The sequence below is a fragment of the Gorilla gorilla genome, chromosome 4, assembly GCF_029281585.2.
Source record: "Gorilla gorilla gorilla isolate KB3781 chromosome 4, NHGRI_mGorGor1-v2.1_pri, whole genome shotgun sequence".
Classification (NCBI taxonomy): domain Eukaryota; kingdom Metazoa; phylum Chordata; class Mammalia; order Primates; family Hominidae; genus Gorilla; species Gorilla gorilla.
Genome location: NC_073228.2, coordinates 51,617,124 through 51,731,777, shown reverse-complemented (window position 1 = coordinate 51,731,777; position 114,654 = coordinate 51,617,124). Strand labels below are relative to the sequence as shown.

Here is a 114,654-nt window from a genome sequence, read left to right as displayed (position 1 = left end):
CAGACAGAAGTGTGGGTAACCTGCGGGCCTGATACTTGTGGCTGGTATCTGATGTGAGGACAGTCTTCTGGGACTGAGCCTTTAGACACGTGGAGTCTGACACTAACTCCAGGGTGTTAGTGTTAGAATTGAATTGAATTGTAGGACACTGAGTTGGTGTCAGAAGGGAAGAAAACCTTTCACCTGCCTTTAAAAAAAGTTTTGCTATCTACATATGCACCTCTAAACAATGTCTTGTTTAGTTTTTCTATTTGGAACTTTATACAAGTGGAATCCGCCTTATGCACTCTGCTGGGACTTGCTTCCTTCATTTGGCTTTATGATTCTGTAACTCATCATTGTTGATGTGTGCGGCAGTTGTAGGTTGATTCTCTGGGAAGCAGAGTCAGAGCTGAGTTCAGTGTGCAGGGTGCTTATTAAAGATTGCCCTGGGATCAATACCTGTGGAAGGGGAGAAGGAAGCAGGATTGGGCACAGGTAGAAAGTGAGCTTCCATGAGGAGCTCTGGAGCTCAGTATTGTCCTGAGTGGGGCCAAGATGGCCAAGCCTTTATACTTCTGTATCAATTATTCATTGGATGTAGGGTGTGAACTCAGGTGAGGTGACACTGCAGCTGAAGCAACCCCTGAGGGGCTGATGGCTGAGGACTGCCTGCTGCCAATACCTATGCAGCTGGGATGAAAAGCTTTCCATTGGAAGCCTGCTGGATCTGGGTAGCCAGTGGGATCACAGCATCACCACAGGGGTTTATAGTCCATTATTTTCCACTGTTGGATAGCATTTTTTGTTATAGACTTCACTTTATTTATCCATCCTACCATTGATGGCTAGTATTTGGGTTGTTCCTAGTTTTTTACTACTATGAACAATGTTGCATGAACATTCTTGGACATGTCTCCTGGTGCACCTGTGTAAGGGTCTTTCCAAGTTTTAGACCTCCTTAATCTGTTTGGTCTGCTGTAACAAAATGCCATACACTAGGTGGCTTATAAACAACAAAGATTTATTTCCCACAGTTCTGGGGGTTGGGAAGTTCAAGATCAAAGTGCTGGCCACTTTGATGTCTGATCAGAGTCCACTTCCTCGTTCATAGATGTCACCTTCTGTGCCATGTAACACTGTGTCCTCACAAGGTGGAAGGGCAAGGGAGTTCTCTGGGTCTCTTTATTAAGGGTACCATTCTCAATCATGAGGCCTCCACCCTTATGACCTAATCACTTCCCAAAGACCCCACCTCCTCATACCATCACCTAGGCTTCCACATAGAAATTTTGGAAGATTGTAAATATTCAACCCACTGCGTAGAATATGCATATATCCAAGTTGATTAGGTGAAACCGAATTTTCGAAGTTCAGAGTTACAACCTCACAAAAGTATGAGTTTCTGTTGCTCCACATACTCATATATATTTGATACAGGAAGACTTTTTGATACTTGACAAGTTGGGAAGTGTGAAATGGAAGCTAACTGTGATTTTTAATGTGCATTTCTCTGGTTACTAATAAGATTGAGTATATTTCATGTTTATTGAATGTATGGATTTCCTCTTCAGTGAGGAGCTTGTTCAAATTTTTGTGCCATTTTTAATAGGGCTGTCTCTTTTTATCCTTTATCCTCTTTTATGCTTCTCTTAAGCTTATCTATGTGTCTATCCATCTATCTACTTACCTACTTACCTACCTACCTAATTTTTTCTCTCTGTGCTGAAGTCTGGATAATTCCCTCATTCTACTTTTCAGTTTACTAATTCTTTCTCCCACTGTGTCTAATCTACTATTGGATCTAAACATTGATATTTTAAATGTTATTTCTTACCTATGTTATATCTAGAAGTTTATATTTGGTTCTTTTCAAATATCCTTAGTCATGCTTCATAGTGTTTTGGATTCTGCTTATATTTTCAAAGTTTTAGTTTTAAAAGTATATTGATCATTTTTTATGCTCTATATTTTAAAATTGTTTCTATTGGCTCTTGCTCATAGTAACTTGTTTAGCAATTTCTGATTACCAACAGCTAATTTTCCTTAAAATTTTATTTATGAGAATCATTTGAGGACTGGGATGATAGTGGGTCTATCTAAAGAGAATTTGCATTTGATTCTGTTAGGCCCCCAGGGAGGTACCAGTGGTTGGGAACCCTCTTAAAGTAAATTCCCAGCTTAAAGTTATTTTCATGCAGCAAGATAGTGTGGATTTTGGCCATAACACTATCCAAAGTTTAGCTTGTAACCATATATTCTCAGAGTTAATTTTCCCTCTTCCCTTTATGCCAGTGGTTGAGACAGGGAACTTTTTTTGCAGTTCTCTGGCAGGGAGGTGAGTTTATTTCTAGGTCATGCTTGTACTGCATGTATGGCTTTTTGGGGCTAACACTTATAAGGAAGGGTCTCTGTTTATACTCCCCATCTTAGGCAGGTGCTACGTTTTATCTCATGTCCTTCATACTCTGTGGGGTCATAAACACTGAAGTCCAAGTTCACAGCTTCAGCAAATGCCTCAAAGTGCAAGCCATCTTCAGATTTCTCCTTTTCTCTCTGGGTTCCTTCCTTCACATAGTGTTTGGTCAGGGTTTTCCTTGTTATTACAGCTCATTAATTTGAAGTCCTAATTAGGGAAAGGGAGTCAGGCTGGTGGAGGCAGGAAAAAGCAAAAAGATAAAGCAAATAAGCTACAAGTCTGCCTTTCTTCATGGTCCAGGACACACAGCCCTCCTGCACAAATAATTCACAATCTTCCTGCACCCAACTATCACCAGACACCTGCAAGTTAGCTCACTACAAGCTTTGCATTATCAATACTAAACAAAGCCCTCTTCAGCAGACAGCATAAACACCATCCTATAAAATCTCCAGCAAGCCTTTCTTTGCAGTCAGCTTCTCTTCTTCTGATCCTGCTTGTTGCCTCCTCACAATGTATTTCCTACTTTCTCTAATAAATCTACCTTTTTTGTTTTTGAGATTTTTTTGAGACAAAGTCTTGCTCTGTCGTCCATAGTGGAGTGTAATGGTATGATCTTGGCTCACTGAAACCTCCACCTCTCAGTTCAAGTGATTCTTCTGCCTCAGCCTCCTGAGTAGCAGGGACTACAGGCACATGTCACCATGCCCAGCTAATTTTTATATTTTTAGTAGAGACGGGGTTCTGCCATGTAGGCCAGGGTGGTCTCGAACTCCTGACCTCAAGTAATCCATCTGCCTCGGCTCCCAGGGGAGAGATTAAGGGCTTGAGTCATCTTGCCCAGCCAAGTCTGCCTTTCTTTATCTACTACTCTCTTGGTAAATTCTTTTACCCCTGTGCCACCGGCCCCATTGTTGCTCCCTTGCATCAATTAATGCTTTTTTAAAAATTTGAGACAGAGTCTCTTAGGTTCAAGCGATTCCCCTGCCTCAGCCTCCTGAGTATCTGGGATTACAGGCATGCACCACCATGCCCAGCTAATTTTTGTATTTTTAGTAGAGACGGGGTTTTGCCATGTTGGCCAGGCTGGTCTCGAACTCCTGACCTCAGGTGATCCACCCATCTTAGCCTCCCAAAGCGTTGGGATTACAGGTGTGAGCCACTGTACCTGGCCAATTAATGCTTTTAAAAAGATTTTAAAAGGATTTTATCCAGCATTTTTAGTTGCTTCCAGTAGGAGAACCAGTTGAAACCAAGTCTCCTGTATCATCTCTTGATTCTCCTTTTTACCCCTGTGACTGTTCCTGTTGATTGTTCTTCATAGATTTTCATTCTTCTACCTATTGCTTAAATGTTGATATTCCCATTTTAGAACATGACCCCACTTCTTTTTTATTTTACATATGTACATTTATCACATTCATTCTCTTTAATATAATTTTTCCTTCAGTAAAGCTTACCGACTCTCTACTCTCTAATGGAGATAGCTGGTAGTTCATCCCATATGAAGACTGGCTTCTGGCGAGATATCCCAGGCCCCTCACCTTGGAGGACACAGGAACACAGGGCTTTAGACTTCCCAGCGAGCCTATTATGTTCCCTTTCTCTTCAGGGACCTGTCCGTGTCTCTCTACTTTTCTCCTCCGCCATTGGAGAAATACAAAAGGTCACTCAGGGATCTAGAGTCTCTTCATTCAGGCCAAGACTTTCACTCTTCAAAAACTCATAATTGGAACAATCACTGGGGACCAAGCTGGTGCAAGGCACAGGCTTTGCTGTATGATGAGAAGCTGGTCAAGGATGTGTAGCGTAAGCTCTTCTTCTTTTAAAAGCTTACAGACTAGTTAGGGAGAGGGAGACACCTGACTCATCACAGCCGTGACCTTTTATAGTTTTAATTACCAAATTTAGTCTTACATGTTTCCAATATAAAATACTTCCTCTGGTTTTAGATGTGTATATTTATTCATTTATTGAACAAATATTTAATGTGTACCTACCATATGCCAGACACTGTCTGGTTACTGGGGATATGATGTTGAACAAAATGGGCCATATCCCTGCCTTAGAAAGCTTACATTCTGGTGCAGGGGAAGGAACAACAAATAAGAAATAAAATAAATAAACAAGATAAATCCAGGTGCTTATGGAGGTTCTGAAGAAAGTAAGGCAGTGTGATGTACTAGTGACTTCTGCTAGAGTGGTCAGGGACAGCTCTTCTCATGAGAAGGATCAAAAGGAATTAGCTATGGGAAGATCTGGGGAAGAGCATTTCAGGCAGGGGGCACAGCTAGCGCAGAGGCTCTGAGGCAGGAATGAGCTTGCTGCATCCAAGGAATAAGAGGAGGGCAATATTGTTAGGGCTTTGGGGGAGGTGAGGGCATAAGATATGAATAGAGAGATAAGCAGAACCAGGTCACATTGGGCTCTGGAGACCATAGAAAAATATTTAAATTTAGTCCTAGGTACATCAGGAATCCACTGGAGGATTTTTTTTTTTTTAAACACGGTCTCACTCTGTCACCCAGGCTAAGGTGCAATCACTGCTCTCTGCAGCTTCAACCTCCTGGGCTCAAGCAATCCCACTGTAGGATTTTAAGAAAGGTAGTGATGTATTCATCTTTCTCTCTGTCTGTGTATATAAAGAGATTAACCATTGTGTGTGTGTGTGTGTGTGTGTGTGTGTGTGTGTTTAAAGTCATCTTTGTTGGAGTACAATCATGATGTGCTGGTAAATGTGTAATAACCAGGTTTCAGAGGAGGAAGAATTTCTGATTTGTGGGGTTTGCTAATTTCTGCAAAAGTGTAAATACCTTCTCCATGCTGACATCAAGCTACCAAGTGATATCACTAAGTGAAGGGTCAGGAAGAGACGTGCAGAAGAGGCTGTCATGAGATGGTAACAGTTCTAGCACATGACTGGGTGTATTACAAACTTATATTAAAACTCACTTTTTAAGTTGTTCATGTCTGTGAATCGTGACATATATAGCTGTGTAAGGATTTACATATGGAATCATCACTCTAGTCAATAAGTATATTAGTCCATTTTCACGCTGCCGATGAAGACTGGGAAGTAAAAGAGGTTTAACTGGACTTACAGTTCCACATAACTGGGAGGCTTCAAATCATGGCAGGAGGCGAAAGGCACTTGTTACATGGCAAGAGAAAATGAGAAATATGCAAAAACGGAAATCCCTGATAAAACCATCAAATCTTGTGAGACTTATTCACTACCATGAGAATAGTATGGGGGAAACTGCCCCCATGATTCCAATTGCCTCCCACTGGGTCCCTCCCACAACATGTAGGAATTATGGGAGTACAATTCAAAATGAGATTTGGGTGGCGACACAGAGCCAAACTATATCAATGAGGGAGGATTTGATGATAGGCGGGGAAGAGTGGTGTAAATTGCTTCAGCACTTAGACAATTACAAGTTTTTTTTCTAAGTGGAATTTTTCTCTGAGATTGTAATATTTTTGTTTCACACAATCTAATGGGGAACAAAATTAGGCCTGTGGCTAAGATTGTATCAGAAGCAGGCAATAAAAACAATTCAGGGATGATTACAACACACTTAAAAGACTCTTTTTCTGCTTTATATTTTCACTTAGAGGCAGAAACCATTTTTTTTGGAATAGATCATAATATGGATAATCTATCCATACAGGATAGAGGGTCAACTAAATATCTAGAGGTAATATCTGATCTGAGGAAATTATGTTTTTAATTAATCTAATTTATTTCCCTTTAGTAGAGATAAATCTGTTGGTCAAGAGAGTTATAAACATCAGCTACAACTTTGTAGTAGAAGTGGATGGCTCTATTCCTGTAACTTGGATTCTAAACTAAAACTTTTGCTATAACCTCTATTACATTTGGAATATTGTTTAAAATATATATCCAAAAGGAAAATGAGGTTGAGAATTAATCATTATAAATATTGAGTATTAAAAATAAGTATTAGCATCTGTTGAATGCTTATCCCATAAGTGCACTTTGCATTAAGTTATTTCTTTAATCTTTACAATAACCATTTGAAAGAACTACTTTTATTATCCCCATTTACAGATGAAGAACCTGAAATGTGTATACTTTAGTTATTACTAAAGGGAATAGGCTTCTTAGTATGTCAAAATATGGCAGATTGGGGATTTAGATAAAAGTACTTTTATTCTTTCTGAATTTCTTGAATTATAGGGTAAGCCTTATGAAAACCTATGAGGAAATCTATTATTTTGAAAGAGTTTTTATATAAATAAAAGCTGTTAGATGTTCACGTATTTATATTGCACACATAAACATTCTAAAGACAGTATCACCAATGATAACTTGCTAAAGAAGAGGTTTATTGAATACAAAGAATTGACAACAGATTTCTGTAGGATAATCAAATGAGTCATATTTGTGTGTGGCATTCTTCTAGATGAATGGGGAGATGCTGTCATTGATTGCCCAGAAAGAAAGTAACAGAAAGACAACAGGATAGACATTTTTCTTAGACATGCACATTTTTCTGGACAGATACATAATGCCTTTTCTTCGCAGGGGGTATGTGGCATACGTTTTCTGTTGCATCTCAAATTAATTGCTTTGAGATTTCTCTTCCAGGGAGTGGAGCCTGGTGGTAAGTATTTTGCTGCGTTGGTCTACCTCCTCAAGAACTTTCTTAACCACTATGGCTTTGGCTGAGTCTGAGAATTAAAAATTAAAAGGAGATTTTATGTAGTTAAAAAAAGAATAAAAATTATATCATTTAAAGGAATAATAGGATTTGCATATAGAACGAACTTTGCACTAAGCACAAATACTTAGACTCATTTTTGGTGAATAATTTTGATTATTTGGTTAGAAAAAACATGATGACATGTTACTTTGTTTAAAATTAGCACACATCACTAACATTAGACATCTAGCACATATGGATATCTACTACAGATCTTTATTGTATGTATTCTTACCAAGCCATGGTAATATAAGAACAATCAAGCTATGCATTAAAAATGAAGTAGTTGGGTATATATACCCAGAGGAATAGAAAACATTCTACCATAAAGACACATGCATGTGAATGTTCATTGCAGCATTATTCACAATAACAAGAACAAGAAATCAACCTAAATGCCCATCAGTGACAGACTGGATAAAGCCATAAACACCATGGAATATTATGCAGCCACGAAAAAGAACAAGATCATGTCTTTTACAGGAACATGGATGGAGCTGGAGGCTATCATCCTTAGCAAGTTAACATAGGAACAGAAAACCAAACACCACATGTTCTCACTTATAAGTGGGAGCTAAATGATAAGGACTTATGAACACAAAGAAGGAAACAACAGATACTGGGTTCTACTTGAGGGGGAAGGGTGGGAGGAGGAAGAAGAGCAGAGAAGATAACTATTGGGTACTGGGCCTAATTCCTGGATGATCAAATAATATGCACAACAAACCTCCGTGACATGTGTTTACCTATGTAACAAACCTTCCAATGTACCCCCAAACCTAAATTAAAAGTTAAAAAATAAAAAAGTAGCATTGCACAACAGATTTCATTTTAATTACCTTTGACTTGACTTCCCACATTTCCAGATCCATAATCTTTAGACTTGTAACCCCCAGACTTACAGGCTCTGTGAAAACATCGCAAAAGAGGGTGAATTAGAGAGAACCCCATCAATTCTAGCATCACCATATGGTTTTCTTTAGCTCTTTGGTAGTTTCAACTGTGTAACCCAGTATTTGATTTATAGCATTTGCTGATTTCTGTGGAGGTATGAATACCTTCTCCATTGCTGATATCAAGTCACCAAGTGACATCACTAAGTGAGGGGTTAGGAAGAGATAGGCAGAAGAGGCTGTCATGAGATGGTAACAGCAGTTCTAGCGTGCCACTGGGTGTATTTATACAACTTAGGTTGAAATTCACCCTTTTAAGTTTTGCAGGTTTATGAATTGTGACAAATTTATATAGCTGTGTAAGGATTTACATTTGGAAGCATCACTCTAGTCAATGAGGGAGGGTTTGATGATAGGTGGGGAAGAGTGGTGTAGATCGCTTCAGCAGTTGGGCAATTACAAGTTATTTTTTCTAAGTGGGGTTTTCTCTGAGACTGTAATGTTTTTGTTCTGCTTCAGCATTAAGAAGTGATTTTTTTTCTGTATGATTCCTTTTATATTAACATCAAGAATGGATAAAATAGTAACTGCCAAGGGAAGCGGGGCACAGAAGAACTTTCTGGGGTGATGAAAATGATCTTCATTGTGAATTCAGGAAGCTTCCTGCTCCTAACAACCCTGAGCTCTAGACTTCCAGACTTGTGCCCATGGGACTTTATCAGTGCTATGAAGACAGGATTCTGTGAGTGCTGAGCTCCAGAAACCATTTCCAGAGTCAGAATCCTGGTCCACATATTGAAACTCCATTTAGCCTCCCGTTTGTTCTTTTCACTCTAGAAGTGATATTTTCAATGTTCATATCTTGAACTCGGTGCCTGCTGCATATTGGTTTAAGATATTAATTTGTATTTTGGCAGTTGAGTGTGTATTATATTTAATATTTAGTATTCATGATAATAAATGCATGCAGCCAAATTATGTCCGCTTTCCAGTGGAAAGTGGGATCTAAGTTGCAAGCAGATTTCAGTATATTTACGCCATCTATGCAGATTATTTTACCTACCCATCATCTCCTCCTATAAGGAGACAGTAGGTCTCAATTTCTTTTTCCAGGTGGAGCTTGATGTCCAGGAGCTGCTCATACTCCAGCTTCTGGCCCTCGGTCTCGGTTCTGACCTGGTGCAGCTGCTCCTCCAGGGCCCCGATCTGAGCCTGGATCTGCGCCAGCTGCGCACAGTAGTTGCTCTCGGTCTCTGTCAAGGAGCACTCCAGGGAGTGTTTCTGTCAGGAAGCAATAAAGAGAACCTGAGATGGATATGCAGATATGCAGGGATTTCTTTGATATATGATTTTCTCCTGCTGTTAACTTTACATATAATTGTTTCGGATTTCACATGGACACATAGTTAAGACTCTGTGATACTGCTTGAAAATGAGCAAATCCTTCTTTTTAGTAGAATAAACCTAAAGACATTCGTGTAGTTTTAGCTGTCAGCTATACAATCCTATTCTTTCCTTATGTTTTGAGACAATTATAAAAAAAATATTTCAATATTGTTAAGGTTTTTAAAACCAGCTGGCAAGTATCTAACATGATGACCTGGGAGATGGTAAAAAAAAATTGTTCTTTTCATACCGTGGCTAAGAGAGACTGAAGTTCAATTTCCAGGGTTTGAAGAGTGCGCTTCATTTCAGTCAGCTCATTCCGGGCTGAGGTTGTGGCTCCGACATCCTCAGAGATCTGCTGCTGCAGGGAGGCGCTCTGAAATGACATAAGTGAAGGAGCAAATCTTAGTTTTGTGAATACCAGTAACATGCAAAGGGACCGTTTTCTGGAGGAGAGTCACCTTCTCGTTGAACCAGGCCTCCGCGTCCCTGCGGTTCTGCTCTGCAAGGGCTTCGTACTCAGCTCGCATGTTGTTCAGCAGAACTGTGAGGTCCACCCCGGGGGCTGCGTTCATCTCCACGTTCACGTTGCCTCCAGCTGCGCACTGCAGAACTTGCATTTCCTAGAGGCAGAAAAGTGTTCTGCTCAGCTCTGCAGGAATCTCATGGAAAGTCTAGAAGCTTAGCTTTGGAAGGGCACTTAGAGTTCGTCTGGTTTTCCCCTCCCAGGCTGTGCATTGACCCCCTCCCACCACATTTGATACTTCCTGTCCCGTTGACCTAATTCTCAAAGACGGTGAACTCACTACCTTATGAAGTAGCCTGTTGCATTCTGGAAGAGTTTTAATTGTTCCAGAGTTCTTTATTATAGTGAGCCAAACTCCTGCTCTTATAACTTAAACTCATCAGTTTCAGTTCTACTACTCAGAATGAGTCTTAATTCCTTTTCCATATGAAAGTTTTAAACATTTAAAATGAATGGTCCTCCATCGCTTATTCTATTCTAGGCCTTTGTGGACTGGTCTTCCTTGCACTAGAGGCCAGCTTTGGTGCAGTCTTAACTCAGCTACACCCTGAGCACAGCCATGAACATGGTTAAAGGGTTGAGTAGGAATAATTCTGAACAATTGAAATGATGATAAATAAATAAATGTATGTGTGTGTGTGTGTGTGTGTGTGTGTGTGTGTGTGTGTATGTGTGTACCCCTCAGGGAAGAACACCATCCTCTAAAGAATCCCAGCTGTCTATTAAGTCTATACAGGGACATTACAGTATCATGTTGGACTTTGGAGTCACAGAGATCTCTCTGAATTTTGGTTCTGCCCTATAGTGGCTAGTGAGTTTGGGAAAGTTGCTTAACCTTTTTACGTTTCTATTTGCTTATCTGAAAATTGAGGATAATTAAAAACCCTTCTCTGAGTTGTTAAAAGAAGTCAAAGAACTAATAATAATAATAAGACTCCGTGATACTGCCTTGCACATAAATGCTAAATGAATGCTGGTTATTATGATTATTATCATCATGGAAGCTGGAATTTATTTTGCAGTCAAAGTCTACATGTTACCCTGTCTGAACTGCAAGCTGTTAGAATGTGTGAGTCAGTTCTAAGACTGTGAATGGTAGGCATCGCTGCGAAGACTGTGTATATTGGAATACCACCCATCAGCTTATGTCTGCTGCAGAAACTCTCCTCCCCATTCATGAATTGGTCTTAATGATGGTAACTAAGGCTTTCATTCCTCCCTGCAGCGAGCCCCTCAGCTATTCCAGCCTTCTTTCCTCCTGGTTGACCCTATGTCTTCCTGATCTACAGATGTGGCTTTTACTTCTGAGGATTTAGTGAAAACTTCCTGGTTCAAGCATAAAAAGAAAAAGATAAAAAAAGATTATATCTATATCTATATCTATATCTGTATCTAGGGTTGCCTGTAAATGAGGCATTACAAAAATCAATTGCTTTTAATTCATCAAAAATTGATTAAATACCATGGGCTGTAACTATATTTGAATCCGCGTAGTCAAATTAATGTTATTCAAGTAGTTATATTTATAAGACAGCCTCATGACTAATCAATTAGCTTGATCTTCTGTTTTAAGCATTTGGCTTGACCATAGAAGTCTTTTGGCTATTTAAAATATCAAATTTATTTTCAAAGGATAAAGATTTTTCCCTTTTGGAAAACAGTGCCTCTGAAAGCAATCCTAAAGATGTAATTGCTGCAATATAAAATTTGGAACTTAGCTTCCAACAGTGATCACTTTGGAAGTTTATGATTAAGTGTAAATTCTGGTATAATAGTTTAACTTCATTGTCATTATTTTTACAGCCAGACCTATTAAGAATATGTACTAGCGTTAAGTATGTATACTTAATGTGTGTATGAAGTAAATGTTTTAGTGTTTTAAATCTGCCACTGTCATTTAGAAATTGAGATCTAGTTTTCTAGTTTAAGGATGGCCTTAAAGTGTATTTATTTTATATTTATTTTATCTAATTAGACGTAATGTCCTAAGTGGATCATTTTAACTTAGTTATAATTACACAGCCAAACACTGCTCTTATAACCCTGAGTGGTCTGGAAAACATGATTCCTTTCTTTTTTTTCCCATAGGAAACTTGATGAGAGAGCAAGGGTGAATCTGTACAAAGAATCTGACATTTAAAAAGACAGCTCAGGCTGGGCGCGGTGGCTCACGCCTGTAATCCCAGCACTTTGGGAGGCTGAGGCAGGTGGATCACAAGGTCAGGAGATCGAGACCATCCTGGCTTACACAGTGAAACCCCGTCTCTACTAAAAATACAGAAAATTAGCCGGGCGCCTGTAGTCCCAGCTACTCAGGAGGCTGAGGCAGGAGAATGCCGTGAACCCAGGAGGCGGAGCTTGCAGTGAGCCGAGATCGCACCATTGCACTCCAGCCTGGAGGGCAGAGCGAGACTCCGTCTCAAAAAAAAAAAAAAAAAAAAAAAAAGACAGCTCAGCCCTCATGTCTGTCTGACAATGTGTCTTCAGCACCAACTTTTTATATGAGAGGTTATGTACATTATCTCCTGTCAGGTGCACAGTGTCTGCGGAGGGATAGCAAAATGTAGACGACCAGCTCTTACCTCTTTATGGTTCTTTTTGAGGTAAGTCATCTCCTCACTCAGGGTTTCGTACTGAATCTCCAGATCTGTTCTGCACAGGGTTATTTCATCCAAAACTCTTCGTAACCCATTGACATCAGCCTCTACACTCTGGTGAAGAGCCAGCTCATTTTCATACCTTAAAGAGTGTTAATGATTTCCTAATTTGTCACATGGTTGGAGACATAGTCACTAGTCACTGATCAATGACAAATGCTAGCATTCTGGAATTTTGAAGATTTGGCCACAAGAGGCATTTTCAAAGCTTGTTGTATAATAATTATTGTTTCTACTTTGCAGTATTTGACAGAAAAAGAACTAGGGTATTGGGCACTAGTTTTAATAGCAGTTCATGCTTTGTATTTAATAGTCAAAGCATAAAAAAGTAATAACATCCTGTTTATGTGAAATTCAAGTGTTTTATAATTTTGGAATAAGAGTTGCTAAATTTGAGGTAATGCTTTGCATGAATTGCCATGAATTCATTTCACTCTGGCAGTCTACTTACTTGAGTCTGAAATCATCAGCTGTAAGCCTGGCATTATCGATCTGCAGAACAGCATTAGCATTGCTGGTGGTGGATGCGATGATCTAGAAATGGGAATTTGACTTTTATCATGAAGTAAACCAACTGAATGTACTTAATGCTTATTTCTAATGCTAAATTGGAATTCTCTTTAAGAAATCACAAGTAGGAGGGCATGGTGGCAGGCACCTGTAATCCCAGCTACTTGGGAGGCTGAGGCAGGAGAATCTCTTGAACCCAGGAGGTGGAGGTTGCAGTGAGCCAAGATCCCACCGTTGCACTCCAGCCTGGGCAACAAGAGCAAAACTCCTTCTCAAAAAAAAAAAAAAAAATCACAAGTAGGAATGATAAATGTTTTTAGAATTTAATAAAGAAAGGAAAACAAAATTTAGAAATAAAGGTACATGAAAATGATTGTGAAGTATGATTTCTTACCTGATTTTTAAGGTCATCAATTATTGGGAAATATCTGCTATAGTCATGATCAAGACCACGGCAAGAGCCAGGCCCAAATTTCTCATACCAGCCCTTGATCTTCTGCTCCAGGTCAGCGTTGGCCTCCTCCAGAGCATGCACGCTGTCCAGGTAGGATGCCAGGCGGTCGTTGAGGTTCTGCATGGTCACCTTCTCATTGCCAGAAAGGAGCCCCCGCTCATTCACAGTGAAGCCAGCACAGGGATTACCTCCCCCTGTGTTTCCTCCCGATGAGCTGCCTCCGAAGGCACAAGAGAAGCCACTTCCAATCCCTGAAATGCCACAAGAATTTCCAGTCCCAAAGCTGGTTCCCCCACCAGAGAGTCTGAGTGATCCGGTGGTGGGACGAGGACAGGACCTCCTGGATGCACTGGAAAGTCGAAGAGACATGGTATCAGGGCAAACGCGTTGCAGAGCTGTATTTGTGAAAGCCAGAATGGAGTGCCTTCTTGTCTAAAAGGTTTGGTTTGCCTTTTTATAGGCAAGTCCCAAGTGTGTTCTGAATGAAATTCTGCCTACATAGAGTAAAACATGGCTTGCCAGTCTCAGCAAGTTGGCATAATTGGGTGATTTTTTCTAATTAGTAACTCACTTTGCTGGGCTCATTCCTGTAGGAGGGCAGTTGCCCTCAGGTTGGTGGTTATCTGAGAAATGGGTCTGGGTGGAGCAATGTCAGGTTCATTATTACGTTTTTAAATGTTGAGTGAGTCATTCTTCACTTCCATCCTTGGAAGTAAACCTCATCAGCTCATTACAGGATAGAAATTTAGCATCATGGTTTTGGGCTATTATGCCAAGGCAGATTGTGATGTTTCTGAGGCTTTTTCTGCTTTTATTTTCACAAGTTTTCCCACATAAGTAGAGAATAGAACTGTAATCATTTCCCCAACCTGGTTCTTCAACCAATAGGTTTTTGTTTTTATTTTTAAATTCCTCTTGCCACTGTTTCCCGTGGGAAGTTAACTTCCATTCTGGCTGACATGAGCATCGTATTTTGTTGACACTTATGACTGAGGAGAGTTGTCTTACCTTATCCATTTTGGTAATTAGGAGCACACCCCTAATTGGTGTTATGTTTTGTGGGAGTTTGGAAAGACATTAACTTATTTCCTGACCCTGCAAAATCTGAAGCAAACCTGGTAGGAACTATTTCTTCTGTCTTAATTTATTGTGGTTTAGCTCAGATGAAAGTCATCAGTAAGGTATTTAGTCGGTGGGAATTCACATATATTTACTGAAAACTCTACCCATTATGGAAATATAAAAAATTGACAAATAAGGCCAGGCACAGTGGCTTACGCCTGTAATCCTAGCACTTTGGGAGGCTGCAGCAGATGGATCACTTCAGGTCAGGCATCTGAGACCAGCCTCACCAACATGGTGAAACCCCGTCTCTACTAAAAATACAAAAATTAGCCAGGCATCATGGTGAGGTGCCTGTAATCCCAGCTACTCGGGAGGCTGAGGCAAGATAATCAATTGAACCTGGGAGGCAGAGGTTACAGTGAGCTAAGATTGTGTCACTGCACTCCAGCCGGAGTGACAGAATGAGACTCAGTCTCAAAAAAAAAAAATTGAGAAATAAAAATTGTATATATTTATGGTGCACGACATGATTTTTTGATACATGAATATATTGTGTAATGACCAAATCAAGCTAATTAACGTATCTATTACCTCACATACCTATTTTGTGGTAAGAACATTTAAAATCTACTTTCTTATTGTTATTAACTATAGTCTCCATATTGTACAATAGTTATCCTGAACTTATTCCTCCCACCTAAATGAAATTTTGTATTCTTTGACCAAAATTTCCCTAGTGCACTTCCCAGATGATTAGTGATGTTGAGCACCTTTTCATAAACCTGTTGGCTATTTGTATGTCTTTTGAGAAATGTCTTTTTTTTTGTTTGTCTGAGACGGAGCCTCACTCTGTCGCCAAGGCTGGAGTGCAGTGGTGCGATCTGGGCTCACTGCAAGCCCCGCCTCCTGGGTTCAAGCCATTCTCCTGCCTCAGCCTCCCGAGTAGCTGGGACTACAGGCATCCGCCACCACACCCGGCTAATTTCTTTTTGTATTTTTAGCAGAGATGGGGTTTCACTGTGTTAGCCAGGATGGTCTCGATCTCCTGACCTCGTGATCCTCCCACCTTGGCCTCCCAAAGTGCTGGGATTACAGGCATGAGCCACTGTCCCTGGCTGACAAATGTCTTTTTAATCACATTCTTTTCTTGTTATTGGGTTGTTTGAATTACTTATATATTTTGGATATTAAGCCTTGATCAGATGTATGGTTCACAGCATTTCATCCAACAGGTTCATCCATGTTGTCACAAATGACAGAATTTCCCTTTTTAAAGGCTGAATAGTATTCCATTGGGTATATATACTATATTTTCTTTATTACTTCATTTGTTGATGGATGCTTAGGTTGAATCCCTATCTTGGCTATTGTGAATCATGCTACAATGCGCATGGAATGCAGATATCTCCTTGACATACTGATTTCGTTTCCTTTCAATACTCAGTAGTGGGATTGTTGGGTCACATGGTAGTTCTACTTTTAATTTTTTGAGGAATCACTATACTGCTTTCCATAATGGCTGTATTAATTTAAATTTACACAAACAGTGTACAAGGATTTTCTTTCTCCACTTTCTTACTAACACTTGTTATTTCTTGTCATTTTCATAATAGCCATTCTAGCAGGTGTGAGGCGATATCTCATTGTGTTTTTCATTTGCATTTCATTCATGATTAGTAGTGTTGAGCATTTTTTCCCATATACCTGTTGGCCATTGGTATGTCTTCTTTTAAGAAATATCTTTTAAAATGGGTTATTTGTTTTTGTTATTGTTGTTGAGTTGCTTGAGTTTCTTATATATTTTGGGTATTAGTCCTGTGTCACATGTGTGCTTCGCAATATTTTTTCCCAATCTGTGAGTTATCTCTTCATTCTGTTAATTATTTCATTTGCTATGTAGAAGCTTTTTAGTTTAGTGTAATTCCATTTATGTATTTTTTCTTTTGTTGCCTGTGTATATGGGGTCATATAAAAAAATCTTTGCCCAGACTAATGTCAAGAAGTTTTTCCCCTATGTTTTCTTCTAGTAGTTTTACAGTTTCACGTATTATGCTTACCTGTTTAATACATTTTGAGTGGATTCTTGTATATAGGGTGAGATAAAGGTCCAATTTCATTTTTCTGAAATATAGTTTCCCCAACACCATTTACTAAAAAGACTGTTCTTTCCCCATTTTGTGTTCTTGGCACCTTTGCTTGAAAATCATTTGGCTGTAAATGCATAGATTTATTTTTGGGCTCTTTATTCTGTGTCATTGGTCTATATGTCACTTTTTGTGCCAGTGTTGTGATGTTTTGATTACTATAGATTTGTAGTAGATTTTGAGATCAGATAGTGTGATGCTTCAACTGTTCTTTTTGCTCAAGATTGCTTTGTCTATTCAGGATCTTTTGTGGTTCTATATGAATTTTAGAATTCATGTTTTTTTCTCTTTTTGTGAAAATGTCATTGGAATTTTGATAGGAATCACACTGAATCTGTATATCACTTTGGGTAATATAAACATTTTAACAATATTAATTCTTCCAATCCGTGAACATGGCATATCTTTCCATTTATTTTTGTCTTCATCAACTTATTTCATCAATGCTTTATAGTTTCACTTATTTCTCTTCTGATCCTTGGTATTTTCTCCTTCTACCAACTTTGGGCTTAGGTTGTTCTTCTTTTTTTCTAGTTCCTTCATGTGTAATGGTAGGTTATTTCTTTTTTTAAATGTAGGCATTTATTGTTATAAACTTCTCTCTTAAAACTGCTTCTGCTACATCCCATAAATTTTGTCATATGTTTCCATCTTCATTTGTCTCTAGATATTTTTTGATTTCCCTTTTGATTTCTTCTTTGCCCCATTGGTTGTTCAGGAACATATTGTTTAAATTTGTGAACTTTCCAAATTTCCTCCTGTTATTGATTTCTAATTTCATACTATTGTGGAGAAAAAATACTTGATATAATTTTAATCTGAAGTTTGTTAAGACTTGTTTGTGACCTAACATATAATCTGTCATGGAGACTGTTCTGTGTATGCTTGAGAAGAATGTGTATTCTGCTCTTGTTTGATATAATGTTCTATATACGTCTGTTAGGTCCACTTGGTCTAAAGTGTAGTTTAAGTCTAATCTTTCCTTACTAATTTTCTGTCTGGATGATTGATCCATTGTTGAAACTGTAGTACTGAAGTCCCCTACTATTGTTGCATTGTTGTCTATTGCTCCCTTCATACCTGTTAATATTTGCTTTATATATTTAGGTGCTCTGATGTTGGGTGCATATATATTTACAATTGTTATATCCTCTTGATGAATTGTCTTCTTTATCATTACATAATGACTTTCTTTCTTTTTATAGTTTTTGACTTAAAGTCTACTTTTCTCTGATATAAATATAGCTACCTTTGCTCTTTTTTGTTTCTATTTGCATGGAATATCTTTTTCCATCCCTTCACTTTTAGTCTATGTGTGTCCTTAAAGCTGAAGTGAGTCTCTTGTAGACAGCATACAGATTGTGTGTGTGTGTGTGTGTGTGTGTGTGTGTGTGTGTATGTTTGCCTTTTTAGTACCCTTAGCTATTCTGTGTCACTTGATTGGAGAATGTAATCCATTTATATTCAAGGTAATTATTGATAGGTAAGGACTTACTACTGCCATTTTGTTGTTTTCCAGTTGTTTCGTAGATCCTTTGTTTCTTTTTTCCTTTCTTGCTGTCTGCCTTTGTGATTTGACAACTTTCTGTAGTGGCATGCTTTGATTCCTTTCTCTTTCTCTTTTGTGTATCTACTATAGAATTTTGCTTTGTGGTTATCATGAGACTTACACTGAACATGTTAGAACAGGTTATTTTAGGCTGATAATTTCAACTGCATTCAAAAACTTTACAGTTTTACTACCCCTCCATCTATTTTTTTGATGTCACAATTTATATCTCTTTATATTGTGTATTCCTTAACAAATTATTGTACCTATAATTAGTTTTAATAGTTTGGTCTTTTAACCTTTATACCAGATATAAGTGATTTGTACACCACCATTACAGTAGTATATTCTGAATTTGTATATTTACCTTTAACAGTGAGTTTTTTTTAACTTTCATATGTTTTCATGTTGTTAATTAGAGTTCCTTTGTTTCAACTAATTGACCTATCTTTATCATTTCTTGTAAGGGAGGGAATGAACTCCCTCAGTTTTTGTTTGGGAATATCTCCTTAATTTATGAAGCACAGACTTTTCTGGGTATGATACTCTTGGTTGGCAGGTTTTTTTCTTTCAGCACTTTGAATATATTATCCTACTGTCCTGACTTGCAAGGTTTCTGTTGAGAAGTCTGTTGATAGCCTCATGGGGGTTCCCTTGTATGTAGTGAGTCTCTTGTCTTTTGCTGCTTTCAAGATTCTGTCTGTCTTTTGGCAATTTTTAAAAAATTTTACTTTAAGTTCTGGGATACATGTGCAGAACATGCAGGTTTGTTACATAGGTATACGTGTGCCATGGTGGTTTGCTGCACCTATCAACCTGCCATCTAGGTTTTAAGCCCCACATGCATTAATGTGCCTCAGAGTGTTTGTCTTTGGGTTGATCTTGCTTGGGATCCTTTGAATTTCGTGAATCTATATGTCCATATCCCTCTCAAGATTTGGGATGTATTTCTTTACATAAGCTTTCTTTCCTTTTCTCTCTCTCTTTCCTCCTTCTGAAACCCTCATAATGTATATATTTGTATGCTTGGTGGGATAGACTAGATCCTGTATGCCTTCTTTACTCTTTTTTATTATTTAAACATTTTTGTTCCTCTAATTCAGTAATTTAAAATGCCCTTTCTTTGAGTTTGCTAATTCTTTCTTCTGCATGATAGAGTCTGCTGTTGAAGCTTTCTATTGAATTTTTCAGTTTTGTCATTGTATTCTTCAGGTCTAGGATTTCTGGTTTTATTTTTATGGTCTCTATTTTAAAAATTAAGCTTCTCATCTTGTTTATGCATTGTTTTCCTAATTTCATTTAGTTATTTATCTATGTCTTTTTGCATCTTATTGAGCTTCTTTAAGATGATTATTTTGAATTTTCTTTCAGGCAATTTGTAGATCTCCCTTTCTTTGGGGTCAGTTATTGGAGCCTTATTAGTTTCCTTTGGTGGTGTCATGCTTGCCTTATTCTTCATTATTCATGTAGTCTTGCATTGGTATCTGTGCATTTGAAGGCACAAATACCTCCTTCATTTTTTTTTTTTTTGAGACAGGATCTTACTCTGTCACCCAGGCTGGAGTGCAGTGGCGTGATCTCAGCTCACTGCAATCTCTGGCTCCCAGGCTCAAGTGATCCTTCCACCTCAGCCTCCTGAGTAACTGGAATGACAGGCATATGCCACCATACTCAGCTAATTTTTATATGTTTTGTGGAGATGGGGTTTTGCCATATTGCCCAGGCTGGTCTTGAACTCCTGAGCTCAAGCCATCCACCCGCCTCAGCCTCCCAAAGTGCTGGGATTACAGGTGAAAGCCACCACACCTGGCCCTCTTTAAATCTTTATAGACTGCTTTTGGCAGTTTAAGGCCTTCTTCTATTAGGTTCCTGTGGTGATGGGATTGTGGTCAAATGGGGTTGGAGCTGGATCACATGGCTATTGCTGAGTCCACAGTGGGGTCTATAGTTGATAGGTCTGTTACCAGGGGCTGTAGTAGCTGTGGATTCTGTGTAGTCTCTGGGTTGACTGGACTGTCTGTAGAACCTTGGTCCATAGAGCTGGCACTGGGATGAGAGTCCATTTCAAGATCTGTAGATGATGGGCCATTACCAGGTGTGTGAGTGGGTGTGGCTTCTTCTGTGTCTCTGGAAAGTTTCCCAGTGGATCACTAAGTGAGACCCTGGGTATGTAGTGCTGCTCAAGTCCATGGCTGAGACAAGTTAGAACTGAGTTTTGGGGCTGCTTTAGAGCCTGTAACTGAGACTGAGCTCTTCAGACCTGTCTTTGGGGTCACAGATGGGTATGTTTTCTGGTGGGTCCCCGGGCAGGCAGGCTTGCTCTCAGACCACAGTTGATAGAGGCTGGTGCTGAATTACGGGGTCATTTCAAGATCCACAGAAGGACCAAGATCAGTGGGTCAGGCTATAGGAGCACTGATGAGCATGTCTGTCTCCAGGTCTTGTGTGCACAGCACTACTCTCAAGCCTCAGCTGAGAGGTGCTGGGACTGCTTTTCAGGGCCATTTCAGGATCTTCTGTGGGACCCAGGTCAGCTGGGCTGCCTGTGGAGCTCAGATGAGAGTGCCTCCTTCTGGATTCCTGGGCAGTTAGAACTTCTCTCTGACCACAGCTGAGAAGGGCTAGGGCCCAGATTCAGGTTTGTTTTAGGGATGCTGTAAAATTGAGATTGGCAAGCCTGCCCTGGGGACACAGAACGGTGTGTCTCCCAGCAGATCCCTGACGAGGCAGAAGTGCTTAGTCTGCAGCTAAGAGCGGCTGGGGTTGAGATTTAGAGCTATTTAGGGATCTGTTGTGGGACCAAGATTGGCAAGCCTGCCCTGCAGACTCAGATGGACATGTCTCCCTCTGGGTCCCTGTGGAAGCAGGACTAATCTCATGCTGTAGCTGACAGGGGCAGGGGATGAGTTAGAGGATATTTTTAGGATGCATAGCTGAGACAGAGGTTGGTGGGCCTGTCTTCTGATGTACTAGTATGCATAATTCCTCTTTGACAAATGTTTTTGGTAGCAGGACCAAGAGAAAATGGGGTTGTAGCCAAGCTTGCAAGGATATGGGGCAGTTTCTAGGTCTGGGGATGGGACCATGTCAGTAAGTGCCAACTGGGTGTGGGTCTGTCTTGTAAAAATGATACTCCTAGGTCTTGGGCTCTACCAGAGCTTTATAAACTCCTACCTGAATCCCAAGGCTCCTACAAAGGCACTTTTACCTGTTCATGACTATTATGAAATTATTGTTCCTTTGGGGGATATGAGTGGGGGATCTCCTATTCCACCATCTTGCTAATGTCTTTTCTGTTTTATGAATCTTTTAAATATGTAGATCCATGGATCATTTAGAAGTATGTCATTTAATTTCCAAGTGTTGAGAGATTTTTCTTTTGACTTTGTATTATTAATTTCTGGTTTGATACCATTATGATCAGAGAACATATTCAGTATAATTTCAATTCTTATAAATTTTACAAGGTTTATTATATGACCTAAGATATGGTCTATGTTCCACTGGTGCATGAGAAGAATGTGTTTTCTGCTCTTATTGAGTGCAGTGTTCTATAAATGTCAATTAAATTCTGTGGTTTGATGGTGTTCAGTTCTTCTATTCATCATCACTAATTTTCCGTCCAGTAGTTCTATCAATTGCTGAGAATTGGGCATTGAATTTTTCAACTATAATTTTGGATTTGTCTCTTTCTCTTTTCTACTCCGTTAGTTTTTGCCTCATGTATTTGAAAGCTTAGTGGTTTAGTGTATTTAGAGTTGCTGTATCTTCTTAGGGACCTTTTTATTATTACATAATATCACTTTGTCTCTAGTAACATTCTTTGCTTCAAAGTTTACTTTGGTATTAATTCAGCCACTCCTGATTTTTTAAATTAATGTTTGCATGATATAGCTTTTTCTATCCTTTTACTTTCAGCCTACCTGTGTCACTATGTTTGAAGTGAATTTCTTGTAGATAGCATATTGTTGGGTTGTGTCCTAGAGAAACTCATGCAGTCATGTACTAGGTAACATGTAAGGGATATTTATAGTAGTAGTATTCATAATAGTTTCAAACTGGAAACCATTCCAGAATAGAATGCATAACATTGTGGCAAATATTTTAAAAGTGCTGCCAATCTGGTTGGTGTGTGATAGTATTTCATGTGGTTTTAATTTGTTATTTTTCTGGTTACTATGGGGCTGAGCACTTTTTAGAAATTTAATGACAATTTGGAATTTCTGTCAGCATATTGAAGATATTGTTCTATTGTCTCCTGCCTTCCATTGTTGCTGTTGAGAAGTCACTGTGTATCTCACTGTCACTCATTTGAAAGTAATCATTATTTTCCCATATGGCTGATTTTTAAGGTCTTTTGTTTGTTATTTTGTGGTTTTACTATGATTTTTCTACATGTGGATTTCTTTTTATCTTGTCTTTAGTTTCACAATTGGTAGCTCACAATTAAGGATGTCCCATAAAAGTTTTTGGGATTTGTCAAGTGTTGGTGACAGTCTTTCACTTTTTTCATTTTTTTGCTAATACTAACTTTTTGGAAACAAAGCTGAGTACGTAAACTTTCCAGCCTTCATTTCAAGAAGTATGGTTGATTCATCAACAGCATGTATTTTGGAGTCATGGGTTATGCTTGTATTAAGTGCAAATCAGTCTTATCTAGATAGGGAAATCTATTTAAGTAGAAAGAGTGGATATAGAAAAATGGAAGTTGGCCCAATTGTTCTTGGAAAGAATAGGACCTCTGTTGGGAATAAGAAAGAATGAATAGTACTGGTGGCACAAGAGAAAGAGGGTCAACATTGTGTTTGTAAGATGGTGAGTTAAGCAAGTGTCTTTGGAGAGCTGATAATGTGGTTTTACTCTTTTAATTCCTGGGGTATCGAGCCTCTGAGAGACCCTACCTGTCAGAATGAGAGAGTAATGAAGCATAGTGATGGAAACTGTAGCAGAAGCGAGGGGGCATCCGGTAACCAGGACTTAATAAATATGGAGGCAGAGAAGGGAGGTGCTGGGAGAGGAGCTGGAGATGGGTAACTAGCAGATAGCAAAAGACTACGCATACTGCAGGCATGCTGTAGGCTTTCTGTAGGGATGCTGTAGGTATCTGTAGGCATAACGTAGATATACTGTAGGCATAATGTAGACATCTTTCAGCATACTGTAGGCATACTGTAGGCATGCTATACACTGTGGAATGCAGTAGGCATACTGTAGGCCTACATACTTGAAAGATTTGTAGTCACGCTACAAGCATGCTTGTTTTATGTTACAAGCAGGCCACTGCACTGAAAGCCATACTCCTGGCTTTCATTGTATCGTTGATAGTCAAGCACATAAAAGTCTGCCTGATTGTGGTCCCTCTTGGGTGGTAATGGAAACTTAGTGTGAAAACAGTGAATTCCTACGCTTATTTTTGTTCTGTTCAATGGAACTCAAATCACCATGGCAGAGGAGAGCTGGATTTGCATCTAAGCCCCGCTACACATCAGCTGTGTAGCCCTGGAGAAATTCCTTAATCTCTGAGTGTCTGTTTTCCTCATATACAAAATAAAGATGATAAAACACCTACCTCATAAGCATTTATGAAAATTAAATTGGATAATGCATGTAAAGTGAGTTAAAACACACTCGGTAAATGTAAGATATTGTCACTATAGTTCTGCAATTGAAAGTGCTTCTAACCAGACTTAATCTAACTCCATACCATTGAATTATGGCCTTTGTCATCATGGTTGGGACCATTCATCACAAAAAGACCCTGACAAAAGGAATTTTCAGCTGTATCTACATCTCCAGAAAGTGTCATCAGGCTAAGGTCAACTACCTTATATGGAAGCAGGAAATAATGGTGACCAAGCCTATATTTGAGACTTGTAAAATGCAACCTCAGAGGGTTTAGCACCCTGAAATGGTGCAGTTCAGTCTTCATGGGCCATTTTGAATCCCGCATTGTCTATATGCCAGTTGATTAAAACCTTTCAATGTTGTTCTTGCCATGCAAGTTGGAAATCCAGGTGATTATAGAGGTCACTGCCTCATTCCACTCCAAATGAAAAAAAAAACCTCTTTAGCCTAGAACTTTGCTGCTTTCCAATCCCAGCTGCACTTTCCAAAATAATTTAGTAAGGATGTCAGGCAGAATTTCGTGTGCAGGAGAATATGAGCAAGATTTAGAACCACCCCTAGGCTTTAGTTCTAAATTTGCTTAGTCATTACCATGGTAGGGGCAGAGAGATGCATGTGCTGGAAAATGGAAAAATGGCTTTCCAGGTTCAGATTTTACAAGAACATTTGCTGATCACCCTGGCTAGGCATTGTAAGGGTAAACAAGTCCTAGTGATCAGTGGGTATTATCTTCTTCTTTTATGTCCATAGACACTCAAACCCAAGAAGATCAACTTATTTACATAGTCAATCAGGGACAGATTTGGGACCAGACATTAGGGCTAGTGCTCTTTCTACCTTATTCTGTTATTAATTGAGGTAACTGTGACTATGAAATGAAACACATTATTTTATTAGCGGGTCCTTAGTATTGCCACATTGGGATCAACTTTAGAAATTAAAAAGAATCAGATATCAAAAAAATAACTTGCAATAGAAGAATTTTTAATGAAATGTCAAAAAAGACCCCCAAAATAAAAACAAAAATTAGGAACAGAGCAGGATTTTTCTACTCTGGAAAAGGATTACATGCATAGAACATGAGAAAAGGAAGAGAAGGAGAACAAATTCTAGCCCTTTTAAGAACAGAAATGAATAATTTCCTTAGGTTATTTGACCAGTAGGATTTTTGCAAAGGCAGCCTTTCTTTCTTTCTCTGTCTCTCTCTTTCTTTCTTTCCAAATAACTTTTTCCTCATTATGGTGCTTTAGAAGGTACTCGTTGCTCTACTGTAATGTTGCTTATTTTAGAGGACTTTTCTTCAACTGAGTGGACTCTCAGTGAAAGGAGATTGCCAATTTGATCCAGTTCCTCAACCACTGTTTTAAAAATAGTTTCTTCTGTTGAGTCTAAAATAAAATAAATAAAACATTAGTGGTCATTTTTTAACAGGTTGAAAAGTAGCCATAATAGGTATACTTTTTGTTTGTTTGTTTTTTTGAGAAGGAGTCTCGCTCTGTCACCCAGGCTGGAGTGCAGTGGCACGATCTCGGCTCACTGCAGCCTCTGCCTCCCGGGTTCAAGAGATTCTTCTGCCTCAGTGTCCCAGGTAGCTGGGATTACAGATGCCTGCCACCATGCCTGGCTAATTTTTGTATTCTTAGTAGAGATGGAGTTTCACCATGTTGACCAGGCTGGTCTCGAACTCCTGACCTCAAGTGATCCACCTGCCTTGGCCTCCCAAAGTGCTGGGATTACAAGCATGAGCCACTGCACCTTTTAAAAAATGTTTGCTTTTTAAAAGTGTTTTTTGCAAGTTTGCAGTAAATTGATATATAATACTGTGTTTGAAGTCAGTGTTTAGCAAGAGCCTGGACTATCTCTCTTATATTTGCCACTGCTTTTAGAGCAATGGGCGTTTGAAAACATAAATGAAACATGGATTAAAACAATCTAAGTATCAGGCAGTAAAGGCTGGCTGCAAGTAATGTTGTCTTCTTTTAAATACCAACTTGCCCTATTTTTGTTGTTTAAGATAAAGTAGCTCTTTTATCAAAGTATTGAAACTATGAAAGATAATACATTCCAGGTAAGAAATATGTTGTGGGATTAATTCCTCATTTCAGTAATTTCATAATTTGACCACATCTGTTGATCTACAGGAATATAAAATACAAATATTAAGAACTAGCATAATGACCCCTCATCCCTTTATTCACCAGAAGTAAACTTAAAAACAAATTTTATTTAGTTAAAAAATAAGTAACTTAGTTAACACAATTGATGGAGTTTAAGGAGTTACACCACGTAAAAAAAATCTATCTATACCTTTGGCTTGATTTCCAGAATTCACAGGCCTGTATCCTTTTGATTTGTAACATGTGGATTTGCTTTTTCTGTGAAGAGAAGAGTAAATTATTGCATTTTTTTTTCTTTCCTTAGTGAGCTTATAAATACCTCTAAATTGGAAATAAGAGTTTTGGAATTCTAGTTTCAATAAGATTCAAATTCCTTATATATTTAAAGGACATTAATAAGCTTTTCATGACTTCAACATAGTGAAAGAAGAGATTAAATGGATGTTTATGAATAGAAATTTTCTCATGACCAGAAATTACCTCTTTCATCTAGCAATATTTCTCACTCTGACTTTTCAATCAACTGGCCAGTGAATGTGTTTGGAGTGCCTACCATGAAGAAGGTGTTGCTGGGCTAGGTGCTGCAGAAAATATAGAACCAAGACACAGTTTTTACAGTTGGAAATAAAGTATACACATGCAAAAAGTTACCTATAACATGAAAAGTGCTGTAAATTAAGTGAAAAGTGAGTGGTGTAATGAGTGCTTTGTTCTGAGGAGGGAGCAATCACTGTTGGGTTCCTGTGAGAATAGGCTGCAGAGGGGGCTGATGGGCCTTGGAGGGTGCAAGACGTTACCTCCTCACTATGCGGCCATGGGCAAGCATTTAGTAATAGGCAGTGATTACCAAATACCTTTTCTGTGTATGCCACTGTCATGAGCTCTTTACCTACATAGTGAGACATTATAGTTAAGACTTGTTACAAGTATGGTTTTGGCTTTATCACAATTTCACCAACGAGGAAACTGCATTTGAAAAGGTTAAACAATGTGCTCATAATTCACCCAGTATTTGATTCACAGCCAGGGCTGCAATTCCAGGGCTGTTGCTATTGACTAAGAAACTATGGTGCCTCTCCAATTAATTCTTCCTATATGTTCATTGCTCATCTTTAATACAAGGTACATGTGGGGTAACTAGTGAGGTGATAAGAAAAGAGAGTGAGTTATTTATAAGAAATGTGCTTACACGCTAAATCACAGAAAGCAATTTTCCCCTTGAATTGGAGTACTGGAATTGTTAAATATTCTATATTTAAATGTCCTTTATATATTATACATACAAATATTTTGCATACTTAGAAATTTGGTTTTCAAATTTCTGCATGTTTTAATTTCACTTGGCTGCAATAATATACATTCCTGAGGATAAATATGTATGATCTCCAGAGTAGGAAATTCTAGGATGCAATATTGGCATACCTATACTGTGGGAAAACCTAGTTAATGTGAGGTTTTTTTTTTTTTGCAAGTTAATCTTTACCTTTCTTCTCCGTCTAGTAAGTTGCAATAAATTTCAATTTCTTTTTCTAAAAATATTTTTACATCAAGAAGCTGTTCATACTCCAGCTTCTGGCCTTCAGTTTCAGTTCGAATTTGTTGCAGTTGTTCCTCCATCACCCCTATCTGATCCTGAATTTGCTGGAGTTGATTGCAGTAATTTCCTTCAGTCTCAGCCAAGGAGCATTCATAGGAATGTTTCTGAAAGAAAAACAAAGTGAAGCTTGAATGTGTAAAAGAGAAATGGCATGGTCATCTCATATTATTTTATTTATTTTTTTGAGATGGTGTCTTGCTCTGTCACCCAGGCTGAGTGCAGTGGCATGATCTTGGCTCACTGCAGCCTCTCTTCCTAGGTTCAAGTGATTCTCCTGCCTCAGCCTCCTGAGTATGTGGGATTACATGTGCATGCCACCACACCCAGCTAATTTTTATATTTTTAGTAGAGATGGGTTTTCACCATGTTGGCCTGGCTGGTCTTGAATTCCTGACCTCAAGTTATCCACCTGCCTTGGCCTCCCAAAGTGCTGGGATTACAGGTGTGAGCCACTGTGCTTGGCCGGCATGGTCATATTTTAAATATTCTCAAGGTAGAAATCATTATTTGTATAAGGTCTGAATATTTTCAATTGAAAATCAACATTTGCAAGATTTAAAAAAATTCCTCTATTGTAAAAAGGCATTTTTCAAGTTTTGGAATTGGTGAGTTTAGGGACAGAATTCTTGATATTTAATATATTTTATACTTTTAGTCATATGTAAATGGTTATACGTACTTGGTGTTATATGTATTTTTATATCTGTATTGACTGATACATATTCACACATATATTCAATTCAATGGCGATTCCTACGTACCACAGCCATGAGGGACTGAAGTTCTATTTCCAGGGTTTCCAGATTGCGTTTTAATTCGGTCAGCTCATTTCTGGCTCCTGTGGCTGCTCCCTCATGATTGGAAATCTGTTGTTGCAGCGTTGCACTCTGAAGTGTAATTGTCAAAAAGGGTTAGTGACTGGCCTGATTGTCTCCTGAGCAAGCCCTTTGTAATTTGCCATAGACCTACCCTCTCGTTGAACCAAGCTTCAGCATCTTTGCGGTTCTGCTCAGCCATGTCCTCATACTCAGCCCTCATGTTGTTCAACAGGACAGTTAGGTCCACTCCCGGGGTTGCATTCATCTCCACGTTCACGTTCCCCCCAGCTGTACATTGCAAGACTTCCATTTCCTAGAAAAGGGATCGGTATTCATCCTCAGTGGAGGATTTTGATTGATGTTCATGCCTTGCTATGAAATGAACAGTGGACTTGAAGAAGGAAATTAGACACTGTATGAAGCCACTCTGCAGGCTTCCTTACCTCCTCGTGACTTTTTTTGAGGTAGGTCAATTCCTCACTGAGGGTCTCACACTGTATCTCCAGGTCGGTTGTACAAAGGGTCAATTCATCCAACACTCTGCGAAGACCATTGGTGTCAGCCTCAACACTGTGGTGCAGAGCCAGCTCATTTTCATACCTGAAAGATTAGTAAGGCACCTGAGAGTTGTCATCGTAGGCAGGTGCAAAGCACAACTTTTTAAGATATTTCATATGCTGAAAGATATGATGTTCTGTACATACTTCTGAAGCTTCTTGCAATGGCAAACTGCTAAAATGGTTTGAGATACCTAACAATTCATGAATTGTATTTTGGGGATGTTACTTCTTCAGAGCTGATTTTTGTCATCCAATGTGCTTAACAATTAAATAAAATATTGCTAGATTTTAGATTTTAAAAAATATGTGATAGCTCTTTTTTGTTGTTGTTTGTTTTTGAGACAGTCTCACTCTGTCACCCAGGCTGAAGTGCAGTGGCCCCATCTCAGCTCACTGCAACCTCCACCTTCCGGGTTCAAGTGATTCTCATGTCTCAGCCTCCCAAGTAGCTGGGAATACAGGAGTGAGCCACCATGCCTGACTATTTTTTTGTGTGTGTACTTTTAGTAGAGATGGGGTCTTGCCACATTGGCCAGGCTGGTCTCAAACTCCTGACCTCAAGTGATCTGCCTGCGTCAGCCTCCCAAGGTGCTGGGATTACAGGCATGAGCTACTGCATCCAACCATGATAGCTCTTTTTATAACGGCTTATTTGATTCAATTTCTTTATTGATCTAGTCTGGCTTTAGAAAAACATTTTGGTTTTCAAAGCAAAATATATATTCCTTAATCCAATTGTAATATTTTAACTTTTATTAATATAATTAATCAGTTTGTTTTCACCTACTTCAGCCTGAAGTCATCAGCGGTCAGTCTGGCATTGTCATTTTGTAGAACAATGCTGGCATTGCAGATGGTCGCAGAAATAATCTAAATAGGGAAGATTGTGAAAAATGTTAATTACCAAAAGTCAAAGGAGGCTCCAGACTTCAGTGTGATTTTATATCTTCTTAATCTGTCAAACATCTGTTTTAGTATCTTTTTTCTATGTTAAAGAAATCTGGATTTTCTTCAGATAATAAGCATCCAGCGCTTAAGAGCCACATAGATACTTTTATTACTTTTGATCAAATGGTATGAGCTAAATATATGAAAAACGAAGTGACTATATCTGTTTTGAAGTGATTTCTTTTTCATTATTTAATTCTACAAGATTTTATTGCCAGGTACTGTGCTTAGCACTGGAAATACAGAGTGAACAAATCTTACATCACATAAATTTGTTAAGCACATTTTATATTTTCTCTTCTTTAAATTATCCACACACAAGGTCTGTAGTAAAAGTATGCAAATCCCTATTTCTTACCTGCCTTTTAAGATCTTCTATGACTGAGAAGTATCTGCTATAGTCATGATCGTGTCCCCGGGAAGAGCCAGGCTCACTTTTCTCGTACCAGCCCTTGATCTTCTGCTCCAGGTCTGCGTTGGCCTCCTCTAGAGCATGCACATGGTCCAGGTAGGATGCCAGGCGGTCGTTGAGATTCTGCATGGTCACCTTTTCATTCCCAGAGAGGAGGCTGTGCTCATTGCCAAGAAAAACAGCACAGGCACCACTTCCCAACCCTCCACCGCTATTGCAGAAGCTTCCCCCAGAAGAGATGCCCCCAAGAGTACAAGAAAAGCTGCTTCCGGCTCCCGATCCAACACACACATTCCCAGCCACGAAGCCTGTTCCTCCACCGGACAGCCTACCAGACCCAGTTCGCGAGCAGATCCTCCTGGATCCACCAGAAAGTCGAAAAGACATGGTGGCAGCACAGCCGGGCAACCCCTTCCCAGAAAGAGGAGCAAAGCCAGGGTTCACCTTCCACACTTGTTAGCTCCCTTGGCCTTTTATAGTATTCACTGGGTCATTTCAGTCTTGACTATGCCAGTCTGTAATAAAATTTACTTGCATCCTAATTGTTGTTTTTCACAATTGGGTGATTTTTAACAGCGTCCAGTCTGTAGGTGGAAAGGTGCCCCAAGGATATTTTTTATATATAAAAATGGTGCCAGGTGAAGTAAAACTAAATCATAGCCTCAAAGGCCAAAATTAAATATGACTAAATGTGCATCTTTTTGACCACTGGAATATTAATAGAATCTAGATTCTCTCCCTGCCACATACAACAAAGAATTAATAATTCCAATGAGAAATGTCTCCTACTTTTGTCCTGTTAACGCTCATAGAGTATTTCTAGTATTCCTACTTCATTGAGTGCTTCATTTCTTCCTTTCGTTTCTTTTATTTTTCTTTTTTCCTTTTTTTAAAGAGGTGTGGTCTCGCTATGTTTCCCAGGCTGGTCTCGAACTTCTGGCCTCCAGTGATCCTCAGCCTCAGCACCCAGCTCAGCCTCCTGTAGCCAGCATTACAGGTGTGAGCCACTGCCCTGGGTGTCTGGGTGTGTGTTTTCCTTCTTATTGAAACCAGAAAATCTCAGCATCTATTGATCTTTTGGTAGTGGGAGATTTTAAAATAAATCTACCATTTCTTGAATTGAAAACTGAAGTAATAGAAATCTTGCAGTCCTGCTTATTGTTAATTTCAATATAATTCATGAATATGTGATGATGGTGGAGAATTAATTCGATTGAGATTTCTTGGCTCAGCCCAGGAGCAGGACATCAATTCAACTAACAGTCTCCAAATTGTTCACTTCCCTACCCCTAAATAGTGTTTACTGTCTTTTAGTTTAAATGTATGTATTTAAGACATTAGGAATTATTTTGAGAAGTGAGCATCATATTGATTAGCAAGGAGTAAAATATATAAGGAGGGAGGTGTTTTCATCATTACCTAGAAAACCAGTACTTATAGTACCCTAGAGAGAAGATAAGTTGTCACAGGGAAGTACTCTTTATTCTCTTGCCTTGATGCTCTTGGGAAGTTATCCAGGCTTGGATCATTTCCCTACTGGGCAAATGAAAATAATAGCATCAAAGAGTCTAAAATGAATGTTGAGCAGTTCCAATCATGAATGACGATAAGACAGTTTGAAAGGCACAAACATTTTAAAATGTTAATTATTTAAATTATTATAATAAAGTGGACATGTCAGACAGGGTCAGGTCTCTATCACCTATAATGATACAAATTGATTGGTTAACTAATTATGGGTTTAGTTTTGAAACAGTAATTTTTTTCCGAATGATATTTTTCAATGTTGTGGATAGTGAATCCTTTGGAAAACATCCAACATTATTGCCACTAAAACGTATGGAACATTTAGTGGACTGCATGGATTTTCTAAATCAAAAATATTTAAAAATAAATAATAAATACAAAGCTATAACTGGACCATCAGCTTATGTTTAGAACAGTGCATGATAACCTAGATACAGTTCCTGTTTAGAGACTTTTTACTGATTTTGTTGTGACCTGGTCAAATTTTTAATCTTTTGCTCATTTTTCCCAGAAATAAAACAAGAAAAACAGAGAATATTGTCAGTTTAATGGTTTATAAGGCTTGAGTTTCTTAGGTGAGTTATTATGAAATTTCAAAGTATTATTAACATAATCTATTTATCTCTAGATACTTTATAAATACAAATTATCTTTTGTGAAACAAGTTAAACACATATTATTAGGACTATTTTGGAGATGAGTTGTCTCTGAAGCTAAGTGGCCACACAGATTACAAAGCATTTCTATATCAACGCAGGACTGGAATATATGATGCTTAACTCCTTCTTGAAATGTTGTCGCCTATTTACTCATGTGAGTAGGTCTTTTAAATTATTTTAATCATAGATTTTCCTCTAAACTAATACTTATTTTAAAAATTTAGGTATACTCTAGTTCTTTCTGGAAGTGGAGATAGATTTAACAAATTCTCTGGACCACTTCAGTCTATACATTTCTTCCCCGGGATTGATTATTTTATCCATGGCAAGAATGGATGTACATAATAGATCATTTCTTGATAATCTACTAGGTAGTAGAACATTACATGATGTGCATACGTATTTTAGATATTCAAAATGAATCGAATTAAGCTTTATGCACTGTTGCTGTCTCCTTATTTCAGGATAAAGTTTTTCATTACATCATCTTATTCTAATGACCATATGCTAATTTTCCCCTGATACATTAATTGTTTAGTTTCAAGTACGCTGTTGTTTAAAATTCACATTCTATATTTCTGTTAGATAACCATTTTTCTTGAACTTGAATGAGGTTTGTTTTGTCACTAGATTCCTAATTTTTGGTTTTGTTTTTTGTTTTTTTTTTCCTGAGAATCAGATTCTGGTATACTAAGTCCGCCCACAAAATGGCTTCCCTGGTTTGTTTTGGGAAGAAGGAGATACTGATGTCTCTGCTAATCTCAGACCGACTGGAGTGAGCATGCACGTAGTTTCTTTATCCCTTCTCTTGTTATAGGGAAGGTGGAGTCATAAAGTTCTCACTAGCATGGTATTATGTCGTGGTGAAGCATCAGACTCTGAGCTACTCTGTGTGGTTTACGTATTTCAGCACTTCATGTTATTACTGTGTGATCTTGGGCAAATTACTCAACCAGTCTCTGCCTCAGTTTCCTTATCTGTAAAACGAGGACGATAACAGTACCTACCTCATAGGGTTGTTGTGAGGAATAAATGATGCTTAGAACAGAGTCTAGCACCTAGTAAGTGCTGGTTATCAACTATTATTGACTCTTTCCTGGAAGTCATATTTAAAGGTTTTGAATATCGGCCTGGTTTTAGCAGAAAGAATTTATTTCCTGAGTTATGGTGAGTTGGTGGTCAGGCGTTTCAAATACTGTGAAATCTGAGCTAAGTATTCGGTGTCTCACGCCTGTAATCCCAGCACTTTGGGAGGCCGAGGCAGGTGGATCACGAGGTCAGGAAATCGAGACCATCCTGGCTAACACGGTGAAACCCCGTCTCTACTGAAAATACAAAAAAATTAGACGGGCGTGATGGCAGGCGCCTGTAGTCCCAGCTACTCGGGAGGCTGAGGCAGGAGAATGGCTTGAACCCAGGAGGTGGAGCTTGCAGTGAGCCAAGATGGCGCCACTGCACTCCAGCCTGGGCGACAGAGCGAGACTGTCTCAAAAAAAAAAAAAAAAAAAAAAAAAATTAAAGACTTTTTAGTATTACCGTTTACTCTTAGTGTTGTACATTCTACGGGTTTGGAAAATGTATAATGACACGTATCCGTTCTTATGGTATTATCCAGAGTATTTTCACAGCCTTAAAAATCCTCTGTGTTCTGCCTGTGCATCCCTCCCCTCCAGTTTCTGGCAGCCAATTATCTTTTTACTATCTCCATAGTTTCGCGTTGTACAGAATGTCATATAGTTGGGGTCATACAGTATGTAGCCTTTTCAGATTGGCTTCTTTCACTTAGTAATATACATTTAAGGTTCCTCTGTGTCTTTTCATGACTTGATAGCTTATAGCTTTTTAGCACTAAATAATATTTTGTTGTCTAGAGGTACCACAGTTATTTATCCATTCGTCAACCAAGAGGACATCTTGGTTGCTTCCAAGTTTTGGCAATTACGAATAAAGCTGTTATAAACATCTGTGCACAGGTTTTTGCGTGAATGTAACTTTTCAACTCTTACGCGGTAGGATGTTTCCTTTTCCTAATTTTGATATGAGGGTATATGATGTGAGGACAGGTTAATTAAAAAGTTAAGTGAGAGGGTATCTGCCTTACATTCGCTTAGGTATTATTACATGCGTGTGGGAAAAAGAGGAGGAAAGACAGCTTGAAAGTGACTGTGTTTCAACTCTGCTGAGCCAATTCTACAGAGTTCAGTAATAGGACACTGGTTCCAGAGAAAAACAGGCTGTTTCTGTTACGGGATTGGTGAGGGGGAGCCAAATCTCTCACCCACAAATAAACCTCTGGAGGGTTTTCTGCTGAGTTTAACCTCCTCCCACTCCCAGCCTTGAAATAGATTCATTAATGGTAGGTGCTGAAATTATTGCACTAAAAGTTACCTTTGACTTGAGAGCCACATGGCTCTGCAGTCTTGGATGGCAAAAACGAAGGAGAGAACTTGTGAATTCCTACCGTTATGGTGGAGTGATCAAGATTATGAATTAGATGCCTGCTGGAATTCTCCTCTTACCCTTGTCCTCACAGCTCTCTTTTTCCCCTTCTACCTTCAAATATCATTACTTATAGCCTTTCCTTTATGTTTAAGTTTGTTTCTGATTCTTCAGTTTCTTACTTCTACGTCTATGAGCATATTGACTTCAGGGACTGGATCTTATTAACTGTTTTATCCTCGTTATCTGGCACATAGTGTGTTCTCAGTAAGTACTTTTCGTACTGAGACAAAGGAGACAAAATTTTGCAGAGAAGTCAAAAAGACTCCAACTAGTTTTCACATTAAACTTACTTCCAACTTGTGAAGACTGTTGAATTAAACAGAAGAAATTAAAGACAGAATTCAGCTCCCATTTGGGAGGGTACATCTAAAATGCAAAGATTGGCTAGAACCAGGGAAGATGACTTGCAACAGGAAGAACTTTTATTGAAACACCACCATAGAGAAAAAGCCAAAGAAATGGTACTATTCTAAAAATAACTTGTCTTAATTCATTGGAAGAAAAGCAGAAAAATAAGGGGACCCTTATTTAGGAAACTAGCTTCATTTTGGTATTTTAATTTGGGGGCCATTCTGTCTCAGAGGCTGGAGTTCAGGAAGACACCCTCTGTTCATTCTTGTTGTTGACTTTGGTGGATTTCTCTTCCACGGTGTGAACTCTGGATGAGAGAACTTTGCCACGAGGATCTATTTCTTCAACAACTGTTTTGACAATGGTGGTTTTAGATGAATCTAAAATGCCACATATAAACTGTTTAGAATTTATCAAATTCATAAATAGGAAATAAAACATCATTTGAAACACATACAAATAAACACTGAATGCCTAACACAGCTTTTGTTTACCTTTTGTTTGATTTCCTGGGCCTCCATAGCCTTTTGATTTAGAACAGGAGCTGTAAAAGTATAGAGCGCTTATATTAATTATTTCATTCTGTTTTACTGAGGAAACTGAAAAATAATGATTTAAGGTGGGAATTCACTGCATTCTGAAATAACACTAAAAGAGTATTATCTATGCGTGATCTAGATCATAGATATTTTGTACTTGATTTCAAATCATCTTTAGTAACCTTAAAAATGAATTGTTTTCTCAATGGCGGCAATACTGACCCATCTTCTCCATCTATCAGGAGGCAGTAGGTCTCAATTTCTTTTTCCAGGTGGACCTTGATGTCAAGGAGCTGCTCATACTCGAGCTTCTGGCCCTCGGTCTCGGTTCTGACCTGGTGCAGCTGCTCCTCCAGGGCCCCGATCTGAGCCTGGATCTGTGCCAGCTGTGCACAGTAGTTGCTCTCGGTCTCTGTCAAGGAGCACTCCAGGGAGTGTTTCTGTAGTTTGGTAAGACATGGTTTAATAGAAAAGGTCACAGTGTTTTAGAATAAGCCAAAGCATTTAAGAGATAATTAAGAGAATTATCCTTACATCATGCAAATAATTATATTTACCCAAAAGATTCCACTTGTTCAATATTAATTGTTGCCTTTATTAAATGTCCTACTACTTTTCTATTTGAAAATGACACAGCTGGTGCTGAATGTCCCTCAGATGCCCAGGTGTGCTAAAAAAGATGAAATTGTCTCTTCATAGGGCATAGACTGAAAGATCCCTCCCCTGCACCAATATAGCCTGTGCTTGTAGAGTTTGGCACAATTTGCTACTTTACCCACAACTAGAAGTCCGCCTATACTTTGCTACTCATTTCTAGCCATGTGACAGTCTTGTCTCATGAGGATTGTAGCTCTTCTATTAAAAAGTCATCCTGCAGTAAACTGCATAAACGTTCCATGAGTAGAATAAACCACAGAAAATAATTACCTTCTTAGACTTTAAATACAGTAGTTCAATTCATTGGCTTGTGAATCTGAATGGGTTTACAGAGATACTCAGAGGGAACACTCACTGCAATTTTACATGGAATGAAGATAAGAGTGTCTTATCCTTTCACCTGCAAGTATTTTTTATATAAAGTCTTGATTTTATATACATTCATAGCCTCATCTGTGGATAAACTCTGGTGGTTTACTAGCCATAGTGGGAAAAGTATATACTTGGGAGTTAGAAAATTTGGAGAGAACTTCTGGATTCCTTCATACCCAACTGTGGGACTGTGGGAATTGCTTAACTTCTTCGAATCTCAGAGTCCTCTTTTGGAAATAATGACATGAGTTATAACGTCTGCCCTGCCCATGCCCCGGGGTTGTTGTGGACTCACATGTGGGCGGAAGTGCTGGGCAAACCCTTAATGAAAGCAGTTATGATTATCATTACACATGTTTAGTTTTATAGTCAGCCTTCATGCCTCGACTTTTCCTCTGTCTATGCCATTTACAAAGGAACTTGTAAGTGCTCTTAATTGAGTGGCCAAAAGGAATGCTAGATGAAGCTAGGAGTGGTGCAAATGTATTTTTGCTCTCTTTAAGCAGTAGGATTTTTTTTCTTTTTTTTTAAATGGACACATAAGAATTGTATATATTTATGGGGTTCCATAATTATATTTCAAAACACACAATGTGTAGTGATAGAATCAGGGCAATTAGCATATCCATGGTCCCAAACATTTATCTTTTTTGTGTGTGTTGGGAACATTCAAAATCCTCTCCTTGAACTGTTTGAAATTATAGAATAAATTATTCTTAACTGTAGGCATTCTACAGTACTATAGAACACTTGAACTGATTCTTCCTATTTCTCTGTAATTTTGTATCCTTTAACCAACCTCTTCCTATCCCCCCATCCCCTTCCCAGGCTCTAGTAAGCACTTATCCCACTCTCTACTTCTGAGATCAACTTTTTTAGCTTCCACATATGAGTGGTTTTTGATATTTTGACTTACGATAGAAGATTCAAAGTCAAAACGATTTTCTTTTCCAGTATCTTGACTGTATTTGCTAATTTCTAATATTTCATAATTATTGGCATCCAGCTATACTTTGTAGGCAAAGAGGATTGTCATGTGCAAAATGCAAATGTGTCTTATGTCAAGCACTGTAATTAATGGTTAAAAACTAAAATATGTAATTATGTTGGAAGAAAATTCTCTTCGATTTTTTTTTCTCAATTTCTAAAGCAAATCTGTTTTGTAACTTTTCGCTTACCGTTGCTAAGAGGGACTGAAGTTCAATCTCAAGGGTTTGAAGAGTGCGTTTCATCTCGGTAAGCTCATTCCGGGCTGAGGTGGTGGCGCCAGCGTCGTCAGAGATCTGCTGCTGCAGCGAGGCGCTCTGGAACGGCAGGGGCCGCGTTAGGGCGCTGGGGCTGAGTCCGCGCCCGGGCGCACCCAAGCGTGGTTTTACCTTTTCGTTGAACCAGGCCTCCGCGTCCCTGCGGTTCTGCTCTGCGAGGGCTTCGTACTCAGCTCGCATATTGTTCAGCAGAACCGTGAGGTCTACCCCGGGGGCCGCGTTCATCTCCACGTTCACGTTGCCTCCAGCCGCGCACTGAAGAGCTTTCATTTCCTGAAAGATATTTGTTTAACGGAATTAGGATCTGAATATTTTATTTATTGCATTTTTTGAGTTAGGGTCTCGCTCTGATGCCTAGGCTGAAATGCAGTGGTGCAATTATGGCTCACTGCAGCCTCGAACTCCTGGCCTCAAGCGATCCTCCATTCTGGGTCTCCTACAGTGTTGGGATAATAGGCATGAGCCACCACGTCCGGCCTGAATATTTTTAAAGGAGTCAGATGGACAAGACCTATAGGGTTAGAAACTTTTTGGGGGGTTTGTTTCTTTTGAGAAGAATGAATAGAAGCGTCTCAAACAATCTAAGCCTTATGGAGAAACTGACAGGTTCCTTCTTGAATGTTAATTTAAGATATTATATTTATCATCTGAAATTAGTTTTAAAATTTGGTAGGGAGGCGATTGTGAGAGCCAGCCGGGTGGAGCTTCTACCTCGTCATGATTCTTCTTGAGGTAAGCGAGCTCCTCACTGAGAGTTTCCAGCTGGATCTCCAGGTCCGTTCTGCACAAGGTCAGCTCATCCAGGACTCTTCGCAAACCATTGATGTCCGCCTCCACGCTCTGGTGAAGCGCTAGCTCGTTTTCAAACCTTAGAAAAGTATTTGGAATTTTCATCATTAGTCATTAGACATGGCACATCACTTTTTAGATCATCATACAACTCAGACTAAGCTTTGAGGTAAAACTACTAAGATAATACTTCAAACTTCAGGCCGGGCGCGGTGGCTCACGCCTGTAATCCCAGCACTTTGGGAGGCAGAGGCGGGCGGATCACGAGGTCAGGAGATCGAGATCACGGTGAAACCCCGTCTCTACTAAAAAAATACAAAAAAATTAGCCGGGAGCGGTGGTGGGCGCCTGTAGTCCCAGCTACTCGGGAGGCTGAGGCAGGAGAATGGCGTGAACCTGGGAGGCGGAGCTTGCAGTGAGCCGAGATCGCGCCACTGCACTCCAGCCTGGGCGACAGAGCGAGACTCCATCTCCAAAAAAAAAAAAAAAAAAAAAAAAAGACACATTTCAGTTAGGTCATCTATCATGCAATAAATACATTTCACTGAAGCAAGAGAATGGGAATGGCCAAAATTCTTTCTCATATGACTTTGACACTCGTTTTTGTTAGTCCCCAAATTTCCCAAGTAAAATTTGTTGCTCAGCTAGTTACTCATTCTAACAGGCATTTTGTTTAAAACAAATACATGAATAAACAAGAACAAAGGCTTGAGACAACGTCAAATAACTTAGAAGAATAAAGGAGAAAAAATGCTTAGACAACTTTTTTTTCCTGTTTATCTTCAGCTCTACTTACTTTAGTCTGAAGTCATCAGCTGTTAGTCTTGCATTATCATTTTGCAGGACAACATGGGCATTACTGGTAGTTGCAGAAATTATCTGACAAATGAAAAGTTAGTTAAGATTGAGGAAATATTTAAGATGCATTTCAAAGTTCCTTGAAATAAAATTACCCATGAAATTATAGTAATATTTCTGGCATCTGTCTCTAATAATCAGACGATTCTTTTGAAGATGGGCAATTTAAGTATGGTCTCTCTCTCTGTCTTTTATTTTGAGACCGAGTCTCGCTCTGTTGCCCAGGCTGGAGTGCAGTGGCACGATCTTGGCTCACTGCAACCTCCACCTCCCAGATTCAAGTGATTCTCCCGCCTCAGCCTCCCAAGTAGCTGGGATTACAGGCATGTGCCACCACGCTCGGCTAATTTTTGTAGTTTTAGTAGAAACAGGGTTTCACCATGTTGGCCAGGCTGGTCTTGAACACCTAATCTCAAGTGATCCACCTGCCTTGGCCTCCCAAAGTGCTGGGATTACAGGCATGAACTACTGTGCCCGGCCAGATATGGTCTCTTTTATTTCCCACCCCAAGCATTAAAAAAAGCTCTTTCTATGGGAAAGCCTATAAATATATAACTGGAGACACTGGGCAGCTTTTGATATTTTAATATTACCAAAAGCATACACACATACCTAATACTACATGATGGACGTGCCATGTTCAAATATTAGAATTTATTAGAAATTATTTTTAATATTGAAAATGAACTCCTAAAATTTAGAAGCTGAGGGCAAAGCCCTGATATTGTGGTAGCTTATACATTTGTGCATCTGTGAGTGGCTAAACACTCTCAGGAGTGCTAACACTCGCGCCATGGTGTTTCTTACCTGGTTCTTAAGTTCGTCAATAACTGGGAAATATCTGCTGTAATCATGATCAAGGCCACGGCAAGAACCAGGTCCAAATTTCTCATACCACCCCTTGATCTTCTGCTCCAAGTCAGCGTTGGCCTCCTCTAGGGCTCGAACATTCTCCAGGTAGGAGGCCAAGCGGTCGTTGAGGTTCTGCATGGTCACCTTCTCATTGCCAGAGAGGAGGCCGTGCTCATTCCCTGTGAAGGCAGCACAGGAAGCACTTCCCCCGCCCAGACCTCCGCCATAGCCTCCTGCAGATGAGCTGCCCCCAAAAGCACAAGAGAAGCCACTTGCATTGCCTGGCACACCACATGTGTTTCCAGCCCCAAAGCCTGCTCCCCCACTAGAGAGCCTCACAGAGCCAGTGCCCCCGCAAGAGCCAAGTCTCCTGGAGGTAGAAGAAAAGCGCACAGACATGGTGTCCGGAGGCTGGAGCCTTTGTTTCTGCGGTGATGCTCTGATGGTGAACGGCCTACTCAAACAGCTTGGTTTGCCTTTATATACACATTATTAGGGTGTTTCTTGATGAGCTTTGCTCATAGCCAAATGATGTTTGCCAGCTCATTGTGAATTATCCATAATGGGGTGATTTTTTTTTTTTAATGAATGGCTTTACCATACTGTGTCCATTTCTGTAGGTGGATAGTTATCGTGGGGTTATTTGTTATCTCTGGAGTTGGACAGGGTGGAGTATTATCAGGATTATTATAGTGATGCATTTCAAATTTATTATGAGTAACTCTTCCTGTCTTCCAGGCTTCAGGAATGCATAATACCTATAAGAATAAAAAAGTATGATAGACAGATTTCTCTTTCCCTTGCTCAAATCAGCATTGCATTTTCTTCAGCAATGAAGTATCACAGTTATAGTTTTCTATCAGATATGTTGAAAATAATTTCAAGACTGTGTGTCCATGGTACCAGAAGAAGGAGGGGAGGTCCTAAAGGAAAACTGAGGCATTAAAGGGAATCTTCTTTGGAGACAGAAAGTGTTCCTTTGATCCTTATCCTTCCTGAATCACCATTTCATCTGTACTGGTTTTCTGTCTAAGTTCCATTGCTAACCAGGTTAAGTAAAGGAATTGGTCACCTCCTCGGGCCTCAGTTTCCACATCTGTAAAGTGAAGGGTCTAGACTGTGGTCTCTATATTCCCTTTCTGTCTCTAGATTGCTCATATTTCTGCATTCCTTCTATTGGCTGTCCATTTCCATAGCACTTTTCTGCATTGCTTCTTGTACTTTTCACCTCTTAACTTATTTCTGAATTGTGGTCCCGCTATTTTACTGAAATTAACCTCCCAGACATCACTGCACATCTCTAATCATCATTTCTTTTATTTTTTCCCCTATACCCTCTTGGTTACATTCAGTACTGACAACCTCAGTCTGATGAGTCTGATCGAGTTTGAGACAGTTGCTTTCTGAGAAATTTTCTACATCTCATGTTGCTCCCCTTTTCTCTTCCACTTATAGCTCCTGTGCCCTACCTTTGTCATTTCTTATAGTTTTGTGCTTGGTATTTACGACTCTCTCTCTCTTTTTTTTTTTTGACAGGGTCTCGTTTTGTCACCCAGGCCGGAGTGCAGTGACATGATCACAGCTCACTGCAGCCTCAACCTCCCAGGCTCAAGTGATCCACCTCAGCCTACCAAATATCTGGGACTACAGGCACAAGCCACCATGCCTGGCTAATCTGTGTATTTTTTTGTAGAGCTGGGGTTTGCCATGTTGTCCAGGCTGGTCTTGAATGCCTGGGCTCGACAGATCCTCCCACCTTGGCCTCCCAAAGTGCTGGGATTATAGGCAGGAGCCACCTCGCTGTCTTAATGTAAATTTTCCCTCCCTGACTTGTCCGTTCTGTTTTACTAGTTCCCTCTTTCCCATCTCTTTGCCTTTGTTCATGTTATTCTTTCCACGTGGTTTTCTTCTTCAGACTAAAAATTATAACAAATCATTTGAGATCTTGCATTTGCCAAGAATGATTGACATCACTTTCAATTACCTAGATTGAAAATGAAGTTGGCAAAAATATAAATTTTCATGACTTAGTAAATGAGCTTGGGGAAAAAAAGCCAGAAAGATTTGTCAATCAATTTAATACATTATTAAAGTATTATGGTTTATTGTTTTACATAAAATTATGACACCAAAACATTATTTCTTTGCTGTTTGTAGTTTATGCTGTTATATATGTGTCCCCGTTACCTCATTACATGTTATAAATAATAAGACTTTTTAAAAGAAAAAGGATTTATGTTTTAGTATTTCCTTTTTTTTTTTTTTTTGAGATGGAGTCTCGCTCTGTCGCCCAGGCTGGAGTGCAGTGGTGCCATCTTGGCTCACTGCAACCTCTGCCTCCCGAGTTCAAGTGATTCTCCTGCCTCAGCCTCCCAAGTAGGTGGGATTACAGGTGCCTGCCACCATGCCCGGCTAATTTTTGTATTTTTAGTAGAGACGGGGTTCCACCATGTTGGCCAGGCTGGTCTCAAACTCCTGACCTCAGACCGCCCACCTTGGTCTCCCAAAGTGTTGGGATTATAGACTTGAGCCACCGTGCCGGACCTATTTTAATATTTCTAACTGAACTTTTTTTCTGACTTTTCAACAGGAGACCTCACATTTTCACTTTGCACTGGGCCTTGTAAATTATGTAGCCAGCCCGAATTGTTGGGTCTCTCTGAGGAAGCTGAAGAATCTCAGAGAAAATACCTCCAGATAGAATTGTTTGAGTGTTCTCCACAAAAAGGGAGCTCACCATACAACCACTCTGGAAGGAAACACAGACACTTCACACAAAGCTTTCAAATGTTTAAGGTCTTACTCAAAACGAACATAATTTAAAATATCATGATACATTGAAAAACACTCCAACAAGAAAGACAGAGACTCAAACAAACAAAAAATAGCACTCAGAGGAAACAGAGATAATGAAGAACGTTGAAGAAAACTTTAAAAAAGAAACTACCTATAATTATTACTTTCAGAAGTAACAAAAATACTGCATATTTAAAACATGGATAGAACATCATTAAAATTGAACAGGAAGCACATAAAAGACCTCTTAGAATTAAAAACTAAGTCCCAAAAGAAAACTTCAATAGATGAATTGGAAAATAAATTTTAAAAAAAACTCCCCAAAATTAGAACAAAAAGATAAAAAGATAAATATGTGAGCCTTGAAAGAGCCAGTCTCTCTCTCTCTCTGTTTTTTTTTTTTTTGAGACTGAGTCTTGCTCTGTCACCCAGGCTTGAGTGCAGTGGCACGATCTTGGCTCACTGCAACCTCCACCTCCCAGGTTCAGGTAATTCTGCCTCAGCCTCCCAAGTAGCTGGGATTACAAGCACGTGCCACCATGCCTGGCTAATTTTTGTATTTTTAGCAGAGATGGGGTTTCACCATGTTGGCCAGATTGGTCTCGAATGCCTGACCTCAAGAGATCCGCCAGCCTCGGCCTCCCAAAGTGCTGGGATTACAGGTGTGAGCCACCGTGCCTGGCGTAAAGAGCCAGCCTCTTAAGATGAGTCCTGAGCAGCTAACTGGGCCTAAATTCAAATTAAAACCAAGCAACCATTTGCTGACTACAGGTCACATATTTACTCTGAGTTCCCAGAAAATGTGCACATCTGCTTAACTTTGGGACTTTCATAGCTTCCAGTTTATGCCACCTGAAACAAACAATAGGCTGTAACCTACATGGATCAATCAGAAGTCTGCATGCCCTGACTAATAAGAGCTAACTAAGCAAACATCAACCAACCAGAACTAAGTAAATTTCAATCCTGCATTTTGCATAAGCAGACCTAAGTGGGAACCTGGGTGGGAACTTTCTCTAAAAGACAAATTCCCTTCCTTTGTTCTCTGGAACACATTTTCATTTTACACCAAAGGCTGTGTCTCACCAGCTTGCTAGCTGTTTGCTGGAATGAAGTCTCTGTCCTTGAATTTCCTTCTCAGAGAACTTTTGTTTACAGATAAAAGAAAATATTAGAAAATGAGAGACTTGGGCCGGGCGCGGTGGCTGACGCCTGTAATTCCAGCACTTTGGGAGGCCGAGGTGGGCGGATCACGAGGTCAGGAGATCGAGACCATCCTGGTCAACACGGTGAAACCCTGTCTCTACTAAAAATACAAAAATATTAGCCGGGGGTGGTGGCGGGCGCCTGTAGTTCCAGCGGCTGAGGTAGGAGAATGGCGTGAACCCGGGAGGCGGAGCTTGCAGTGAGCCGAGATCGCGCCACTGCACCCCAGCCTGGGCGACAGAGTAACACTCCATCTCAAAAAAAAGAAAAAAAAAAAAAAGAAAAAGAAAATGAGAGACTTGGTCAAAGAAGAACAACATCAAGTAGGTCTTCTGGAAAGAGAGAAGGGAGAAATCATGAAGAAATTATTTTATAAACATTTTCTGAAATATTACTCAGAACTAAACAACTGAGCTTCTAAATTCAAAGAGACCACCAAGAACCATGAATGATAAATGAAAAACAACCACAGTGAGGCACATCCACAGGATCTTTCAGAGAACCATGGCTGGGGGCGGGGGCGACAAACACTTAAAATGTCAGGAGCAAAACCAACACATTCAATTTTAGGAAAGCCATCATTCTAGTGAAGAATGCTTTCAAAATACGAACCCAGGCCAGGCGCAGTGGCTCACGCCTGTAATCCCAGCACTCTGGGAGGCCGAGGGAGGTGGATCACTTGAGATCAGGAGTTCAAGACCAGCCTGGCCAATGTGGTGAAACCCCGTCTCTACTAAAAATACAAAAATTAGCTGGGCCATGGTGGTATGTGCCTGTAATCCCAGCTATTTGGGAGGCTGAGGCAAGAGAATTGCTCGAACCCAGGAGGCGGAGGTTGCAGTGAGCTGTGATCACACCACTGTACTCCAGCCTGGTTGACAGAGCGAGATGCTGTCTCTTAAAAAAAAAAAAATAGTGAACGCAAAATGATATCCAACCTTTTATTTCTAATCCTTTCCTAAGGTTTGTCACCTCATTTCTAAGTTTTTTTCTAATTGTGACTTATGTAGAGAACCAAAATTCTCTACTTTAACAACCACAAGTGAGGGTGGAATAAAAATCTTTTCAGACATGAAAGGTCTCAAAAAAATTATCTCCTTTGCACATTTTGTCAGGAAGCCACTAGAGAGAAAAACATGAAAAAGGAAAACTTAGGTTCCTGGAAACGGAGTTCCAATGTGAGCGCACTGAGTGAGTGTTCCCACATGGCAGCTGGGTAGCAGGCTTAAAAAACAGCCAATGTTGCATAGGAGGACAGGAGATTCTGAAAGTGAGCTCTTCAGAGGGATAGATGAAAATGATTTCTTGGTAGTTTTAATTGCATAAGAAAGTGGCAGGAGAGATAAAGATACGGAGAAAACAGGGTTAAACTACTTAGAAAATCGTTCTAACTTTAACTCTAAACTAAGGGTCCTCCATGAATTCAGAAGGGAACGGAACGGCCTATATCCTGTGAATTCTCAAAACTGACCAGCCATGGTTCCCTCCTGGGAGAGCAGCCCACGACAAGGAGAAACTGCTGGGGGAAGAATCAAAATTATTCAGGAGAGGGTCACAGAGAGGAAGGAAACAGAAGGTCTAGATACAAGTGGAGGAGGGAAAAAAAGACAGGAAATTTCAGAAATCAAGCCAATGGATTTTTGAATCCTAGATAAAAACAAGAGAAAAGGGAGCTCTGTGAAGTTAGTAAAGCTATTTGGAATTATACTTTATTATTATTATTTTTTGAGACGGAGTCTCACTCTATTGCCCAGGCTGGAGTGCAGTGGCATGATCTTGGCTCACTGCAACTTCTGCCTCCCAGGTTCAAGTCATTCTCCTGCCTCAGTCTCCTGAGTAGCTGGGATTACAGGCGTTCACCACCACGCCCAGCTACTTTTGTATTTTTAATGGAGAAGGGATTTCACCATGTTGGCCAGGCTGGTCTCGAACTCCTGACCTCAAATGACCCACCTGCTTCGGCCTTCCAAAGTGTTGGGACTACAGGCGTGAGCCGCCACGCCCGGCCTGGAATGATACTTCAGTCTAGAAGTTAAGGAACATGAATTGGCAATGAAACCAAGCAAAAGAAAAGGATTGAAGTAAAATCCCATGAAATGTTAATACAAGATAATAAGGATGAGGAGCAGAATAGTGTCCCTATAGAAAATGAAAGCATACTGGAAAGACATGCCTACAAAACTGAGTAAGATACAACCCACCATTTCAAAGTGACTTAAAATAGCTAAAATGATAAAAGAAAAAAATTCCCATAAACCAGAATTAGAAAAAAACTTAGAAATGAGGTGACAAACCTTAGGAAATGATTATAAATAAAAGGACAAAAATCTAATTAAACTAAGATACAATCACAGAAAATGAGAAATTTAGGGGAAATCAGTCACCAGAAGAAAGACATATTCTGGAAATAATCTTAAATAAAATATTAGCAAATATAATTCATTAATATATTAAATAGCAGAAAATATCCCAAGGAAGTTATTCACCAGAAATGACAATGACTCAATATGATATGTAGCAGATAAAAGTGTCCTATGACAGAAACCATATGATCACCTTAAAAGTACTAGAAGAAAACGTGGGTCCCAGCAGTTGTAAAACTCAGAACCTATGATGGAAATTTTTATAAATATGGCAATGGATTATACATTCCTATATGATGACAAAAATCGAAAGAAAAATAGAAATGTCAAAACATTTGCTACACCCAGTAACAAGTGGCAATTTATTTCCCTTGCAAAAAGCTCCCATAAATCTTGGGTTTTTGTTAAAAGAAGGAATAGCAGCGTGTAGTTTTTGCTTTAACAACCACTCAAGTACAGTGGTTGCCTTCCTTTTCCTCCAGATGGAGACTGATTTTTGGGAAGTACTTTCAGTGTAGTAACCCAATTCAGCAAAAAGCAGGATGAAGCTTCAAGGATTGGAGAAGAACAGGCAATCATTAGCAGAATGTGTAAAGAACTCAGGAGCCCTAGAATTCCGCCCAGCAAAGGAAAATCAGTGAACCAAAGGCCATAGTCTGTTTTTATAAGCCAAGTAAGGAAGGACAGATTTAAGACCCAAAAGCCTGAGGACAAGATGTTTCCTCCCATCCTGTGGACTCAACAGAACTTAAAGGAAACTTATCCAGAATTTAATTTTAATCCCATTCCTTTGCTGAATAGATACACAGTGAATTCTGGTTTATTTGTTTCAGCAAGAAATGGTGAATTTATAGTTATCTTTTCAAGTCAACTGTCCCCTCACCACAAAGTGTAGTGTGCACTTTCTGTGCTGTAATGGGCCTTGCCTTGGAAAGCAGGCCACCATGAAGACAGTTAAAAAAAAAATCAGTGTGTCATGAGCATACCTGATAAGCAGGTCTGGCATCATAGGCATAAAGCCTGTGTGTGCAGCTGCACAAGGTCTCATGTTCAGAAAGGCACCACATTTGGATTAATGCTCTCCCGTTACTGTCTTGAAAATCTTAGTTTCAAGATGGTAACAGAACTTTATCTTTTAACCTGTCTCTTGTTAGTGAATTCTGATGGGACCATGGGGGCATACAAGTGAGCATAGAAGTATGCCAGATATGTTTGCCTGCAGGTGCTCCTTACTGTCTCAGGGGCATATGCCCATGTGCCCAACATTCTGGTGGATCCACAAGGTGCAGGAGTCTAACAAAACCCAAAGCAAGTACAAGGTAAGTATATTGTGTCTTTGACTGAGTAATCCCAATCTCTATCAAACCCAAGAAGCCAGGCTTTCCATTCAAACCAGAACTTGCTCTCTGAGTATAGAAAGAAGGCATTGGTCTTCTAAAAAATATGAATGACCAAGGAACCCTATCATATACTTTTTTTTTTTTTTGAAACAGAGTCTTGCTCTGTCACCCAGGCTGGAGTGCAGTGGTGCCATCTCGGCTCACTGCAACCGCCACCTCCCGGGTTCAAGTGATTCTCGTGCCTCAGCCTCCTGAGTAGCTGGGATTACAGGGGTGTGCCACCAAGCCCAGCTAATTTTTGTATTTTTAGTAGAGATGGGGTTTCTCCCTGTTGGCCAGGCTGGTCTCGAACTCCTGACCTCAGGTGATCCAACCGCCTTGGACTCCCAAAGTGTTGGGATTACAAGAATGAGCCACTGCGCCCAGCCTATCATGTAGTTTTTTCTGCTGCTTTCCTGCTTGCCTGTGTTGCCAACTGCATAAGCGGAAAATGATGACATAGAAAGATCAAACAATCCATAGTTCCTTTTCCTTTCAGTCTTTTTACTCATTGGTAAACCAAAGGTAGAGAATGCTGGTAGAAGGTGGGTATATACAGAAGTGAAATAAAAACAATTGAGTTTGTTTTGTGCAGTGTTTTCACTGTTTTAGTAGGAAGAAAGTACATATGCATGTATGAGCTACAAATTATGAATTGTGTGATTTTGGGGATTCTGTATACAAGTTAAATGTTCTTTTGCTTGGATTTCAAACTGGCATGGCACAATATAAAAACTCATGGTAACATGTATGCCAATAATTTAGAACTTTAATTTTTCATTATGATATGGTTTGGCTCTGTACCTCCACCCAAATCTCACCTTGAATTGTAATCCCCATGTGTCAAGAGAGGGAAGTGATTGGATTATGGGGGTGGTTTCCCCCTGGTGTTCTCTGAGATAGTGTGAATTCTCACGAGATCTGATGGTTTTATAAATGGTAGTTTTTCCTGCGCCCTCATACACTCTCCCTTTCCCGCCACTATGTGAAGAAGGTCTTTGCTTCCCTTCACCTTCTGCCATGACTACAAGTTTACTGAGGCCTCCCCAGCCATATGGAACTATGAGTCAATTAAACCTCTTCTTTATAAATTACCCAGTCTCAGGTAGTTGTTTTATAGCAGTGTGAGAATGGACTAATACACTTTACTTAGAACAAAACTAAATAGCAAAAAAAAAAAAAAAAAGCAAAAAAAGAAAGGAAACAAAACAGCAACAACAACAACAACAGAAAACCCCAAATCAAAACAACAAAATCCAGGACAAATTGAAAACATAAATGCAGATGCAAGGAAACAGCTTGATATTTTAGTGCCTTTGGGTGATACATTTTTCCTGATTGTTGAACAAGGAATCCCATGTTTTCATTTGGCACTAGGTCCTGAAAATTATGTAGCTGGCCCTGAATATTGTACATTTGGAAATCATTTCTCTGTGGATTTCTAGTATTTGCTTCATCTGATGGCTTTTGGATGAAGATTTTGTAAATATCTCATTCTTTGCCACTTCTCTGAATCCCATGTGACTGGAGGATTGTGAGATAGAATTCTTTCTCTTGCTGGAGATTTTCACTGGAATCAGGCCATATACCAGAGAAATAAAGGAGCTGCTTTCCTTTTAGGCAATTTAATATTTGTTGGGAATTCCTACCATACATTTTGATCCAGAAAGGTATAAATAGTCATAATCACAAGAATCATGATGTTCATCAGCCTCATGGGGCTTCACATTCGAGAACAGGTGTTGGTGGGTTAAATTTGGCCTGCTATGTGTTTTTGTACAGACTGTGAGCTAGGAATGGCTTTACATTTTTAAATGGTCGAAAAAAGTTAAAAGAAGAATAATATTCTATGACAGGTAAAAATATTTACAGTTCAAATTTCAGCATTAATGAATTAAGTTTTATTGGAACACAGTCATGTTCATCCATTCATCTATTGTCTACGGCTGAGGTTTGTAGTTGAAATAGAGACTTTACGGCCTGCCATGCCTAAAATATTTACTATCTGGGTCTTCACAAAAGAAGCTTCTGACCCCTGTTCTAGGAAAAGTGTCACTAACACAAGCCATATTGCTGTGGATTTTTCCGGAGATTATCCTGTTTAGACAAGGAATGGTATCCTGGGTATTGTGGAAAGAAGAGTTTGAGAGAGGCTCTTGGTAAAATACCAGGAATGCGTCATCTAGTGGTGAGACTTTTCAGTCACAGGAGAATTTCTGAAGTTTTTGATTATTTGCCCACATAGACACGATGTGATTTAAAGATTATGCCTAGTGAATGTTTCATATTCAAATGCCATGTGGCGGTATTGACTATTATTTAAAACAACAGTGAAAGGCAATTAAAATATATTCCACAAGTGTTTCTCTATGAATTAGACATAGGAAAAAATCACAAATAATTATTTATTAGTCATCAGTGAATGGAAATGAATGCACATCAACTTTTTTATTTATTGGAAACAAACACTCAATATCCTGTAAAACTAAGAAAACAGGTATTTTTGCTAAGTAATGTATCTTTAAAAGTAAAAAGTGTGTATATTCTCTCTGATATTTAGAATAATGCAATTGTACAGGATCCTTTCCCAAATTATTCTTTTCTCTAAAATGACAGCTAGAAAGGAACCCTTTGTTCTGTCTTGCCGTTGGTCATTTTAGATGTCTTTTCTTCAATGGAGTGAATCCTTGATGAAAGAACTTTACCACGTTGATCTAGCTCTTCAACCACTGTCTTTACCAGTGTGGTTTTGGATAAATCTAGAAATAAAACATAGGCATACATATATTCAACCAAAAAGATTACATGACAATTCCACTGCTAGTTCAATATAATATATTATGCATATTTTTTTATTGAGGGAGTAAGTATATATTTATAATAACAGCTTGGGATAGTTTTAGCCACTTGATACTTCCCATTCAGAACAGTTTAGCTAAAACTACTTAAATATTGACTATAGTTGTAGTGTATGACTGCCATTAATGTAAAAGTATTGCTGTGATAGAAATAGAACTAGAGGGCTCATGCTTGTGATCCTAGCACTTTGGGAGGCCGAGGTGGGCAGATCACCTGAGGTCAGGAGTTTGAGACCAGCCTGGCCAACATGGTGAAACTCCGTCTCTATTAAAAATATAAAAACTAGCTGGGCATGGTGGTGGGTGCCTGTAATCCCAGCTACTCAAGAGGCTGGGGCAGGAGAATCACTTGAACCCAGGAGGTGGAGGTTGCAGTGAGCCGAGATAGCACCATTGCATTCCAGCCTGGGCAACAGAGCGAGACTCTGTCTCAAAAAAAATTAAAAAAAAGAAAAGAAAAGAAAAGAAATAGAACTAGATTTTATTACCTTTAGATGAATTCCCAGGGCTTCCTGATCCAAAGCCCTTTGATTTGGAGCATGAACTGTAAAAGAAATACAGTTTATTCTTTTATATTTCTGCTTACTATCACTTCAGAAATATTCATTGACTCAATGAATGAAATTTGTATGCCAAAAACAGGTCTTAGTTTTCTATAGAGGAAACTCAAGATTTTTATGTGTAGGAGCTGAAAGTAATTAAATGTTATCTAAAGAGAGAATATAAATAAATCTTGTTTCCATTTGATTTTTTTTTTACACCCAAGAATTTAAAACTTAAGGACATACATATATATATATGGATCCAGGTGGTTTGTACAGAGTACATTTATTTCAGGGCAGCAGTGAAATTAGGTATGCACTGAAAGAAGGATAAAGCCTGCTTGTGGGAGGTGGAGAGAATCTTGAAACCCACAGTGATTAACATGGACAACAGATGGGAATGGCTGCAGGAACATTTCCAGTCATCTAATGCAGAGGAGAACACTGTGATGTACAGGATTTGGAAGAGATGACTCTCTTCCAAAAAAACAAGAGATGGACATGCTTTTCTGCAGTGGGAATGAAAAAGAAAAGGCTTGGAAGTATGGAAGGCTAATGGGCAGCCCACATTTGTAGCTTAAAAGAGGTAAAAACTGGATTTTCAAATGGCTTTACTTACTTTCCATCTCCATCTATCAGGCGGCAGTAGGTCTCAATTTCTTTTTCCAAGTGGACCTTGACATCGAGGAGATGCTCATACTCCAGCTTCTGGCCCTCGGTCTCGGTTCTGACCTGGTGCAGCTGCTCCTCCAGGGCCCTGATCTGAGCCTGGATCTGCGCCAGCTGCGTACAGTAGTTGCTCTCGGTCTCCGTCAAGGAGCACTCCAGGGAGTGTTTCTGAGGACATCAAAGAAGCCGTGGCAAGGGATGAAAACACTCTGAGGACTAGTAGAACATTGTTTCTCAGTAATCAGCAGGATTGATCCCTGGGCAATTGTGGAAATTTGTGAGGTTTGTCACAATCAAATGGGAAAGAAAGGAGGCTGGCATTTATGAAGTGAGGGCCAGGCATGATGGACGTGGGATCCTGACCTGGGATAAATGGCCCTTTTCCCACAAGACTTTTGATGTTCCACTGGACATTGATGATATATAGGTCATATTTCTATTAAAACCAACTGATATATTAAAGCACCTTTTAAGGGTAGCAGAATAAAAAATCGATATGGGAAAACTTGTATTTTGAAATTATATATTTATTTCAGGGTTACCTGTTGTTTCCATCTTACTCTGCTACTGTCCCCGCAGATCCACTCCGCTAGTGTTCCATGGCCTTTTGTGCTACTGCTTTTTTTTTTTCTCTAATCCATCCTTGATTTTCTAGCCTCTATCAAAGGTCTTTTATTAAGGTACCTGAGATTGAATGAGTGCCTTAACAGATGTGAGATTTCAAGGCAAGAGCTATATCTCATAACACAATACAGGTCATTATTTCGACACTACTCTTATGAATATCATACTTCCTCTTTGCTACTTCTACAGTCTGTAATTTGTCTTGGCACCTGCTGCCTCCTTTAATTAAGGTAATTTTCCTCTTTCCCTTATTATAGATAAATATGTCTGGGCAATTATTACTTCTCTTGATATTAGTTATTATCCAAGTGTCCACCCCAACTTCCACTCTTTCATTTTCCTTTTCCTGTGTGGAGGAACTTCTGATCTTACATGGTTGAAAATGAAAGATTTATTAAGAGAAGATGCAAGGCTCTGCCTCTTTCATTACATTTTCTAGGGTAGTTAGGCCCAAGTATTTACCTAGTAAATACATTTTATCTTAAAATACTTGCCTTTTTATTGCATTTATGGTATTATACTTTAAAAAATAATTTTGTATATTTCTAAATCTATTACCTAGTGACTTCATTCTAGCATTGCAAAGAAGGAATTACACAATATTTGTCTTAACAGGCAGACATTGGGTCTAATGGGGCTGAGAACCTAACACTGACTTAGAGCTACTGACTTAGGCAAACAGACGTGTTACATGGAGGGTGCTGGGCTCTCCAGGAGCACGTAAGTGGAAGGAGATCAGGATGGTAATGCGGAGAGTAAGGCAACAGGTAGCAAGACGCCAGTGAGGCGTGTGCTCGGCAGCTCAAAACTTTAATTTCCCTGGTAATGCGTCCTCCTAGGGTATTCCTTTTTATGATTGCTAATATACTCATAAGTCAGAGAGGACAGCATCTCTACTTCACAGTCTTCCACTGTGAAGGCTGGCTTGTCAAAGAGGGAGGAGAACAGGATGAACTTGAAAGTTTGTACATCACAGGAAGCAAACATGTGAACATTTGTGTATTTAGACAACTCCCAACTTACAAATGACTTGTGTTCTAACTCTAGGAGATTAAGCTTAGAATTCATCATAAGACAACAGGGCCTCGGGGATGTAAGTTAGGTACTATGCTCCCATTATTCTAGAATTCAGTTATGTCCTGTGTTAAGTGGGCTTTTTATGTGTGGATTATCCTGTGAGCCCAAATTATAGTACCACTGGCTGCACAGACTCTAACTACTTTATAACATCCTTGTTTCTATGTGAAAATGCTCACAGTTCTGGTCTGGGGACTCGAAAATGTATTTCCATCAGCGTAGCTCAGAAATAGAGGGAGGATTCACTCACACAGCTCCTGCAGCAGGAACAGAGTCCTCAGGGATCTAGTTCAGGGAAGAAGGGAAATGGAGAAGAAAGGAAGGTTCCAGGAGCCCACAGTGGCAGGGGTGTCTCGGGTACCTGCTAGCAGCAGTGATGAGGGAGAGGAGAAGAAGGCCATCCTGGTTAAGTTAGGGGCCAGTCAGTGTAAAAACAAGTCTCCCATCTAAATCCGATATAGGGAGAAAGCACACACCTTTAGAGGGCGGCTAAATCAAAAGAATCTCCCGTTGTTTTGAGTCATCTTTTCCTTTTTGGCTCACTGCACTCACTTGGGTAACAGCTGCTCTCTTCTTTGTGTTACAACCTGGTGTCCTCGGGGGGCACGAAACCTCTTATGAGGAAGGGAGTCCTTAGGCCATGTGCATGCCGTAATTCTCAAAGTCGAGCCTTTTGGGCACTGCCAGCTCACACTCTAGAAGGGAAGCCATTTTTAATCCTGGGTTGACGCCATGCTGACCTTTGAAATAAGCCAGGAGCTGGTGGTATGTGCCCAAGTGGCTGAAGGCCTGGCTCCCAGGTGTGCCCTCCGGGATTTGACCTCCGTCCTGGACTCTGTGGCGATGAAGAGCCTGACAGTGCCCATGTGGCATTCAGGTGTGTACCCTCTCTTCCTCTGCCTGGTGAAACCACATGTGGCTTCTAATATGTCTTCATCAGTATCAGGAGATGCTGGTGTGATGCTGGCTCCCTGCCCTGTGTGACGCTAGCCCCACACCCCTGATCGTAGACCTGTGGCTAATTTTCTGGTGCAGCAATATTGCTGCTGTTTGTTTTGCGGACCTAAGCTGAATTACCCTGAGAAAGGATCTATGTGAAATGTCTATTTTCATGAAATGAGCACTAAGCATCAGCCAGGAAGGAAACTCCCAGTGATGTCAAGGAGGAAGAAAAAGCTCTCTTTTGAGTGTCTATGGATCTGTTTTTTCCTGCTCTCCTCCACTCTCTCTGCTAAGTATTTGCAGGCAAAGGTATAATAGGAAAAAAGAAGGAAGGGCAGAGGGAAGTGTTTCTCGGAGGCTTTCTAGAATCACAGGATCCAGGCTGACCTTCGCTGTCACCTACCGTGGCCATCAGGGACTGCAGCTGGATCTCCAGGGTCTGCAGGGTGCGCCTCATCTCGGTGAGCTGGCTCCGGGCGGAAGTGGCTGCGCCTGAGTCGTGGGAGATCTGCTGCTGCAGCGAGGCGCTCTGTAGGGCCGGGAAAAAGGGTCACACGGAGTCCCCACCCCCGGGGAGGTGTGAGCAGGGAGACGGGGCCCACCTCACCTTCTCATTGAACCAGGCCTCCGCGTCCTTGCGGTTCTGCTCTGCAAGGGCTTCGTACTCCGCTCGCATGTTGTTCAACAAAACCGCGAGGTCTACCCCCGGGGCCGCATTCATCTCCACGTTCACGTTGCCCCCAGCCGCGCACTGCAGGGCCTTCATCTCCTGGAGGGAAGCAAGAGTGTGGCTTTAGGGGCATTGCAGGTTCACACTCAGTCTGAGAAGTTCTCAAACGTGTTACTTTATGTCTCAAAGTTTGTGGTCAGGTGTATAATTTATGGCACACAATTTTTTAATTGACATATTCGGTCCATATTCATGCCAATCATCTATTTAATTAGTGAACTGTTGACCGGGCGCGGTGGCTCACTCCTGTAATCCCAGCACTTTGGGAGGCTGAGGCGGGCAGATCACTTGAAGTCAAGAGTTCCAGACCAGCCTGGCCAACATGGCGAAAACCCATCTCTACTAAAAATACGAAAATTAGCCAGGCGTGGTGGTGTGCGCCTGTAGTCCCAGCTACTCCAGAGGCTGAGGCAGGAGAATTGCTTGAACCTGGGAGGTGGAGGTTGCAGTGAGCTGAGATTGCGCCACTGCACTCCAGCCTGGCGACAGAGCGAGACTCTGTCTCAAAACAAAACAAAAGAAAACAAACAAAAAAAAAATTAGGGACCTGTTAATTAAAATTACCACCACCACCAAAAACAGTCATAGCACCCCAAGAGAAGTAATTTATTCTTTTAAATGAGAAAGGGATTTAAAGACCAGAGAGTTACTCAACATATAGTTACTGACTAAATGTCAGGTTGATGGGAATAGAACAGTAGAAAAAATCCTGAAATCCTGGCCCTCATAGGCATTCATCCTAGGGATGACCGCTGTCATTTATTGAGTGATTATTATAGGCCAGGCACTGTTCTGAGCGTGTGATATGTATTAATTCATTGAAGGCTTTTAACATCCCCTCGTAGTAGGTAGTATTATTAGACTAATCTGTCTGTATCCGTTGGCAAATTATAACAATGAACCTGAATTACTATTGTGATGTTAACCCCCAACCCGTGCCCAGTATTTAAAATGTACAGAGTTGTGACTGGACTACAGGTAAAGCTTCTCCTACCTCTTCGTGGTTCTTTTTGAGATATGTCATCTCCTCACTCAGAGACTCATACTGCAGCTCCTGGTCGGTCCTGCAGAGCGTCAGCTCGTCCAGGACTCGCCGTAATCCGTTGATGTCGGCCTCTACGTTTTGGTGAAGGGTGAGCTCATTTTCATACCTTGCGGGGCATTTAAGTGAATTTCAGTGCCAGTAAGACTACCTCAAGAAACAGAAATATTCAATCCCAATTGCTTTAAACTGAAAATTAGAAATTGAATTAGGACTGTAAATAGTATAAAAATATATGAAGAAAGCGCTCCTCCATTACCCCCACTCAATTCTGTACAGGATAATTGGAAGTTATTTCATCACACAAATTCCAATAGCATAACCTAGTTAAATAAAAATACACCATTTTGGAATTTTATTTTAGTTAATGTTTTTCCTTAGTTGACTAATGATTTACTGAGCATCTACTTTGTGCTTGGCAGTATTCTAGGCAGGCAGAGAAATATATTGATATTTTGTCCCAGGAATATAATAACTATGTATAAGTTGATTGTAACATTATAATACAAATCCTTTGCTTCCTTTTATCTTTTAGGTGATAGTTCATTCTACTTGGGATGAAATAGAAATTTTATTTAACAAATTAAATAAATAGAAACTTTTTTCTAGAGCAGGATTTTCTTCTGTCACTTACTTTAGCCTGAAATCATCAGCAGCCAGTCTGGCATTATCAATCTGCAGAATGACATTAGCATTAGTAGTAGTGGAGGAGATAATCTAGAATAAACCAAAACAGAGAACACAACAAGTAAGTATGCTTTTATGTGATTCATTATTTCAGGAAATGAAAAAGGTTACTCAAGTTTTTGCATAAAAATTTCACCTCCTTATGTAATAATCAAAATGTTTCAAGTTTAACTTTTAAAAATTAAAGACATGGTTTTATTTATTCTCATATATTCACCTAACTTTAGAACTACAATACTTTTTTATTCATATGCCTATGAATGTACTTCAACATAAACAATGGAACTAATAACATTTTAACTACATTAAAATTCATGAATCAAAGGGCCCATTTTTGAATAGTAGGAAGAATTGTTTATCTAAATAAATAAATACAAGTTACAGATAACAGTCATCAAGCATTTCTTATTGTATGTCTTTTGTTAGGTATTTCTTAGTTTTAAATACTTGGGTTAGTTCCAAATCTGTGATTTCTCACCTTATTCTTAAGATCCTCAATTGTTAGGTGATATCTGCTATAGTCATGATCAAGTCCACGGCAAGATCCAGGTCCGTATTTTTCATACCAACCCTTGATTTTTCTCTCTAATTCAGCATTTGCCTCCTCCAGAGCTCGCACATTATCCAGGTAGGATGCCAAGCGGTCATTAAGATTTTGCATGGTCACCTTCTCATTTCCAGAGAGGAGTCCCCCTTCGCTTCCAGCAAAGCCAATACAAGCAGCATTTCCAAGGGCACCACCAGCATGGCTCCCACCAGGAACACTGCCCAAGCCCCCTCCCAAGGCACAGGAAAATTCACTTCCAGCAACAGAGCCACCACATGCACCGCTGCCTGCAAAGCCTGCACCTCCATTGAGGGGTCTGACAGATCCAGCTCCAGACCTTAAGCAAACATGCCTGGATCCATTAGAAAATTGGAGAGACATGGTGTTTTGAGAAATGTTCACCTTGTCTATGCAAAACTGTAACGTCCCAAGAGAACAGAATATCATGCACTGATAATTTCTTTGGGCTTTTATATATCATTATTGGGGCATTCCTATTTGAGTTATACATGCCAAAAGAAAAATGGCATCACTTAGATTAGCATAAAATTATGTATAATTGGGTGATTTTAAAAATAATTAGTGTCTAACATCCCTAGGTGTTGCTTTGGGCTATTTCTTATCTTAAATATAATAGGGTTTGTTCTATATTAAGTTTATTAATTTAACTTCTAATTTTGAGTGAGTAATCCTTTCCTTTCATCTAGACCCTAGGCATATACTGTCATTATCTGGCGCCAGGTATTATCAAATTTTTTATAAAGTTAAGTAAGATTATGATAGAGTTCTGTGAGGTGCAGTAGGGTCTCAATTACCACGGAGGGGTATAAAGGACTGCTAATTACAGAAACAGATATTTTATCCCACCAGAAAAAAATGTGTTATTTAGAAAACAGAGGCTAGTGACATCTCTGTTCTTACCATGATTGTAACATCTATTTATTATCTTGAACAATGACACAAATACTGACCTATTATTTTGTTTAAAATAGCATGGTTATGATGTTTGGTGCTCTATGCTAAGTGCTAAAATGAAAGACATCGTGTTAACTAAATGCAGAAGTGAAAAATGCATGATTACAATCTTTAAGAAATCTATTGTCAGGTCCAGACAGGGGCTGGATCATGGTTAGCTTTCTGTGCTGGTCTAAAGAGTTTGTAGTGAATCCTAAGTAAAAAGCAGAGGGCAACATGATCAGGTTGAAATGAAACAAGGTGGTCAATTACAAGGTTGGAACAATGGTCCAGGTGAGAAGGATGAAGGCAGTGGGGATGCAGAGAAGATGGCTTTGAGAGCATATGGCAATATGATTGAATTTGGAGAGTAGGGAATAAGGCAGAATTGGGGATAACTCTTAGGTAATTAATTTTAGATTCTGGGAACTCATAATATTCACTGAGATGGGGAATAGAGGAGGAGGAAGACACTGAGTTTAGGTTTGGACCAACTGGATTTGAGGGGTTGCCAGAATGTTCCAGATGAAGGTGACTGATAGCAAGAATGACTGTTTAGAATATGTATACTGAACTGGAAAAATACTTGACTAGCAATGAGTAAAAGAAAATTGGAGGGTCCAGCTCTCATTTATAATGATGTTCAACTGCATATTTGGAAGTAATCCTGGTACAGGAATAGAAAGGATGATGATCAGACTGATGTGGGTTTTGGGATTTGAAGACAGGTCCAGAAGAAGGAAACAGTGGCAAAGAAGTTTCTGGTGTTCTTGAGAAAACAGTTGAGGCGATTGACTGTATGATCATATAGCAAGAAGAAAGTAAAACCAGAGGGACAGATGGACTGAAGAAAAGGGCAGAGGGTGAGTCATTGGGTATCCTTATGAGGTCATGGAGCAGGCGGAGTGTGAGGAGGAGATTGATAAAGGTGAAGGATGACAGGCTAAAATTGGATAGTGGAAACCAGAATTTAGAATTTTAAAGTAGGCACAACTCCAGGTGTCACCAAAGTCCACAGAGTAGTCATGAGAGTGGACCAACAGTCACTGGAACAAGAAGTCAGAAGTGGATTGGACCTGAAAGGCAAGAGGGTAGGAGGTCAGGAACTATCTGTCCGTGACATTAAATGTACCATCTATAAAGGAGTGAAGTTTCTCATGATGGCAGGAGACAGGAGGGAAGTGGGCTGTGCGCCATTGTCAAGGTTTTTGGACAATGAGGCAGAGGGGAGTGTGTGTGGTGAGGGGCCATTGGATGGCATTTGCCTCAAAAGAGGAGTCTTAGCGTAAGAATTAAGTGGCACAAAGCTAGATGTGGCATTGGGGATCTAGAGAACACAGACTCTGTCTTGAAGTCCTTATGTTAGGTGTGTGGAAGTGGGAGCAGGAGATGGAAGTGAAGAAGGAGGATGGAGAGGAGATGACAAGAAAAGATGTGGGAGAAAATGAGAGGAAAGGGGAGAGAGATGGGAATGGAGATCGAGGATGAAGGATAAGTTTCTGATAGAAAAAGTTGTTAGGACAATTCAGCAGAAAGTGGTTAATGCTATTAAAGAATCATTTCAGTTGAACTATTTTGCAGAGAGGTCTGCAGAAAAGGTTCATGTAATTGTCAAAGTACGGATAAAAAGAGTTTCCACCTCATAAGCTTGTTGAAAAACTAAATGAGATCATGCTTAGCATGGTGCCTGGCAAATGGAAAACTGTCAATGAATGGCAGCCATTATTATTACTATTGGTGTTGTTCCTAACTGGGTGTGTGAGTGTGGAGGGCCGGGACATCAGGCTGGAAGGGAAGGAGAGGTGACCAAGGAGAAGCCTCCTTCCTATTGAGGCCATGGCTGTGGAGGGTGGGGATGAAGAGGGTTGGCAGGGCAGGAAAAAGGAGGGACAAGGGACAGGGGGCACTTGGTTGGACGTGACTGGTTTTGAGTCCACTTGGTTGGATTTGACTGGGTTCAGGGAGTGATGACAAGTATAAAATTGTTTTGCCACCAGAATAGTCAGGGGTAGTCTCCTGGAATTGCCTTGGCCTAAACAGTCTGGAGCCTAATTAGCTGGTGCTGAGGGTGGCTCGCGTGTGGCCTCTAAGATGCATTTTCTGGACAAAGTTGTAGGATATTTTTAGAGTTGCAAAGAGCCTTAGACATCACCTAATTTAGCCCCTTATTTGGCAGTTCAGGGCAACTGAGACTCAGAAATGTTGAACAATTTCCTCAGAGCTGTGAGGGATAGGCCAGGTGAAAACGTGGCATATGTTCAAGTTGACCTTGGTATTCTGGCACCGTGAACATATTTAGACATAAGTAATTACTCTATGATGCATGCTCATACAAATACTCACTTTATATGTTGCCATTTGTAGTCTTTTTTTAAACATTGGCAACCTCTTTAATATCTAGAGACTAGATATTATAAAATTAGGACTCATTTGTCCAGTATGTGCACAATATACACAGTATAACAAAGTTAAATAAAATGCATGTAACACATAGGGAAATATATAATCTGAAATTTTCTAGCATACACCATCCATAGTCTTAACATGCGTGAGTTGTAAAATGATTCTAATTGAATTGCTGAGATTTAACTATAAGGAATTAGAATATGAAAATGTAGAAAGAATTGCAAATCTCTCATTTATTACTAAACTCCAAATAATAATCAGACAACTCATTGGTGTAACGTGTCTGTATCCTTTATAAGTAAGTAAAATGTTTCCAAAAGGCCATTTTACAACAAGAAAAGAAACAACAATGCATTGCATACTTGAAAATTGCTAAGAGAGTAGAATTTAAGTGTTTTCACCACAAAAGATGATACAGATATGGGGTGATGTGTGTGTTAATTACTTTGACTGAGCCATTCCACAATGTACACGTATTTTCTTTTTGTCTTTTTTTTTTAACTTTTCTTAATCAAAAGAAAACTGGGTTTTTTTCCTTTAAAAATGTATACATATTTTAAAACATCACCCTGGGTTTTTTTTGTTTTCTTTAAAAAGTACATATATTTTAAAACATCATGTTGTACAACATAAATATACACAATTATAATTTGTTAATTTAAGAAACAAATGAAAACAACAAAAAGAAAAAATGACAAACTATTTCTTTAAAAAGTATATGCTTAAATAAGCGGATTCTCCTTTTCAGCCAGCGTCTGTCATTAGGATCCTGACCATCCCAGTTGCCGGCCACGCTCACCCCTCTCCTTCCACCAGGGGGCAGGGCTCGTTTACATATGGATTTCGCCGCGCAGATGCCAGGGGCGGAACCTCCTCTCCAGCCTGGGTCCCTGCTGTCCTCAGGTGGAAACGATTAAACCTCTGCAAAGAAGCAGCTTCAGCATTTAATTTTGTGAAGTTACAGAGTGTGATAAGTACAAAGACACGATGGCCTTACATTGATATGCTGCTTTACAGCTTCCAAAGGGATTTCTTGTATATGATCTCATTTGAACCTTACAATGAAGGTGGGAATTAGGAAGAGAGAGGTTTTCTTTCCCTGTTTTAAAGATAAGGAAACAGAGGAACCATTCAAGGATACACAGTGTGAAACTGGATGGACAAGGCCCAGAACGCGCCTTGTGTCTCGGTGAGGTGGTCCTTTCAGTTCATAATTATCTTAAGGTCAGGTAGAGAAATGAAAACCAAACAATGCAAAAATCTGTCTTTAATGTCTTTAATTTGTCTTCTTAAAAATTCTTTGCAGAATTTCGAATTAATAGCAAAATAAAATTTTTGGCTACAGTTCTGCTATCAGGTGTCATTCATTCATTCACTCATTTGTTCAGCCAAGAAATATTTAGTGATCACCTATTTTTTTAAAACGTTTATTTTAGGTTCAGGGATACATGTGCAGGTTTGTTATATAGGTAAACTCATATCATGGGGGTTTGCTGTGCAGATTATTTTGTCATTCAAGTACTAAGCCTAGTGCCCAGTACTTTTTTTTTTTGATCTAGTGAACACCTATTATGTGCCAGGCATTGCGTTAGTGGCGGGTGGTACCAAGGGGAAGAAAATAGAGGCCTTCTCAACTCTCATGGAACTTATTGTTTATTGGGGAGTTGAGCCTTAAGCAAATAAGCATAAAATTACAAATTGCTGTAAAAATTAGGGAAGGAAGGAATATGGAACTATTAGGGGAGGACCTAATTTAGATTAAAGCAATCCTTTTGAAGAAATGACATTAAGCAGACACTGGAAAGATGAGAAAGAGATTGCTAGGCAAGGGGGTGGGCGAAGAGGCATTCTGGGAGGGGAAGAAAATATAAATAAAATAAAGTTTTTTCTTTTAGCTTGAGAAGGGAAGGGTATGGTGCCTTCAAGGAACTGGAAGAAAACCATTATTGCTGGTGGTGAGTGTGCAGGGAGAGAGGACTGCAGAGGGCTGCCCATGAAGAGATTTATTGGACCAGGCTAGGGATTTTGAATTTGAACCCAAGCATAAAGGGAAGCCATTGAGAAGTTTAAGTAGATGAGTGATGGAGAATGGATGGGAGGGGAGTGAGAGTGTGTCGGGGGAAACCATTACAAAGCCAGTTGCAGTAATTCAGATGAGCCAGGGTAGTTAAGATAGAAGTGGATGGAATTGGGATAATTTTGGAGAATGTCTTTATTGCACCTGGTAATACATAGCTGTGGTAAGGATGGGGAGGACAGGAATAGAGAAGAATTAAAGATGATTCTTGAGATAGGCAAAATAATGGCCCTACCAAAGATGTCCACGTCCTAACCCCCAGAACCTGTGAATACATTACCTTCCATGGCAAAAGAAACGTTACAGATGTGATTAAATTAAAGATATTAAGATGGGGAGATTATCCTGGATTATCTGGGTGGACCCAATATAATCATAAGGGTCCTTAGAAGGAGGAAGGAGTGTCAGAGTCAGAAAAGGCAATGGGATAGTGGAAGCAGAGACGGAGATTGGAAGATGCTATGCTGCTGTCTTTGAAGATGAAGGATGGGGCCATGAGCCAAGACATGCATGTGGCTTCTAGAAGCTAGAAAAGGCAAAGAAATTGATTGTTTCCAAACGGTGAGTGATGGTGCTAGCATTTGCAGCTGTGGTTGTTTCCACTGTGTTGTGCTGTCTTCTGGGATTATGTCACCAACTATCAATACCCTACTACCGATGTTGATCAGAAATAAAGATTCTGGGCTGGGTGCTGTGGCTCATGCCTGTAATCCCAGCACTTTGGGAGGCTGAGGTGAGTGGATCACTTGAGGTCAGGAATTTGAGACCAGCCTGGCCAACATGGCAAAACCCTGTCTTTACCAAAAACACAAAAATTAGCTGGGGATGGCCACGTGTACCTGTAATCCCAGCTACTCGAGAGGCTGAGGTGTGAAAATCACTTGAACCCCGGATTTGGAGGTTGTAGTGTGCCAAGATCATGCCACTGCACTCCAGCCTCGGTAATAGAGTGAGACTATCATCTCAAAAAAAAAATTAGCGAGGCATGGTGGCAGGCATCTGTGGTGTCAGCTATTCGGGAGATGAGATAGGAGGATTTCTCGAGCCCAGCAGGTAGAGGCTGCAGTGAGCTGTGGCAACAGAGTGAGACTTTATCTCAAAAACAAATAACAGCAACAACAACAAAGAAATAAAGATTCTGTAGAGATATCACATGGATCACAGTTTTGAAGTTGGGTACCTCAGTGTAGTATTTGTAACTATGCCCCCAGTTGTTCTATAATGCTCTTCCCAACCTTTTAAAATATTTAATTTCTACCATCCACCAAGGCTCAGTTCAAGAGCCACATCTTCTAGCAAACCTTCCCTGACATTCCGTTCTGATTTGGATGTCACGGTGCCTTGTCCATGGTCCTTAGCCCCCGACATGTACATTTTCTATGGCATGTATCACAGGGAATGGCTATGTCTTAACTTATTATCTCCATGGCCTAGCACATTGCCTTCCTCAATGATATTTGTTGAATGAATGAATGAATGTATCCCACCCACTGAATTAAAGTCTCAGGGACTCCAAATCCCTACCCTCCTCCTGGCAAGGTCCTGGGGATGATTGTTCTGAAAAGGGCTGGTGTACCAAGCCCTTGATGTAGTTCAGCAGCTTCATCCGTTGTCGGACACAGCTGTTTCTGCTACACCATTCCTCTGCTCTGTTCATGGTGGTGAGGGGTTTTTTTTGCACAAGCATTTGCAGCTTTTATGAAGCTCCCATAGGTAACTGTTTATTTCAGTCCTTCTCTTGGTTCCTGAGAAAGAGGGGAACAAATAGCACCGGTGAGTGAATTGGAAAGCATTTGAGTGACACTACCCAGATTTGCACCTAGAAGTGTCGTCACTGGTTATGATCCAGTGTCTCAAGCCCCTAAATTACCTGCTGTGGGGGAAGTTGCTATTATTGGGGGCAGTCTTTAACAGAGTTTAGGTGTTTACCATGAAGAAAGTCGTGAAGATGGAGAGCTAGAAAAGTTCCTAGCACTTGGGAGAGCCTGGATGGCATGAATTATTTTTTCCATTTTTTTAAACCCCAGCATCTCTGGATTTGCCTTGGGAGGTCTTGTAGTCCATGTACTCACTTGTAGGTGACTCACTGATTTTGTCACTGGCTTAACCAATATTTATTGAGCCTCAGCTTGTGTGTTGAGAATTGTGCTAGGTGTGGGTTTACAGCTACCTATGAGTAAGGCAGACAGACCTAACCTTGCTGAGATTAAAATCTAATTTACAAAAGGACTACCCAAGGTGTTACCAGGGACATGCTGACAAGATTTTTTCCTACGCTCTGTCATCCAGGCTAGGGTACAGTGGCACAATCTAGGCTCACTGCAACCTCCACCTCCTAGGTTCAAGGGATTCTCATGCCTCATCCTCCTGAGTAGTTGGGGTTACAGGCACATGCCACCACGCCTGGCTAATTTTTGTATTTTTTAGTAGAGATGGGGTTTCACCATGTTGCCCAGGCTGGTCTTGAACTCCTTCCCTCATGTGATCTGCTCACCTTGGCCTCCCAAAGTGCTGGGATTACAGGCGTGAGCCACTGTATCTGGCCGCTGTAGAGACTCTTGATACACCAGGAATGAAAGCCTAGTCCTCAATCTCTGTGCAAGGGGTACTGCTGCTGAGGGCATATTTTGGAAGTGTGTGTGTCTATGTGTGAATGTGTACACATGTGGTCATCATAATGATAGGGGTTGTTGCTGGCATTTGGGGTCGGGGAGGGATGCCAGACATAATGAAATGCATGATACAGTCCTGGACATCAAGGAATTGTCCTGTGTTCCACATGACTTTTGAACCATGAGCTATTCATGAAAGTGAAAAACCTGTTTATAATTACCTGAATCTGGAAACGAATTCTAAGTTATGTAAAAACACAAAGTTTTTTTTTTGTGTGTGCAAAGTTGTAACTGAATTTTTTTAGGAATGTAATTGCTGTATAAATCAAGGAAGATTGTACTTAAGGTTATTTTGCCCAGAATTTGATCAAGGGTTGTTTAAAAAATCCCATCACCAACAACATTGCTGCTCATTGTATTTAAGTCAGTGATGTGCCCACGTTTTATCAGTCTCTCTTCATTTGTACCTTTTTGCATTCTCGCTGGTTTTGCATATAGATGCAATCATTTGACTACTTCATTACATCTTCTGGTACAATCATACTCGAACGTTTCCGTATTGAAATGCAAATATTTTTATTACAAGTTATCTTTCCTTCTGTTTTTCTTTTACATCTATCATTAACCTTTCTACACACTATAGATTATAATCATAGATAATATAACCTTCCCATGCATAGTTTCTTTATCTTTTCTTTTCTTTTTTTTTTTTTTTGAGACGGAGTCTTGCTCTTGTTGCCCAGACTGGAGTGCAATGGTGTGCTCTCAGCTCAGTGAAACCTCCGCCTCCCGGGTTCAAGCAATTCTCCTGCCTCAGCCTCCTGAGTAGCTGGGATTACAGGCATGTGCCACCACACCTGGCTAATTTTTATATTTTTGGTGGAGATGGGGTTTCACCATGTTGGCCAGGCTGGTCTCAAACTCCTGACCTCGTGGTCTGCCCGCCTCAGCCTCCCAAAGTGCTGGGATTACAGGTGTAAGCCACCATGCCTGGCCAGTTTCTATATATGATATATAAAAATGTATATATGAAACACAGAAGTGATAAGTATATGTTTTGTACATGTGATATTTATAGTACCCACCCCTGCTCCTCCTCCGTATACTAGGATAAACTGTGTGTTGGAAGGATATATTACCTATGAATTTCATTTCTCAATAGTAAAGGGGGTGAATCAAAATATTTGCTATAAAAAAGGAATGTAAGTCAGAACTACTGGCAAAATATAGGAAGGAGCAGGGCTAAGCACTACAGAGCACTGGTCTCCAAGTAAAGTATGTACTTTTAGGAGATGTAGGCAACCCACTGGGTGGGAGGAAGAGGGTGTCAGAACTTCTATTTAAGTTTTTGTATTAGAAAGTAAGAATTAAACTAAACTCATATTTAATATAAGAATGACATTGGCATTCTGATTTTATCTTTATGTCAATCTCTCTTCTCAATCAGCTCAAAAGATATTCTGAGAAAAGAATGTTCACCCCACAATGTAGAGAAGTGGATAGTGACATCTTCATTTGCTTGCAATGCACTGTGACATTGCAGTTTATGTCCATTGTATTTCAGGATTGTATTTGCTGCTTTTAATGGAGCGAATCCCCCCTCCCCACCAGAAACAGCAAAGAAACAGCAACTGGAAGATAACAGAATCATGAAAGCATGACTGAAGAACAAAAAAATGGGAGAGCTGACACTTCCACTTCTGTTAAGAGTTCTTTGCCAGCCACATTATTGGGTAAAATATAATACAATAATCATCATAATGGTGGTATTATATTCCACAAGAAATCAGCTGATAAAATTTGGAGTTCTCAAAAAGATTATTTAAAATAAGGATTTGGGTCTACAGTCTTTATGCTAAATACATGTTGTGCATTGAGCTATGTGATAGTATATATACACATACATATATTTTATATAATTTAAAAATAAATATGGACATCTTGGGGGTGCATACTCAAATGTTTTTACTGTAATAAGAAATGTCTAGTAATCACTGCTCTAGAGGAAGGAGCTCTAGGCTTGAAATCAGAAATCCCAGATATAAGACCTAGGTCTGCCAGCTGCTATCCATGAGACCTTGGGGAAATCATTACATATTTCTGAACCCTGCATATGTCCCCAGGTTGTTCTGAAGATGATTTCTACATAGAGGTGTAAGTATATTGAGAATTGCAAAGATCTGTGCACACACACAGTGTTACACTGTTCTTCTATACTACTTCTTGACATACTTTGGTATGTCCTGACTGCATAACACAGTATCCCGCACATGGAGATAATTATAATTCTAAGTAGTGTTTATGAACAATAGAGTCTTATCACTGTTTAAATGGCTTTCCATAATTAGAACAGAGTGGAAATTCCAGTGTGCTTATTTCATTTTTCCCCTCTTAACACAGTTTCCACAAATAAATACTGTAAAGCATGGTGTTCCTGCCAAGATGTGATATCTTAGTCTTTGTCCCCATTTTTGCAGAAGGTAATCAGCTCTACTGACAGGGCAGATGAAAAAACAGTGAAATAATAGAAAGTTTAATTTGAATGTGTATGTAGATTACCTGTAGACGTTTTGGAAGGCATAGGTTGCTAGAGATCATCTCAATTGTACAGGGAGGACTATTGCATTGTCAAGCTCCCATGGCAACCTGGGCTTACTTCTGTGTAGTGCTTTCTACCATGTCTGTGTAGTTGTACATCTATTTCTACTTCTGAGTTCTTTGAAGGCAAGGACTGGGTTTCATTCATTATTTTTAATCACCGTTGCCTGGCACAGTGCTTGACACTGCAGAATGAATGATCAACCAATACATATTTTAATGCATACTGTGAACCAAGGTCTATGATAGGCGTTGGATTGATTTATATAAATTCCAGTTATTTTTTAAAGGCAGAAAATGATAGTTGGGTTTGGGGAGATGTCAGCGAAAGGGAATAGGTGATGGGCAGTAGTGAGACTGTTACGCATTCTTTTTCCAAAGAGAAAGTGGAAGATGGACTTTTGATTGGAGAAAAATCTTGGCAGGAAGATCACCATGGAGCGTAGAAGGGTGAGGATACACCTAGGTGAGAGGAGACATTGCCGTGAGTTTTATGTTTCTTTTGGCTTGGCATCAAGTAGCGATTACATACCAACTCCTTTTATCTCTTCCCACCATAAGTAACCCAGTTGTCCAAACATTACTCATTCACATTCCCAAACCAACTACCAAAACAACATTCCAGGAGAAGCAGGAGTTTTAAAGGTTGTGCGTTATGACACCTCCATCTTTTCTGTCTAATAACAGGCTGCACAAATATAAACGTGTGATTACAGGCAGGCTATGGTTCAACTTTAATTAATCCGTTGGTTCTATAGATTAAGAATATGATTCACAAAGTTTGTTCATTAAAAAATCCATTATAAGGAAATTATTTACCTGTGCTATTTTTTTTTTTTTTTTGCTATAAAGAAATTTTCATGCTCTTTAGTCCTCAGGGTACAAGCTTTTTTTGGAGCTGAAAATACAGCAGAAACTGACCACACTAGAAAAATAAAAAGCTAAATGTTCAATTGCTGTTTTTAATTTTAATTTTTTTTAAAAGTCAGGTTTATTGAGGTTTAATGTGCATAAAGTAAAATTTACCTTTTTTTGGTGTATAGTTCAATTAATTTTGACAAACAAATTCAGTTGTACAATGGCCACCATAAACAAAATAGAGAATATGAGAATACTTCCATCATTCCAAAAAATCCTCTTGTACCTCTTTGTGGTAAACACACTCCCTTTACCCTCTGACAATCTCTGATCTGTTTTTAGCTCTGCAGTTTGACTTTTCCTTGAATGTCATATCAATGAGCTATAATATATAGCCTTCTGAGTCTAGCATCTTTCACTTAGCATAATGCTTTTGAATTTCAAGATGTAATGTGGTCTGTTTCTTTTGTAGCATTTAATATATGGGTGTACCATATTTTTTTCCATTCACTAGTTTATGGGCATTTGGGCTATTTTCAGATTTCATGATTATGAATAAAGCTGCTCTAAATTTTCCTCATAGGTCTTTATGTAGATATTTTTATTTCAGTTGGATAAATGTCTATGAGTGAGATTGCTAGATTGTATGTTAAGTCTATGTTTAACACGATGAGAAACTGCCAAACTATAATTTTGCATTCCCACTAGCAATATATGAGGGTTCCAGTTGCTCAGAATCCCTACTTGCACTTGGTATTGTCCATCAAAAAAATTTTTTTGAGTCATTCTAATAGTTGTATAGTGGTATGTTTAGAATTTGTATTTCCCTAATGTCTAATGATGTCGAGCATCTTCTTTGTGTGCTTATTTGCCATTTGTATCTCTTCTTTGATAAAGTATCAGTTCAAATCTTTTGTCCATTTTTTAATTGGTTTGTGGTTTTTTTCTTGTTATTGAGTTGTAGTTTTTTATATTTATATTCTATATGCCAGTCCTTTATAAGATTTGTATTTTGTGACTATTTTCTCCCAGTCTTTGGCTTTTTAAAATTATTTTGACGGTGACTTTCAATAGATGACACAAACAAATGGAAAAACATCATATGCTCATGGATTGGGTGAATAATGATATTGGGTCAATATTGTTAAAATGACCATACTGCCCAAAACGAACTACAGGTTCAATGCTATTCCTATCAAATCACCAATGTAATTTTTCACAGAACTAGAAGAAACTATTCTAACATTCATATGGGACCGATGAAGATCATGAATAGCCAAAGTAATCCTAAGTGAAAAGAACACAATGAAATACAAATGGGCTATATAATGATCAAAATACATGAGCAGATGTTTCACCAAAGAGGAGATACGGATGGCAAATAGCCACATGAAAAGCTGTTCAGGCCAGACACAGTGGCTCACGCCTGTAATCCTAACACTTTGGGAGGCTGAAGTGGGTGGATCACCTGAGGTCAGGAGTTTGAGACCAGCCTGGCTGACATGGTGAGACCTCATCTCTACTAAAAATACAAAAATTAGCTGGGCACAGTGGCGCATGCCTGTAATCCCAGCTACTCAGGAGGCTGAGGTAGGAAAATCGCTTGAACTTGGGAGGCAGAGGTTGCGGTGAGCCGAGATCGCTCCACTGCACTCCAGCCTGGGTGCCAGAGAAAGACTCTGCCTCAAAACAAGAAAAAAGAGAGAGAGAAAAAAGAAAATAAAAAGAAAAGCTATTCAGCATCATTTTCCATTAGGGAAATGCAAATTAAAACTTCAGTGAGCTATAAGTACATACCTATTAGAAAAATACTGATAATGCTAAATACTGATGAGGATGCGGAAAAATTTGCTCTCCCATTTATTGCTGGTGGCAATATAAAATGGTACAGCTTCTCTGGACAACAGTTTGGCGGTTTCTTACAAAACTGAACATGCACCTACCATATGACCTAGCAATTATGTGCTTGGACATATAACCCAGAGAAATGAAAACGTATGTTCACACCAAAACGTGTACACAAATGTTCAGTCTCAAAAGGTTACATACTGTGTGATTACACTTATATAGCATTCTCTAAATGGTAAAACTATAGAGATGGAGATTAGTAGTTGCCAGGGGACAGGAACTGGGAAGGGAGTGTTGAGGTACACATGTGAATACAAAAAGGTAGCATGAAGGAGTTCTTTTGTGGTTATGAAATGGTTCTGTATCTTGATTTGGGTGGGGGTACAAAAATTGTACCCATACATGGGGTACAATTGCACAGACACACAATTTTTTTTGGTTTGTGGTTTTTTTCTTGTTATTGAGTTATAGTTTTTTATATTTATATTCTATATGCCAGTCCTTTATAAGATTTTTATTTTGTGAATACACATGCAGGTTAGGAAAAACAAAAACTGAGTAAGCTCTGTAGTTAAACAGTGATGTACCAATGCCAATTTTTAAATTTTAGATATTATACCCTAGCCTATAGAAGATGTCTCTATTTGGGGAAGGTGAGTCAAGAGTACACTGGACTCTACTATTTTTGCAATTTCCAACGAGTCTATAATTATTTCAAAATTTAAAAAATGTGATTACACCTTTTTTTCTGCTTTTTTTTTTTTTACTACTTATATGGATGTTTAAGACACTCATTTGGATTATTTCTAGTATGTTTGTTATGGGTTTAATAGTTTATCATTTACTGAATAAACCTTACTTTCTTAGGGTTTAGATTCTTCCTTTATCATACACTAATGTCCATTTATATGTAATCATTTCCTACACTCTTAGTTCCAGTGATGAATTAAATTGTGCTTCAGTTTCTTCATCTGTAAAATGGAGATAATAATAGTATATATGTCATAGAGTTCATTCCTTCAAAAACGATATTTTTGGTACCTAACCTGTGTTAGTCACTGTTCTAGTGCCTCAGGATACATGAATGGATAAAGTAGACGAAGATCAAGTGTTGTCTTTCTGGAGTGTACCGTCTAGCAGGGGAAAAGGATGACTAATAATGAATACATTGTATAGTAAGTTGGAAACAGTGCTGTGAAAAAAAGAAAAAGTGGAAAACCTAGGCAATACCATTCAGGACATAGGCATGGGCAAAGACTTCATGACTGAAAAACCAAAAGCAATGGCAACAAAAGCCAAAATTGACAAATGGGATCTAATTAAACTAAAGAGCTTCTGCACAGCAAAAGAAACTATCATCAGGGTGAACAAGCAACCTACAGAAAGGGAGAAAATTTTTGCAATCTACCCATCTGACAAAGGACTAATATCCAGAATCTACAAAGAACTTAAACAAATTTACAAGAAAAAAACAAACAACCCCATCAAAAAGTGGACAAAGGAAATGAACAGACTTCTCAAAAGAAGACGTTTATGCAGCCAACAGACATATGAAAAAATGCTCAACATCACTGGTCATCAGAGAAATGCAAATCAAAACCACAATGAGATACCATCTCACACCAGTTAGAATGGCGGTCATTAAAAAGTCAGGAAACAACAAATGCTGGAGAGGATGTGGAGAAATAGGAACGCTTTTACACTGTTGGTGGGAGTGTAAATTAGTTCAACCATTGTGGAAGACAGTGTGGCAATTCCTCAAGGATCTAGAACTAGAAATACCATTTGACCCAGCGATCCCTTTACTGGGTATACATCCAAAGGATTATAAATGATGCTACTATAAAGACATATGCACACGTATGTTTATTGTGGCACTATTCACAATAGCAAAGTCTTGGAACCAACCCAAATGTCCAGCAATGATAGACTGGATTAAGAATCTGTGGCACGTATACACCAGGGAATACTATGCAGCCATAAAAAAGGATGAGTTCATGTCCTTTTCAGGGATATGGATGAAGCTGGAAACCATCATTCTGAGCAAACTATCACGAGGACAGAAAACCAAATACCACATGTTCTCACTCATAGGTGGGAGTTGAACAATGAGAACACATGGACACAGGGTGGGGAACATCACACACCTGTTGTGGGGTGGGGGGCTGGGGGAGGGATAGAATTAGGGGAAATACCTAATGTAAATGACGAGTTAATGGGTGCAGCCAACCAACATGGCACACGTATAACTACGTAACAAACCTGCACATTCTGCACATGTACCCTAGAACTTAAAGTATAATAATAATTAAAAAAAGTGGAGCAGATAGAGGAGTTGGGAGATTGGCGGGTAAAATTTTAAGCGGAAAATCAGAGTAGGTCTTAAAGAAAAAGTGACAACTGTGCAAAGGCTTGAAGGAGGTAAGGAAGACCATCTTGTTAAAGAATATTAACCAAGGTAACATCAAAAGAGAAATGGAGAGACATCAAAGAATTTTGATCAAATATAATTAGACTTACAATTTGATCTAATATAATTAGACTTACATTTTAAAAGGATAACTATGGTTCTGTGTTGAAAATAAACTGTAGGGTAGTAGCTAAGCTTAAATGAGTTCATATACATGTTATATGTACTGAGTCTACCTACCTATCTGTATCTATCTATCTATCTACCTATCTATCTATCTATCTATCTATCCATCCACACATTTACCCACCTACCTACCTATCTATCCATCCATCATTTACTCAGAACAATGCCTGGTGTGATTTAAAGGCTATTATTATCATTATTTTCATTGTCAAGCTTAGTTTAACCACAACTACCTCATATAAGGTAGCTATCCCTTATTGTATAGGTAAGTAAACAGACTCAGAAGGGTTGAAGTAACTTGTCCAAAGGTACATAATTTGAAAATGCCAGTGCCAGGATAGGAAGTCCAGGGATCACTGTGTTTCAGTTGCATGCTCATAAACCATGAATAAGCTCTTTCCCTAATTCCCATTCTCAAAATGCAATATAGATGAGAAATATTAGATGCATCCTATTTAACCTTAATCGAGTTACTTCCCTGACAAAGATGACCCTAACAAAGCTATTTCTTCACTCCCAAGCAAAATATCAAGCCATCATGGGCACCAAGATTAGGGTGCAAAGCTTTTAGGCCTTTAGCATCATGAGAGAACATCTTTGGGGAAACAGGATTTTATTGTGTAATATTTTTCGACATGGGTGCCGAATTCGCTCTGCCCATCTAATTAGGCACTACCCTGCTTAAATAGCAGGATTCTGTAATGACTTTAGAATCTGTAAGAATGCATACAGAATTTTTTGATTAATAGGTACATGCAAATTTATTTGGTAAAAATAGTGCCCTGTGCTATTTAATAATTTTTAAAAATAATTCTGTAATTTTTTTTACTATAAATACCAATGTCCTTATTAAAGACAAGTGGCTTATTTAGACAGATTATCTTTATTAAACCATAGTGTTGGGCACTGTGGCATGTGCCTATAATCCCAGCTACTCAGAGACTGAGGTGGGAGGATTGCTTGAGCCCAGTTCAAGACTAGCACGGGCAACACAGTGAGACTTTGTCTCATTAAAAAAAAAAAAAAAAAAAAAAAAGGCAAAAACAAACCATAGTTATCCAAGTCCAATCAAGAAAGCAGCTGTTTATCTGGGATAAAGTATTTACTTTATCAGAGAGAATATAAATAATTGTTTAAGGAGGTATTGCAAGATTGAAATGGTAAGACAGGACCACGATGTATGCAGACTTTTCAGGAATGAAAGTTTGGGTCACCATCCAACCACATAGAGGACTCTGACTGCTAAGATTGTGGCTTGGGGGAGGAGGGCAGAATGGGTAGAAGGACAAACTTAACAGCAAGCACTGCTATCTCATAGTAACATATGTGTATTTGCCTCGTATCAGTGGTATTTAACATACAAAATCTATTTCTTCAGAATAAGGTGAATGGTAACCTCAGATTATAAGTACAATAGGTCCCGGGGATTTGGTTAACCTTATAACACATATTTTAAAAGATGGTGTTTCTGAACAGCAGGCTTATAGCACTATTTACACAGTAGGAGTTCAGAGTCCTTACACAGCAACATAAGGACTTCACAGTGTTTCAGGGCTCTACGCAGTGAGGCATGTTGGGACTTCAATAGTGGATCTGAGAAGACTGGCTCCCAAGAAGGTTAGCTGGTACAAATATCCAGAGGCATGTGAGCATTTAGACATTTAGGCATTTAGAGGCACATGAACGAAAATGGAGAGCCTCTGGGCTGTGCTAATATTTGGTGCTAAGCAGGTTATGAAGCCTTGACTATAGGGAAATCCATCCCATTGAAACAAGGCTCCTGTCATCAATTTGGGGTACAGAGGGTAGTGTCTACAGAGTGGAGTGCCAACAAATGGCATGGGGATCAGGGCTCAGATCTGGAGCTCAAATCAAGGATACTGAGGAAAGCTGCTACTTGGTGGACATGAGTAATCCAAGAACTCATCAGAGGACACAAGGTAGTCTAAGGGACACGCCAGCTTATTCCCTTCATAGGATCCCCAGTAGAGTACTAAGTAATGTTGGCTGGGTTCTTATTGGCTGAGGGATGTGATTGGGCTATGAAAGTATAAGGTCTTTAGTCCTGATCACTGGGCACAGTTGGGGAAGGCAGAGACCTACTGGTGTCCTTTTGGTTACACTGGCATCACTACTTCCTGACAGTGTTTCTCACGTTCATCTGATGGACATCAAATAATTTTGTTGGGGGTGATATGATTTTACTTGGGTGGTGTCAGAAGATATGTCAAGCTATATAACAATTGGGAAGAAGTAATATAGTAACTGGAAGAAAGTAAGAAAAGGCAAAGGTGAGAAGTCAGGTAATTAGAAAATATAAAATTTCCAATTATTATTATTTTGGGGGTTTTATTTGAGATATTCCAGAATTTCCAGGATTGAAATAATTTAAAGCCAGAGAGCTGGGAGCCTTCCACATATTGTGTATCTTAAAGAGTAATATTGGGGATTTACAGACTTTACTCAGTGAATTTACTGACGGTGGTCTGAACATACATGATTAAAAAACTTACTCAGAAAAGGCATGACAATAGTTCTGTCTTCCGAATTTCTGGATACATCAACCTTCAACTGCTATGGGTTACTAATCTTTAATTTTAAAGAGTATTATGTACTTAAGTAAAAACAAATTCTGACAAATTGGGATAGTTTGCATCAGTAAGAAAGTTTATTGAAATTCATTAGTAAATGAGAACAGAAACTTGTTTTTCTTTCCATTAAAGAACACTTACTGGTAAAGTGAAAAGAAGAAATACAGAAACCACAAAACACCTTGTAGACACCTTATTTTCAAGGTCTATTTCCATAGACCATCAAGACAGAAGTGTTTTCTTGGAGACTTTGTTTTCCATGCACCTGCAAATAATGGTCTGTGTGAAGGGAGACTCTTTCCTCTTGGTGCAGTTTAATAGTAGTGTTTCTTGGTTTCTGATTCAACCATAGATGAAAGGACTCTACCGTCGGGCGCCACCTCTTCAATAATTGTCTTGATTACTCTGGTTTTGTTAGTATCTGTGTGAACGATGGAAAAAAAAATTTAAACAGTCTGTAGGGATCCTTAGTAATTAACAAGCAAATATTGTAAAAAGAACGAAATTTCAACTTTACATTGTTAAGCCCCAAAAAATGCTTAAGGTATGACATTTTGATCATGCCATTCTTCACGGCTGGTGTTAAGAGTAGTTTGTGAACAAATGCAAACGGAACCGTCTCTAAAATTTTTAATTTTTTAAAACTCTAGAGCTTAAAGCGCAAAAAAACCATCACAGGAAGTTAAAACTAATTCTGATTACCCCAGCTAGTTTCTGCTGACCTTGGTCCCTTAGATGAAGACTCGCCCACGGACCCGGAAGAGGAGGACTTGTGGCCTCCACTGGAGCTGCCGCCGCCGTATCCGCCGCCGGAGCTGCTGCTGCCGCCGCCGTATCCGCCGCCGGAGCTGCTGCCGCCGCCGCCGCCGGAACTGCCACCCCCGTAGCCGCCGCTGGAACTGCCGCCGTGGCCGCCGCCGGAGCTTCCGCCCCCGTGGCCGCCGCCGGAGCTTCCGCCCCCGTAGCCGCCGCCGGAGCTTCCGCCGCCGGAGCTTCCGCCTCCGTAGCCGCCGCCGGAACTGCCGCCGTAGCCGCCGCCGGAACTGCCGCCGTGGCCGCCGCCGTAGCCGCCGCCGAAACTTCCGCCGCCGCGTCCGCCGCCTCCGGAACTAAACGGGGTGAGGTCACATTCGGTTATCTCTAACGTTGGAAAACGGTGGGTAGCTTTCCAGTTGCCGTTAATTTAGAAAATAAGCAAAACGTGTTGAAAAAATAAAACCCTGCCAGGAATATATTTTAAAACCCTGCCAGGTATATATTTTAAAACCCATCCTTTGAAAACAATGTTAAGTTCACAGAACTCTTAAGAATCATTTTGGGCCAAATTCATGAGAAAGTGAGATTGCGGTTGCGTACTCCTTTTTCTGTACTCTACCCCCTCTCCTCCCTTCCTCGCATTCTCTGGCATCTTCTTGGGGTTTAGATAAGCCTTGCTATCTGGAATATTGAATAAAAGAAACTGGGATAACTTTTCATTTTAAAATTTACCTTCCCTCTCCTTCTAGCAGGCTGCGGTAGGTTTGAATTTCATTCTCCAGTCGGATCTTAATATCCAGGAGTTGTTGGTATTCAGTATTCTGGCACTCGGTTTCAGCTCGAATCTGTTGCAACTGTTCTTCCAGAGCGGATATTTGGGCCTGAATCTGTGAGAGCTGCACACAGTAGCGACCTTCTGTTTCTGCCAAGGAGGCTTCCAGGGATTGTTTCTGAAACGGATTTTTTTGTGGCTTAGTGACTTCCTTGTTCAGTTGAGTATAGTGACGCTTATTTGATTATTTAGTAAGGCATTATATAGAAGAATAAGAAAATGAACAGAATTTGTTTTATGTTTAATGGCACCATTTCAGTTTCAGCACTTTTAGATCAACACCAGTGGTACTTTTCCTCCATTAACATGAGCTTCACTTTGTTTTCTCTTTTTTACCTCCAACTCTGCATTTTTTTGTTGCATTGCATATTCTTAGGTGAGCATGAAACTTTGTATGATAAAGTTGAAGTCATTTCATGAGAGTTAACATACCAAGGCCAGTTGGGACTGTAGTTCTATCTCCAGAGCTTGTACATTACGTCTCAATTCAGTAATCTCAGATTTATAGCTGGATATCTGTTCAATGTTATTATCAATTTCTGTAGTCAGTTCCTTGCTCTAGAGTATTAAAAACAAGGAAAAGGGTGAGGAAATTCTGAAATGATAAAACCTCCATGAGTTTCACTATAAAGGAAGATTACTTTACCTTTTCATTGAACCAGGCTTCAGCATCTTTGCGGTTTTGTTCAGCAAGTTGTTCATATTGGCTTCTCATGTTATTCAGAAGTTGAGTCAGATCAACACCCGGGGCAGCATTCATTTCCACATTCACATCACCAGTGGACACATTTCGAAGGTCTTTCATTTCCTGTTTGAGGAACAGAAAGATTTAATGGCTACACGAGGACCATAATGAACTCTCTTTTGGCTGGGAAAAGTATAACTTTTGTGTCACCTCCTCGTGGTTCTTCTTCAGATAGGCCAGCTCTTCAGTCAGGCTCTCAATCTGCATCTCCAGGTCAGCCTTGGTCAGGGTCAGCTCATCCAGCACCCTACGCAGGCCGTTGATGTCAGCTTCCACGCTCTGGCGCAGAGCTACCTCATTCTCATACCTGAAACAAGCATGATATCAATACTGGTTATAACTTATATAGGGGAGATGTATCTGGGCAGAGACTATTTAAAAAGCAAATACATAGTTGATCTCATGTAATGGCAATATTTGTCATGTACAGTTCTCTTAGAAGTAATAGTGGTTTAATGGAAAAAAGCTTAGCAGTTACTTTAAAATGCATTTTCTTCCTTTAATATTGCCAAAAAGGTAACACTGACATGGAAAATTTCTCAGATAACTCCAATACTATTTAACTTTGGGTGAATTCAGAAAAATGTAAATGTTATTGAGGGCATCCCAAGTCATTGTTAAAAACCACTGATGTATTCGTTGTGATAGTATTATACAACGATCACTTAACTTACTTCAGCCTGAAGTCATCAGCTGCCAGCCTGGCATTGTCGATCTGAAGCAGGATGTTGGCATTATCAGTTGTTAGGTTGAGAATCTGGAGGGAGAGGCACAGTTATTTGAGAAGAGGTCAGATGCAGATATGGCTTTTGTAGTGACATAGATGCACTCTGCACTTTTATGTTGTTCTCTTACAAAATCTTGGGAAAATTTTTTATTTTAAATATGAAATATTGCAGGCTTACCCATATACTTAACTTTGAATTATTTGTTCTCTTGGAATTTCTCCAGTCTTGTATTTCTGTACACGAATTATTCCTTTCTGAAAACTAACTGGAATTATATAGATGTATTCCTGTAAGTGTGCCCTCCTCTTTTAGACTATGTGATTTCCATGTATTTCAGCCATGCTTTGGCTGACTCACACCTGCATTTGTTTAACTCATGATAAATACTAATAAATAAATACACTCTGAACTGGTACACAATAGGTACAATTCAGAAATTCCTTAGAGGCAAGCAGTGTCCCATTTTCATACTGGAAAATTTATTTTTCTTGCCATGTTGGTACTGAATATGGCTTGTTATCAGTCTGAATAACATTTTATTCTGATTCATATCATGATTTTTTTTTCAGTTTCTACATTTGTAAATGGCCTAGCATATTTTAACTGTGGACTCATTGTATGCTCATTAAAACCTCGAAAGTGCTTAGCAATCTCCCATCCTCTTAAGACAAGTAGCACACTTGCTGGATGAAGATTGCCATGACCATACTTTCACAGATGTTTATCTTTGATGAGACTGGGTTATTTTTGAAGGAAGAAAGTAACATAGGTAAACATAGTGAACAGCCACATTGTGCTTAATTTAAGATTCATCTGTCTGGATTACATGGACAAGATACTTAAAGCTGGATTTAAAAATACCTCTTACCTGATTTTTAAGGTCATCGATGGTTTTGTAGTATTTGCTGTAGTCACGAGGCTCCCCCTGATGTGAGTTGCCATGCTTTTCATACCACTCCTTGATTTTGCCTTCCAGCTCATAGTTTGATTCTTCCAGAGCCCGAACTTTGTCCAAGTAGGAAGCCAGGCGGTCATTCAGATTCTGCATGGTTACTTTTTCATTTCCAGAGAGAAGGCCACCATCTCCTCCAAATCCACCACCAAAGCCTCCTCCAAAGCTGCCTCCACCAAAGCTGCCCCCACCAAAGCTGCCACCTCCGAAACTGCCCCCTCCAAAGCTGCCTCCATAACCCCCACCAAAGCTGCTACTTCCATAGCTTCCACGAAAGCTACCTCCACCAAAACCTCCTAATCCTCCATAGCCACCTGATGAGCCCCCAAAGCAGCCCCCACCAGAGCTCCCACGGCTAAAAGAGCCACCACTGAACCCCCCTGAGCTAAATCCTCCACCAAGGGAGCCTTTGCTGCTCGAAATTCTTAGGGATGACCCTCCTCCTCCTCCTCCTCCTCCTCCTCCTCCACTGCGGGAGGAAGAGTAGTGCTTGCTTGAGCTGTATCGAACAGACATGGTGATGCTGTTTAGCCCAGGGAGTGCCTGCTACCAAGGACAGTGACAAGCCTTTATATGCTGAGAGGGTGTGTCCACATGTGTTAAGAGTTTGCTTACTTACATGGTTTTCTTTTTGCCAACTTAGCATCTTTGGCTTATGATTGCATAAATTATCTTCAGTAATAACCAATCCCAATATGTACAATTTTGAATTTGCCCTAAGAATAAACAGGAGGTTTGCTATGTTGAAACTGAAAATGGGTGGAGTTCAGATGAGCATGTTTTATTATGCTTTTCACCTGTTGAAGAACATTGAGCAACCGTTAAGATCCATTTTTCTCAGCACTAATTCAGGTTGCATAGAATGTTTGCAAAGTTTAGAAAAAAAAGTTTCAGCTACAAAATTATAGTTAAAATACGATTTTTCAAATTCATGTTTTAAACAGTTTTAATTGGAGCAACAAATAGCATAAAGTCTGGCAGGATCATGCTACAATAAGGTTCTTGTAGACAAGTGTAGGGAATCAAAAAGAAAAAGTTTCTAAAAATTTAACTAGCATCAATAGTTGCCACACATAAAACATTAAAGCCATAAAACCACAATTTAGGAGATTGTGTTTGTAGGAGATCTTTTAATTTATTTGGCAAATGAGAGTATATTGATATTTTGCCTAAGAAAGTGGAAGTAATGATTTTAGAATTTTCTAATTAATGATGGCATTATTTTTAACATTAAAAAATGTGAAATCATAAAGTTATCCTGGATTATTTTGCACTTTTAAATTCATCATAGTTAAGGTTTCTGTGAAGACCATAATAATGCAGAAAATCTGCATTATTTTCTTAGCATGAAATCCGAAGAACTAACTTGTAGTACTTTACACTAAGTTCTGATTGAGTAAAAAGGGAAAATTTGGATATGTTATGATTGCAAGTAAAAATTTGCTTGCAAAAATGTAAATCTGTATTAGAGAATGATACTTGCACCAAATATTATGAACTAGACTGTGCACATGTGTTCCCAAGCTAGGTTCAGTTTCTCAATAAAAACAACACATTTTCTTGGATATACTGTGTACAGAATTTGGTATAACAGTTTGTCTAGTGAAGTCAATTGGGATTTTGGTACATTGTATAAGATATCTACCCATAGGCTATGACATTGCTGTTGTTTGGATGTATATATTCATACATGTTTTACAATTATGTAGTGCTGTTTGTGATACTGTGATTTAAAAATTTCTAGAACAAGCTGTTGAGATAGGAATGGTGGTTATCATTATTTCTTTTCTTTCTTTCTTTCTTTTTTTTTTTTTTTTTTAGATGGAGGCTTGCTCTGTCGCCCAGGCTGGAGTGCAGTGGCACTATCTCGGCTCACTGCAAGCTCCACCTCCCGGGTTCACGCCATTCTCCTGCCTCAGCCTCCCGAGTAGCTGGGACTACAGGTGTGTGCCACCATGCCTGGCTAATTTTTTGTCTTTTTGGTAGAGACAGGGTTTCATCATGTTAGCCAGGATGGTCTCAATCTCCTGACCTCTTGATCTGCCTGCCTTGGCCTCCCAAAGTGCTGGGGTTACAGGTGTGGTTATTGTTATTTCTAATTTATAGAAGAGGAAGTTGAAGTTGAGAGGTTGTGATTTTTTCCTGAAGATATGTAACAGGTGGTTGAACTGCAATTAGAAGCTTGCTCTTTTAACTCCTTGGTTCTTTTCCACTTTACCAATGTGTATATATATTGTCTGCTCCAGTGGATTTGGTCTAATGGAGATGAATGACTCTAATTCTCACCGTAAACTTCTCCAAATGGGGAAAAAGAGCAAAACAAAAAGAACTTAGAATCATGAAAATATTCAAAGGGTAATGATTTGGCACACACTCTACCTTTAGTAATTGTTTTTTCAAATTAAGTTTATTGCTGCACATTTTGGTTTATGAAAACTACAGAAATAGTTTCTGTAGGGAAGGGGAGTGTGGTTGGGAGCATTAATCAAATGTTGATTGTTAAAGTGGAGGTTACTACCCAGCAAATTGCAACTCTTCCAACTTGTTAGCACATGCAAATGGGGCAGTAGTTAAAAGAAAAACTGAAATCCAACCATGGGAATTGATTCTTGATGAAGATAACCTACAGTTAAAGAAGGCTATGATAAATCAGGATAGGAAAAGAAAAAACTCCAATAACTTCAGAGAACATGTTGAAACCTTGATATTAATGAAACCTTTTTGGAAAGAAACATTTTAATTAAAAAGATATTTTGATTGATTTTACCTGTAATTAGCACAAGTTTTGGATCTTAGTATTACCAATTTTGTTTTAGTATTAGCCTATAATTTCTCCCCCCAGTGGAAAATATAAAAATCCCAATCTCCTTTCAGTTAATTAACAAGTGGTATGAAGAGAGCTCTGTTACAATCATATTAAACCAAAGAATATATGAAAGGGAATCTTTGCATAAAAGTACATGAGAGCAAATACAGGTATGGAGGGCCTTCTAATACTATAACATTTAATTTAAGCTACCTTTACTGTTATTACCAAAGATTACTTATTAACTTGTATACTGTAGAAATTGATTTGTCTTTATTCACGCTGTCATTTGTTGAAATCAGCCTTTGGCATGAGTAAAATTAAGAGATGCCACATAATAATTCTACAGCTAAATTGGATGAACATTTATGATTCTAGTCTTGGCACCATTTACACTTGATTGCTATAATCCACTGTAACTGTATTTTCATTGTGCTCAATTTTTATTGTGTCTCTATGTAAAGTGCATTGGTAGGTATTTAAAATATAGAAAAATGAATGAGATACAGCTCCTGTCCTTATGGATCTTGCCAGTAGTTACAGTCTAATTGAGGAGACATGACATATACCATCAGCTTAAGCACTGTATGCTATGTAAATGGAAAATGATGATGGGGCTTGGATGTGTAGGGGGAAGGAGTTAACAATTCCTGAATATCTGCTATGATCTAGATGGTTTACTTTTCTTTAATCCCGCCCTAGGTTCTCTAAGGTATTATTATCTCGTTTAATAGCTAAAAAACCTAAACCTTAAAAAGTTTTAGAAATTTGCCAGATTATGTATGTATTTATTTATATATCAGTAGTGTCTATGTGATGACACACAGCCTGGTTTTGAATCAAGAGATACAGTTACAAAGGTGCTAGTTTTCATGACAGCAGACTGGCATTCTTAAGACTAGTGAGCAAGGGGTCATGTTGGAATGGGGCCAGCTGACAAAGTTTCATGGTGCAGTTGAAATTTAAGCTGAGTCTTGTTAGGATGAGTAGGACTTTTCATGTGTGCAACAGCAGAGAGAAGACTTCTGGGAAGTCAGGACTGTGAAAATGCCAAGCAGGTGGAGACACTGAGTGACCAGTTTGGCTGGAGTAGATCATCCGTATATATTAATTTATTCATACCTTCAGCAGGTTTTATTGAGCACCTGCAATATGGCCTGGGGAATGCATAGGTGACCAAGATACAGCTCCTACCCTTCAAGGAGTTTACAATCTACTTGGAGAGGCAAACAAACATACCCACGAATCAGAGATTATAATATAGGGTAATCTGGGCTACATTTGAGCAATGTTCAGGGTTCCAAGGAATTACAGAGAGGTTGTCTAACAGTCTAGTGAATGTGTGTGTGTGTGTGTGTATGTGTGGTGTGAGTGCACAATGAAAGAATATTGAAGTAAAGTTCGGGATTGAGGATGAGTTTTGGTTTAAGACGTGAATTTGAGGTAATACCAGGATAGTCATGTAAACATGTCTTTAAGCAGTTATGGGACTGCTGTTAAGGAGAGAGATTCAGAATAGCAGACTTTGGGGGTAGTTAGGATCCCTAAGGGAAGGAATTTGGAGAGAAATGTACAGAAGGTCTAATTCTGAACTTTTGGAGTCACTTTAGGGGCTGGGAAGAAGAAGTAGAGCTAGAGAATAATCCTGAAAAGAAGGACATCTAGGACCAGGGAAAGGGGGAAAGAGGATCAGTGAAGCCAAGGGAGAAGAGAACGTGGGTGAGGTGATCATCCGAGAGGTCAATGAAAAGATGGATCGAGGAAAGTAATTTGGAACCATTGGCATCCTTCCAGAGGACAATTTTAATTGAGTAGTGGTGGGGCAATTCATGATGCATACCCAATATTGGAATTGATGACTTTGCTTATGGTATTTTATTTTCATGTTGTCCAGTTTATCAATTTCTTCTTTAATTGCTTCTGAACTTTGAGTCGTGGTTAAGACGGGTATAGGTGCTATTCTCATGGGGTTAATTTGGCCGGAGCTCTAGAAGCATGTTGTGGATTCAAGTTTGTTATCAGTTTGACTTGTCTCACTGTTGGGATTTGGATCCTTTTTATTTCTTCCTTATTTTGCTTCAGGTAAAATCCTCTTTTGAAGTTTCTAGCTGAAAATTCTATTTTCAAGTTTCTTTTTCTGATTGAGATATAATACATATAATTGAGATATAATACATAGTTTAGGTAGTTGCAGAAGGACAAATCTGGTAATGCAGGTTATATCTCAAGATGGCAAGGTTGATCTAAATATTTAGAATTTTCTGTTGTTTATCACAAAGTTTAAGAGTCAGGCATTTTCTTTTTACTGTTCTGTGACTGTGCAAATTGCTTAATATACTTTTGTGATTACTACCCACAGAGTCAAAACAAAGTGGAAAATTGTATCATTATTTGATAGATTTGGTACCCTCTTCTCAGACAGCTAATTGTTGGACAACTAAGATATCAATTGATAAAGTTCATGTCTTGTCATTGGTAAACTTCTAAAATTCAGGGATTTAAAATCTACAAACACTCCTATATCAATTTTTCTGAAACTTCTGGGACAGTACTGTGATGGAAGCCACAAAAATATGGAAACTGCTTGAAGGCTTTTGAGTTTTGAGGGTAGTGTAGCAGGGTAAGTGGGTGGGCTCTGGGGTCAGACTGCCGGGGTTACAATCCAGGCTCCCCCATTTACTGTGAGGTTTCATCTCAATGTCCTCCTCTCTAAAGTAGGGATTATAATTTTTCATACTCTATGGAGTTGTAGCAGGAGTCAAATGAGTTGATAAATATAAAGCGTTTAGAACAATGATTTGCATGCATAGAATAAGCACTTAATGAATATATTTTTGTTGCTATTACTGTTTTGTGATCTCTGTTTCTCATAGGTTAACCCACTTTCCAACCCACAGGATGCCTTCAAAATAGGAATGAATGAAAGGATAGGGTGAGAAGTTAGAAAATGGCTCGTGAGGGAGGAGAAAATGGCTGGAGAGGAAAGTAGGGTGGGGAAAAGGTGTTCAGCTTGATAACTTTTGTGATAAACCATGCCATCTGTTTTTCTTTGAGTGACACTTCCTTTCACTTTAAACTTCATTTCTTTATCTCCTACATCCACCAAGGCACTAATTTTGTCACCTTCTCTTTGTCATAGCTAATGTATTCGTTTCTTTCTGTGTAGCCCCACTGTAACTGCCCTAATCTGAGCTTTCACCACTTTTCTCAAAGATTACTTCACCAGCTTCTGAAGTGGTTTTCTTGACTCAGCACTGTCAATTAAGATCTGTTCGCTGCGGCAGGGTTGATGTTCTTGAAACAGTACTGTCATCACTTCATCAACATACTCAGACCTCTTGTGGACGGATTAAGTCTTCTCCATAACCTTGCCCGACTCTGTCTGTCCAACCTCATGCTCCCTGCGGTGAGTCAGGGTGGGGAGTGGAAGGAGTGCTACATTCTCTTCATAAAGTAATTATGTGGCCCTGGGCAAGATACTCAGCTTTGTGTGTCTCAGTTTACTACCCTATAAAATATGGATAGTAATATTAAATATTAAAATATGGATAATAATCCATGATTCAGTGAAAAAATGTGTGTTAGCATCTCCTTTAAGAATCCTTTAATTACTTAATCCTTTAAGCAGGCCTTTCTACTCTTGGCTAAGATACTATGCTTTGTTCCATTTTAAGGCCTGTGTTTGTTGCTCTTGGCTTAGAATGCCCATCTTCTACTTTGCTGTTTATTCAAGTTATTCTACCTCAACTCCAGACTCTGACTTAAATGCCATCTCCTTCATGAGACTTCTCACTGTTAGTCTGTAGTTCACGGCTGTCTCTTTCTTCTCATTTCCTATGTTGAACAACTTGGTGTTTTATAATTTGTTATAATATTCTGGCCTCTTTATTCGTGTTTCCAATGCAATACGACATTTAAGTTCCTTTAGAGAAGGGAGGGTGCCTCTGCTCTTGCTGCACCCAGTACTCATTGTTCTCTGAATGTTTTCGTATTGCCTCAGTGCCTTTCCCCACTTTCTTTGCCTTTATTTTTTTCTCCAAACTCTTGGCCTGTATGTTTTGGCAATAGTGCAAGTTAAAAATTTAAATGAAGGCTGGTTGAAGACAACTAATTTAATTTTGCTTTAAAGGAAATTATGATACTTTTTGATGTAAGAATGTGTAAGAATGATAAGAAAACCAAGATTCTGCATAGGAATTTTAAAATACCTTAAAGTATATAAAGGTATATTCCTTAGAATGGAAATACACTATATATATTAAGAAAACATTTTGGCCCTCACTTTTTCCTCTTCATTAAAGGTCACTTTTTTTTTTTGTCTTGGATCTGTTGAGATTATCTTGATACTAGTAACCTGCTAAAATGTATCTGTAGTTTTATTCTAAAATTTGAATTTTTTTCATACATCACATCAAATTAAAAAGCTTCTGCACAGCAAAGGAAACAATCAACAAAGTAAAGAGGCAGCCCACGGAATGAGAGAAGATATTTGCAAACTATCCATCTGACAGAGGGTTAATAACCAGAATATATAAGGAGCTCAAACAACTCAATAGGAAAGAAAATCTAATAATCTGATAAAAAAATGGGCAAAAGATCTGAATAGACATACAAATCTCAAAAGACATACAGGCTAGGCATGGTGGCTCACACCTCTAATCCCAGCACTTAGGGAGACTGGGATGGGAGGACTACTTGAGCCTAGGAATTCAAGACCAGCCTGGGTAACGTAGGGAGACCCCATCTCTACAAAAAATAATTAGCTGGGTGTGATGGCATGTGTCTGTAGTCCCAGCTACTTGGGAGGCTGAGGTGAGCCATGTTCCTGCCACTGCACTCCAGCCTGGGCAACAGAGTGACCTCAAAAAAAAAAATAAATAAGAAAACATATAATGGCAAACAGGTATGTAAAAAGGGGCTCAACATCATTGATCATCAGAGAAATGACTCAAAACTGTGCAATGAGAATGTGATTCTCACTGCAGTTGAATGAATAATGTAAATTATTACAGTCACAGTAATTTGTTGTACAACTCACCCCACTTAAAATGGCTTTTATCCAAAAGAGAGGCAATAATGAATGCTAGTGAGGATGTGGAGAAAAGGGAACCCCCTCGTTCACTGTCCTTGGGGATGTAAATTAGTACTGCCGCTATGGAGAACAGTATGGAGGTTCCTCAAAAAGCTAATAATAGAACTACTGTATGACCCAGCAGTCCCACTGCTAGATATATACCCAAAATCATGGAAATCAGTATATCAGTGAGATATCTGCACCCTCATTTTTTTTTGCAATGCTGTTCACAATAGCCAAGATGTGGAAACAACCTAAGTGTCCATCAGCGGACAGGTTGGTAAAGAAAACGTGGTACATATGCTCAATGGAGTGCTATTCAGCCATAAAAAAGAATGAGATCCTGTTATTGTAACAACTTGACTGGACCTGGAGGACATTATGTTACGTGAGATAAACCAGGCATAGAAAGATAAACTTCTCATGTTCTCACTCATTTGTGGGAGCTAAAAATGAGAACAATTGAACTCATAGAGATAGAGAGTAGAAAAATGGTTACCAGAGGCTGGGAAGGGTAATGTGGGGTGAGGGGGCTGGGAAGTGGGGATGGTTAATGGGTACAAAAATATAATTAGATAGAACAAATATAATCTAGTATTTGATAGCACAACAGGGTGATTATAGTCACAATAATTTATTGTACATTTTAAATTAAAAGAATATTATTGGAATATTTGTAACACAAAGAAATGATAAATGCTTGAGGTAATGGGTACCACGTTTACCTGGGTGTGATTATTATGCATTGTTGCCTGTATTGAAATATCTCTTTTTCCTTCTGAATAATACAGTTACCATGGACCCATAAAAAGTTAAAAATTTTGAATGTTTTTTATATTAGGAGAATTGACAATTCTAGTTGGGTTTCTGGCTAGGTAGCCTATGAGTATGTTGTAATTTAAGGATTAAATATAATATAACTTAGCTTTTAAATTTCATTAGTATGTCATGGGATTTCTTTTCAGGTAAATTAATTTCATTCCGTAAAAGACAATTGCTCACTATGAGTTAGCTGCATTAGTAGGATAATTAATTAACATGTAACATAAAATAGAAACATAATATCCCTTTTAGTTTTCATAAAAAATAGTGAAGCCGAAAGTACCAAACAATTCTCTACAGACCCATTTTAAAATATTGAAACTGAACATTGTCCAAAATTCAGTGGCTGTTTTCTCCCCCTCATAAATCTAAGAAAATTCCTTTAGGTCCAGTTGTGGTTGCTTGTCCAATTGGTCATTTCAAGGATGGCTGGATATGAGAGAAAATAACATTATAATTGGGTATAACTTCATAATTTTTACTTAGAGAGTCTGGACAGATCTAAATAGAGTAGAGAAAGTTTTGGATTAGAAATGATACATACAGAGGTTAAGGTTTACAGTGAAAGCAGTAATCCCCCACTCTAGTGATTTTAAGTCAGTATATGTAACATGCTTAAATTTAAAGGAAAAAGTCTTAAGGAATCAAATTAGTTTCCTAATTTTAAAGGTTTTTAAAAAATACTTGACCTTATGGACTCAGACAACTAGTCAATTTCATAATAAATGGACCCTCTGTCTTTGAATCACTTTTTTTTTTGGTAAGGGGGTTGTAAGAATGGTAGAGGAATAGATTTAAATAATTATTTAAATGTAACACACAATAGTAGCAGAGAAAATAATTATTTAAATGTAACACACAATAGTAACAGAGAAAATGTACCATAACCATTCTGTGGCTTCTTTCACAAGGCTGACGACTGATAATGTCCAAAGAACTTTTGATTTCTTGTATTAAACCCATTAAACAAATATGCAAATAACATTTGCAAAGTCGGTCCTAAGATAGAGTTTATAGAGCTTGATGAGACTTTTTTATGTTCCAAGACCTGTTCTAAATTTTACTTGCATTTTTGTCTCATCAAATCCTGTTGGCAACTTTTATGAGGGAAATTTTATTTTATTTTATTTTATTTATTTTGAGACGGAGTTTTGTTCTTGTTGCCCAGGCTGGAGTGCAGAGACGCAGTCTTGGCTCACCACAACCTCAGCCTCCCAGGTTCAAGCGATTCTCCTGCCTCAGCCTCCCGAGTAGCTGGGATCACAGGCATGCGCCACCATGCCTAATAATTTTGTATTTTTAGTAGAGACGAGGTTTCTTCATGTTGGTCAGGCTGGTCTCGAACTCCTGACCTGAGGTGATCCACCCGCCTCAGCCTTCCAAAGTGCTGGGATTACAGACGTGAGCCACCACCCTTGGCCAGAAATTTTATTTTATCTAAAATTAGTTGGCCAGGTGCAGTGGCTCACGCCTGTAGCTCCATCACTTTGGGAGGCCAAGGCAGGAGGATCGCATGAGCCCAGGAGTTTGAGACCAGCCTGGGCAACATGGCAAAACCCCGTCTCTACAAAACACATGCGCGCGCGCGCGCACGCACACACACACACACACACACACACACACACACACACACACACACACACAGAGCCTGGTGTGATGGCACATGCCTGTGGGCCCAGCTACTCAAGAGGGTGAGGTGAGAGGATCACCTGAGCCCAAAAGGTCAAGGCTGCAGTGAGCTGTGATTGCACCACTGCACTCCAGCCTGGGTGACAGAGTGAGACCCTGTTTCCCACAAACCCCTCAAAAAAGAAAAGAAATTAGTTAAAATTTAGCATGCCCAAAACGATTCAATAAAGGGACTTTGGTGGGATTTGAACACAGACCTATCTTCCGAGCTTTTTAAAAACACAATGATTAACTTTTTTCTTTTTTTAAACACACTGTTGCTGGCTTAAACTGAGTAACTCCTAAAACTCTTTTGAAATGAGCTAAAATTGTATTTTTCAGTTATGTGACTTGGAAAATTAACAAGAACATAAGGGATTTTAGTTTCTTTTTCAGACTAGACAAGCCTTCCTTATCATACTTCTGAGATGAAAAAAATAGACTAATTTGAAAAGAAAAAGAACTAATGAGGCAAGATGTCCTGCCCTGGAAGAGATCAGACTTGTAGGCCTTGTCTGTTCCCAGGCGAGACTCTGCACTAACTTCTTGAGGGTCCGTCTGGCATGGGTTTATGGAGGTTCCTAACTCTTTGGCAGGCCAGTCATTAAAATAACAAATCACAGCACTTAGCCACCATGCATAATTGAAGCATTAATCCTTTTATAATGCTGGCTTTTTCAGATGGAGCTAACACCCATTATGGAGATTAACCACTTTTCATCAGGTTTTTAACTTAAGTCGTGAGGAATACAACGGTGAACACAAGGTGTGTATGTGAATTAATTTAGTAGTAAACTATGACATGGAGGGGTTCTGTTGCTTTGAAAGTTTCCAACTTATATACATTCAAAAGCTATTAAACTTTTTGGTGTCTCTCCAAATATTTTCCATATTGATAATTTTGGTTGAAATGTAGAGCTAGTTAGAATTTTCTAGTCTAATGCTTAGATATAAATGAGTGCATATTTGCAGAGCTATAAGATGTTGCATTTTTTTTTCTTGGCATCTGGAATATAAATGCTAAATTTGGTCTAGTTAGAATTTCCTGCTTCCCTCCCTCCCCTGCTTCCTTCCTTCCATCTCAAAACTCTCCAAGGATGAAGACCCCACAAGCTATATTGGGGTAACATATTGTAACAGTAGTTACTTTCAGTTTCTGTCAAACTAGATTAAAAAGAAGACAAGTATTACATGTTCTCACTCATCTGTGGGAGCTAAAAAAGTTGATCTCATTGAGATAAAGAGTAGTATAATGGTTACCAGAGAGGCTAGGAGGATAGTAGGGAGGTGGGGGAGAGAAAGTAGGGGATAAAGAGGGTTGGTTGATGGGTACAAACTTACAATTAGAAGGAATAAGATCTAGTGTTCAGTAGCACAATAGAGTGACTATAGTTGACAGAAATTCACTATATATTTTAAATAACTAGAGTGAAATTAGAATGTTCCCAACACAAAGAAATAAGTGTTTGAGATGATGAATATCCCCATTATCCTGATTTGATCATTACACATTGTATGCTTGTATCAAAATATCACATGTACCCCATATATATGTATAACTACTGTGTATCCATAAAATTTTTTAAAAATTTAAAAGAGGAAAGGAATGGAAAATAAAAGTAAAAAGATGATTCATCAAAAATTACAGTGTAGAAGAATAGTGCAGAATGGCATAAACTAGTACCACATAGAACTTAATTTGTAATTGTGAAGAAACCATGTAAGTATATTTACTCCTGGTATTGTGTCTTTCTCTCTTATCCTAATTTACTGTTCCTCTATAGTTTAAAATTAAAGAATTGCTTTTAAATTTTACAGGGCAAACTAATTATACTGTGGAGACACAAAATGTTTTGAGACATCTGTGACCAGACATGTCACATGTGAATATACCATTGGATTTCAAAGCAACACATAATTTTTTTTGTTTTTTCCTTTTACAACAGATTCATTTTATTTTCATCACCATGGGAAGTATCCTGTTGTTGAGTTCTCTGGGTCAGACCTCTGAAGACTTCTCAGATGGATCCTAGTCTCTGGGCTTGCCCTGAAATTACTTGCTGCTCAGGGAGAGAGTTGAAATGGTTGGCATCCTCCCACTCTGTTGCTCCGGCTGTGTCCCCTCACTCTGTTGTTCCAGCTATGTCCCCTCTGTTGCTCCAACTGCAGCTCATTCTGTTAGAGTTCCTCATTCAGCTGGTCACTGTGGCCAGAGGGTGTTGGTCTGCTCCCTTCCTCAAGTATTCTTAAAGCCATGGATTTTTGTGGAGCATTTTTCTTCCTGGCTCTCCCTTGAGTTATTTTCCTTTCTTCGCTATCTTGGGACTCTTCTTTGTGCTTGCGGACATCGGTTGAGAGAAGGACTTCTTCTTCCTGTCTCCTTGGTGTTGGCTGGTGGTTGCTCTTCAACAACTGGACTGGAGGCTCTTGGTTTTCTCTTCATCTTCAACAAGTCAGTCTCTCTCAAGGGTCTCACGTTGCAGCATTCTTACCAGAGGCCACTGGGCCTGGAGTTCCAGTTCCAGTGTCTGGAGAGTCCACCTCAGCTCAGCAATCTCATGCCGGTTGGCACTTGTCAGCAGAAGCCGATGCCTGCCCATCAGTTCTTTACTCTGAGGTGTTAGAGTGGAATAAAAATATAAATACTTATACTAGTTTTCATGACTTCTGCTTAATATTGGGTATTTTTTTGTTTTGTTTTGTTTTGGCGGTGATAGGCTTACCTTACATTAAACCAGGCCTTAGCCTTTCTGTGGCTTTGTTATGGTAAAGCCTCATATTACTCTCTAGTCTGGTTCAGCAGGACAGTCAGGTCCACACCTGGGGCCGTTTGTTTTCTACGTTTACCTCAACATAAGGTACCTTATCATTGTCAGCCTTCATCTCCTGATCCAAAATAAAATAAAATGCCACAGGTTACTTGATTTTGCATCTGGAATATGATTATTTAAAGAAATTAAAAATTTAAAACTGAAAATGTAGAGTTTAGAAATCTTTTTTAAGGTTTCAAAATTTCTAGGAGACAACAAAATAGTGTTACTAGATTTAGCAAACAAAATACAGAATGCCAATTAAATTTGAATTTCAAATAAACATTGAATACTTTTTTTGGTATAACTATATTCCATGCAATATTTGGGACATATCTGTTATATTATTCATTGTTTACCTGAAATTATAATTTAAACTGAGAGTTCTGTATTTTATCTGGCAACCTTATTATAAAAATATTTAGGATCAATATAAAGGAATAATATTTTTAATTTTTACAAACTTTTAATATAAGTACTTTATTTGATTTTCATTGTCATCCTGAGAGTTAAGTTTTGCCTTACAGTCTATGTTACTTTACCTGTGTTTTATGAAAAGACTGTCTCTTATAATGATAGCCACCACCACCATATCTTGACAAGTATTGACATACTGAAACTTTAAATTCATTTTGTGTAGTTCCCGCCTCTTCATGATTGTTTCTGAGGTAATTCAGCTTCTCCATCTGGCTTTCCATTTGCAACTCTAGGTTAGTCTTGTTCAAAGTCAACTCATCTAAGACACTTTGCAGGCCCTTGCTATCAGCCTCAACACAGTGATAAAGGACAACTTTACTCTGGCATCTGAACAGAGCCCAATTAGAAGAATCAATACAGTTTAGATGGAGGTCTCCTCCTCCAGTGGTAATAAAACATCCCACATAGTGGAGCTTAAAGAGCACAGCACTGGGATGTGAAGACATGGGTTCAAATTGCACCTCTGCCATGTTCAGCTGTCACCTTGGGCAAATTACTTCTCTGAACCTTAGTTTTCTCATCATTAAAATGGGAATATTGGTTTTTTTTGTGTGTGTGGTTTTGTTTTTTTTTTTGAGACCTAGTCTTGCTCTGTCACCCAGGCTGGAGTACAGTGGCGTGATCTTGGTTCACTGTAATCTCCGCCTCCCAGGTTCAAGCGATTCTCCCACCTCAGACTCCCAAGTAGCTGGGATTACAAGTGTGCATCACCATGCCTGACTCATTTTTGTATTTTTAGTAGAGACAGTGTTTCATGTTGGCTAGGCTGGTGTCAAACTCCTGACCTCAAGTGATCCACCTGCCTCAGCTTCCCAAAGTGCTGGGATTACAGGCGTGAGCCACTGTGCCTGGCTAAAATGGGAATATTATGAGAATTGAGTTAATGTGCAAAAGTGCTTCGCACAGCATCAGTGTTTAGTAAATGGTAGGAATAACATTATTAAAGCCATGAAAGAGTGAAAATCTCCCCTCTGCTCTTTTGACTGGGAAAGGAAGCAAGCTCCTTTTCATGTACAGGGCAATGCACCTTTGTTTTACAAGGACTGTGTCTCCCTAGTTAAAAAAAAATTAAAGTACAGTATGGGGGACCTCCTGCAGTTCTATAAAAACCAAGTCTCTGACCTACGGATTGGAGAGTCATACACCATACATGAGATTTCAAATCGCTAGCCTGGGAATTTTCACATTGCTAACCTATGACCACTATTGTAATTTAAGCATAAAAGAGATTGTTTTATGTTGAGATGTTTAATAATATGAAATAATGATATTGTAAATTTTGTAGTAACTGTTTAAAGTGGTGAATTAGGGAGGTTTTTTTTTTTTTTTTTTTTTTTTTTTTTCAGTTCTTTACATGGTTTCTGACTTACTTGAGCTTGAAGTCATCCACAGTGAGCCTGGCATTGTGGATCTAATGCGGAATGTTGGCATTTTCCAAAGTAACATTTGTTACCTTCAAGGGAGGAAAAGGAACCATATAATTTAACAAAATATGTTGGGTGCCGTTAGGCCCAGATTATATACTTCATGGATTTCAACAATTATAAGTTTGTCAGTCATATTTGTGCTAGTCATGGCGGCTCATGCTTGTAGTCCCAGCACTTTGAGAAGCTGAGGCTGGAGGATCACCTGAGTCCAGGAGTTCAAGATCAGCTTGAACAACATAGTGAGACCCCATCTCTACAGAAAAAAATTTAGCTGGGAATGGTGGCACATGTCTGTAGTCCCTACTTGGGAGGCTGACATGGGAGGATTGCTCAAGCCTGGGAGGGTGAGGCTGCTATGATCGTGCCACTACACACACACCAGCCAGGGCAACAGAGCAAGACCCTGTCTCAAAAAAGTTATATTTGTATAAATATATATCAGATAAACAGTAAATTTAAATTTTTCTCGGACTATTACAGAACTTTTCAGCTAAATATATTTTTTAGAGCTTCTGAAATACAGGATAAATATTTCTCTTTCAAATGAATGTTGAGCCATTTCATATTAATTTTTATGCACATTAGACACTTTTCTCGACATTAGATGCATTAATTAATCAGATACAATATATGTTTGCCAGGAGAAAGGGTTGTATTTTCTACGTTTAAGACAACTGAGTTTTAAGGTACTTGATAGTGTTGTAATATTTGCTATAGTCTCGAGGTTGACCATCAACTTTTCTCCCCCAAATTCTCATGCCATCTTTTTATTTTGAGTGCAAGGTCAGCACTGGCATTTTCCAGGCAATGTAAGTTGTCAAGGTAGTAGGCCTGGCATTTGTTTAAATTCTGTGTGGTTTTCCTCTCATTACTTGAAAGAAGGCCACCGCCATCAGAGCCACCAGAATTTCACAGGCCCCTATTTAGTCCAGCACTCATGCTACTCCACCCTGTGCCAGGACCCAACCTACCCTCAACACCATAAAAGCCATCAGAAGGCCCACTACCACGGCCCTCTGCTCTCTTGAGAGCCCCCTACAATGACATAGTTTCCCCCGAGCCTCAACAGACTCAGAGCCACTTTCAGTGCTGCTGTGCTGCTACAACTCAGAGGAACAAGCCACTGTGTGGAGGTGTAGCAGAGATCTAAGGTTAAAGTATAGCCCCAAAGTCGGTGCATTATGGGGACCATTATGGAGCCTATTTACTATCTATCTATCTATCTATCTATCATCTATCTATCTATCTATCTATCTATCTATCTATCTATCTATATCTATCTATCTATCATTATCTGTGTAAAGTTACATCGTCTTTAATGAATTTTTTTAAAGTATAGGTTTTTTTTTTGATTAACAATCTCTTCACCTTATTTTAGTGATTGATGAGCCATATGCGCTCAAGTGCTATCTCATCAGGGTGTTGGGTACATGCAAGAAAACTGTGTGTGAGCAGGAAAAACAGAGAAGACCATCATTTCATGACTTCATCTTTTGAACCATGATAAGTGATTACTTTTTGAAACACTGCAGGCATTCCTCTAGCAGACATCCTTTCTTTCCTTCTGACCCTATAGTCTTAACATTCTCATGCTCTTGCTCAGTTTGCGTCTATTTTTCCATGACCTTCCAGGCTTGCTACAGGGCCCTTTCCAAGGAGTCTAAGTTGAGTAGTGCGTACTGCTGTAGAGTTAAATAGGTCTTTGAGTTCTAGCCTACTGTTTCTCAGCTTGGATAAAGTTACTTATCTTCTCTGAATCTCAGTTTTGTCATCTGTACAAATTACAAAATAATTTGGAGGATTAATGAGAAACAGGTAATAGTGTCTGGCACATACTAGACTCTCAATGAATGCTTGTTCTCTCCCTTCTCTTCTCTCCCTGGTCCCCACTCTAGCTCACAGCAGTCTCTAAAACTCATAATCCTAATTATACCACACTTCTTTCAAGAAATATTTATTGAATGCCCAGTGTGTGCCAGGAAGTCTTACGGACTATTATGGGCCCTGGTTTTATACAGTTGTCATACATGCGTCTTGATCAACCTCCCTTCTAAGCTCAGTGTCTGAGCATTGATTCTAGATATCCATGAATACCCTAAACTGAACAGAGTTGCCTTTACACTAAATTAAGAAATTGGCAAAGTTTGCCATTTGTGTCTAAACCCGCTTTCCTTTTCTTCTCTAGGTTGAAATATCTCTCTGCACTTCATCTGAAGCCATTGGCTTTCTTGTGCTTTAACTCATTTTTTCTGTCTAGGGAAAAGACATGATATTATTCATTTACACTAATAGAAACAGTATTATTTGCTCTATGTCATTCAGGAACCTAGGCATTTGAATTTTGAGCTTTTCCTTTAATTATGAAATGAAGGATTGTTCCTTGTGATAGAAATTTCCGTTCTTGGTGAGGAAGAGAGAATTTATTTTGGGCAGAAATCTGCTGAAATTGCACTTTGCCCGCCTAAAAGACCAGCCTTAAGCAAAAGTGTTATTTTGTCTGTTTCGAATACATGTGGAGGAGTAGACTGAAGAGAAGGCATACATGTCTTTCTTTTACCCCTCCTTACTCTATACAAAGATTATCTTCCAGCTCCTGTGCCCACGTCTGAGTTCAGTTCCTGGAGTTCCTTCTGAATTTCAGGAAGTTACCTCTTCTTCAGACTTCCTTCTGTGACTTATTCCTTTCATATCTCCCAATCTATCCTAAGAATCCAAAATGTCTGTAAGTGGAAGCTCTGTGGCACCCCATTCCCTTTGCCATGATCTCCACCTCTTCCACTGCACCCCGTCCCCACTGCAAGGGGATTGTTCTGTCTTTCCTGTGTCAGCCTCCTATGGCCCTAAGGGCCCATGATTTTGTTACACGTAGGTGTACAGGATGGAGAGGATGACAGTTACACATGATTAAGGAATCCCTCAGAGGATGAGGAGGGAAGAGCATGGAAAGATAGAGTCGTCTCAGCTTTCATCAGGGTTTCAAGAGGAGACAATGATTATTGGGGAGTTAGATTCAGGACAGTTTTCCTTTTAGTGTTGGTGTGTATATTTCTATAGCAGAGAGGAAGATGAGAATTAAACTTCTATGTATCAGGAAAATCTGCCAACAAGAACACTAATGTAGGTACTTGAGAACTAAAATGAGAAAAGAGAAACTAGAAATTGTCTGCATACATGTAGTAGCAATAATCTAATTCAACATACATGTATTGAGTGCTGACCCTACAAAGCTGTTTGCCCTTCCATATCCTCTTTCCACCTTTCTCCATTCCGCTCTCTGCACCATGAATTTAACCTTGCCCTCTGGCTTCCATTATGTTTGCCCAGTAGGGACCCCAGTGGAGGGAGGGAGGAGAATGAGTTGGGGGATTTATTCCCCTGGCCACCTCTACAGCTTTGTTGGATCCTTTCATTGAACACCACAGCTCCTGTCGAGATGGCCCTTTCTGTGACTTTCCCTTCCTAAATTACCTTCCTTTGTTCTTGTAGGCATGGGGGTGACACTAGCTCCCCTGGTGGTTTCCCTACGCCATACCCACACCTTTGTCAATAGTCCTTTTTTTTTTTGAGTCGGAGTCTCACTCTGTTGCCTAGGCTGGAGTGCAGTGGTGCAATCTTGGCTCACTGCAACCTCCGCCTCCCAAGTTAAGCAATTCTCCTGCCTCAGCCTCCCGAGTAGCTGGGACTACAGGCGTCCGCCACCGCGCCCGGCTAATTTTTGTATTTTTAGTAGAGATGGGGTTTCACCATATTGGCCAGGCTGGTCTGGAACTCCTGACCTTGTGATCCGCCAGCCTCCGCCTCCCAAAGTGCTGGGATTACAAGCATGAGCCACCGCGCCCAGCCTGTAAATAGTCCTTTTCTTAAATTTGCCTTGACTTATCCTAATTTGAGCGTGCCAGTTGTTTCCTGTGTGGACCCTACTGTATGATAGGAATTTGTATAGAGTCTTTACTCTTAAGGAGGTTGATAGGAAAATGAATAATTGCAACACCATGCAATAAGGGTTAATACTTGCTTATCAAAGTGTAAGATCCTTGAGGGTAGAGACCATACATTATTCACATTTCTTTCTTGAGACTTAGCATAGTGCCAGGTACAGAGCAGGTGCCTACCAATGTGGAAAGGTAGAGGTACGTATACGGGGTGGGGAAAAATGGAGGATGGAGTTGAGAAGCTGTTCCAGGAAGGCCCAAGTGGCTTCATAGTTTAATTATGTTGGTCAGAAACAGACTGGTTGCACTAAACAAGAAGAGAATTTACTAGAAGGATATCATTGGCTTCTAGAATCAATGGAAGGTAGGAATATAGGAATTGGAGGACAAGGAGAAGCTGGGGTGCTTTGGAGGGCTAGTTTACACAAACCACAGCAAAAGTCAAACAATGGATATGATCCTCAGCGTATGTTCCCACACATTGGTCTCTTGTTCAAATTTCAGTGTCCCGACTGGCTAAGTCTGAGTGGTGGGAGGGGCTGCTATCTCCTCCTACTGCACACACTAGTACTGCACGCTCCCTTTCAGGGGCCTCTTCTGAGGAGACAGCAGCCACTTTCTACTTCATATGGTTTTTATTACTTAGTTGAAATGCTAACATGTTCGTGACCTTGGGGAAATGATTTAACACAGATATATGTGTATTTTAATAGTTTAGGTGAAAAGAACTGATTTCTGAGACAACTTTTGATAATCTTTTTTTCTTTCAGGATGAAGTAATGTTAATTTTATACCCTATGTATTGCATCTTTTGCTGATACCAAACCTTTAATGGTTTAAAATGTGGGTCTAGGCCAGGCACAGTGGCTCACGCCTGTAATCCCAGCACTTTGGGAGGCCGAGGCAGGTGTATCACTTGAGGTCAGGAGTTTGAGACCAGCTTGGCCAACATGGCGAAACCTCATCTCTGCTAAAAATACAAAAAATTAGCTGGGCGTGGTGGCAGGTGCCTGTAAACCCAGCTACTTGGGAGGCTGAGGCAAAAGAATTGCTTGAACCCGGGAGGCAGAGGTTGCAGTGAGCCGAGATTGCGCCATTGCACTACAGCCTGGGCGACAGAGCAAGACTCTTTCTCAAAAAAAAAAAAAAGGGTCTATAGAATCTTCACATTTTAGAACTGGGAAGGATCACGGAGATAATCTCCGATTTCCTCATTCTAAACAAGAGTAAATGAAATTAAAAAATGGTGAGTGTGACTTGTCTGAGACCACATCTTAACCGAGGAGTGGTATTGTTTCTGTTTAATGTAGTCCTTATGATTGTGTTGGTGTTCAGCCTGTGTCAGAAGTAGAGCGAGGCCAGTAGAGTATGTGAACTCTCAAGTCGGCATGGCAGTTGCCTTTTGGCCTAATCGAGGTCAGAAACATGTTGATATCCTCAGAAGAGATTTCCCCTGAAGGTCCCTCCTTTCTTTATCCCTCCTGGGAAAGGATATGGAGATTTCTATCATAGGAAGAGAAAAAATGGCTGGAAAAGGACATAATCACATTCTTTCTGTACCCATAATACTCTGTGTGTGCCTTTATTATTCTGCTTATCACATTTATCTTGGGGAAGTTTCACAAATCACACACAACATAACACTCCCACCCAGAGATTCAGAATTCATTCCCTCCCCTGCCAAGCACCACTGCAAATAAATTGTTACTATTGGGAATATTTTGTGTCCTTGAGCTGCTTTAGGAAAAAAAAAATTAAGAACCCCTGATAAGCAATTTGGAGCTTCAGATTGCTTTTGAGTGGGGCAGTGACTCAAGAAAAGTATTGCTTCAGGAAGATTAGCCTGTTGGAAGTATACTAATTGGTTTGGGAGAGACGGAGCAAGGGAATCGGTTAGGAGAATGTTAGTGTCTACATATGTCACCATGGACACAGAAAAAATAAGCTGATTGAAAGAGTAATAATTATTATTTGATTACTGATTGGATATTGAGGTGGTCAAGACCAAGAAAGTGGCAGAATAGGAAAGCCAGGAGAAAGAGTGGTTTAGAAGTGCAGATACTGAATCGGAAATGATGGTTGTACATTCTCATGGTCAGCCTTTTGCTTCAATTTCTTTAACATGTATTGGTGCAGGCTTCACAGAGCAGAAAACACTCCTGGATGCATATTGTTAGCTGTTCAGAAGCTTTCTGGACTTTCTTCCAATCCTTCTCTCTGTTCACTGCTGCCTGTTCACTGCTGCAGGTAAGGTAGGAGGAAAGAGAATATCTCAGGTGGGATCTGGTAATAAAATAAGAGGAGATCTAGTTATCTGCGGCAGCCTTATCTATTGGAGCTACAGAAACAAGCTCACTTCTCTCCTGCTTGTCTCCTCATTAGATAAAAGGAAAGATTATGGGGGCAGTGGGTGGGAAGAGTAGTTAAGTTACAGGAGTTAACAGAGTTAAGTAACTATGATGATGAGCTCTTTCCCTAAAGAACCAAGCCTGTGTGCCAAGGTGGGGCCGCTTTTGCTCAGTGTGAGAGAGGGTGTTTCCCCCATCTCTGGGGAGGAGTAGAGGAACCAGTACCTGCTGAGGTTTCTATCATTGTAGGTGGATCTTTGTTTTGCTGCCCTCTTCCTCTCTGCCGCACCACTCTCCCACCCCCTGCCAGCTATCCTGTGTTCTGCAGTTGCTGCCTGGTACCCCAAAGCCACATTCCAGTTTAGTTTGTCCTCCTTTGACTTGCTCAATTTGTCTGTTTTCTCCTCTTTACATACTGAGACTTCTCAGCCTGGTGTGGGAATAGGTATTAGGAGGATAACCATCTGGTGAGTCTAATTCAGTCTAAGGTGTGACTTACTGACTGACTGCCAAAGGTGGGTAGGGTTGGAGAGGTATTCACTGAAGCTATTTACATTTTTTTAAAAAACACACCTTTGGGAGGCCAAGGCGGGCGGATCACGAGGTCAAGAGATCGAGACCATCCTGGCCAACATGGTGAAACCCCGTCTCTACTAAAAGTAGTCCCAGCTACTCGGGAGGCTGAGGCAGGAGAATCACTTGAACCCAGGAGGCGGAGGTTGCAGTGAGCTGAGATTGTGCTATTGCACTCCAACCTGGCAACAGAGTGAGACTCTGTCTCAAACACACACGCGCACACACACACACACACACACTCACACACACACCAAAAACAAAAAACACCTTTTATCTAAGTGGAATTTCAGGCACTGTGGTGGTAAAAATTTTGAAGAAAATATTTTTCTGTATTTTTCCAATTAATACAACTTGACTTTAAAATTAACTGTAGCAGGAAAAGCACTTTGTTGTCTCTAGGCCTCTTTTCCTCACCTTCTGGAGGGAAGGGACAGTATCTTGGCTCTGATTGTCCTATTTTTTGTACAGTTCACTGAATATATATCATATGCCATATATTTTACTGGGGTTCTGAGGATGCAAGGATAAGTAAGATGTGGTCTTTACCTTCAAGGAAGTCATATCTTTTGGGTCAAAGGGTAGGAGACAAGGCACAAATAATTACAAAATAGGATGAAGAGTTTGGAAATACAGATTTATCTAAAGTATATGAAGCACCAGTAAAAAGAAACCAGTTTCTGGAGGACTTAATGAGATGTCTTTTGAATGATGTCTTAAAGAATGACTTAGAATTCATTGTATGGGAAAAAAAAAATCTAGGCTGAGGGACCAGCAAGTATAAAGGAGACATAAACACACACGACATACTTCAAGAACTGAGAAAAGTTTGGTTTAGCTGGGACATAAAGTTTATGTGAGTGAGTGCCAACAAATAAGTCTGGAAAATAGGTTTGTGCTACATAAGAAAAGACCTGTAATGCCATTTTAAGGAATTTGGACTTGATCCCTTAGTCATGGAGTGGACTGTTGAAAGCTGCTAAATAGGGGAGGAACATGACCTTAATTTTTTGAAAGATAACTTTGTTGACAGTGTACTAGATGGATTGGAGGGAAACTGGACAAAGGGAGATGAGATGGGAGGATTTGCAAGAGTCTGGGGAGGGGAAGAAACAATGAAAATTTCACAAAAGTGTCAGTGCAGTGGTAAGAATGGGAAGATAGTCATAGATAAGGTGGCATTTGACTTGGCTGTTTGCCCGTTGATGATGGAGGGCATCTAAGATGACAAGACGTTTCTAGTTTTGAACTTCGGGGAATGCTATTGACTGATATGTGAATGCAAAGGGGGAGCAGTTTTTGTAGGAAAGATAACAAATTTAGGGAAAGGAAGATTGAGCCTGAGGTACCTATCAACATTCAGGTGTAGATATTCCATAGGCAGCTGCAGTGTGGGTCTGAGATTAGGAGAGAAATTGTGATTTGGAAGTTACTGGCAAAGAGAAACCATGAACTACATGAGATTTCTCAGGGAGAATGAGTAGAGATGAGGACCATGGATAAAATCTTGAGGAGCTGCAATATTTAATGAGAATATAAAAGGCTTGAGAGATAACATTGAAAGATAAAAGGGAGAACCAGGGGACAGAAGTTTCAAGAGAGCCAATGGAGAGGAGAATTTTGAGAAGATGGGATGGCCAACAGTGTTAAAGATGTCAAGTATGACTAGAACTGCAACATTACTTTACAATCTAGCTGTTTGTTCTGAAAAGATCCTAGAAGTGCTGTTGTCTTTTGAGAACAGGGAATGAATTCTCTCAAAGCTACCAATTACAGTTAATACACATTCTCAGTCTTTACAGTTTAAGCATCATTTAATATGACCAATTTTGCAAATTAAAGGATCACTGAAATTGAAATAATTTAGGAAAGAGCTGAAGGCCAGAAATTACCTATATTGAGGTGGTAGTTGAAGCCTTTAGAATAACTGGATTTTATAAAGGGGAGAGCAGAAGGTTAAGGCTGAATGGTGAGGAAACCCTCAGTTAGGCTTGGCACAGAGGAAAAGTACCCAGTGAAGGAAGTGAATAAGGAGTGATCTGGAAGTCTGGAAAAAAATTGAGGCAACCAAGGATGGATTGTAGCATATTATGATTCGCCTGGTAGAGTTTCCAGAAGGAGGTTCTTCCGGGTCTTGAGTTTCAAATTCTGCATAGAGACCAGGAAGAATGAGGACTAGAAATTAACGTGCATGATAGTGCCACAAGATCCTTGGAGATCTGGGTGCAAGAATGTACTGGACAATGTAGGGGCACAGAAGCCAGACTGTCTGCCATTAGGGAAGGAAAGGGTGGTGATGGAATGAAGCCATCTGTGTCTTGCACTGCTGCAGCACACACAGTGAGTATAAAAGAAAAAAGAATGGTGTGGAGCTAAGCAAGGGTGGAATGAAGACAAGATGGTTGGGTGCAGAACATACTGGGAAACAGAAGCAAGTAGAATTTTATAGCTCTTTAGAGGTATTTCAGAAATGTTTCCTCTGGGAAATAAAGAAAAAGAGGGCCAGGCGCGGTGGCTCATGCCTATAATTCCAACACTTTGGGAGGCCGAGGTGGGTGGATCACTTGGGGTTGGGAGTTCAAGACCAGCCTGGCCAACATGGAGAAACCCCGTCTCTTGTAAAAATACAAAATTAGCCGGGCGTGGTGGCACATGCCTGTAATCCCAGCTACTTGGGAGGCTGAGGCAGGAGAATTGCTTGAACCCAGGAGGTGGAGGTTGCAGTGAGCCAAGATCATGCCATTGCACTCCAGCCTGGGCAACAAGAACAAAACTCCATCTCAAAAAAAAAAAAAAAAAAAAAAAGAGAGAGAGAAAAAGAACGCTCAGGGAGCCAATAAGCCAGATAGCACAGGTAGGTACCTGGAAGGAGAGAGAAATCAGAAATAAGAGTGGTTCAGGACACAGTTCAAGAGCTCACATCAGTAATATAGGAAACCATCTGTTGAATGAGCCATTTAAACTGTATCATAGGGAACTTAGCATAAAGAACAGGCATGTAGTATAATTAAAAATGACTGAAAAAATTCTACATTTTAGAAGCATCATTGTGGTGAATGTGCAGGAAAGTGAGTGCTCAGGAAGTTGGCCTTAGACAGCTGGAAAGATATGTCCTTCATTGCCAGTAAACTGGCATTCTAATGTGCACATCAGCATTGTGTGAATACAGTCACTGTAAGTCTGTCATCAAGTGTCAGGTTACCTCTGGGCATGGTGAAGTCTAGTTTCTGGACCTGCAGGGCTATGAGGAACAGATTCTGGACTGTGGTAAGTTTTTTGAAGTAATTCAAATTTATATTAAATTTGTATTTTAAAAAACCCTTTTGATAATCAATCTAGTCTTGTGGGCAGCTTTTCATTTGCTTCATGATATATTCCTGTACCCTCCATGAGTGGTGTTAGGAAAAATGGCAGTATTACTTTTAACAGTTAGTTGGTAAAATAATTTACTCACTGTATTCACTCAAAAGCTGATGATTACAAATAGAAAAATAGTTTTAGGAAATGTGGAGCTTAGAGAGAACAAACACAAGTCATTCTTGCTGCCACTCTCCTGTACTCATGTCAGACATTACTAATTGATAACACATCTTCCTGCTGAACCCGGACTGGCTGGAGAATTATTCTTAGTAAAATTAATCCAGGAAGCCCACAACCAATTGCCTGAATTGAGCCATGTGAATAAAAACTCTGCCCTTTCTTTCTTTGTTTTTTTTTTTTTTGAGACAGAGTCTCGCTCTGTCGCCCAGGCTGGAGTGCAGTGGTGCAATCTCAGCTCACTGTAACCTCTGTCTCCCGGGTTCAAGCAATTCTCCTGCCTCAGCCTCCCAAGTAGCTGGGACTACAGGCATGTGCCACCACGCCCAGCTAATTTTTGTATTTTTAGTAGAGATGGGGTTTCACCATATTGGCCAGGATGGTCTCAATCTCTTGACCTTGTGATCTGCCCGCCTCAGCCTCCCAAAGTGCTGGGATTACAGGCGTGAGCCACCGCACCCGGCCCCAAAACTCTGCCCTTTCTAGTGTAAATGAGTTGCTAGGAATTCTGGTCATCAAAATTACAGAATTCAGCTGGAAAGAACCTAAAGTATGATTTATCTTTTGAGTTTAATGTCATGGGGGAAGCTAAATATGCTCTTTGGCCAAAAGTCTGTGGATATTCTGACAGAAATAATACCAGACTGGATAAATAGACAAATTATCAGGATAGAATTATCTAGACCAATAATACATTCACTGTTATAGCTTCAACCAGAACAGAATTTGCAAAGGATATTAGAGGTCATTGCCAGGCTTCACCTTCCAGCATTGCCTGTTACAGGGTGTATGGTAAATTGCTTAATCTCTTTTAATCTTCACGTGAGAAATAATATCCAATTCATAAATCTGAGAATACCAATTTAGATAACACATACAAAGTGTTCTTCTACAAAGTGTTCTACACAGTGGGTACTCATAGACATCTGTCCTTTCTTCTCTTGTTAAATATTCAACACTAAACGGAACCCCTTATCAGATATCTCCAATCTCTACTAAAATATTTCTAGTGATGAGAAACTCATTGTCTCACGAAGCACTTCACCTTCCTTTGAAGTGCTCTAATTATTAAAAAGCTTATCTTTCTATTTAACTGAAATCTGCCACACAGAATATAGCTTTGCTGATGGAGAATCTTTTGGGTATTTGACAAGATTACTCTGTCTTTCCAAGTCTTTTATTTTCCAGGTTATGGATCGCCAGTTCATTCAACTGTTCCTTAGATGACGTGGTTTTCAATTCCATTATCATGTAGGTTGCCTTAACTTGGATCACTTCTAAATCTGTAGGATTAATCTGACCTCTCTTTTTCTGTTTCTAGTATTAGCTTAGGGAATATTTTTTAAGGAATGCCTGCTAACTGTGTTTTATCCCATTGCACTTGATCACCAGCATAATGCTACTTCCAAAGATATAACACAGAATTTATTGTTTTCATGTGTAAATTTATAGAAACTACTTAAATTTAATAATTAATTATTAGTAACATAACCCCCCCCCTCCCCCACTCCTTGGTTTCAGGGTTTGGTTTCAGGGTGGCTCAGGTGTCTTGAACACATTTGTAATGGAAACTTGATAAACTCCTATTTTGGGTTCACCCTCTTTTCTTGGGTGTGGGGCCAAAGTTTGTCACTTAGATTAACTAGTTGGCTTGCAAGCTATAATTATCTTCCTCCTCCAATTAAAATCACATTTCTGTATTGCCACATCTAGTTATTGCAAAATCTAGCAATACACCTTGGATTTTTATTTCCCTCTAAGCAGACTTTCCCTGACGATTCATATTTTTTCTTCTGGGTTGTTCAACTCTTAGGTATTGCTGTTGTCCCACTGCTGAGTAGGACATTGTTCCTAACAAAGATTGATCAGTGGGTAATTTACAATATTGTTGGTTTTGTTTTTCTGTGTCTCATTTGCTGTATTAGAATGATTAACACACATTATTATATTATTATTTCTAGATTTGATTAATAGAATTTTGGGTGACTCATATACTCCAGCTATACCTATGTGACAGCATAATTGGATCCAAAATGAAAAATTCAATGAACATAGGGTTTTATTTTTAATTGTGCCAAATGAAAGGCTTAATTAATAATTTTCATTGGATTTTAGCTAATCCGTTTACCTGAATTTTTCAATCATGTGTTATGAATGTATAAACCTAATGTGATATTTCTAAACATCATTTCAACCTACATGTATTTGGCATGCCCACATTTTCTGCCAGATGCTGCATTAAGTACTGGGGACTTATTTCTGGATGGCCAATAATACCTGGCCCAGCCTTTGAGGAGGAATAAGATACAAAAATTCGTCTTCTAAAAAGGAAGTGCAGACTACCTGGGTCAAGGAACTTACGGTTCTTAGCTGGTGTGATGATTACTTAGTTTTATGGGAAAACACTACAGAGGACACACTCTTTGGTCCTATTCTTGCCAGTCCACTCCCATTTAATACCATATGTTGAAATTTTATGTACTCCTCAAGGCTCTGCTCTGATGCCTTTCTGCTGTAAAGAGTGGTCCTCATATCCCAGCCCTTTATATTACCTCCCTTTTCCAAACTTCTGTGGCAGGTCACTTTATACCTGGCGAGGCAAGGTTATTTGCATACCTGACTAGTCCGCTCCCATTTGCTTCCATAGTGACCAGTAAATATTAGTTTGATTGAGAGAAAAGTGTATTTTACTTATTTTTAATTTTTATTCCTAACTGCTAGACCACCAAAGAGAGAGAGCACAATGTTTTTTAGATAGAACACCTCGTTATTAAGGGAGAACAAGTTCTATTTTGATCTAGATTGGCAGGAGTATTACATTTTCAGACTGAATATTTTCATGGAAAGCCAGTGTTCCATCAGCCATTTTAAGAGAACTCAGTTTTGTATCTATGGTTAGGCGATTGCCTACATACAAAGCACACTTTAATGACGAATTAGAGGATTCCAAGCTTGCCTTTATAAGTGAATATCTACAGATTTTTTTTTTCTTATAAATACTACATGGAAACCAAGTTACTCTATGTTTTGAAAGCAACTTCTAGTACTCTTTAGATGTATGGGAAAAAGTCCTCAGGTTAATTTCCTTACGAAAAAGCGTCATGAATTAAAAGACTGCTTGTTGAAACTGAAGATCACTTTCTACTGAGTCACCAGATATTGAGCAATATGATTTATATCAATATGCCTTGTGAAATTGTCAAGTTAAAGATTGTACGTATTAGATAAGAAAATTTTGTGTCCCTGTAGAGTGACAGGTATCTTGAGGGTTTTCTGGAAATATTGAGTTCAACAAATATCTCAGTAAAATGCAAACAACTTCTTGATGGATTTTTTAGTCTCAAACAGCCAGCCTAATTCCTTTATTAAGATTTAAGGAGAAGGAAGTAAGTGGAATTCAATTTCATATGACGCAAGCATATTTTAAATAGAGTAACCAAAACAAATAGATTCAAATGGAATCTATGCAAACCATCCTCTTTGCTTCCTTTGTGATGGACACTCCTTAGCTTCTGCGCCTTAATAAGGTAGGATTTGTTCATTCAGTCTTTCCAAAGATAAGTGTTGGAAAATTTAGAGTTAATAAATCAGTGGATAAAAATTCAATGACTATTTCAAGAAAATAATAGAAGAAATATATCGCCACCATTCAATGTTTGTGCAACCAGTGTTTATTGAGTGCTTTTAATGGTACCTAGAGAGTAATACAGGTGGCCCAGCACAGTGGCTCATGCCTGTAATCCAAGAACTTTGGGAGGCTGAGGTGGACAGATCGCTTGAGCCCAGGAGAGTAATACAGGCATTATTCCAGCTTTTACTGAGTGAATATTCTAGCATTTGTACGTAATTCTGTGCACATGTATTCAACAAGTATTGATTGTCTCCTATGCAGTAGGGTATATGTGCTGTTTTATGCACTGTGCTAGATGCCAGGGCTACAGTGGAGGGCAAAACAGACATGGCCCCTGCCCTTAGAGAGAATGCAGTGGTAGAGCCAGACATTATTTCAATATTCATACAAATAAATGTATAATTGCAAATTGTGCTAAGAGCTGTGAAGGATAACTACAGTATAGTATGAGAAGGTAGAATAGGAGAACCTGACTTGGTTAATGAGGGGCATTTGAGTTAGGACCTAACTGGTGACTAGGATTGTTAACTAGGCCATAATGGGGGTGGAGGCTCATTCTAGATAAAGAGGGAAAGTTTGTGAGAAGCTGCCAGAGTGGGAAGGAGCATGGCGTTAGAATTTACTTGACTGTAGTATTGCTGTCACTCAGTATATGTATATCAAAACCTCATATGCTGTATATCTTAAATATATACAAAAATAAAGTAAACAAGACCAGTAGGTTTGGAGAAGATACAGGGGGAGAGAGGGCACACGATTTGAAAGAGGGTAGAGGGGGCCAGGCCAGGCCACACCTTGCTGGGTTTCGGTCTTTATTCCAAGGGCTATAGGAAGCCTTTGAAGGCCTTTAAGCAATGGAGTGACTGGATCAGCTTTTTCAAAATGATCCCCCCAGCTCTGGTGGAAAGAGTGGAAGAGAGGTGGGTACAGGTGGAAGCTGTGTGGTCAGCCAGGAGAGAGACATAAATAGTGGCTTGGATGAGGAGGCAAAATACCAGATATGGCCAGGATATGTATAGGTATCTGTTGAATGAATGAATAAATAAATCTAGGCTCCGGAGACTTGGAGCTTGACCTAGTTAAAAAGCTACAATTGAAAGATTTTTAGATCAACATTGATAGAGGAATAATTTTTCTTTGATTGTTTAGTTAAAGTTCAATTTAACTGAAAGGTAAAAGTCAGTTAAAATAATGCTTTATTATTTGATTTTTTTTTCTGACAAAATGAAGCATAATTTAAATGATCCATAGTGATCCTAAATAGATTTTTAATTCAGAGATAAATTATCATAAAGACATAAGATGTTTGGATATATGTGTATAGCAAGTGTTTTATGATACATATTCTACATGTTGGGAATGTAGTTTTATATGATTAAGTTTTCAGAGTGCCAATGCTTTGGAAAGTGCAGCTAAAAAGTCTCCCTGTGGACAAATTGGCAAATAATTGTGTAACCTGCTACTTCAGCTTTGTGTCTTTGGTGTTATAATATTATATTGTCCTTTAGCTCCTCAGAAATGATCTCCTCTGTAATGCAGCTGTTACCTGTGTACCCTGGAGGTGACAGATAATCATGATAATGATGACTAAAACTTTCATCAGGTTCTCCTCCCTACTGAGACCTTCCTTTCCCTTGAGCAGTTCTTGTCTTCCCACTGGCCAGCGTTCAGTTCTATCTCCTTCAGCTCTGCAAGCTGTAAAAACACCTTCCAGAGTCACACAGGGGAACTGAGTAAAATTCTCCTAACTTCACATCACCCGAAGGACTTTTTCTTACCCCTAGCCTCTGAGTAATAACACTGAGAAGGACTTCATTGTTGTGCTTTCCTATAACACCACTGCTGGATTCTGATTAGCCTGGATCTAATTCTGTAGTACTAATTTTTGTTCCAGGATTATCTCTATTGGATGCTGATTATATATATTTGTATTTTTTAAATGATAAACATTTATTTTATTATTTGTCAGCCTACTCAGTCATATATTAGATAGGCTAGGGAAGTTTAACATTAAAATTATCATCCAGAATCAGCACATAAGGCTGTTTAAAATGGGTATCCAGTGAAAACACTGTAAAGCACCTTGGGAGGTACTTTTTATCCAATGTAAACTGTAATATACAATGTAAAAACTGTATGAAACCTTATCATGTATTTGCCTTTAGATCATAAAAACTGAGGTTATTTTCAATAGACTATGTAGAGTCTTACATATAGTTGGTGCTAAATAAAAGCTTGTTGAAGGAATTGAAGCCATCCTCACAGAATTAAGAATTCTGGACAGAAATGTAGTTATAATTAAGCTTTAACCAGGCTGCACTTTGACCCACTTCCTTGTAACTAAACATCACATAACCTTAGATTCTGACCATTTGCATCCCCATTGTTCCTGTAGATAGAAATTCTAATGTTAGAACCATGAGGCTTTTGTTTAAGAATTGCTTAAACGGATCCTGAATTACTGTGGAACTGCTAAGACCAACCAATTTAAAGACTCCCACAGACAAACCAAATGAGCACGAGAGTACAGTTTCTTTCTCTCCCTGTCCTGGGACTTCACCCTGTACTCTTCAACTAATCAACAATCTCTATGCTTTGGCTCACTCCAAAACTCTTAAAAACCCTAGCCCCAGAGTCCCCAGGAAGATGGATTTGGGGTTTTCTCTTTTCTCCTCATTTGTTGGCCTTACCATTAAACCTCTGTCTCTGTTGCAACCTGGTGCCTCTGGGTATTGACTTGCTGTGAACATCCAGGCAATGAACCTATTACAGCTACAGAATGAATACACAAATAAATGCATATGTGATGCCCCACTTGTATACATAAATAAGCCAGCGGAGAAAACCAAACACCACATGTTCTCACTCATAAATGGAAGTTGAACAATGAGAACATATGGACACAGGGAGGGGAGCATCACACACCGGGGCCTGTCGGGGAGTGAGGGACTAGGGGAGGGATAACATTAAGGAGAAATACCTAATGTAGATGATGGGTTGATGGGTGCAGCAAACCACCATGGCACGTGTATGCCTATGTTACAAATCTGCACGTTCTGCACATGTATCTCAGAACTTAAAGTATAATAATAAAAAATAAAAATTACACTGCAACTTGTCAAAAAAGTTATACTTGTTGCTCTGTTTATTTGAAACGTGAAATTGCAGCCTTATGTGATTTCTTTAAAATCCCATGTTACTTGCAAATAAATGGAATATTTCAAAATGAGTACACTTAGCAGAAACTTAGTAGTGTATGTATAACTTCAGGAGATCATAAGTGCAAGTCAGTAACTAAAATGACCATATTCTTACCAACCAAGGTCATAGAGTCGTGTGTTTATGGTGTTTTTAAAGATTTCAAAATGCTGGGCTAATGTGATTATATGTGATATTATTGTTGTCTTTTTGTACAAAGTGAGTCATCTCAAGTTGAGTAACTTGTTCTGAGTAAGATAATGACTCACTGAGAAAGCCTGAAATACCATCTAAATGGCTTCTATTAGAGCCCACTGCTGTCTGTGGACTGTTTTATCAGTGTGATTTATTTAGAGGTCTGCTTCTAAATTGCGTATTTGTTCCATCATTTTGAAGAAGAGTTGCATTTCATTAAGAATATGTGCATAGTGAAACAACAATGACATCTTTTAGCAACTAGAATTCGCAATGAATTTAATTCTAAAGAAGAGTAGTATGCAGAATTTTTTTCCTGAAAAAGCTTGATGCTCATGTTTTTACAGTCTATAAAGTTAAAATATCTGTTCTGAGTTTTGCAAACAATTTATTGCATGTGTGTAAATCATTGCATTTATTTATAATTCTGCTATATTATGCTAATTTAAGAAATAAACCCTAAAATCATGCATGACAATTCCCAAGAATGCTAAGCTTTTTTTGAGACGGAGTCTCATTGTGTCGCCCAGGCTGGAATGCAGTGGTGCGATCTCAGCTCACTGCAAGCTCTGCCTCCCGGGTTCACGCCATTCTCCCGCCTCAGCCTCCCAAGTAGCTGGGACTACAGGTGCCCGCCACCACGCCCAGATAATTTTCTGTATTTTTAGTAGAGACAGGGTTTCTCCGTGTTAGCCAGGATGTTCTCAATCTCCTGACTTCATGATCTGCCCGCTTCGGCCTCCCAAAGTTCTGGGATTATAGGCGTGAGCCACTGCGCCCAGCCCCAGTTTTTCTTAATTTATTTTATATACTCTGTATTTAGTTGTAGAATCCTCCCCTTCAATTTGAGCAGCTACATTAATATTAGCATTTTAGACAGGCACCGTGGTTTGCACCTCTCATCAAGCATCTGACATTTGACTAAAATGGCAGGAGTCTGAGGTGGGAGGATCACTTGAGCCCAGGAATTTGAGGCTGCAGTGAGCTATGAGCACACCATTGCACTACAGCCTGGGTGACAGAGAGCGACCCCATCTCTGAAGAAAGTACATCTTATAGTTTCGAAGTGCTTTATGGCTTGTTAAGCTCCTTCACAGAAGTTGGCTTATTTGATGCTCACAACTTGTGATAGAGGGAAGATAAATATTATTCCCCCCTCCCCATATGTTGAGTGAGAAAAGTGCACATTTTTTTTTTTACAAAAGTGGAATAATTTCGGATTGTGCATGAAGGGAAGAAAAATAATAAATATATCTGGGGGAAATATGTAAACCAGTTCATTTCTTTAGTTGTAGAGAGACTTTGGTTTTTTTCTTTGCATAATAATAGCAGGTAATATTTAGTGTTTACTATATGCCAAGTGTGAATTGACCCATAGAAT

The 114,654-nt window shown here is 39.4% G+C and overlaps 6 protein-coding genes across 7 annotated transcripts; 1 reads left to right on the top strand and 5 right to left on the bottom strand.

The window, feature by feature from the left end:
* Positions 1-6,730: 6,730 nt before the first annotated feature.
* KRT25 (keratin 25) lies at positions 6,731-14,155 on the bottom strand. The gene is made up of 8 exons (XM_004041779.4): positions 13,495-14,155; positions 13,042-13,124; positions 12,516-12,672; positions 9,869-10,030; positions 9,658-9,783; positions 9,085-9,302; positions 7,968-8,035; positions 6,731-7,096 (listed from the first exon to the last, which is right to left on the bottom strand). The coding sequence occupies exons 1-8, from the start codon at positions 13,921-13,923 to the stop codon at positions 6,987-6,989; spliced, it is 1,353 nt and encodes a 450-aa protein (XP_004041827.1). The 5' UTR covers positions 13,924-14,155; the 3' UTR covers positions 6,731-6,986.
* Positions 14,156-24,898: 10,743 nt separating this feature from the next.
* On the bottom strand, positions 24,899-30,864 carry KRT26 (keratin 26). The gene is made up of 8 exons (XM_019026668.3): positions 30,336-30,864; positions 29,817-29,899; positions 28,913-29,069; positions 28,621-28,782; positions 28,413-28,538; positions 27,538-27,755; positions 26,245-26,312; positions 24,899-25,325 (listed from the first exon to the last, which is right to left on the bottom strand). The coding sequence occupies exons 1-8, from the start codon at positions 30,774-30,776 to the stop codon at positions 25,174-25,176; spliced, it is 1,407 nt and encodes a 468-aa protein (XP_018882213.1). The 5' UTR covers positions 30,777-30,864; the 3' UTR covers positions 24,899-25,173.
* A 4,613-nt stretch (positions 30,865-35,477) lies between these two features.
* Positions 35,478-41,216, bottom strand: KRT27 (keratin 27). The gene is made up of 8 exons (XM_004041781.3): positions 40,716-41,216; positions 39,847-39,929; positions 38,973-39,129; positions 38,373-38,534; positions 38,175-38,300; positions 36,190-36,407; positions 35,923-35,972; positions 35,478-35,808 (listed from the first exon to the last, which is right to left on the bottom strand). The coding sequence occupies exons 1-8, from the start codon at positions 41,157-41,159 to the stop codon at positions 35,669-35,671; spliced, it is 1,380 nt and encodes a 459-aa protein (XP_004041829.1). The 5' UTR covers positions 41,160-41,216; the 3' UTR covers positions 35,478-35,668.
* Positions 41,217-50,381: 9,165 nt separating this feature from the next.
* On the bottom strand, positions 50,382-58,669 carry KRT28 (keratin 28). The gene is made up of 8 exons (XM_004041782.4): positions 58,154-58,669; positions 57,623-57,705; positions 56,941-57,097; positions 55,824-55,985; positions 55,620-55,745; positions 52,524-52,741; positions 51,851-51,906; positions 50,382-51,263 (listed from the first exon to the last, which is right to left on the bottom strand). Exons 1-8 carry the CDS (start codon positions 58,667-58,669, stop codon positions 51,121-51,123), a joined length of 1,461 nt encoding a protein of 486 aa, XP_004041830.1. The 3' UTR covers positions 50,382-51,120.
* An 18,148-nt stretch (positions 58,670-76,817) lies between these two features.
* KRT10 (keratin 10) lies at positions 76,818-81,291 on the bottom strand. 2 transcript variants are annotated; one of them, XM_055388165.2, is made up of 8 exons: positions 80,692-81,291; positions 79,770-79,852; positions 79,246-79,402; positions 78,997-79,158; positions 78,783-78,908; positions 78,251-78,468; positions 77,465-77,871; positions 76,818-77,183 (listed from the first exon to the last, which is right to left on the bottom strand). In XM_055388165.2, exons 1-8 carry the CDS (start codon positions 81,289-81,291, stop codon positions 77,077-77,079), a joined length of 1,860 nt encoding a protein of 619 aa, XP_055244140.1. In that variant the 3' UTR covers positions 76,818-77,076. The 2 variants fall into 2 exon arrangements, with proteins under 2 accessions (XP_055244140.1, XP_030867365.2); XM_031011505.3 differs by having other exon boundaries at positions 77,485-77,871.
* Positions 77,818-94,062, top strand: LOC101125557 (transmembrane protein 99 (putative)). Its single transcript, XM_004041784.4, is given in 4 exon segments — positions 77,818-77,918; positions 91,827-91,911; positions 93,092-93,515; positions 93,518-94,062. Coding segments are annotated over 2 exon segments (687 nt in total). The 5' UTR covers positions 77,818-77,918; positions 91,827-91,911; positions 93,092-93,226; the 3' UTR covers positions 93,916-94,062.
* Positions 94,063-114,654: the final 20,592 nt, after the last annotated feature.

Excerpts from the sequence above, each read along its gene's own strand:
- KRT26 (XM_019026668.3), bottom strand. The coding sequence starts at position 30,776 with ATGTCTTTTCGACTTTCTGGTGGATCCAGGAGGATCTGCTCGCGAACT. Across the intron at positions 29,070-29,816 it reads GCTGATGACTTCAGGCTGAA|GTATGAAAATGAGCTGGCTC; the intron begins GTAGGTGAAAAC and ends CTAATCTTTCAG. Across the intron at positions 25,326-26,244 it reads TTCTGGAAATCAAGCCAAAG|ACTCAACAGAAGAAACTATT; the intron begins GTATAGATAGAT and ends ATTTTATTTTAG.
- KRT10 (XM_055388165.2), bottom strand. The coding sequence starts at position 81,291 with ATGTCTGTTCGATACAGCTCAAGCAAGCACTACTCTTCCTCCCGCAGT. Across the intron at positions 79,159-79,245 it reads TGAAGAAGAACCACGAGGAG|GAAATGAAAGACCTTCGAAA; the intron begins GTGACACAAAAG and ends TTCCTCAAACAG. Across the intron at positions 77,872-78,250 it reads CTGCTAGAAGGAGAGGGAAG|TTCCGGAGGCGGCGGACGCG; the intron begins GTAAATTTTAAA and ends CACCCCGTTTAG.
- KRT27 (XM_004041781.3), bottom strand. The coding sequence starts at position 41,159 with ATGTCTGTGCGCTTTTCTTCTACCTCCAGGAGACTTGGCTCTTGCGGG. Across the intron at positions 38,301-38,372 it reads AGGCCTGGTTCAACGAAAAG|AGCGCCTCGCTGCAGCAGCA; the intron begins GTAAAACCACGC and ends CTGCCGTTCCAG. Across the intron at positions 35,809-35,922 it reads CCCAGGAAATCAAACAAAAG|ATTCATCTAAAACCACCATT; the intron begins GTAAACAAAAGC and ends GTGGCATTTTAG.
- KRT25 (XM_004041779.4), bottom strand. The coding sequence starts at position 13,923 with ATGTCTCTTCGACTTTCCAGTGCATCCAGGAGGTCCTGTCCTCGTCCC. Across the intron at positions 13,125-13,494 it reads TTGATGACCTTAAAAATCAG|ATCATCGCATCCACCACCAG; the intron begins GTAAGAAATCAT and ends TCCCATTTCTAG. Across the intron at positions 10,031-12,515 it reads TCAAAAAGAACCATAAAGAG|GAAATGCAAGTTCTGCAGTG; the intron begins GTAAGAGCTGGT and ends TTCTGCCTCTAG.
- KRT28 (XM_004041782.4), bottom strand. The coding sequence starts at position 58,669 with ATGATATTCTGTTCTCTTGGGACGTTACAGTTTTGCATAGACAAGGTG. Across the intron at positions 57,706-58,153 it reads TTGAGGATCTTAAGAATAAG|ATTATCTCCTCCACTACTAC; the intron begins GTGAGAAATCAC and ends GGTTTATTCTAG. Across the intron at positions 51,264-51,850 it reads CCCTGGGAATTCATCTAAAG|ATTTATCCAAAACCACACTG; the intron begins GTAATAAAATCT and ends TTTTATTTCTAG.